This window comes from Hylobates moloch, unplaced genomic scaffold (genome assembly GCF_009828535.3).
Source record: "Hylobates moloch isolate HMO894 unplaced genomic scaffold, HMol_V3 SCAFFOLD_10, whole genome shotgun sequence".
NCBI lineage: Eukaryota > Metazoa > Chordata > Mammalia > Primates > Hylobatidae > Hylobates > Hylobates moloch.
Genome location: NW_026652285.1, coordinates 72,661,495 through 72,805,673, shown reverse-complemented (window position 1 = coordinate 72,805,673; position 144,179 = coordinate 72,661,495). Strand labels below are relative to the sequence as shown.

The 144,179-nt window shown below is 40.1% G+C and overlaps 2 protein-coding genes across 3 annotated transcripts; both read right to left on the bottom strand.

Moving 5' to 3' along the window:
* Nucleotides 1-22,665: 22,665 nt before the first annotated feature.
* TMEFF1 (transmembrane protein with EGF like and two follistatin like domains 1) lies at nucleotides 22,666-136,782 on the bottom strand. 2 transcript variants are annotated; one of them, XR_004249900.2, is made up of 11 exons: nucleotides 136,190-136,583; nucleotides 110,208-110,317; nucleotides 99,533-99,662; nucleotides 95,329-95,355; nucleotides 91,895-91,991; nucleotides 66,714-66,862; nucleotides 64,455-64,520; nucleotides 53,091-53,214; nucleotides 41,477-41,635; nucleotides 37,195-37,634; nucleotides 22,666-22,739 (listed from the first exon to the last, which is right to left on the bottom strand). XR_004249900.2 is itself a non-coding variant. In XM_032164686.2 (10 exons), the coding sequence occupies exons 1-10, from the start codon at nucleotides 136,383-136,385 to the stop codon at nucleotides 37,550-37,552; spliced, it is 1,143 nt and encodes a 380-aa protein (XP_032020577.1). In that variant the 5' UTR covers nucleotides 136,386-136,782; the 3' UTR covers nucleotides 36,516-37,549. The 2 variants fall into 2 exon arrangements, 1 of the variants encoding a protein (XP_032020577.1); XM_032164686.2 differs by lacking the exon at nucleotides 22,666-22,739 and having other exon boundaries at nucleotides 36,516-37,634; nucleotides 136,190-136,782.
* CAVIN4 (caveolae associated protein 4) lies at nucleotides 25,669-36,492 on the bottom strand. Its single transcript, XM_032164687.2, has 2 exons — nucleotides 35,601-36,492; nucleotides 25,669-28,391 (listed from the first exon to the last, which is right to left on the bottom strand). Exons 1-2 carry the CDS (start codon nucleotides 36,006-36,008, stop codon nucleotides 27,705-27,707), a joined length of 1,095 nt encoding a protein of 364 aa, XP_032020578.1. The 5' UTR covers nucleotides 36,009-36,492; the 3' UTR covers nucleotides 25,669-27,704.
* Nucleotides 136,783-144,179: the final 7,397 nt, after the last annotated feature.

Genomic DNA, 144,179 nt, shown 5'->3' with positions numbered 1-144,179 from the left:
GTTCTTAGCATTTGGGATTTGGGAAATTAAGACTGAATTGTGTTCATGGTTGGGAGGGTGATCTGGTTTAGCTGTGTCCCCACCCAAATCTCATCTTGAATATAGCTCTCATAATTCCCAGGTGTTGTAGGAGGAAGTTGGTGGGAGATAATTGAATGATGGGGGTAGTTCCCCCATACTGTTCTCACAGCAGTGAATAAGTCTCACAAGATCTGATGTTTTTATAAGGTGTTTCCCCTTACACTTGGCTCTTTCTCTCTCTTCCCTGCCGCCATGTAAGACATGCCTTTCACCTTCTGTCATGATTGTGAGGCCTCCCCAGCCATGTGGAACTGTGAGTCCACTAAACCTCTTTTTCTTTATAAATTACCTAATCTCAGGTATGTCTTTATCAGCAGTGTGAAAACAGACTAATACAGAGAAGATATTGGTGCAGCCTCATTTTTAGGGAGACAGTGGTCTAGGAACCCCAGGAGGTGGCCAATAGCACAGGACACAGCAGTTGCTGGCAGAACATTGAGCACCAGCCAGGAGTCCTGACATGCTGAAGGTGGAGACAAATGTGATAAGATAGATTTGTGGAACTTGTTACAATTCCTTTAAAGTCCCAGATATGACTAGGGGAGGTGAACATGGTCAATGATGCACTTACAGTGTTCAGCAAACTAAGTGCACAGACTCAAGAAGCAGGCTTGAAAGGGGAAGGCATGCCCTGGGGCTGGACAAACCAGGAGCCAAGAAATTAGATACACACACAGATAAAAGCTGACACTTACAAAGCACTCATCTTGAGCCATGCGCTATTCTAAACTCTTTACATATATTCATTTATTCCTCTGTGAGTAGATATTACTCTATTTGACAAGTACAGAAACTGAGGAACAAAGAGATTATGTAGCTTGCCTAATCTGGCAAATTCTAACTCAAGCAATCTGACTTCAAACCCCTGCTTTTGACCTCTATTCTATACTGTTCTTTACCCCAAACACACACACACCCTTAGGAATAACAACCAGATAGACACTCAGTAATATGTTTGTGAGCGAATATTTTTTTATGTTTGCCCATTTTTTAGGTTCTGTGAGTTAAACATATTATTTACATCTTTATTTTTAAATCCATAAATATATGTTTTAAATGGGGTCTTTCCTTGTTATAAATTCTCAAAATATTAATGTGAGATTTTGCCTCAATTAAATGAAAGAAAAAGTCCTTTCTGGAAACATTTTTGACTTATGTTCTTGAAAGGATGTTCCCTAAGAATAGGAAAGGACTATGAGATAGAAAGTGTGACTATGAACATGGAAGAGCCCCAGGAAAATGCTCCTGTATGGTCAGAGACCTCTTGACACTGCAACAGAGAGATGGGATTAACACAGTGTGGTGAATTGCAAAAATGGCCAAAAGTATTTCCACCCTAGTATCTATGCTCCCTTGCAATGGGACTTTGCAGGAAGGGAAAGACCCCAGAAAGAGAAATAAAAGCCATCCAAAATACTTGGTACATCTCTGTTTTACTTTGAACCAGCTCTGATCCAGGTAGATAATCACATGTTAGAAGGGCAGATTTGCTGTGGGAAATAAAAGATTAAGAAACATCATGCAGAGAGCTGCAAAGCTCCTAGTGTGACCACTAAGGATCATTGTCCACTCATTTCCTCTCTTTCCAATAAGACATTCTTCGGATTCAAATGTCAGGGAAGTCAATTTCATCTTCATACTATTTTCCCACTGTTCATATTGCCATGGAGAACTGAGCATGGCCACTGGATAAAGATAACATTTTTATTTCTTCTTTAGTGTCATTCCCTGTGAGGATGTTTCTGAACTATAAATTTTAAATGTTATGTGTTTAACAATATGTGGGGAAGCACATAGGGGTTTTTAAGTTATAAATAAACCATGGTAAGTGTATGCAGTACTGTTGAAACAGAATAGCCCTTATGAATTACATTATTCAGAGCCCCTCTATCCTCCATCACTCCTATGGTTACACCATAGTCATCTCCTGAAGCAACAGTCACTGAGTTAGACCATAGCTTCCTAATCTTCTACCTCATCAGAACTTCCAGTCCATTGGCCCATCCACCTTTTCCCAGCCATCAGCCCATCCTGGCTTCCTGCTTACCCTACGCAATTCACATGCCAAGAACTATCATTTCCATATTTCAATTTCTCACATTTCTCTGGCTAAACTCTAGTGCTGGATATGTCCAATCATCCACCTGCCTCATATACATACCTGAGCTTCTGGTCATATTTGAGAAAAATCCCCAAAGGCTTCTCTAGTCAACTTGCTCTGCACTATCACTACTGCGATGGCTAATTTTAGGTGTCAAATACACCTCGAAAGCTGGTAAAGCATTATTTCTGGGTGTGTCTGTGAAGGTGTTTCCAGAGGACACTGGCATGTGCATGTGTGAACTGAGTGGGGTTAGATCCACCCTCAATGTGAGTAGGCACCATCCAATCGACTGAGGGCCCAGATACAACAAAAAGACAGAGGAAAGGCAGATTCACTTTTCATCTGGGACATCCTTTTTCTCCTGCCTTTGGACATCAGAACTCCAGGTCCTCTGGCCTTGGGCCTCCAGGACCCGTACCAGCGTTCCTTCTACCACCACTACCACCGCCACCATGTTCTCAGGCCTTCAGCTTCATACCAAGTCATACTACCATCAGCTTCCTTGGTTCTGAGGCTTTCAGACTTGGACTGAGCCATGCTACCAACATTCCTGGGTTTCCAGCTTGCAGGCAGCCTATTGTGGGACTTTCCAGCCTCCATAATCATGTGAGCCAATTCCCCTAATAAATCTCCTATCAGATATCTATATATCTATACATCCAGCCTCTGTATCCACCAGTTATGAATCTGTGGATTCAACCAACTGCAGACCAAAAATATAGTATTCAGATTGAAAATGTAGTATTTGCAGGATGCAGAACCCATGGATAGAAAGGGTTGACTTTTTCTATCTATAGATTCAGCCAGGCCAAGTGCGGGACTTCAACATCCATGGATTTCGGAATCCATGGGGCGGGGGTGGGGGGGGGTGGGGGGAGGAGGGGGTCCTGAAACTAATTCCCTGCAGATACCAAAGGACAACTGTATATTTATATTGATATAGGTATGAATATATAGATATATATCCTATTGGTTCTGAGTCTCTGAAGAACCCTGCTCATATAACTACTTAAACCTAAAACATTTTTCTACTTTCTTCAAACATCTAATCTCCCCTTTATTAACCTCCTCACTCCCAGCAGATAATCTCACCTCTTACTCACCACAGAGAAAAAACACTATCAGATGAAAACTACATCAACTTTCCTTTCCTCCTTCCCTCCTGTTATGATTAGGAGTACTCTCCTGTCTAAAAACTACCCCTCTCACCCATGTTCTGAATCCCATTACCCCATCATCTTAGGGTCTTCTAGCTAGTAAATAACAGCCCACCCTCACTCCAACCTCACTTCCCATCTCTCTCTGCTCTACTGACTCCTTCAGGTCAGCATTTGAGCAGATCCAAGGCTTTCTTTAAAGTGATAGTTAATTGTATGTGTCAACTTGACTGAGCTAAAGGATGCCCAAATAGCTGGTTAAATATTACTTCTGGATGTGTCTGTGAGGGTGTTTTGGAAGAGACTGGCACTTGAACTGGTAAAGAAGATCACCCTCCCCAATTTTGGTAGGCATTATCCAGTCCATAGAGAGCCTAAAGAGAATAAAAAGGCAGGTGAATTTGCTCTCTCACTGCTTGAGCTGAGACATCCATTTTCTCCAGTCCTCAGACTGGATGAAATTCTGATTTCTGATGTGCTCCTGATTCTGATGTCCTCAGACATCAGCGCCTGATTCTCAGGCCTTAGAACTCAGACCAAGACTTACACCGTCGGCCTCCTGGTTATAAGACCTTCAAACTCATACTTGGCTTTATATCATTGGCTCATCTGGTTCTCAGGGCTTTGGGCTTGAACTGGAACTTACACCAGCAGCTTTCCTGGGCTTCCAGCTTGCCAATGACAGATATTGGGGTTTCTCAGTCTTCATAATCACAAGAGCCAAAGCCTCATAATAAATAATAATAAATATTTTTCTCTATTTCTATCTATATCTATATATCTAGGAGAATCCTAATACATCTTCCATCATATATATATATGTAACATCCAATCAAGTAGAACATATAATATATGTAGCATCCAATCAAACAAGCATCCAAATCAAGTAGCCCACTCCCATCCTCTGATCCTTAGTAAAAACCAATGGAATATATATATATATCTCCACTCATGCCCCATCTACCCTCTTCTCGTTTCCCTCCTTCACAGTTAAACATCTCCAGATAGTTACATACCTTAACAATCTCTGTTCATCACCATCTACTCTTTCCAATCTGGATTCTACTCTTACCAGTCCCGTATAACAGCTGTCACTAAGATCAACAACAATCACTATGTCAAAATCAAGTTGGAATGGAAAACTAGAAAAATTTCCTCAAGGAGCTTAAATTGATCACCTTGTCATGATTGCCCATCTTCCCTTAGAAAAAACTGTAAATATAGAAATTATAGAAACTGTCACCTTATCACAAAAACTCTAAAGAAAAATAGCTTGCAGTCACATTTATGGAGTAACAACAAAAATTTAGCAAAGCTAAGTACTAAAAGTACTATACAGACAGTAAAAAGATCAGTACTAAAAGTAGATGTTCAGAGAAATGCAAATCAAAACCACAGTGAGATACCATCTCACACCAGTTAGAATGGCCATCATTGAAAAAATCAGGAAACAACAGGTGCTGGAGAGGATGTGGAGAAATAGGAACACTTTTACACTGTTGGTGGGACTGTAAACTAGTTCAACCATTGTGGAAGTCAGTGTGGCGATTCCTCAGGGATCTAGAACTAGAAATACCATTTGACCCAGCCATCCCATTACTGGGTATATACCCAAAGGAGTATAAATCATGCTGCTATAAAGACACATGCACACGTATGTTTATTGCGGCACTATTCACAATAGCAAAGAGTTGGAACCAACCCAAATGTCCAACAACGATAGACTGGATTAAGAAAATGTGGCACATATACACCATGGAATACTATGCAGCCATAAAAAATGATGAGTTCGTGTCCTTTGTAGGGACATGGACGAAACTGGAAAACATCATTCTCAGTAAACTATCGCAAGGACAAAAAACCAAACACCACATGTTCTCACTCATAGGGGGCAATTGAACAATGAGAACTCATGGACACAGGAAGGGGAACATCACATTCCGGGTACTGTTGTGGGGTGGGGGGTGGGGGGGGGCGGGGACAGCATTAGGAGATATACCTAATGCTAAATGACGAGCTAATGGGTGCAGGAAATCAACATGGCACATGGATACATATGTAACAAACCTGCACATTGTGCACATGTACCCTAAAACCTAAAGTATAATAGAAAAAAAAAAAAAAAAAGAAAACATTCACAAGTAATACAAAAAAAAAAAAAGTAGATGTTAAGAAAATTTCATAATACATACAGCTTGCTAAAGAAAGCCACAGATTTGTACTTGTTTTAATCTTTTTCTTTAATAACTTTCACATGGTAAAAATGCCTGCTTGTTCAATAACTAAAACAAAAGGTATACAAAGCAAACAATCATCCAAATCAAGTAGCCTGCCCCCATCCTCTGATCCTTAACAAAAACCAGTGGAATACTCTTCCGTATCTTCCTCCCAGTCACAAAAACATACACAAGCATGTAAATACATACATAGGGGTTTGGCTTGTTTGCTGGTTAGCTATTTGGTCAGCGTGGTTGGTTGGTTGGTTGGTTGGTTTTCTTCAATATACTTTATTTTCTAGAATAGTTTTAGGTACACAGAGAAATTGAGCAGAAAGTACACAGAGTGCTCATAGGTTCTCTTCCTCCCACCCCAACATCGCTTCCCCTACTATCAGCATCCAGCACCAGAGCGGTCCATTTGTTATCATCAATGCACCTACAATGACACATCATTATCACCTAATGTCCATAGTTTATATTAGGGCTCACTCTTGGTATTATACATTCTATGGGTTTTGACATACATAATATCATATGCACAGTTACAGTATGGTACAGAATCATTTCATGACCCTAAAAATCCTCTGTGCTCTGCTTCTTCATCCCCTCTGCCTCCTAAATGCTGGCAATCACTGATCTTTCTACTGTCTCTATAGTTTTCCTTTCCAAAATGTCATACAGTTGGAATTATACAGTATGTAGCCTTTTCAGACTGGCTTCTTTAATAAGGCTTTAAGATTCTTCCATGTCTTTTCACAGCTTGGTAACTTACTTCCTTGTATGATTAGGAGGACTCTCCTGTCTAAAAACAATGGAATAGGCCGGGCGCGGTGGCTCACGCTTGTAGTCCCAGCACTTTGGGAGGCCGAGGCGGGCGGATCACGAGGTCAGGAGATTGAGACCACGGTGAAACCCCGTCTCTACTAAAAAAATACAAAAAAATTAGCCAGGCGTGGTGGCGGGCGCCTGTAATCCCAGCTACTGGGAGAGGCTGAGGCAGGAGAATGGCGTGAACCCGGGAGGCGGAGCTTGCAGTGAGCCGAGATTGCGCCACTGCACTCCAGCCTGGGTGACAGAGCAAGACTCAAAAAAAAAAACACAATGGAATAATATTCCACTGTCTGGATGTATCACAGTTTGTCAGTTCACCTAGGAAGGACATCTGGATTACTTCCAAATTTTGACAAATACAGATAAGGATGCTACATACAACCATCTGCTGGTTTTGTGTGAACCTAGGTTTTCAACTCATTTGGAAATACCAAGGAATGCAACTGCTGTCATGTATGATAACAGTATCCCAGCTGTCTTCCGAAGTGGCTGTACCATTTTGCATTTCCACCAGCTATGAACGAGAGTTCCTGTTGCCCCATGTAAGTTTGTTTTTATAGAAATAAAATAATTCTACACACATTACTCTACATCTTCCTTTTTTTTCTTAACATAAATCATGGATATCCCATAAACCACTGATAAAGACTACATTCTTTTGTCTTAATAATTTTGTGCATATATATTTTACATCTATGTATGCTTTTATACATCTGTATAATTTTATATGTATGTATGATTTTATATATATATGATAGCATACATATTTTCAAATTCTGGCTCCTTCATTTTACCGTGAGCAAATTAAAATCTCAATGCTTTCATTTTCTCATCTCTACAATAAAGATAATTTGGTGAAGGTTTATTGAGTTAAGATATATAATGTGTTTATAATTATACCAGATATACTAATGTTATTATTGTAGGAAAAAGGTTATTAAAGACATTGAAATGAGCCAAAGAAATTACTAAGTGTCTGTCTAGCACACCCTTCCAGGTTATATTAACCTTTCATCATCTTTGAGCTATTTTACAACTCTGTAAGTTGTAGAAAATAGAAAACAATGTAAATTATTTCTGTCCATAAAAATGCAAATTAATTTTCTCTAGAATATCATTGATTTTTCCCTCATAGATAGATCTGTTTTACATCTATTTGTAAATTCATTCCAGTATTCTTTATTTTCCTATATAATGTGTGGTTCTTTTAATTTCCCTTTGAACCAACTGTAATATTTTAACTGCCTCCTTCATTAATTAATGCGTTAAACTCTTTATACATGTTCATTTTATATATGTATGAAAGTCATGATTTTATATATTTTTTAATTGCCTTTCAACACTATTATTATAGTGGTTTTTTTTCAAGGAATGGTTGTGAATCAAAATGTTACACCCACTTTTTTATATGTACAAAAGCAAAGATATTCTCATAAAGGCAAGTGTGTAGAAAATGTGTGAAATATATAACACAAATACCTTCATTGTTAAAAGTGCTTCAAGAAATCAGCATGCTGAAGCATAAATCAACATTAAGAACTCCGCAACAACCAAGAACTGGAGTTAAACACTAAAATCCCATAAATATGTATCATGTAAATAATTACAGCTATAGGTTACAAATAAAAAGAAAAAAGGTTCTGAAATAACATATAATATTTTTAAAATAAATTTAACTACAATAATATGTCTCTAAAACCCTTCCATGCCCAATCCTTTGGTAGATAGGAAATCTGATTGCATAATTACTTTGGACTATAAGAAAGAGATTCCCCTACATGCCTGAAAAACTTCCTACAAAAAAGGCACCATTAAGAGGAGGATAGACAGCCTGCCTGCTTTGTTTTCACAAATATTCATGAGCACATAACTTGCCTTCTGGCAGCTTCTTTCTGCAGACCTTGCCAGGGAACAGACCCTCTTGTTGAGCCATAGCAATCATCTGCCTAAACTAAGGGGATCTCACAGGGCCCAGCTAATCTCTTATCTGTGTATGCTCAAAGATAATTGGCTTGATTCTGATTTGCCTGTTTTTATAAGAACACTAAGAAATGGTAAGGAATATCCACTACCTCCTCAAAATGTTTGGCAGGAAGAGGTTCTGAATAAAGTGGATTTAAAGTGGATTATGTAAAATTTGCAAAATGAATTAAACTGATTCTGACTCAGCAATGTCTGATCACTTACAAATTCGTAAATAAGCACACCATCCATGCCAAGAATATTTTTTGAATGAAAAGTAAATAGCTATAGAAGTACAGGGCCTTTGATCAGTATCTTGACAAATGAAGTACTGTAGTCCCCCCTTATCTGCAGGGGATACATTCCAAGACACCCTGTGGATGCCTGAAATCGTGAATAGTACTGAACCCTATATATACTATCTTTTTTCCTATACATACAATAAAGTTTAATTCACAAATTATGCACTGTAAGAGATTAAAAACAATAATATAGTAGAACAATTATAACGATATACTGTAATAAGCCAGGCACGGTGGCTCATGTCTGTAATCCAGCGTTTTGGGAGGCCAAGGTGGACGGATTACTTGAGGCAAGGAGTTCGAGACCAGCATGGCCAACATGGCAAAACTCCATCTGTACTAAAAATACAAAAATTAGCCAGGCGTGATGGTGCACACCTGTAATTCTAGCAACTCGGAGGCTGAGGCACAAGAAATCGTTTGAACCCAGGAGGTGGAGGTTGCAGTAAGCTGAGATTGTGCCACCGCACTCCAGCTTGGGTAACAAAGCAAGATTCTGTCTCAAAATAAATATATATATGTGTGTGTGTGTGTGTGTGTGTGTATGTGTCTGTGTGTGTACATACTGTAATAAAAGTTATGTGAATATGGCCTCTCTCTAAATATCTTATTGTTCTATACTCACCCTTCTTGTGTTGATATGAAATGATAAAATGCCTACATGATGAAATGAAGTAAGGAAGCAGGACAGCATGAGATTTCATCATGCTACTAGCAAAGTGCTCAACTTAAAACTTATGAATTGTTTGTTTCTGGAATTTTCCATTTAATATTTTTGTACTGTGGTTGACCACAGGTAACTGAAACTTCAGAAGGCAAAACTATAGATAAGGTGGGAATACTGTAATTAGTGTAACAGTCCCGCTGTGGGAAGGTATCCTAAGAAACTATAAGGAATTCACATCCTATAGGCCCATTTTTTCCCACTTAAAAGAGAAAAAGATATAGCCCACTTGAATATTTAATTCCTGAAATGAATTTATAAATATAATTCTGATTTATATTTCCATTTCTTTTTTTTTTTTTTTTTTTGAGACGGAGTCTCGCTCTGTCGCCCGGCTGGAGTGCAGTGGCGCAATCTCGGCTCACTGCAAGCTCTGCCTCCCGGTTTCACACCATTCTCCCGCCTCAGCCTCCGCCTCAGCCTCCCGAGTAGCTGGGACTACAGGCGCCCGCCACTGCGCCCAGATAATTTTTTGTATTTTTAGTAGAGACGGGGTTTCACCATGGTCTCAATCTCCTGACCTCGTGATCCGCCCGCCTTGGCCTCCCAAAGTGCTGGGATTACAGGCATGAGCCACCACGCCTGGCCTATATTTCCATTTCTAAGAAACCTTAAGAATCTACATCATTCTACCCAGAACATTTGCTTCCCAGAAGGAAATCAAGTCTTTCCCCAAAAGGGTCAAATCACTATTTTTCATGAAAAGTCAGTTAAAATGCTAACCAGATATTAAGGCTTCTAAAAAGTTTATATCCATCTAGACCAGAAGTTCCCAAACTTTGTCTTTAAAGGGTCAGATAGTGTTTTTGGCTTTGTAGACCATGTGGTCTCTGTCATAATGTTAGAGGCATTTGAACCAGAGCAATTCCATCTTGAATAGGGGCTGGGTAATATGAGGCTGGGACTCGCTGGGCTGCATTCCCGGGAAGTTAGGTATTCCTAGCCTCTAGATGCTTATGGTTAAGGGAACAAATTGGTAACATCTACTAAACAGACCTAGACTCAGGAATGTCCTGATATCCCAATATCTTGAGAACAGAAGCATTCGTAATTTTGCTTTAAGGATAATAATATCAACTGCTGCAAAATATAGTAATTAAGAAAATTAATCCTTTGTCACAAACTGTATTAGTCCATTTTCACATTGCTGATAAAGACATGCCTCAGACTGAGCAATTTATAAAAGAAAGAGGTTTAATGGACTTATAGTTCCACATGGCTGGGGAGGCCTCACAATCATGGCGGAAGGCAAGGAGGAGAAGTCACATCTTATGTGGATGGTAGGAAGCAAAAAGAGAGCTTGTGCAGAGAAACTCCCGTTTTCAAAACCATCAGATTTCAGGAGATGCATTCACTATCACAAGAACAGCATGGGAAAGATCTGCCCCATGATTCAATTACCTCACCAGGTCCCTTCCACAACATGTGGGAATTCAAGATGAGATTTGGGTGGGGACACAGACAAACCATATCACAAACCCTTGTAGTAGAATGCCTCTCCCCATAATATAAACAAGAAGTGTACCTAGTTGGGTGCATCCCTCCTCTTGCTTTCGGGAATGCCCTGCTCTGCCTATGGAGTAGCCATGGTTTATTCCTTCACTTTTTTAATGAACTTGCTTTCACTTTACTCTAGGAACTCGCCTGGAATTCTTTCCTGCACGAGATCCAAGAGTCCTCTCTTGGGGTCTGGATCGGGACCCCTTTCTGGTAACAATAACTATTCATAGTTGTACAAAAGATTTAAGATATGCCAACAAATGGGCATGGCTGTGTGCTGATTAAACTTCATTCACAAAAGCAGGTAGAGAGAGAAATTTAGCCCTAGGGCCATTGTTTGCGACCTCTTTCTCTAGGCCTTTCTTTTAGAATTCACAGTTCATGCAAAACAAAATGTGAGATGAAGAGCAGTGAATATTATATTCCCTATGTGTCCCTATTTTCAGAGCACAGGGTTCTTGTGCTTTCCCTAAAACCGTTTCCTAAATCATGCAGTAGCCTCTCAAGCAAGCAGAAGAGAAGCTGTCTTGCCTGATAGTATTCCATACAGCTCCTCTGGGTCAGTGAAGGAGTGAAGATGCAGAGGATGTTTTCAGAGAAGTCTTCTGTATTAAGTGACTCAATCACACTCACTTCAAAGAGATCTCCTGACTCAAAGGCAATTTAACCTGAAGTACCACTTCTTTCTCAAAGGATATCAAGTACCAGCCTGCCATCTTGTGGCAAATTGGAATTTGGACAGGAAAATCACTGGACCAAGACTGGAACAAGCTGGAATACCTGCTTTGTAACAGGCTCTTTGTAATATGTGCTAGACACAGGGGCTATACAGGGAGGCAAGAAAGCAATAGTCCCTTGCCCTCAGGGAGTTTACAACTGTAGAAGAAAAGACAGATATTAATCAGAAAAATTACATGAACATATATAAAATTACAGCTGTGAAAAATGGTCTGAAGGAGCTGTCCATCATGCTTGGAAAGTGGATAAAGTGGATCCAGTCTAGGCAGGAAAGGTGGAGAGGACATCCCTGAGGATAAGACGATTCAACTGAGGTCTGAGATGAGTAGGGATTTGCCAGGTGAACCAGTGAGAGAAGAGAGAGAAGCAGTAACTGTAAAAACCATGTGGTGGAGAAAAGCTAGGGGAGACTCTGGTATGAGATAAGGCCAGGAGGTAAAGAGGGACCAGATGGTGCAGGGCCTCAGAAAGCATGAAAGGAGGTGTTTTTATTTGTCCCACAATCAGAGTGAAACTATAAAACAGTTTATGCAAGGCAGAGTGACAGAATCAGGTATACATTTCAAAAAAGATCACACCCTGTATCAGTCAGGGTCCAATCAGGAAACAGAAACTATGCAACAATTTGAACGGGGAAAATTAAACATCAAGGATTATTAGCTTTTTAACAGGAAATTGGAGTCCCAAGGGATGGTCTGTGAGAAATAAAGAAAACTGGAGACAAGAGAGAGAAAGAATTACAAGCATAGCCGATATAAGGAACTGCCACTAACCAAGAAGGAGCCTCCTACTGAGATCTGGAGCTTGTTGGAGGCGCCATGGCCGTGGCTTACTGGACAACACAGAAGTCTCAGTGGTGGAACTTACTGAAAAATGCACCCTCTAAGGTACCAGGGAAAGCCATTGAAAAGGAGGTAACTCTCCAGAGGCACTCCACAATGAAACTGCCCAAGAGCATGCCACAGGAAGCTTCTGGCCACTGGGTGCTGCTGGCCATGATGCACTACAGGAGCTGGGCTTAGGAGCCTGGCATCTGAGAAGCTGCCCACAGGAGGTGGGCCCTGGGAAATCTATGCACACTACAGGAGGCTGCAGAGAGCCAGAGAGCCATACAGCCCAACTAGGAGAGAAAACTCCTTCCTCCTCCAGTGTCTCTCCAGTGCCCTCTGCTGACAAAGCTTAGCAACATGCCAGTTGGCAAAGGAAACATATTTAAAGGACCCAGCCAAAGAAGGCAATGCAGAGTGGATTTGAAACTGAGGGGCCATAAATTGATAACCAGCAAACATTGGCCTCTTATATGGAGAGCTTTCTAGAAGAAGAGTAAGAGTGGATGCAAATAAACCATTTAGGAGGTGCTTAAGTAGCCCAGGAGAGGGAAGAAAAGGAGATAATAACCTATAGGTTCTGGAACAAATACATGAGCAAGTTCCCAATGGATTATGGGAAGGACACCAAATAGCATGTCCCTGTGCTCCCTGACCTTGCAGAAGAGCTGCCTGAAAAGTATGGCTAAGAGACCAAGGACAGTCAGCTGTCATACACATAAGAGTTTTCTCTCCTAGTTGGGCTGTATGGCTCTCTGGCTCTCTGCAGCCTCCTGCAGTGTGCATAGATTTCCCAGGGCCCACCTCCTGTGGGCAGCTTCTCAGGTGCCAGAGATTGGCAGCACCAGCTGTATGGAGTCCATTCGTTGTATACAAAAGGCAAAGGAGAAGTGTTGCTCCCAAGAGACAGACTTGCAGGCTTAACAAGAACATCAGTTCCAACAAAAGCCACGCCCAATCCATGCAAACAAACACCGTCAAAGCCAGGCCCACTGGGGCAGGCCTTTGGATCTAAAAAATTACTAGACAACAGCGAGCATGGCTTGTGACAAGGCCTTTTGGCTGACAGCCAGTAATCCTGGCCTTTTGGGGCTTCATACAGGCCTTCGAGCTACCTGCTATCTCAAGAAAATGGGGGGAGGAGAGTCCAGGTGAGGAGATGAAGTGTCACAGCATGTCTCTGAGTCATCTCTCACGTCTCCCAAACATTAAATCGCCAAGTGGCAGAACCTGAGTTCCTACTGAGAAGCCAGGGTTAACGTAAACTTATCAACAACTTTAATTTACTAAACACAAAAATAAGCATTTAGAATGGCTTCCTCTAGGCAGTAGAACCGTGGCTGGAGAGAGAAGTAGGGCAAGTGACTATTGCTTTTTAAATAAACCCTTTGGCATGGTTTAATTTTTTTAAGACTTCACTGAAGGTGGAGAGTTTCCAATTGGATAAAGTTGTTATATGATTTTGATATTGGACTGGAATTTTAATAACTCAAATAAGATTACTTTGGGTCTAAAAGTAACTAGAAGAATTTTTATTATCTGAGAGTGACCAAAGAAGTTGTAAGAATATGCCTGAGATGGTCAGTGGGAAAAGGACAGTTTCCCTCTCCTGGTACCCCTCTGAATTCAGCTCTCTCAATATAATGGCACACATAGGAAGTGTGCTGAGAAAGAATCGCTTAGAATTGAGTTCTGCTGGTTGGTGGAACCAGGATTTTGACAAATCTGAATGTAGGGGTAGTCGTGGTTTCTGAGAGTTGAGTAAGCTCTTTTGTTCCATGAAAGTGTTGCTTGCTTGTAGGTTGGTTTGCATAATGCTGCAGTACCAAACTAAAATTCTTCTCATTTGGAAGTGTGAATCCATATCTCAAAATCAGTAGTGCAATAGACCATCCTGGTGGATTTGCAAAGCAGGACTTGGCTAAAACCTTGAATTCATTATCTGTCCATAAAGAAGATATGAGGTCAAAGAATAGAGATAGGAAAAGAGGTCAGGTGAGGATCCTTTGGAGAGATCTGCTGAACCCCCAACCAAAGGAGGTGGTGTGAGGGGCCTGCCTCTAACCTCAAGCTTACCAAAGAGGGCCTCTGAGGGACCACTCAGGGAGCTTGCAGTCCAAGGGATGCAGTGCACTGCTGTTTGTTTCCCATCCAAGAAATCTGGAAAACAATGGTGCCTTTCAGGTGTGGCAAATTCTCAAGGCTGATTTTTTTTTCTTGTGGAGCCCTTTCAAAGTTTCCTCAAGCAATGCCTCCCTTCCAGCAGACTCCTGACAACAACCCCCCAACTTACGCATCTGACAGTGAGGCCCCAATCCCCTTCTGCTGAGCTCTCACCTTCGAGAGGAAGTGTCTTAAGGAGAATTTTTTTCCAAGTGGCCAGCTCCCCACCACTGACCCGCTTGGCCCAGGAAAAACTCACTCATCATTGCCCTCTTGTCATCATATGGACAATTTGTTCCTAAGTCTAATTCAACCAACGAGCCAGAAACTGCAAAGCTTAAACAGCTCAGTCGCCAGCCATAAATAAAACAGTGCCAGGAGAGAATAATTTTTCAACTATAAGGAGACCAAGACAGAGGAATAATTTACATTTCTGGTTTGCGTGAGTGGAGCTGCAAAAATAGCCCATCATATGTACATCACTATATTTTAACAAATTTCCTATTGGTAGACGGCTAGATTGCGACAGGAATTAACAGGAATTCCTACAAAACAAACCGGACTCAAGCCAGGCGCTGAACCTGGATGCTGACGGACACGGGAAGAGAACACTCGCCCCGCAGACCTCGGCGCCTGCGCCGGCTCGGCACCGGCTCTCCGCGGCGCGCATGCGTTACGCCATTAGCGCTTTTCCTGTGGCTCTTCCCCCGCCCCGGCGCGCCTCCTGCGGGAAATGCAAAATTCCCTCCTCCTTGCCTGCGGAGCCGGTTTCAAGAGAGCGAGCGGTGGGTTCTGGAACCACCCTGTCCTGCTGGAAACGTACGCTCCCCCGCCTACCTGGGGACTGGGCGGGGCTCCGGGCAGAGAGCCCAGGCCTCCGCAGCCCCACCAGCTCCGGCCAGGTGCGTGATATTCGAGTGTATATTTGTTGTGACGGTTAAAGTACTTAAAGTTCCTTGCCTTAAAGAGCATAATAAATTGTGGCTGTTCTTACCTGCTTCCGTCACTTCTGGCGCCTGAGATTTGCTTCTTCCTCTCCAGGTTTAATTTTGTTTGCTCAGTCATCTTCCACCTGCTCAAGAATTTTAACCAGTTGCCACACCTGCGGCCTTTGCTTTATCCCTTCTTGGCTGGGCCTTCTCCTTCAGCCCATCTCCCCCATCATTTACAAATACCCTCCTGTTTTCTGTGCTCTGTCCCTACCTACGTCTCCTGTCCCCATCTCATGAGAGTTATCAAAGGTTATCACATTTGTCTCTTCTCCTCCCACCCCGTCTACCCAACTCACTGGAATCTGGCTGCTACTACCCACTCCACTCAAACTGCTCCCCCAGGCAAGGTCCTCAGCGACCTTGTCATGCACCCCAATGAACACTTCTCCATGCTGCTCTCTCTGCAGCTCCTGACACATCTATCTGAAACTGCTGCAAATCCCTCTGTCATCCACAATGCTCACACTCCGGTTTTCCAAACTCTCTGATCACTATATTTGCCACAAGTGTGTCTTCCTTCCCCTGCCCATTTCTGTTGGCTCCCACACACATGCTTCCTGGTTTTTTTTCCCACACTCTACACTTTTATGGGGTGAAGATCTCCTTAATGCCATTGTTTTTGCCTTGCTGATGACTCCCAAATCTGTACCTCTAGTCTAGATCTTTCCTCTGAGCTTCAAACTCCTGGCTATCGCACAGGCACCTCAGACTTAGCATCCCCAAAACGTATCTTTTCCAGCAAACCTGCTTCAACTTCTGTACACTTTCTTCTTTGTCCCTCTTCTCACTGGATAACATCATGTGCTGTCTCAAGCCAGAAATCCAGGAGCCACCTTAGACTCCTCCCTCTCCATCATGCCCAGCTGTGGGCTGGGTTCCCTAGGAAACAGACGCAGAGACATTGTAGGTGGCTTATTGAGTGATGCTCTCATGAACAGCACCTGTGACGGCTAAAGGATGCAGGACGGAGACAGGAGTTGAACAGTTAGTGAGGTTTAAACCGGGACCTCAGCCAATGCTATGGCAAGCTCTGGACCCAGGAAGGTCCACGCTGAAGCCCAGGAGCCACACACATATCCCTCAGTCAACCTGTCACTCAATGTGGGCTGCTTTCAGGAGGGGCATGACCTTGGGTGAGGTGGCTGTCTCTGCTGAGGGCAATTCCTGGAGACAGACTTGGGTGAGAGCCATCAGCCGTCAAAACTCCCAGCATCTGGAGGGATGAGTGCCAAGTCTTAGAGGGAATCTGATTGTCACCATAGAACCCACTACACCCCTCATACTCGGTCACCAAGTGTTTTACCTATTTCTACATTTTAATTTTCAAATAAAATCCCTCCCTTTTCAGACCACTCTATCTGAGGCACCATGGCAGGGAGAGAGCAATGGGCTGAGCAGACACAGTGCCAGTGCTCAAGAGGCTTACAATCTAGCTGAGTGAATAACCACCTAAATATATATTTTTAAACTACAACAAGTGTTCTTATTGTGTAACAGGGGAGGCTTTCCCCATCAGGGAGTGACGTAGAGGCATGGAAAGCTTCCCTGAAGAAGTATCATTCTCAGTGGAATCCGAAAGATGAACAGAAGTAGGTGTGTGCTTAGTTGGTTGGGAGGGGAGTGGGAAAGGTGTGGACAGGCAAATGGAATTGCCCATGCAAACGTCCTGAGACAGGTGGGATAAGGCATTGGAGGACCTGAGAGGCCAGTGTCTCTGGAATGCAGAAACTGAGGAGGAAGAATAAGAGATGAGGATGAAGTTAGACATGCAGGAGCCAGATCCTGCAGAGCTCATATTTGAGCCTTTTTTTCCTAAAAGTTATGAAAGCCACTGGATGATTTTAATCTCTATGTAGTAAAAATGCTATGTCTTAGTTGAGCAGAATATTCAACTGCCCACAATCAAAGTCGATAAAATAGATCATATACATCTACAAAATGGTTTCAAACTAAATTCTGTTAATGTTAAATGCTAGGGGCCAAAAAAAATGTAATATAGATATCATTATTACAATAGCCTCTTTCTCTATCTCTAGAGGCTACTTGTAGTCCCTCTAAACAATAACACCGGCCAGGTGCGGTGGCTCACACCTGTAATCCCAGCACTTTGGGAGGCAGAGGTGGGCGGATCATGAGGTCAGGAGCTCGAGACCATCCTGGCTAACACAGTGAAACCCCGTCTCTACTAAAAATACAAAAAATTAGCCGGGCGTGGTGGGGGGTGCCTGTAGTCCCAGCTACTCGGGAGGCTGAGGCAGGAGAATGGCGTGAACCCAGGAGGCGGAGCTTGCAGTGAGCCGAGATTGAGCCACTGCACTCCAGCCTGAGCGACAAAGCGAGACTCCGTCTCAAAAAAAAAAAAAACAAACGCCTAGCTATTTTTGACTGCTTACTAAATGCTAAGTTTGCTAAGTGCTTTCCGTAAAATATCTGGCTTAATATAACACCTTTAGGTGGGTACCATTTAGAAACTGGGTTCAGATAATATAATTTGCGCAAGTTCTCACAGTCAGTAAATGGCAGACGCAAAGCCAGTTTTCCAGTTACAAAGCTAAAGCTCTCAATTGCTACACTGAAATACCCCATCTAAGCTTTTGGAAACACTCAACTTCATGACTTTCAGTATCTCCATGCTGCCTTGAACTTCATTCGACCATGCCCTACGCAGTAGACTCCCTTTGTACATCAATGCCAACCTGACGCAAGCACAGGTTTGGAATACACACATCCTTAAACACCATGCAACAGACCACAGCTACCTTTTGAGGGCCACCACTAGAACCAGGATACTTTCTCTTGGCTCATCCCACCTGATACTTTTTCTCCTCCTTACCAACCCATGATTTTGATGCTCTAATCTCTGGCAGCTGAACCCACCAGTTCTAATTAATATATGCTAGATAAATGTAAATTTACCTGAATAAGAGCCAAAGAAAAACAGAGGCATATCCACTATAGTATTCTACTAATCATCCAGTTTGTGATTTTCTGTGTTAAACCTCCCCCTCTATTATTAATCAACAGTGGATAGGTTCAAAACTGCCTGTGCAAAAACAATTATGAAAATATCCACTAGATGTCAGCCTTGAGCTGCAGTGGGGCTTAGGGAGCGGACATGGACAACTTGCGAGTTTGGGTGATTTCCTTTGCAGTGTAAACTAAGGCAGGAACTGTAGTTAGCTTTTTGTATGAACACAATGGCTTGATTTTTTCAATGAGTATAAATACAATAAATTAGATCATGTCGTTCTCCTTATTAACACGTTCCCGTGGGTCCCCTTCTCATTCAGAGTAAAACCCAAAGTCCTTAGAACAGCCTGTGACACCCCACCCCTCCCACACTTCCCACCTCACCCATTTCAACCACACTGTCTCCTGAACACAACTGAAACTTTTCCTAGAAACACCTGCATGGTTGACTCTTTATCAGATTCAAAACATTCTGGTCACCTTACCAGAGGCCTTCCCAGACACCCTTTCTAAAATAGTGCCAGCCTGCACTACCCCCACTCATAATGCCCTGCCCCCTTATCTGACTTCTCCTTCACAGCACTTATCACCACCTAACATACTATATTTGCTAGTTATTAGTCTTTCTCTGGAATCTCTGAAAGCAATGACTCTGTTCACTACTTTACTCCCAGAGCCAGGCTTACTTGAGGTGCTCAAAAAAATACTCATCAAATAAATGATCTTTATTCAAAGATATTCAGAGAAGAGGCCACGGTTCAAAGAGGCATTCATTTGTTTTCATTCAGTAGATACTTAATACCTATTATCTTATTAATGAGAAACACAGTAAGTCCTTTGCACTAACAGAATCTCAGAGAGAATGCACACACAATTTTAAAAGGCTTTACAAAGAGAGAGATATATGGGCCCGGTGTGGTGGTTCATGACTGTAATCCCAGAACTTTGGGAGGCCAGCGAGGGAGGATTGCTTGAGCTCAGGAGTGTGAGACCAGCCTGGGCAACATAGTGGACCTCACCTCTATTAAAAATAAAGAAAAAAATAGCCAGGCATAGTGGGCATGTGCCTGTGGTCCCAGCGGTCCCAGTTACTCGGGAGGCTGAGGTGGGAGAATGGCATGAACTCAGGAGGCGGAGCTTGCAGTGGGCCGACATCGCACCACTGCACTCCAGCCCGGGCGACAGTGAGACTCCGTCTCAGGAAAAAAGGGGAGAGAGGTGAATATAACAATATGGCCGCCTACTGTGAAAAACTGAAACAACAGAAACATGATGCATGCAGCATTTCTCTCTAGGCACTTCATTTACTACTCTGCCTCCAAATACAAGATTGTTCATTCAATTCTTAGAACCTCCAGATGGAAATGTTTCTGGAGTAGAAGCCTTTGTGATTAACGCGACTCCCTTCTTCTGCATTTAAATCCATTTTCTTTTGCATTTTATATTGCTTTGTCCTCAGTGACAACAAAGGCCACAGGTTACCCTTCTCCAGATTCCTCCTCGTGCACAATTTACAGTGTTCGTGCCTTTGATCTTTAATTCACAGTTGAGAATTTTTTTTTTGCTAAAACTCATAATTCAGTTTCATGATTTCCATATACATTTTCCCCATTCCTATACCTCAAGCCCCTGGAAAAAATCTAATAATCGTCATCCTTTCTACACAAAATTTTGAGACAAAGGAAAAATAATCCACCATAGGCACATGACTTGGTCTCATCAAGCCACAGGAGTAAATCACAGGCTTCCTTGGACCCGGCCCAATGCAGGCTTCTCCAGCTCCTCTACCTTGAGAGGGGCTGGCATTCTGGAGAACAAAGAGGGTGGAAGGATGCTTTAGCAGATTATCGCTGGAAAAGATGATTTTAAAAAAAATAGGCAACTAGCAAATCTTAAGTGATTTTACCCTCCAATAAAGGTTTGTCTGAAATGCTGATGATTTCCTTTTATGTAAGATGTATGAGTTTCAAGTAGAGAATATGTTGGTGCATTTTCCTAATAAATCTACAACTTATGATTTATTGAGATATTTTCTCTCCTGTTAAAGAAAACATAGTCCTATTTCTTGGCAGCTGACAGCATATGAATGTTTGCCTCTGAAATGTTCTCTATTGCTTTCAACTAGAAAGGAACACATCCCATGCATAATTGTTAATTTATTTCTTCTCCTTATGGAAACTGTCCAAACAAATGTGGCTACTTGAAAGGTGCTAATACAATTAAAGTGATACACTCATTTCAATGATTTTATTTTACCCTAAAACAACATATTTACATAACCAGAGTTTGTTGAGAATTTAAAACCTGTTCAGATAAAAAGCCTAGTTAGACCCTAGTAAGTTATGAATATTGGCCCATGACATTATTAGGAGACCTTGGATGCCTTATAATACTAAGCAAACTTCAGCCAGGGGTAACACCTCAATGGATTCACAGTAACAAACTGAGCCAAACTCTTCAGACAGGGGTGCTCACTGTAGTTCTAAATTTCAGCTTAGAACAATATGTAATGTTCCTCTTAAAGTGATTCTATCAGGGGCTGGAAACCAGAATGAGGATAGAGACTGTTTGCCCTTTCAAAGGTAATGACAGTCACAGACTGATCAGCAGAATATAATTTTTGAAATAAGAGTCCAAGAACAATTGTTCAGAAGAGTATTTTAGAAGTTTGACAAATGAAAGATCTTTATCCACTCCTTTCAAACTGCATGAAAACTCACAATTGCACTTACCTATACTTCAACAAATATGTTATCCAGCCTTCATCTCTGGGCTGGGATCTGTAATATCCAACTTGCCTACCTTCCACTTGGTCCTCACTTGGTCCCCGCTGAAGATACACATACCTCAATTCAGTGTGTCCACAACAGGCCTCAGAAGCACTACAGGCTGAGTATCCTGTAACTGAATGCTTGGGAATAAGTATTTGGGAGAAGTGTTTCTGGTATTTGTTTTGGATTTTAAAATATTTGCATTATACAAGTTGAGCATTTCCTTAAAGTGTCTTGTCCACACTCAAGAAGTTTTGGATTTAGGAGCATTTCAGTTTTCGGATTTTTGGATTAGGGATGCTCAACATGGAGCAGCTAGGTTCGGTGGGCTCTGTTTAACTCTGCACAGTAGGCCTGAAAAGTGCAAACGAGGCCGTGGCTTCAAACTGGACTCTATGTTCTGACCCAGAGGCCCTGGCCTCTCTACCTCCCCTCTCCTTGCTACCTGCTCACTTGAGTTGGAGGTGACCACAGAGAGAAAGCACTCCATCCCCACTGCTCTCCCTGGCTGAGAATGTGAGCCAGCCTGCAGGCTTCACGCTAGCTGAGAAAATGGACTCTGCTCCTGCTCGGCAAACCTTGCTCACCTATCACCACATCAGAGCACGCAGGTCCCAGGGAGGGCCTAAGCCACATGTGCCAGCTGAATTTACTAAATGCTCTACTTCGGGGGGATTTATTGAACACATGCCCAGCCTGTAATAAAGGTGTTCTCCATTTTGCTGAAAATCCTTGTATGAACTCTCCATAAGCCAGAAACTTGGAGGGGAAGAAGAATGGGTTGCATCAAACCCACCTTGAACCCCTGATACATTTTTGATGCCATGACTCATATCTAATATGACAGACACAGAGAGATTAAATTTGAAAACAAGTACCCGCAATGAGATCGAGGCTCTTGCTGCCACCATGGCAGCTGACTGGAGAAGCTACATGAACCTGGGCAATTCGCCCTAACTTATGCAGCTGGTCACAGCAACTGTTATTGTGATGTCAGATGGAGTAACGCACAGCTTTGTCTGTAATCCTCAGGTGCTCAACAAAAAATGAGATTAGAAAATGATAATCCATTCTAATAATCAGAAGTCGCCTTTCTTTGGACCACACAAACAGAAACAAACAGAAATCCGGCCTTGAGCAAAGACACAGATGGGAAAGAAGCTTTCACAATGGCCTTAGATCTGCAAGACAGTTCTGCTTCCCAAGGACTTTCGCATCTTGGTGGAGACGGCAAGGCACCTGCTACAGCCAGAAAAGGGTCCCTTCAAAAGAGGCTTCTTCACGCATATGTAGGAGCCACAACGGCTGGAATGGGCAGACCTCTAGTGGGGGAGCTTCTGGAGTATGGGCATAGTTCCTTTTTGTTCCTCAGCCACACTGAGGGATGAGTAGTGAAGGCTGTCAGAGGAGAGACAGAAGCATCAGGAGAGGGCTGTCTTAGAACAGTCTTATATTTCCTGTCCCAGTGACTGGCACCACTTGCGACTTGCCCAACTCAAAAACCTGGCAGTCATTTGTTCCCATCACAACCCACAGTCAAGCTGACCCCTCCATAGCTCAGTTACCACTTTACGTCAGGTACTCCTCTTACCTGGAAAAATTCTAGGCCCCTACCAACTGGTCCGTCTGCCTCTGGTCTATTAACAGGACATCCTTTAAAATCTCTCAATGGCTCTCTATGGCCTTTGAAATAAATCTTAGAACACCCTCATACAATCTCTCTAGCTGCATCTTGCCTTGAATTCTATTCTTGACTCAAATGGCCTTCAAATGCCAAGTTAAGCAACACTTTCTCTAATTTTCCCTGACAGCATTTCCCCAGATTGTGAGATATTTTTCCTCTATGTTCCCCTATCATCCTTTCTGAAATCTGAGCATGATGTGTCCATCTCCTCCACCAAGGGAAAAGTTCCTTAAGCATAGCGACCATATCTTTCATCTCTGGATTCATGATACAGACGGCTAGCACATGGGAGGCTCTCCAAGTGCTGGTGACCCAGAGATGAGTAAAATGCAGTCCCTGACCTTAAGAAGCACAGTCTAGTCTAGAAGACAGTTACACAAATAAACTGCAATACAGTGCAAGTGCTAGGGCAGATGCATAATCAAAATACTCTATAAACAGCTTCCATCTCCGCAGTTCCATCATCTGATACATAGCATTAGTCACACTGCTGAATTTTTGCTTGTCTCCCAGAACTGTGAGCCTGAGATGTGGGATAGGAAAGGGTGGGGAAAAAGAAACGTCCATTCATCTTTGAATCCTCAGTGCCTCACAGAATCTGTGTGTGTGTGTGTGTGTGTGTGTGTATATATAAAATATATTTATATATATTTATATATTATATATATATATACACACACATATATATATTAAAAATATGGAATAATTAGTCATGCCCTTCCTAGGGGATGAAGGGACCAGGGACAGCTAAAATTAGGGAATTGACATTCTCAGTGAACTTGAAGGGCATCTCTCAGAATGAAAGGGAAAAATGGTGCTCCAAGACATACAGCATGGGCAAAGGCATCAAGTGGCAGAGCATTTGGGGAGGGCCTTTTGACAAAAGTGGTTGATTTTAGGAAGATGCCCAAAGTAAAGTTGAACTGTGAGGATATTCTGCCACTCCAGTCTACCCTCTTAGGGATCCTTGGATGTCCTAAGAGATGCACAGTGAAGTGGTTATCCTAGATCTCCTAGCCACTGCTTATGAAATACAATGATGGATTCTGACCTGGGAAGGACAACTATAAATCCTGAGACAACATAATTCAGAGGTGGCCACAAGAACAACACACAAAATTTAGCATGAAGTTTTTTCATTTTTTATTCACTACAGACAAGGGACTACCATGCCCCAAATTCAAACAGAATTGAGGATGAGACCATAATGGTCATTCCGCCGATTTGGGAATCATGATCTATAATTTTCTTAGCAGGGTTCAATAAAAGAAGCTATAGTAAACATGTCTCAGAAGAAAAATGAGCCCAATGATTTCATGTAATGGAACTGCACAGTTAACAATGGTTCTGTGGAATATTTTACACAACATGACCCTTGCTTTTTGGCTGATAGAATCACAATGAACTGCAGGTCTTGGTCTAAACCAAACCCTTTAATGTGCATGGAAGGCAAAGAATGAAATCACAATGTTTTGTATTTTTATCTCGATTTGTATTTTTAACCTATGGAGGCTTCAGGGAATTCACACACACACACATACACACACATACCACAAGTACACTTTCAGCCAGCTGAATGTACTTTTTTCTTTTTTTTTTTCAGAAGGAGTCTCGCTCTGTTGCCCAGGCTGGAGTGCAGTGGCATTACCTCGGCTCGCTGCAACCTCCACTTCTCGGGTTCAAGTGATTCTCCTGCCTCAGCCTCCCAAGTAGCTGGGATTGCAGGTGCACACCACCACGCCCAGCTAATTTTTGTATTTTTAGTAGAGACAGGGTTTCACCATGTTGGCCAGGCTGGTTTTGAACTTAAGGGATCCACCCGACTTGGCCTCCCAAAGTGCTGGGATTACAGGCATGAACTACCACACCCGGCCTTGAATTTTCATGTACTTTGTTGTTTGCCCTGCTTCTCTAACCTGTAAGCTAGAATCAGGCTATCACCCACTCAGAGGAAAGACCTGGATCATCGCGTGCCGGAGACAGACTTGCACCCCCCTACTCTATCCTGCCTACTCTGCAGAAGAGCCTGAGTAGCTCCATGCCCCCTGGTGTCTATAGATGCTACACTGTTCTGTCTCAGAGCAAGGAATCTTGCCAGTAGTTTTATTTGAATACACTGTTTAAAATCTGGTATGTATAATTTCTAAAATATAGATGAATAAGTAAAATAATGTGTCCTTGTTATCTGAAACTTTTAAAATAGGAACACTGACTAGAAATATTCCTTATATCAAATGGGACGTGTGATTTTGCGGCCCATTATTTTTATATCAAGAAAATTAAGTTAAAGGAGTAATAAATTATGAATGTAGAATTTGGGAATGTCCCAAATATGGGAAGAAATGTAGAGAAACAGCAGCAACATGGAGGGAAAATCCTAGTACCAAGAAAGCAGTACAAGGTTACAATAAACCTCCTGGGACATGAAACTGTTTAGTGTTTTGGGGTTGCACAAAGTCTACCATGATGAAGAGCTGACCAGGTTACAACTCCTTCCTCATCAAAATTCAAATACAGCTATATGTGAAACGTTCCATAAAATGTCAAGTCTGGTTATATATGAATCAGTAAGCAAACTGACTCTACAAAAATTCCATGACAGTAATGTTTGCAGAAAAATATTTCAGGCCAATTGATATTTATTCTGCATAGGGCTAGAAAAAAGAAAAAGCTTGTAACTTCTTTACATTCACTGTTTGCATTATTAATAAAAATATTTACAGGACACTAACATCAAATGTTGTAATAACATTTTCTTAAATTCATATTTATTATGGCTCTTAAGAAAATATGTGATTAGGCACCCAGGATCTTTCCAAAACGTCATAAAAACATTTTTAAATTATTCATTTGAAAGTGTTATCCAATGTTGTATACACTTTAGTTTTCAATATAAAAAGGTAACAACATGAACGGTATACGATTTTATGTATTCATGCAGGGTGAAGAGGAAATGATGCTGAATCAGACTCCCAAACCCAAACATCTCAGTAACTGAGTTAAATATTTTAAAGCCGATTTATGTATGCCTGTGTGTATATGTGTACACTTATTATTTTAACTACCATATGATTATCCAAAAACTGATCTGAAAGTGAGAAAAAAAGTGGGACAGCTGATCGTTGTCCCAACTCTTCAAATTCAACAATTTTATCATTTCTTCTCTATTACAATACCATGCTACGTTAAACATCCTACAAGTACAGAATCAGTATTACCATTTCTTTTTTTTTTTTTTTTTTTTTGAGGCAGAGTCTCGCTCTGTCACCCAGGCTGGAGTGCAGTGGCGCGATCTCCGCTCACTGCAAGCTCCGCCTCCTGGGTTCAAGCAATTCTCCTGCCTCAGCCTCCCGAGTAGCTGGGACTACAGGAGCCCGCCACCGTGCCCGGCTAATTTTTTGTATTTTTAGTAGAGACGGGGTTTCACCGTGCTAGCCAGGATGGTCTCGATCTCCTGACCTCGTGATCCACCCGCCTCGGCCTCCCAAAGTGCTGGGATAACAGGTGTGAGCCACCGCGCCCGGCCTATTTCTTTCTTTCTTTAGCAACAATAGACATTGTTCTACTTCTTGGATTCGAGGATCTAAAGCTAAAAGATAAGGGGAATCTGGCTTCCTCCCAAAGCAGCTATGATGAACTCCTATCAACACTGTTTTGGACAGCTGGACCCTGAAGGGTACACTCAGGAAAACAGGAATATTTGTGGTCATTTCCAAACCCAATGCATCAGGGCCGACTTTAGAAATATAGTCACAATTTTATGCCTCATACTGCTCAAACAAATGTAGTGCTATAGTCCACCAAAGATCTTAATCAAAAGGAGATTAGAAAGGGTCTGGCCAGGGATCATTTTGAGACCCAACTAAAACTCAAGATTTAGTTAGTCTGATGAAAAAGTGGTCACCCAAACATTTATTTATTTTTCACTCTTGATTCTGTGAAAAGGCTTCTGAAGACCAGCTTTAGTTTCTCTCCAACCTAGGACCTTACTGATTGGTGCTGAGGGCTTTTTCAGAAGGTGTAACTCTTTCAATTCTGTTTTGGAGGAACTGGTGAGGCTTGTTTTCTCTGGGTGTGCTTCTTGTTCCCCCAGAATGTGTACCATTTCCTTTGATAATCACAACAGTCCTCTGAGGCGGGCAGCAGAGGCCAACCCTCTCTATTTTTACTGATGAAAATAAGCAGATGACTCGCCCAGGCTTATAAGTAAAGCTATGATACTAGAGCCAAATGCTCAAGTCCAAAACTTCAATTTTTTAATGTGAAAGCATCAAAAAAGGGGTGTGACTGCTAATTTACTAACAAATCTGTTGATCTGAACATCTGGATGATATAACCCACACATGAGTTATTCCCCTTTGAGGCTGGCCACAATATTAATGCTAACCAATATTTAGAGTTCTCTTGCAAATGATGGCCGCAAAGTTGCCCTTACCAAACACGTAACTGGCCCAACCTAGGAAACTATTTTTCTGGTGGACAAGAGAAAGGAACTAAAAAATCCACAGCTGCCGTAAGAAAGAGTGACAATAATATTTATATTATCTTCAAGATTTTAAATATAAGAAAAAACATACATTTATGTTTTCCTACATGGCACAGAAATGTAGATGACTACACTATTCAAACTAAAACTGCTTGATTAGGAGATTCATATTTAGGATATACTTAATTCCTCTTTACGATGAGTGCTTTAAATCTAACAAAAGAGATTCATCATCCTCTACTTTCACCTGAGATTTAAAAGTAACTTTTAAAGGCTCAGGGGTGGGGATTTCCCTTCCTTCATGGGCAGGATACACTGGCCTGGCTGCCTCGTGTTCTGGTTCACTGAGCTCATCAGAGTAGAGCTCACTGATGGGGCCCAGAGACTCGCTTCTGGCAATGATGTCCACGCCCATCTCCCTAGCACATTCCTCACCTTCAGCCACTGTTCGGTCCTTACCTTTCCTGAGGCTGCGCATCTTAAAAGCTTCCTTTGAGGGAGCTGCATTAGAAATAGATTTCTTAAACCTCTCCCCTGACTGTCTCAGCCTCTCCCCTGACTGTCTCAGCCTCTCTCCTGACTGCCTTAGCCTCTCTCTCCTCTCCGGGGTCACTATTCTAGTTCTAATTCTATTCACTTTCTTGTCAAGATTCTGCCGTGTCTTCTGCATGTTTTCTTTGGAAAATGCCTTCTTGATATTATCAATGCGCTCCTTGCCTGACTTCCTAAGCCTGGCAGATCTGCTTTCTTCAACATAATATTCTTCATCCGAAGAGAGATCTATTGGGGGATCAAAGATATCATCATCTTCCTCTTCTTGATTCTCAGTTAGGTTTCTGTCTTTAACAACAGACAGGGATGTCGGACACCGAAACTTCTCCTGAAGGAGAGAAAAAACAAAGCATATTAGTGCTTCCTTTGCACTACAGATCAGCTCTTTTACCTTCTGGCCATGTCTTGTAAATCTTCTCCATGGGGTGTTTATCCTCTGCCCGCTCCTTAAATGTTACCATTTCTTAGGGTTTCTCTTACCTTGGCCCTTTCCTCTTCTTCATCTCCCAGGCTCACCCTGGGCAACCTTAACCACTTCATTTTTCAGATCCAATTGTAAGTAAACTCACATGTATTTTATCTTCACTTTCCTTCTCTCCTAAGATGAAGACACGTGTGAATGATGGGCAGACTGCTCCACAGTTTGAGGTTACACAGTCATCTTGAACTTAGCAAGTCTAAAAATCAAGGCCCATCCACCATCCTCTCCATTTCTACTTCTTTCCCTGTACCTCTCAGCACTAACACCCATCCAGGTGCCACATAAGACAGAAATTCCTGAATCATAATCCCAAATATTTCCTCTCCTTCTCATTCCATATCCAACCAGTCACCAAGCTTTGTTGATAATACTGCCCAACAACTTGTCTGTTCCCTCCTCCTTCTTCATTCTCTCTACCAATGTCTTGATTCTGGCCCTTGTTATCTCAGTCCTGAACTTGCGCAATGCCTCCTCACTGATCCTTCTACCTCCAGAACATCACCTAAGTATTTTCTGAGAATATTACTAAAGCATAGCTTTGATCACATCTTTTCTCTGCTTTAAACTTTGGAGAGCTCATCAATACTCAACGAAGAGTTCAAATTCTTCAGTATGATTAGAAGGCTCCTTAGCCTTAGCTAAACCTACTTTCCCACTCTTCCAGCCCAGAAACATACAATCACTCTCAATTCCTCAAGCACAAGATGTTTTCATCCCTCTACGCCTATGTATATGTGATTTCTGGTATCTTCTTTTTTTCAAAAAGACGGGGTCTCACTACATTACTCAGGCTGGACTCGAACTCCAAGACTCAAGGAATCCTCCTGCTTCAGTCTCCCAAGTAGCTGGGACTACAGGCACATGTTACCATACCCAGAAGTTTCTGACATCTTAGGTCCCCTTTCACCTCTTTTTGGCTTTGTAAATGAAATCTTTCTTCAATAATCAATTCAAGTGTCCCCAACTTCCTCAAGTGGCTAACTCTATCCCAAATTTACACACACATACTTCTGTTTATAACATTTATCACAGTTTGAATTGAAGCTTCACTCAAAAATATGTGTCTCCCAGAGGTCTTCTCCAGATTCCTTGAAAGCAGAGATCATGTGTCTTATTTATGTTTTATGCCCAGCATCTATCAGAGTGTCTTGCACATAGTAGGCATACTCAATAAATGATTATTGGATCAAACAGGTGCACACTTTCCTTCAACAAAGTTATTAAGCACCACCACGAACCAGTAAATTTTCTGGTTCTAGAAACTGTGAAGCTTCTTTGAAGACAAAAGAGTGAAAGAGCTTATATTCTCGGAGAGGGACAAATGAGTAAAATCTATATAGCATGTTAGATGGCAAGATAAACACTAAGTTGAGAACTAAAAGCAGGGAAGGGGAATATGTAGTGACAAGGAAGGTGCTGTTTGAACTACAGTGGTCAGAAAGGCCTCACTCATACAGTGACATCTGAGCCTAGACCTGAAGGCTGTGTATAGATCTGGGAAGAACAGAGAAACAGTGGGGAGGGCCGTGTGGTGACAGCAGAGTGATGAAAGGGCAAGAAGGGGAGGCAAGAGGGTAAGAGAGATAGCAGGTGGTCCAGGTCATGCAATGCTCTGTATCCAATGGCGAGGTCTGAGCATAAGAGGAAGTCTAAAAGCCTTGCAGGAAGCCGGGTGCAGTGGCTCACACCTATAATCCCAGCACTCTGGAAGGCTGAGGCAGGGGGATCACCTGAGGTCAGGAGTTCAAGACCAGCCTGGCCTCATGGCGAAATAGTCTCTACTAAAAATACAAAAATTAGCCAGGTGTGGTGGGACATGCCTGTAATCCCATCTACTCAGGAGGCTGAGGCAGGAGAATCACTTGAACGCAGGAGGCGGAGGTTGCAGTGAGCTGAGATTGTGCCACTGCCCTCCAGCCTGGGCGACAGAGCAAGTCTCTGTCTAAAAAAATAAATGAATGAATGAATGAATAAATAAATAAATGGCTTGCAGGAGAGTAGTGCCAGGATTTGACCCACAATATAAAAGCATCACTCTGTTGAAAACAGGGTGTAGGGGCAAGAAAAGAAGCAGGGAGAACAGGTGGAGAACACTGAGGCAAGGGAGCACTGGATAAGGGTGCTGACAGGGTGGGGGTGAGAAGCAGTCTGATTTGGAGCTGCTTTGAAGGTAGGAGCCAAAAGATTTGCCGCTAGATTTGGATGTGGAATGCCAGAGTGTCAAGAACGATCCTCAAGTACATGGCCTGAGCAGATGAAAGATCTGCCATTAATTGAGATGGGGGAGACAGCAGGAGGAAGAGACTGGAGGGGAAGGATGGGATCTGAACACGCTGTCTTGGAGACACCCACTAGCCATGCAGGCAGAGGCACTGAGCAGGCAGCTGAGTAGATGAGTCTGGAACTCAGAAGAGAGGGCTGGGCTAGACACCCAAATTTAGGAGTCACTGATGTAAAGATGGAATTAAAGTCATGAGACCAGATGAAAGAGATCACCAAGAAACTGAGTGAATGGGTCTATGCTCTGTTTTACTCAAAACTCCTTGGCACCAAGGTGTGTTTCAGAATTCAGAATATTTCAGACTTTGGAAATAATATGATTTATTACATAACATTCCCAGCAAGATCTTGGAAGAAACATTTCTGTGGCAAAAAAAAATATGAATATTCACACTAAGTTGGGATAAAAGCTAGAAACAGCCTCCTGCTACTTTAGGTCAGGTTTTTCCACTGAATAATTTTAGGTCAAGTTAGGTCTTGCTGTCAAACATGTTATTAAAAAATATTTTAAAGAATTTTTTAATATGGGTGTTACAGAGCATGGATTTTGGACTGGTAGAAGGAAGAAATGAGAAAAGAAAAAAAAAGGACAAATATCAGCCAGTGAGGCAGGGGGAACTCCCAAAGAGAGTAGTAACCCCAGAAGTCAAGAGGAAAGAAGTTTCAAGGAGAAAGGGAGGGGCTGGATGTGGTGGCTCATGCCTATAATCCCAACATTTTGGGAGGCTGAGGTGGGAGGATCACTTGAGGCCAAGACGAGCCCAGGCAACAAAGTGAGACCTCATCTCTAAGAAAATTTTAAAGTGTAGCCAGGCAAGGTGATGTGCACCTGTAGTCCCTGCTACTTGGAAGGCTGAAGAAGGAAGACTGCTTGCCCCCAGCAGTTGGAGGCTGCAGTGAGCTATGATTGTACCATAGAACTCTAGCCTGGGCAACAGACCAAGACCCTGTCTCTTTATCTTTAAAAGAGAGAGAGAGGAGGTCCAATCATATCAAATGTGTCAAAAGAATAAGGATGAGAATTGGATTTGGGACATGACACACACTGGAAACCTTGAGAGCCCGCCCAACCACAGCAGCTAGAGGAACCCAACTGAATAGGGAGTATTTCTCAAACTAAACAGACAAAAGTTGAAACATCATGAGATTTTTAACTGAACCACGAGTTAAAATTTCTAAAAGAAACTGTGCCCCCACGTGAGATCCAGATTAAATCTATCCAATCAAAAAATATATAAATATATACAAAACACATTTGTGCATACTCCAAAACCTATCAGCCTGATAGTCAAGAAGATATCCCTGGAACCTTACTTCTTCGGATACTTATTTAAAATTAAATTCTTTGGCTATAGGATTAGAGAGTCTAGGAGCTAAAAAAGGCAGGGGTGGGCGTCTCATAGCTCTCTGATGAATCAGTTTGAAGCAGCGAAATTATTCATCTCCTTTCCTGACACCTGCTGCAGGGAGTAGCTTCAGCAACACAATGTGGGTTGGCACGGCCTGAGAAGGTATAATTAGAAAACGAAAGAGCCAAAAGTTAATTACTGTTAGGTAGGGGAAAAAACACAATCTTGCTGTGAAGAAATCAGATATAGCTTAGCCCAGGAATCACATACCCTCCTTTAAATACACAACAAATAATATAAAATCAGGCTTTAAAGTAAAACAAAACAGGGGTAGAGTCAGAAAAAAGTACTTGTTATGTAGATCTATTAGTTGCAACTCCAATGAGACAGAGATATCATGAGCTAATGGTGAATAGACTGTTACAATAATTGAAGATTATAGATGTTGAATGATAGTTGACTTCCAAATATAATTGTATCTCTTAATATAAAACTCCAGGTAAAAAGACCATTTTTGTAACAGAATGAATACTGTGCATCAGAGTAGCGTGGGCTGGATTGAATATCAAACTAACATAGCTATGGGATGTGAGGGCGATTGGCTACAACATATCTGTTAACCCACTGATTGCCAGAGTTGATTCAGCTGATCTGGCTGGGCTAAGTGGGTGTCCCCTTCCTCCCTCACCGCTCCATGTGCGTCCCTCTCGAAGCCACATGCTTGGTCGAAGAGGACGACCATCCACGACAGAGGAGGACTGGTCTTTGGTCAAGGGTATATGAGTAGCTGCGCTCCCCTGCTAGAACCTCCAAACAAGCTCTCAAAGTAATATAGCTAGGGAAATTTTGAATATACAAAAGTCTGAGGCTTAGTAGTGAAGATATAGTATGTTCGAAGAGAAATAATAAATGTATAAGAAATAGCAGGTAATTTTTACTATAGCTGAATTGCTTGGTTTCAAGTTAATTTTAGTTGAAGGGGCAATCTCAATATAACCATGTATATACCTTAACTATGATGATTAATTATAACTAATTTTAACTGCTAAGAATAACCATGTGACCATGTATACAGTGTTCTAACATCTAATGCATCTTTGAATCAGAGTTCTATGTCCATTATTCTTTTCTCTACAAGCTGTCCCATTATAAATGATAGCAATTACTTTTTGACGAACTGCTGCTACTCTGAACAACTTAATTATACAGAATCTTCATGGCATTATTTCTTACAAGAGAAGAGATGTGCCCTAAACTAGCACCCCTCAGTTGCTTTAAATAACTACAAGGGATCAAAGAAAGGAACAATTAGCAGTAAGTTACAGGGACTAAACAGGTGAATACAGAAACATCTTAAAGTTTAAAGAAGAGTTATGTCAATGAACAGAGTCAATGGAAACTTTTCAGAAACTTCTTTGCTCTTGCTTTTGTAAATCTTAATTGGCACTTAGTCCACTGCTTTGCACAAAAGTTCTCAGCAGTCGTGAATGCCAAATATGTTTCCTGGCCATGCGCCCATGCCAGTGGAGGGTAAGATGTACCCACAATTCTGAACATCTTCAGAAGGCAAATCAAAGAATGGATACTACATTTCCCACTACATATACTAACACTGGAACTGGCCTCTGAAAATCAGGTGACTGATTTTTTTTTTCAATTTTTCAATTTTTTTTCTTAAGACAGGGTCTCACTGTCAACCAGGCTGGAGTGCAGTGGCACAATCATGGCTCACTGTAGCCTCAACCTCCCCACAGGTGACCCTCCCACCTCAGCCTCCTGAGTAGTAGGGAACACAGGCACGCGACAACACACCTGGTTAACTTTTCTATTTTTGTAGAGACAGTGTTTTGCCACATTGCCCAGGCTTTTTTTTTTTTTTTTTCCCAAATTTTTAAGCCTATAGAAGGACCTCCAGGGACATGAAAGGAAAGGGAAATGATAAGGAACTTCAAATAGCATAGTCTGCCCTATCTACCTTTGAAATAAGCAACTCTTCACTGTCCTCCCTATTACTTTTCCTAAATAACCTACAGGCTATTAAAAACAGACCTAAAATACCACTCTACCATCCCAGTGTAACCTTATCAGTCAACAGAGGGCTATGGAGAATTGCCTAATGTGTAAAGAATGCCACGAGGAGTTATGGGCCACATCCCTAGTGTTTTACAAATTATCTTCTACATAATCCAACTGTGTTCCTATTTCATTTAGTTTATATTCTTCCAGTTTTTTTCCTATATACGTAAGTACTCATTTTTAAAATACAGGTGTCATTTTAAAAAATAACACTTTATATGCATCAGTGAACATTCCTACACACATTCCTGATTTTATGCATAGAACAAATTCTTTGACATAAAATTTTGGGACCAAAAAGTTTGTGAATTTTTAAATGTCTTAACACATACTACCAAATCTGCCTTTCAAAAATGTTTTATCAATTAATATTTCTACCAACAGAATATGAAAGTGTTTTTTCCCAATCCTTAAATTAACTTCTGGGTATAGGTTTTAATAACTGCCAACATTTAAATAGGTGAAAGTAGAATTTTATTCTTATTTGTGTTTTGTAAACTGCCTGATAATGACAGTTTCCCACTTTTCTACTATGATGGAATGTTCAATTTTTTCCTTTTAACTGTAAGAGTTTTAAAAATATACCATAGATATTATGCATTTGCCATGAATATGTTCCTATTTCCAAAAATATGAGTGCCAAGCACAGAATAATATCGGAACTTAGCTCAATACACAATGCCACACACAAAATATTATATCGCTTAAGTAAAAAGACTTTGTAATCAAACATAGGAAATTACTTATGTAACTCATATATTTGTATTACTATAACAATAAGAAAAATAATTGCCTCATTGTTCATTGGAAAATTGCTATCATTGTGATCTGTATGTAAAAATTCCAATACACAAATCACATCCTGAAAAGTTTGTATCTACTCTTTAGGCCTTTCCAGGCTCTCCATATAAGCGAAAAAAACCACACTGTGGAGCTACTGGTTGTCAGTTTCTTCTTTTAGAGAACAAAGAAGTGTTTTAAACTAGAGGCTTCTGAGTCTTCTTCTAGTTCTAACATTTTCAAAGTCTATGAGAGGGCACCATGCTAATAAGGCTAATATGCTGAAAGGGCCTTACCAATATTAAGTTTCAACGGCAAGAAATAGCCTAAGCTATGAGCCACAGTTCATATTACATGAAATGGTTGAGAAGCTCAAAATACCGAAATGATAGATAGTACTTTGGTTAACACAGAAATGGTTTTATCCTGAGATCGCTGCTAATACAGAACTCCATTGTGTTAATATATACAATAGTTAAGATGTGACACTGGAAACCTCTGATATGACTTGTTGGCACTTAAAAGATGCAAGAGACTAGAACAAGCAAGCTGAACACAAGTGCAAGCTTACCTGGAATATTACCACGCGGAATTTGTTTTTCTTCATTATTTCCTCTTGCTTGACTTCAACTTTTTTAACATGAATTTGTTGCTTCTCCACCCGGGCTTTCACATCTTTAATGTGAGCACTAACTTTTCGGGTTTTCTCAAACAACTTGTTAATTATATGCCCTGTATTGCTATGTGACTGTGAAAGCTTCAACAGGTCAATCTGGACGGATTTTATGGCATTTTCCATTTCCCTGTGTCTCTCTTCTATTCTCTTCTGGCTTGCCTGCACACTGTCCACGATGGAGGCTACTTTGTCCAGCACAGTCACAATGGTAAGAGCAGCGTCTTGGTCTTCATCTTCTGTAACACTCGACAGGCGATTCTGGTGGATTTTATCAGCATTTGAAGCAGACCCATTATGTTCCATTTTATTTATTTCTCAGCGTAAGATGTCCTGACCACAATCAATTCTGGCACTTGGAGTGAAAAGTCAGCTTGATAACAGGCAACAGGGTTGTTTAAAGAGTTGGAAACCCCACCCCTGGAGAATGGTCAAGTATTTATAACTACAAATACCCATATGTGACTGTTCTGCAATCTGAACCCTTGCAAAGCACTGGGGACTGTTCCAAACATGCTTGCTGACTGACTAAGGGACTCAAATAAGACTGTGTGGGTAGAAGAGGAAAGCTTTTTTAAAAAGTTCACTAAAGCCACCATGTAACTAATATTAAACCTAGAAGCTAAATGATCCAAAAAGCAAACTCCAAATGTTGGGTAAAGCTTTTGCCTTTAGATAATTTCAATCAGTATTTGTAACAGTAAAGGGGAATTCTGAACCAAAATCTGCTTTTTCTACTAATTTCACATGTTAAATATACTGAAACACCAATATCAAAAAATTTAGTAAATAAACACACCAAAACAGAGGCCATATAGTGAAAACATTATATTATAACATGCTTTTCCAAACAAAATATTAAAATGAATAATTTTTAACATATTCTTTAAATTCTACATGCATACTTTTGAATATCTAAACTACATGTTAAACAGCTGAATACATTCTACTCACACTTCAGATCTTTAAACACCAACAATCTATGAATATTAATCTATTACTACAGGACAAATTTGGATAGAGGTCTTGGATAAATTTTAAGCTCACTTTAAGAGCACCAATCATTAACAATCATTTTTGTATTTTATTCACAAACACTGATACGATTTGTTTATTTATGTTAAAACATATTTTATTTTAAAATGAATGTGTATTAAAGTAGTTTAACTGGTAGAGTAGGCTTTATTCCAATCTGTTTGTTAAACAGCCTATTTTCACAATATCTAAATCTACTTTTCATTGATCTGTTCCATCATTACTAACACACTTGTTCAAATTTTTAGAATTATTTTTTCAAAGGGAGGAATAATCAAATTCCCCAGTCCATATATCTTATAAATATTTTACACCTAACACACACAGCTTTACAGTTCATGCGATAGGCAGTGTCTAAAAAATCAGTTACTAAATCTCAAAAACATTTAAATATCTATTTAAACACAGTGTCTTCTAGATTTTTTTTGTAAGAAAAGTAATCTGTAAACATCTTTACCTTTAGTTCATGCTTGGTCATTTGTTGTGGTCATTGTGGAAGAAGTGGATATGACTTTATAACCATTTGTGAAGTAGTCCATCTTTGCAAAAATATTACATTCCATGGGTAAAGAACAAGTCTTAGAATTACCATGTGGTACAAATTTGTGAAAGCAATTTCTGTATTTAAAAACATAAAACAAAGACTACTAAACAGTCCAAAACTGTCGTAGCTGAATATTCTAAATACGAGCCAACAGTACTACACTAAAAATGTCCAAAAATAAGGCCTCTGAAATAAATATTTCCATTCTTTAAAAAAAGACATAATAAATGTACATCACATGGTCAGTGTACATATAAAAGTCATCAGTTTAAACCATTCTGGATGACGTATCTGAAGTAAAATGACCTAGGTTTTGCTTCTGTCGACGTCCTCTATTGTTTTTGGGGCATTTTCTGTTGCATTAAAAAAAGAGAGAAAAATATTGTTTTGATGATTTTGTTCAGGATATTTCAAATGTTTCCAAAGTAATACACATTTTGCACATAAAGCCACATTGCAAGCAATTACATGAAAGAGAAATGAGATGGTATCTGTTGCAAGACAAGATGAAGATGAACACAATTCAGACTGCTACCTCCTCTACAAACCTGGGAGCTGAGAGGATTAGATATGTAATACAGGTACTGGCACCAGCAAAACTCATTCCCAGTGTCTATGCTACTATGTATGCATCCCTGACAGATATCCCACCCTTTCTCCAGCCTAGAAACTCCCTAGTCACAGTGACTGATAACATGAAACCCCTGACAGGAGAAAGGACTCTGGCCTATGTACTTTCCCTGAGCATTATGAGAAGACAGCTCTAAAATGACAAGAACAGCTTAGATGAAGGGAGAAATCAGGAAGAAGTGTGCTTATTAACCTCAGCTATGAATACATAAGAGTGTCTACTGATTTTAGACAATGACTCAAAAGAAGCTGTCCACACCCTCCTGGGGCAAACCACAGAAGCCCATAAGGAACTGCCACACTGAGGATGCAGGACATTCTTTAACTCTGCTCTCATTTTACCACATTTCTCAACAGCAGTACAAATCTCACTGTGTTGGAACTGCTCTTGTGCCTACACACTAGATTGCAAACACAAGGTGCTGTGCTATGCAATGTGGAATAAGGGGGCTTAGATGAATTCTGGGCTCTGCTAATAACTAACTGTGCAACCTCAATTCTCCTATATGTAAAAAATAAATTAGGAGTTGGACTAGCTTCCAAAATCTCTGCCAGCAAGAAATTTACAACCTATGGAAAGAAAGTCTTATAATAATGAGTACTCCTCATTTTGTTCAATTTCAAAGAGTACAGCTTTGCCTTGACTTAAAAGTGTTGACAATACTTCCATTTTGTATATGGTTTTACCTCGCTAATCCTCATTCTAAAAGTATGAGGTAGACAGAGTTGGAATCATCTCCATTTCATAAATGAGAAAACTAGCTGACAGGTCAAGCAACCCTCTTTTACTGTCACTAACTCACCATGACCTTGGAAAAGTTCCAATTTCCTAGTGCCAGGGTTTTTAAATCTATAAAATCAGGGCGTTTAGTTAAGGTGATGTTCAAGGTTCCTGACAATCTGTCACTCTATGAGTCTGAAAATATGAAAGGAGATTCCAAGAAGAAAAGAAGAAAAATTGACTCATGCAGTCTTGATAAACAGATCAGTGGGAACATCCTTTTAAAGAAGATTCCTCCCATGTGACAGCCGCCATGGTATATGTCAACAGCTGTCTCATAATGGACTGTGTGGGAGAGATACTTTAAAATTCAATGGAAATAAATCCAAGTACATAAATATTCTAAATCCAAGATAGCAAGACATTCTAGGGGAGGAAATACCATAACAAAAAGACAGGCCTCCAGGAGAAATCTGTGATTAATTCAATGAGATGACTACTTCAATCGTAGAGACAGTGGGCAGTAAAGACACTGTGACATAGTTAGAAATACACTGTGATGTCTAAGTGGCTGTGAGGGCAACAAGGAGGGATCTGGAGTATAAACCAGAGGGTACCTACTTCAAAACTGCCTGCCAGGTAATTTTAATTGAGTAGTTGAGCATTATAGCACTGAAAGACAGAGTTGGGTAAAAGACTGTTGTAAGGGGGCTTTCCTAGCTCTAGGACCTTAGACCGAGGTACTTCTTATCTCAGGGCTTCAGTTTCCCAACTTCTCTAAATAAAGGGGTTGAACTCAGAGTTGTTTCTCATTGACTCTGACATCCTTTGATCTTCTTAAAAATGGCACTATCTGGCTGGGCACAATCCCAGCACTTTGCGAGACCGAGGCAGGTGGATCACTTGAGCCTAGGAGTTGAAGACCAGCCTCGGCAACATGGCCAAACCCAGCCTCTACAAAAAAAAACACAAAAATTAGCCAGGCATGGTGGCGCATGCCTGTAGTCTCAGCTACTCGGGAGGTTGAGGTAAGCCCAGGAGGTGGAGGTTGCAAGGATCCAAGATCGTGCCACTGCACTCCAGCCTGAATGACAGAGTGAGACCCTGTCTCAAATAAAGGCACTATCTCCAGGCCTCAAACATCTTCCCTTACTTTACCTTAATTTTCCTTCTGCCTTCCAAATCATTTATTACCTCACTCCTATTTAACTCTAATAATGACTTAAATGGTATTCCCCCTACCTCACATGTTCACTACTCCAATGAATTTTTCAGATGACTCATTAATACTCTGAAAAATATGGTTTATACCAAGTCCTTCTCCTGCTCAAAAACCCTAAACTGCTACAAAATCGAGTTTGAACTCTGCTCCCATGCAATGGTCATACTGGGCGAACATGTTTCCCAAGATGACTCAACATGGAACCTTTCAGTGTAAAGAAGAATTAATGGGAATCAAACTGAATCCAAATCCAGACAATTCCACTTACTAGTCGGATGACCACAGGCAAATTACTTAACCTCTAAGTCTATATTAAATGGCTATGGCCAGTCCTGCTGTTAAATGTTTTTTCTCTATCTTCTCTTTCTGTTATCATTATTTGTTACATGATTATGTCCCTACTTTGATCTACCGTCCAATTTTATATTCAGTAGTCTTGCCTAATGGCAGATCATCTGTTCTGTGAAATAAAGCGCACTGACTTTAGTGCCTAGGTGTTATGAAAAATATCTGTTACTTGGAGAACTTTTTTTTTTTTTATCATTTCTAGATTTATCATTTCAGCTCCAGATGGCTGAGACTACTGAAGGTCTGGCTTCTACCCAGACCTTGGATAGAAGGGCCACAAATCCATTATGGCTTGCCAATATCTGTATTTGATATGCTTCAACCCTCTGCCCAGAATAATGCAGGGAAGTGGGAAATGATGCTTATGAGACTTCTGAACTGAAGCTTAAAGAAAGAGGTAAGCAGGAAGAAAAGACATTAGACTGGGAAGCACAAAGACAACACGAACTTGCTGTATTTACTCTGACTTTTCTCAGGTCCAGTTCAGTCTGACTTATGTATTTCTACTCAGTTTAGAAAAGACCCATTTTATGCCACTGCACTCCAAATAAGTCATTTAATTTATGACAAATGACTTTATTTATAATAGAGAATTTTAAAGCTTATTACTTATCACTGCAATCCAGAAAATGAAGTAATGCTAACACAATGATATCACAATAAAACTATCTTCAGCCTCTGATTTCTTCCTTTCTTACTATACTAACTGTGAGTAAAGTACATTCTTAGGGCATAAAACACCTTGCGGTTGTGCAGGGCTTAAAAATTTTCTGCATGGATCTTCCATGCGTGTGCAGATCATTATAGAAAATCTGAGCCAGTCACGGTGGTTCACGCCTATAGTCTCAGCTACTCTGGAGGACCACTTGAGCCCAGGAATTCGAAGCTGCAGTGAGCTTTAATTGCTACTGCACTCCAGCCTGGGCAACAGAGTGAGGCCCTGTCTCTTAAAAAAAAAAAAAAAAAAAGATTGCTACTAACATTATTTTCCCAGAATGCAGTGCTCAAAGACTGTATACAATTCTCAGATCCCTAAATTCCTTTATCTCATTGACTATTCTCACTCCCTCTCTGCTTGTCGCCCAGATATACCTGTAAGACTGGGAATTAGTCCTTGCTCGCATTCTAAAGAAGAAGGATAGGGAGAGACCACTGAAAACCTCAGGGAACTGATCATAAGATTTTTCCTAATAGACTGGTGGCCTCAAAGAATCTATAAATAAACAGCTGCCTGCCTCTAATTTAAAGCTGATATTTCTTACATCATTACCTACCTTGTTATGCACATTACAATTGCTACTATGATGGCGATCTGTACAGCTCCAATAATTGCTGCAATAAGAACATGAGTGAGCTTTTGCCTACTTGGCACTACATAGAGAATACTAAAGTCTGTCTTTTCACAGTGCTGTCCAGTGTAGCCGGATTCACATCTGAAAAGGAAAAATATATATATTCCTATGAAAATTACAAATTTTGATATTCCCAAGCTTTTACATTAAAAAATACAAAATAGTAATAAAATTTAAACAGGAATAGGAAATCAAGCACTTTCCTACCATCTGGGGGAAAAATGTCATTTGTATATTTCCCTACTGTCTTTTTGATATGCCTACATGGTGCTTCTTTTACCTAAGTTATATCACATTAATTTTAAAGTTGCTGAATATTGTTAATATATATCTTTTTTGTTATTGTTGCTTTTGCTTTTGGTGTCATATCTAAGAAATTATTGCCTAATCTAAAGCCACAAAGATTTACTCCTTTTTTTCACTTTTTAAATTAAATTTGCTTAAAAATTGACAAATAAAATTACGTATATTTACCATGTACAACAGGGATCCTCCCCAACTCCCAAGCCATGGACAGATATTGGTCCATGGCCTGTTAGGAACCAGGCCACACAGCAGGAGGTGAGTGGTGGGCAAGTAAGCAAAGCTTCTCTGTATTTACAGCCACTCCCCATCACTCACATTACCACCCAAGCTCCGCCTCCTGTCAGATCAGCACTGGCATTAGATTCTCATAGGAGCGCAAACCCTATTGTGAACTGTGCACACAAGGGATCTAGGTTGAGTGCTCCTTATGAGAATCTAATGCCTGAGGATCTGTCACCGTCTCCCATCACCCCCAGATGGGACTGCCTAACTGCAGGAAAAACAAGCTCAGAGCTCCCACCAATTCTACATTATGGTGAGTTGTATAATTATTTCATTAAGTATTACCATGTAATAATAATAGAAATAAAGTGCACAATAAATGTAATGCACTTGAATCATCCCCAAACCATCACCCCCACCCCCAATCCCCAGTCCATGGAAAAACTGTCTTCTACGAAACTAGTTCCTGGCAACAAAAAGGCTGGGGACCGCTGATGTACAACATGGTATTTGGAAATGTATAGACCTTGTGGAATGGCTAAATCAAGCTAATTAACATATGCATTACCTCATATAGTTATCATGTCTGTGGCGAGAACACTTAAAATCTACTCTCAGCATTTTTTTCAAAATAGATACATATAATTTCAAAATAGAAATATAATACTCCATCCAGTGACTATAATATAGCTAGCATATCTATTCCCAGTTCTAAGACATGTCAGTTATTTTCAATTTTTCACAATTATAAATTAAATGTGGTAAACATCTTGGTGAATATGCACTTTTCTATATTTAGTGTTATTCCTTAGGGCTAAGTATCTGAAAATTAGACTATTTAAAAAATAGGTATAAACATTTACAGTTCTCTGAACATAGCATCAAACTATATTCAAGACACTTTTCAGTGTATAAAATATAACACATAAGATGCAAGGGGAAGATGAAAATAAGTTATTAATGACAGAAACAATGTCAAGCAGTCAAGGAGGTAAGCTGTAGGTGCTCATCTTAGAAATTATCTGAATTCCAATTAAAAGTAGATAAAAAGACAACTGCATCAGCTGATGATAATTTGACAGGGAGAAATATTTAAGACACTTAACAGACAATTTACATTTTTAAGCTGACAGCAGTGAAATGTATAAATTAGCCAGCCTTCAGTTAGAACTCATTAATAAAACATTTGAAGTATAAAAATAGTATTTATTAAAGTCCCACAACTCATTAAGAAAAGAATTTGAGGCAGCTTATCACAAAGCACACATTAAAACAACAAAAAAGGGATGTGGGAGGAGGGAAACAGGGAAATGCAGGGGTGCTGCAAGTCTACCAATCCAGTCCCTGAGGTTCCTAGACACTTCCCAGTGCATTTCACATTGGGCTCTACACTTCCCAGCAAACAAAAAAAAAACAAGCAGTGGGCAGGTATATGGATCATGGAAGAGAATTGAGAGCCTAGAAATAAACCCATACATCTATGGTCAATTGGTTTTGACAAGGGTGCTAAGATAACTCAATGGGAAAAGAATTGTCTCTTCAACAATGGTGCTAACTGGATATCCACATGCGAAAGGATAAAGCTAGACCTCTTCCTCGTGTCATACACAAAAATTGCCTCAAAATGGATCACAGATCTAAATGTAAGAGCTAAAACTATAAAACTCTGAAGAAAAAATCATAAGATACAGTTATCATGAAAAACTGTATGGAAGTTCCTCAAAAAATTAAAAATAAAACTACCATATGATCCAGCAGTCTCATTACTGGGTATATAACTAAAGGAAATAAAATCAGTATATTGAAGAAATATCTGCATTCCTATGTTTATTGCAGCATTATTCACAATAGCTAAGATATGGATTCAATCTAAGTGTCCATTAACAAATAAATGGATAAAATAATGAGGTATATATACAAAATGGAATACTATTCAGCCATAAAAAAGAAGGAAATCCTATCATTTGCATGGATGAGCCTCCAGAACATTACATTAAGTGAAATAAGCCAAGCATAAAAAGACAAATACTGAGTGATCCCACTCATATGTGGAACCTAAAAAAGTTGATCTCATAGAAGTAGAGAGTAGAATAGTGGTTACCAGGGACTGGTGTGGTAGGAGGTGGTTGAGGACATGTTGGTCAGGGGATATTAAATTTCAGTTAGATGGGAGGAATAAGTTCAAGAAATGTAGTGTACAACATGATGACCATAGTTAACAATGCAATGTATTCTTGGAAAATGCTGAGGATTTTAAGTGTTCTCACCACAAAAGTGGTAACAATGTGAGGTAATGCATATGTTAATCAGCTTGATTGGACATTTCACAATGTATATATATTTCCAAACATGTTGTACATAATATGTATACATAATTTTGTTAATTTTTAAATAAATTTAATTTTTAAAAGAGAATAAAACATAGGAGTAAATCTTTGTGACCTTAGATTAGGCAACAGTTTCTTAGATATGACACCAAAAAGCAAAAGCAACAACAACAAAAAAGATAAATAGCACTAAATCAAAATTAAAATCTTTTGTACTTAAGGACATTATCAAGAAAGTGAAAAGACAACCCACAAAATGGAAAAAAAAAATGTAAGTTCCATATATCTGATAAGGGTCTTGCATCTAGACTATATAAATAACTAATACAACTCAATAATAGCCAAAAAATAAAAGGGCAAAGGATGTGTACTGACATTTCTCCAAAGAAGATATACAAATAGCCAATAAGCACATGAAAAGATGTTCAACATCATTAGCCATCATGGAAATAAAAATCAAAGCCACCATATATGCTACTTTTTACAGTTACTAAGATGGCCTAAATCAAAAAGTCAGATAATTACAAGTGTTGTCAAAGGTACTGTAGAGTATGTAAAATGGTGCAGCCACTTTGGAAAACAGTCTGGCAGTTCCTCAAAATGTTAAACACTGGGTTACCATTTGGCCCAGCAATTCTACCACTAAGCTTTACCCAAGTGAAATTAAAACATGTTCACACAAAAACTTGCACATGATCATTCAGAGCAGCATTTTTCATAATAACCATAAAGTGGAAAGAACCTAAATTTTCATCGACTGATGATGAGTAGATTAAAAACATGTGGTGTTATCCATACAATGGAATAGTATTCATCCACAAAAAGGAAGGAAGTACTGATATGTGTTATGACATGGATGAACCTGGAAAATATTATGCCAAGTGAAAAAAGCTAAACACAGGAGACCCCATATTATATGGTTCAATTTACATGAACTATCCAGAATAAGTAAGTCTATAGAGATAGAAAATAAATTAGCAGATGCCCAGAGCTAGGGAGCATGAGGAGATTTGGGAGTAAAAGCTAAAGGGTATGAGGTGTCCTCTTGAGGAGATGAAGATGTACTAAAATTGATTGTGATGATGGTTGCACAACTCTGTGCATATACTAAACACCAATGGAGAAGGAAGGAAGGAAGGAAGGAAGGAAGGAAGGAAGGAAGGAAGGAAGGAAGGAAGGAAGGAGGGAGGGAGGGAGGGAGGGAGGGAGCGAGCGGAGGGGAGGGGAGGGAGGGAGGGATGGAGGGAGGGATGGAGGGATGGAGGGGGAGGGGAGGGAGAGAGGGAGGGAAGGAGGGAGGGAGGACAGTTGACACAAAATACAATCTCCATAAAATAAAATCAAACAAGTCATTCAAAAGAAGCACAGTTATTACTGTTATGAAACTTAAGGGAACTTAATCTCATTGGTCCTCATTTAAAGAGGGCACCTTCTAACATAAAGAACATTATCCTCAACAACACAGCTGCAGTAAATTCAATGATATAATGAAGTCTCATGGGATTTTTAAAATAATGTCCTTCATGGTAGGCTAATGGCCAATGGTCAAAGCTCAGTAAAATAAAAACAGTTCCATAAGGTGCTGTAACAATGTCCTAGATATGCAGCTCTCTAATGGTTTGGCTTAAGCCAAAGATTAAAATCAGAGTATCAAAAAGAACCAATAGGCCATATATCATCCCTGCAGTTCTCCCTGGATATTGTTTTCTCCAACTGACTTTTGGTTATACTATCTGATATGGTTTGGCTGTGCCCTATCCCAATCCCATCTTGAATAGTAACTCCCACAACTCCCATGTGTCGTGGAAGGAACCCAGTGGGAGGTGATTGAATTATGGGGGCAGGTCTTTCCTGCACTGTTCTTGTGACAGTAAATGAGTCTCACGAGATCTGATGGTTTTAAAAACTGGAGTTTCACCGCACAGGCCCTCTCTTTGCCTGCTGCCATCCAGGTTAAGATGTGACTTGCTCCTCCTTGCCTTCCCCCATGATTGTGAGGCCTCCCCAGCCACGTGGAACTGTAAGTCCAATTAAACCCTTTATTTTGTAAATTGCCCAGTCTTGGGTATGTCTTTATTAGCAGTGAAAACAGACTAATACACTCTCCTAATACCTACAGTACTAACTTCTAGGTTATTACTTCTTCTTCTGTTACTGATTAAAGGCAGATCCAGGGATTCAGTCCTCCACTTTCTATTTTCATCCCAAACACCTTCCACAGGCAATCCCATTCACTCCCACTGTCTCACGTGTGAATTCATTCACACATCCATTTACCACAATTATTGAGCACCTGCTATGTGCCACCTACTGTGGTGAGCATTTGGGATGTATCCGTGAACAGAACAGATAAAGATCCCTGGCCTGCTTACCAGCTACCGGGAGAAGAGTGTCAATAAACAAAGTAAGTGAATTAAACGGTTTTGTTAGAAGGTGATATGTACTACAGGGGATGTGGGGTGTGGGGTGTTAAGGGAAACTGCGAACACCAGGTATGAGCCAGGAACGTTGCGGGAAGGGAGGGTTGCAATTTTAAATAAGGCAATCCGGGTAGGTTAAGAAAGTGACACGTGAGTAAAGACTTAAAGGAGGCCGGGCGCGGTGGCTCACGCTTGTAATCCCAGCACTTTGGGAGGCCGAGACAGGCGGATCACGAGGTCAGGAGATCGAGACCACGGTGAAACCATGTCTCTACTAAAAATACAAAACAAAATTAGCCGGGCGTGGTGGCAGGCGCCTGTAGTCCCAGCTACTCGGAGAGGCTGAGGCAGGAGAATGGCATGAACCCAGGAGGCGGAGGTTGCAGTGAGCCGAGATTGTGCCACTGCACTCCAGCCTGGGCAACAGAGCGAGACTCTGTCTCCAGAAAAAAAAAAAAAAGATTTAAAGGAGGTGAGGAGTCTGCCATGCAAACAATTGGAGGACAGCATACCAGGCAAAGGAAGAGCCAGTGCAAGTGCCCTAAGGTGGGAGCATCCACGCATGCATGGCATGCCCAAGAACAGCAAGTGTGGCTGGAGAGGAGGGGGTGAGGGAGAGGAGAGCCAGACAGAGAGGTGAAGAGACAAAACTGTGTAGGGCCTTCTGCACTTAGTGAGATGAAGGAACCACTGGAAGGATTTTAGCAGAGGAATGATATGAACTGACTTTTATTTTAAAAGGTTCACTCTGCACTTTGGGAGGTCAAGGCGGGTGGATCACCTGAGGTCAGGAGTTCGAGACCAGCCTGCACAACATGACGAAACTGTCTCTATAAAAAAATGCAAAAATCAGCCTGGCCAATGTGGTGAAACCCCATCTCTACTAAAAATACAAAAAATAGCCGGGTGTGGTGGTGCATGCCTGTAATCCCAGCTATTCAGGAGGCTGAGGCATGAGAATTGTTTGAACCCAGGAGGTGGAGGATGCAGTGACCTGAAATAACACCACTGCACTCCAACCTGGGCAACAGAGTGAGCCCCTGTCTCAAAAAAAAAAAAAAAAAGAAAAAAGAAAAAAGGCGGGGGCACTCACTCTGTCTGCTGTTTTGATTATGGACTGTAGAATACAATCACGGAGGCTACTGCAAAAATCCCAGGGAAACATTGGCCTGCACTAGGAATAGCACTGGCAATGGTGAGAAGTAATCAAATTCTGGAGATATTCTGAAACAGAATTCCCAGCTGATTGGATAAGAAAGAGAAGTCAGAGATACACCAGACAGTGTTTTGTCTGAGCAACTGAAAAGATGGAGTTGGAATCAACTGAGATGAAGAAGGTGGCAGGTAAAGCAGGTTTAGGGAGGGAGAGCAGATCAGGAGATCAGCTTTAGTCCTGTTGAGATTGAGGTGTCAGACATCCATGTGGAAATGTAAAGGAGGCATATGGATCTACGAGTTTCAAATTCAGTAGAGAAGTCTGGGATTTATGTAAATTAAGAGTTATTAGCATATGTCATGGAAAGCCCTGAGACTGGACAGAATCTCTAAGGGAAGAGGACTGGGACTGAACCCGGGTACACTACTACATTGAGAGGTCAGGGAGCAAAGGGGGAAGCAGCCAAGAAAACTGGAACGTCCAGCGAAGTAGGAAAAAAACAAGAGACAGTATAATTCTTGACACCAAGTGAAGAATGCATATCACACAGGAGGGGGTGATTAACTGTGTCAAATGCACTGATCATTCAAAAGTAATTTGAGACTAAGTACTGACCACTGAATTTAGAAATGAGAACAGCCTCGGTAGAGTGTTAGGGACAAAAGTTTGTTGGGGTGAGTTCAAGAGAAATGGGAAGTGAGGAACTGGAGATAGACTTTAGACAACTCTTTCAAGTTCTATGAAGGAAAGGAAACAAACAAGACAGTAACTGGTGGGAATGAGAATGAGGAGTTTTTTTCCAAGATGGAATAAATAAAAGTTTATCAATATATATGAGATATACTGATATCAAGTTCTATGATACAGAGAAACAGGGAAAGGATTGCTGGTAGGTGATAGTGAAAGTGTGTGCAAGTTCTCATATCGCTTCCATTTTCTCAGTGAACTTGGAAAGAAGATCAATAGGTGAGAGTGAGGATGAGAGAGGAGGTACTGCTAATCTGAGGAGAGAGGAGAAGGTACAAAGAAATCCTACAGGAGAGGAGGAGAATGCATAAACTGCAGGTGTAGAATGACTGCCGGGGCAGCATAAAGGGCCCACCTTGAGACCGATAGGTATGTCAGTGAGACAAGTTAACCAGTGGTGTGCTTTTCACCGACAGCCATGATCAGCTGCCTGTATAGGTACACAGTGGGTGGAGAGCTGGGAGGAACCAGGACTACAGTTTCGGCAAGTGAGTATGATGAAGCAATAGAGGAATGTGGGATTCAAATGCAAAGGGAACTACAATGACTGGCCATGGAATTTACACTAACGAGGGGAAGAGAATATCCAGGGAGGGACACTGAAAAGGTGATAGGATCAATAAATGGAAGGGCTAGTGGGATAGAAGAATTGCTAGGTAGAAAGTAAAATGGATATGCTAGAGAGGGAATGATTCTCAAATGTATGTCTTCAATCACATCTCTCTCATCAGTTCCAAAACTAAAATATATCCAGCAGCCCACTAGACATCTGTAAGCGGATATCCCACAGGCATCTTAGACCAAGCACGTCAAACTGAATATATCATTTCCCCTCAAACCTTCTCCCTCTTCCCAACGCATTTCCCGCTCAATCTTGTGTTAGCCAGAAACCCAGGAGACTCTCTTGACTCTTCATCCCACTAACCTCCACCAGCCCCCAGGTTCTCGTGCTCATATCCAACCTAACAGGTCGGTCACCGACAACTGTGAGTTCAACCACCTAATGATCTCTCTGCAATCCATTTATTTTCTCAGCCTCACAACTCCTTTATACTTAATTCAGGCCCTTACTTCTTACTAAGTCTCCTAAATTTTCTAATCTACTTTCCACAATGTCACCAGAGTGGCTTTCAGATTTGATCACATCATTGCTACTTAAATTCCTCTAATGGTGTCTCGCTGCCTTTAAAATAAAAGCCAAGCTCCTGGGATGGCCCAAATGTTCCTGTAAGACCTGACCCTTCCTCCAACAATGTCCCCCACCCATCTTCAGGCTGACGTGCCTTTTCTGAAGTCCCAAATCGCCTCATGTATATCTGTGTATGATAGTATTTTCCATATTATAATTACTTATTTGTCAGTCTCTTCCACCAGGTTGTATGCTTTTTAAAGGCAAGATCCCTGGATCTCTGTCATAGTTGAATTTGACACCCCAATATCAGAGAGAATTTGGCATTAATAAGTCAATCAACCAATCAATCAATCAAAAAACAAATCAGGCCAGGTGCGGTGGCTCACACCTGTAATCCCAACACTTTGGGAGGCTGAGGCAGGTGGATCACCTGAGGTCAGGAGTTCGAGACTAGCCTGGCCAACATGGCAAAACCCTGTCTCTACTAAAAATAGAAAAATTAGCCAGGCATGGTGGCACACGCCTGTAATCCCAGCTACTTGGGAGGCTGGGGCAGGAGAATCGCTTGAACCTGGGAGGTGGAGGTTGCAGTGAGCCGAGATTGCGCCACTGCACTCCAGCCTAGGTGACAGATCAAGACTCCACCTCAAAACAAAAACAAAAACAAAAACAAAACAAAAAATCAATGGTACCATAATGCTAGAAGATTTTAACCTAACAATAGGACCGTGGCTAAAAGCTATTTATCCTTGCCTGTTTACTGCTATGCAAACACACCTACCTACTAGCAGAAGTGCACATGATATCATGGCCTGATTCCTATAGACACTGCACAGACTCAGACAAAAGAAAAAGATCAACTGCTTTTAAGGAGTTATAATTGTGCAGAAAAGGGATTCTTTAGCATTTAAGATACTCCTCTTAAAAATTTATCATCATCACATGTCGTTCAAAAAATATTTACTGAGTACCTACTGGGCTAGGTCCTATACTAGGCACAGGGAAAATAGTGGTTAACAAAACAAAGAGCCCCTGACTAATAGGCTTAGAGTCTAATAATATCACTGCTATTCACTAAGTACATACCACATACCAGGTATCAGGCTAAGCACTTTACATATATTATCTCACTTAATTTTAACAACATGAGATAGGTACTATTACTATTCTACTTTAAGAAAAATGAAAATGAGTCTTAGATATTTTACGTAACTTCCAAAGAACACACAGCCAATAATTGGCCAAGTCAGTGTATCCAATTTCAAAGCCTTTAACCTGTACACCATTCAATCCTCTTACTTTCAGTTAGCAAAATACTAGAAAATGCCCTTGTATCACATCATTACCAGAACATGATCCTCTCTCTCATTTTTCATTTAAGTATCTTGAAAGATGCACCATCCTAAGAGGACAAGATCCAAACTTCTATCAAGCTATCCATGCCACTGTAGGACAAACATGAAGAGCCCACTATAAGATTTAGTTTTAAAACTGGCCTGGGCCAGGAGCAGTGGCTCACACCTGTAATCCTAGCACTTTGGGAGTCTGAGGCAGGCAGATTTAATGAGCTAAGGAGTTCAAGACCAGCCTGGGCAACACAGCAAAACCCTGTCTCTACTAAAAATGCAAAAAATTAGGCTGGGCACAGTGGCTCACACCTGTAATCCCAGCACTTTGGGAGGCCAAGGCAGGTGGATTATGAGGTCAAGAGATCCAGACCATCCTGGCCAACATAGTGAAACCCCGTCTCTACTAAAAATACAAAAATTAGCTGGGCATGGTGGCGTATGCCTGTAGTGCCAGCTACTCAGGAGGCCGAGGCAGAAGAATCACTTGAACCCAGGAGGCGGAGGTTGCAGTGAGCCGAGATCGCACCACTGCATTCCAGCCTGGTGACAGAGCGAGACTCCATCTCAAAAAAACAAAAAATTAGCCAAGCATGGTGGCACGTGCCTGCAGTCCCAGCTACTCAGGAGGCTGAGGCAGGAGAATCGCTTGAAGCTGGGAAGCCGAGGTTGCAGTGAGCCAAGATCGCACCACTGCACTCCAGTCTGGGCGACAGAGCAAGACTGTCTCAAAAAAAAAACAAACAAAAAAAACCAAAACAAAAACCTGGCCTGTTACCATTCGTACAGCTGGATTTTTTAAATGTTCACAAAAAAAAAAGAAGAGAAGGCTAGCTCCTTCAAAGACAAGGAGAACTTTCAATCAGGAAAAAGCAAATGTCTTAACAAACAACTATTCAACCACTAACAGTTTACAGTGTTTTGTTTCTTGTTTTTTAAGCAGGAGAAAGGCAGGGGAAAAAAATCAGGAGCAGGGAGCTAAAGAAGTAGAAGGACCCAAGAGACTGGATTTCAAATTGCTTCCTCTTTTTTTTTTTTTGGAAAGAAAGATTCACTGGCTTCTAGATGGACCGAACAAAAGAAAAGTATAGTATTTCTCCATGTTTTGATGTTTTGACTAAGAAAGGAAAAAAAGGATCTGGTCAAACTCCAGGAGGCAAGGGTGGGCAAAATGACAGCAATGTCCCCTTGTCTACAGAAACATCACCTGGCTAACTAGACCAACGTCAAGCAGATGATGAGCTCCTAGCAGCAGCAGCAAAAACGTGTATCCACAGACAGGCAAGAGCAGCAAAAAACACTAAGATCATCAGGTAGGGTATCAGAAAGTCTGAGACTTAGTTTTTTCCCAGCTCTATTTCTAACTTGCTGTTGACCTTGAACAAGTTACATAACCTCTCTGGAATTAGGGATTTGAGGATTTACGCCCTTTCCATTTTCATCTCTCAATTCACACCTGGTTCTTCGTCCCCATCCTCTTATTTTTAGAAATCTATTTTAGCACATATTTTATTTGAGTTACATGTTCTCTGTTCTTAATACAGTCTTTAGTCCCTCAACCACCTTGTGACAGATTGCCTAAAAACCAAAATACTGTTGGAATGTGGTACATTTATTTTTTATATTAAAAATGTATAGTATTATATTTAAAATGTTAAGCCCATAATCTCAAAGCCCTGAAAAAAAAAATTGATTTTTGTTTTCTGCATATTACTTGCCAGTTTTTTTTCCAAATGATGCTGCTGATTTGTTTTTTACTTGTCTACTGCAAATAAACACTACTTTTTGGTAATATTTAGTCTACATTTCATTCCCTTCTGTAGAGCAACAACCATTGATGAAAAAAAATGCTTACCACTGATCCGGAAGCACTGACTTACCTACAAGAAGCCTTCTGAGTAGAATAGATGAATTCACATTTTCCATGGATGCAGTAACCATTGAGGTTTTCAGGGCAAGGCATGTGGTTTCCAATATAAACATCTTCTCTTTGATCACTAGCATCTTAAAAGAACATAAACCAGATCATTCAATGATGAAACACAAGCTGAAAAATAAGGACTTTTCAAATGTTCTGAAACAGCAAATGAATTCACCCGCTGTCAACCACCTACTGGCAATTTGAAAAGAAAATTTATCAGATAAGGGGTTAGATAAGATCCAGGGGTCTCTTCTAATTCCTATTATGCCATACACACAGCAGGTAAACTGTTTAGATTCAAAGCATTTAAAAATATTTGCAGAATGTGACCGCTAGGAGTTACTGTTGTTTAAAAACAATCTGGCAAAGAAAACTAAACACCTTTGCTAAAGAAATAAATGCTCTAGAAGAAAGTTCACCTCTGTGACAGACAGATGGTGTATACAGAATTGGCTTTTGGGGAATGAACTTAATTATTTATTTGAGGGCTATGAAATTGAGGCCAAAGGACACCGAATGACAGAGCAAATTAAGGGATTCTGAAATTTTAGGGTTAAAGGTTTATTTTTGGAATGAAAATTATCAAGCATATTGATTTTTTTCCCAAGTGAAAATAGCTTTGCTGCTCTTTTCATATAGTTTTTCTTAGTATATGGTCATTATTTTTAAAATTCAAGTAATATAGAGGTTAAAAAAGAAATTCAAAATAACCTGCGATCTCGCTCTTCAAAAATAAAACACTGTCAACATGTTGATGAACATCTGCTCAGACTTAAGTATAATGATTTGAACTGAACTGAAGTGAAGAAAATGAAGAGAGTCAGGAAGGAGAGATGGAACGGGTCAGGAAAGATGAAAACATAGGAACTTGGTCTTCAAAATCAGATTCATTCACTCATTCATTCTCTGTATATACATCACACACTCACATATGCACACACACATACACAAATAAATTTGGGAATGGATTTTTGTACTTTTTTTGGTATAATCACCAATACATTAATCCTAAGCTTGAAGGACCCAGAATTCCGCAATATTTACAGGCCTGTCCATGTGCAGGAAAAATCCCCAGGCTTCCTGCCATTTCTGTCTTACACAGTTCTAGCTAACAGATTATGTGCACTACAGCCGTACCTGCAGCATACTACCCTCTTAAACCTCAGACTTCATAACTATAAATTCAGAATAATAGGACCTATACTTCATGCAGTTTTGAGAGGACTAAAGGAAATAACAACTGCATGTACAATACCACCAAAACAACCAGCTATTTATATAGCACATCATGTAACATCACAGGGCCTATCTCCCCAAAATACAAATAAAAGGTATTAATAAAATTTTTAATGTTAATGGAAACAAATTTAAAAGGAATGAAATAGTGAATTATATGTATGTGTATGGGGAAGATCAAGAGGAAGATCAAGGGAGAAGTGAGAATAGAGGTGCCAAGTGTAAAAAAACCCTGAGAACCAAAACTGCAGATTTTCTGAGGATCAAAATTTACATATAGACAGAAAAAAACCTTAATGATTATTAAGGTCAGTGATAGTGGAACTAAAGCAGAGAGAAATCAGACCAAAGTGATACTATTTTTCCTCAAAGTGTATATGTTTACATTGTGCTAATTTAATTTATGCCTAGAAAGAGAACAGATCTAAAAGTCAGGGAACCTAACATATAAATTCTCAATTTAAAAAATGTCTTTACTGCTTTGTGACCTCATTCAAATCACTTCTTCTCTCTGAGGGAACTGAATGAGACCAGCACTACCCAACATAGGTATAGTACAACACACATAGGTAATTTTATATTTTCTAGTAGCCCAGATTTTAAAAAGTAAATAGAAACAAGTAAATTAATTTTAATCATATTTTTTAATCCAATATACCAATAAATCATTTTCACATACTACCAATATAAAAATTGAGATTTTTTACTTTTTAAAATAAGTCTCCAAATTCTGATATTTTACACCCACAAAAGATCTAAATTCTGACTAGCCACATTTCAAGTGCTCAATAGCCACACAAGCCTAGTAGCTATCATAATGGAAAGTGCAAAACAGATTACTAATTTATCATCTACTGATCACCTTGTATATGCTGGGTACTCTGCTAGGTGCTGGGAATACAAAAATGAAAACATACCCTGTCGTCAAAGGGCTTATAAGGTCTCCTCCAGCTCCCAGACTATAATTCTGCCATGGCAAAAGAAATCAAGCCCTCTTTTGGGCTGCTATGATCCTGAGCACTTACTCCTCATTATAACACTCACAATACTGCCTGTTTTATTGCTATTTGGGTTTTTTAAGTCAGCCTCTACCATAAGACTGTGAGCTCCTTAATAATCTAGCTGCTTGTGTTATTCGTTTCTGTATAACTCCTAACATTTAGAATGTAGTACATATAATGGCTAAGAACACAGCTCTAGAGTCAGACTGCCTAGGTTTGAATCCTGGTTACAACGCTCTCTAGCTGTGTGACCCAAAGGCAGTTACTTAACTATTTCTGGCCCTCAGTTTCTTAATCTGAGAAATGAAGATGATAGTGATGTCTACTTCTTGTAGGGTTGTTTTGAGTCCTAAATGAGATAATATATTTAGTGTATTAAGTATGTAAGTGTGTACAGAACTTAGAAAAATTCCTGGCAAACAGTAAGTACTTAATAAATAAGTATTACCAAGTATTGTTCTGTGCTCAACAAATGTTTGTTAAATGAATAAATTCTAATTTTCTCCTGGTAAAGGGAGAAACAGTTATAAATTGTATCTTTGTTGTTTTCCATTGACAAAATTATTATCCAATAAAGGTTTCCATCTTGAATTCCTTAGTGAACTGGACTGTCTGCAGTAGTCCTATCCTGTGTTTCCTAACAGAGGCCAAAACTTAATTATCACATCTTTTATTTATTAATACTTGTGATCCAAGCAGAAGACTTTCCTAGAGTAATTTAGCTTTGGTGAGAAATAGTTTATCAGAAGCCAAATAACTGAAATCAAATATACTTTTCTTGCTACAGTTTCAAACTAAAAATGTCACTCTACATTCCTAATCAGGCCATAAGTGAACTGAGGAAAGTGGTCATCTCCCATTGCATTTCTCAGAACATGGTCATGAAAGGGTATAACAATGGGACTATAGAGAATAACGTTGTGCACCAACCTATGATAATAAAGTCCTATAAGGATAAAGTCCTAGTAATAGGACTGTGCAGGTCTGTAGAGGCTGTGGTAATGTACTAATCTACCATAAGGAAGTTCTTTAAACAGCAAGGAATTTCAAGAATAATGCAGAGCTGAAAGCTATCAGAGAACTCAGCTAGGTGAAAGCGGTCAGAGAAAGTTAACCAAATTAAAAACAAGGTTTTGGGAAATTAATAGAAAAAGTATGGCACCAATAAACATATACTGAATGAATTAATGAAAGAATGTGGTATCAAGCTATAGGCAAAGTGAAGCTATATAAAACATGAACATGTCTAATAAGGCTTTGAAACCTGTGCCAACGTCCAAATTCACAGAGTCTAATATTCCACGCAATGCCAACTTTATTCATCCCATTAAACGTGCATACTATTTCTGGGCATAGCTACATGCTCAGCTAAGCTACAGAGGATATTTAAAAAAAAAAAAAATGCATGGTCCTTGCCCTCAAAAAGCTTATAGTCAATTTAGAAAATCAGCATATACACATGAAAAGCTGAATAACACCAGAGGAAGGGGTCCCATGTGGCAGTTTACAATTAAACGACAAAAGATGGTTTTATAACACTGGGTGCTATGGAAGTTCAAATTGAAAGGAGAACTCACTGTAGGCTAAAGGATTTATTGATAGGGTAGGACTCAAGTTAAGACTCAAAGCATAAATAGATTTAGACAGAGGAATGGTGGAAACCAAAGGGAAGGTATAATGCCCATGGCATTCTCAAGAATAAACAGTAGCAACCTAGGTAGAGTGATACATTCAGACTGGGGAACGGTATATGTCAAAGTTGGAAAAGGTGGCTGAAACTAGATTATGGAAAAATTTGAATTCTAGGTGAGACATGTTTTCTTCATCATATGGACAAGGAAGACACTAAAGGCCTTTTGAAGAGCAGCACAAGGAAAGCCGGGTTTTACATGAAAATTAGTTGAGAATAGTTGCCTAGAGCTGGCGGTTAAGCGAATGGGGAATGACTGACTAACAATGGGTGTGGAGGTTCTTTTAGGGGTGCAGAAAATGTTCTAAAATTAGATTATGATAACACTTTTACAACTCTGTAAATATACTAAAAACCATTGAATTGCACACTTTAAACAGGTGAACTTAATGGCACGTAAATGGCATCTCAATAAAGATATTAAAATAATTAATTGGATACCAGCATACAAGATAATGGGGCAGGGGAACTAGGAAGACTATATATATATATATATCAGGTGACCAATTAAAAGGTTAGTACATAATCCATTAACTGGGAATGGTGGTGCACACCTGTAAGCCAAGCTACTTGGGAGGCTGAGGCACAAGAATCGCTTGAACCCAGGAGGTGGAAGGTTGCAGTGAGCTGAGATCGCACCAGTGCACTCCAGCCTAGATGACAGAGCAAGACTGTGTCTCAAAAAATTAAAGAAGGTTAGTACATAATCCAAACTTGTGGCAACAAAAAGCTAAGCTAAATCTCAGCAGTAGGAGTAGATACTAGACACACAGAAAAAATAAAAATGGTTTGAAGATGTTTTGGAAAGTGAATGAGCTCAGAAACTCAGATCTGGAAGGGTCCTTGGAGGCCATCTGGTTTGATAAAGGAATCTCTTTAGTTTTATAACCCTCAGAGCCTATGTCTACTTGAACACTTCCAGAAGTCATAATACAGTTTATTCTAATACCATCAGATTTTCTTTATCTTGAATGAAACCTCGCTTCAACTTGGTATAGACTTCCCCACATCTGTTTACCCTCTCCCCTCTATTAACCAATCTTTTATTTTTAAGCTCAGATTTCCCCAGTCCCACCCCTATTCAAACAATTTACAACTATCTTGAAGAGTGGTACCCAGCACTAACCCCGTACATTTAAGAGTTTAGTAGAACAAAACTGTCCTCTTTATTGAAGATGCTTGTAATCCAGAATTATATAAAAATGACTCCAAATATGAGCCTAATGATGGGGGTTCCGTAGAGAGAATGTAGTAAGCTGAGGTCAAGTTTAGATCTCCAGTCATTCAAAGAGTATTTTTTAAGCATCTATTATGTTCCACGCACTATGGTAGTTCCAGAAGTTTGAAGCAATGGCAAAACAAACAAATAAGGACAAGGACCCACCAGGCAACTGAATATGTGAAACCAGTGCTTGAAAAAAGATCCAGGCTCGAGAACAAGTGTTAACGTTCACCAAAGTAATAGCTCAGAGGGGATTAAATATCTGAAGGTAATTAAGAAAGCAAGGAAGTAGAAAAGAATTCTAGAATCATGGTACAAAGGGAAGGAGCAGCACTTAGGGTCAGAAAGTCTGAATTCCAGTCGCTGTTCTGCCATTCTATATATGCGCGAAACTCCTGCAGTTTCAGCTTGTTCATCTGCAAAATGAGGATAAACTTGGTTGTTATGAGGACTAAATAACATAAATATGTGAAAGCACCTGGCACATAGTAGGGTGCTCAATTAATAACTATTAAATGAAAGAATATCCTACTGATGTCACTTACGAACCATAACATTAAAGAGCAAGACAGATAACTAACTCACCAATGGTGAGACTGTTGAGCACAGCCAGGTTACTGAACATGAAACTAGGAAACAAAAGTATTAAAAATAACCATAATAACACTGATAATGAACTCAGTAACACAGTGTTTAATATTCATAGTGAACTTAGGTAGTAGATATTACTGTCCCTAATTACAGATGTGATCTTTGAGGCTCAGAGAAATCAAGACACACAGCTATTAGGCATAGACCAAGTCTGACTCCAGAGGGCAAGCTCTTAGCCATTACAGTATTATTTCTCCAAGCTACCAAGCTATCCTAGGAGATGTGTAGGAAACAGATAAAAAGCAGAATGGCCAAGCACCTGCTCTCCAGGTCAAGTAAATTAGCCAACTTCAAAAAGGAAAGATAAAAAGGCTCAAAAGATGTAACATGACATGGTTTCAGAAACAACAGCAGAGATGTCACCTGCACACAGTAAGAAGTGAGTACAGAATGATCCTGCCTAAACAAGCCCTTAGCCAAGTGGTGACAGGCTCCAAGAACAACAACTGCAACTGCTAGTCTCTGAACAATGTGTGTGTGTGTGTGTGTGTGTGTGTGTGTGTGTGTGTGTACAATACAAAAAGTATACTTGGTCACCAAATGGCTCCTTTCACCCACAGAGGCATTCAGAAACAAATCCACCACCAGCTGCAGTGTTTTCAAATACAAAGGATAGTTGTGGTTCTAAGGGATGATGTTATGAAAAAACCCAGTACCAGATGGCTTATCTGCAAAGGCTTGTTCCACTGGCTATCTGTCCTGGTCCAACAGTGTACAACCAAAATAAAGCATGGGGAGTTGCTATTAGCAATGGAGATATGTACCTGGAAGGTAAAACCGCTGAGGCCACGACTATATCAACACTGCATCAGTAACCCTAGGGCTCATTATTTCTATAAATCTCTACAGTTAAAAAATTCAAAATATTCTGTCTTGCTTCCCCTATACTACCCTGCACCCCCCAGCCTTCATCACTAACATATCCCTCCACACATCCTTCCCTAACCACAGTCTGCTTGGACTCCATTAAGGAATTATCTTCCACTATACAAACTCCTACCCACACTCCAATGCCTCCCCCTCTCCCAATTCTAAACCCCGTTGTCCTCCACACCAGCCCTGATTCCTCCTTTCCTAGCCTGCCCACTGTGCCCAGAGAAACACCTTTTCTAACATGAATAAGTTCATCTACCTCAACTACTCCCTTAGAAAACACTCCTTTCATCTTCCTGATGTACCAAGACCACATTACTTCCTAGATTCCCTTCCTTCCCTTTTCCCCTGATGTGCTCGCCACTGTCACTTCCAGCCCAGCATTCCACTCTCAGCTCCCCAGCACCTTCCTCTCTTAGGAGCCTGCTAATCATCTTCTGCATGACTCTCCACCAAGCTCCATGACATTCTCTGATTTCCTTCATTGATCTTAGCACTTGGCTCACAGTCTTTCCTTTTGATGAGGCATATCTGTCAAAATCGTTTTTAAAAGGACATATCAAAAGAGCTGGACTGAAATATCTAAACAGTCACCAGTAATGGAAATGATATCAATATCTCGCTATCTCAGGTATCCCTGGCCAGCAGCAGGAGGAGAGACTAATGAGGCTCAAGGATGAGACCAAAGATGGGGTGGGGGTTGGGACAAGGTGGAGCTCAGGAACAAAGTGAGAATATCTTCATAATAATAAAAAGGGTGGTATAGTTAGATTATAGGCTGTATGAGCATATCTTTGAATCAAAGTGGTCACATTAAAATGTCATATACCACAAAGAAACCTCCTGTGCAGGTGGAAATGGTATCGATTATAAGATGTGGTATATGTGAAGTATATTCATTGGTCAAGATTTGCGCATTTCAGTGCTATAAATTACACCTTTAAAAACCATAAAATGAGAATAATGATAATCACATGGGTGGAAGTATACAGACAAAGAATGACAATGCTGACAACTGTTGAAGGTGGGCACTGGGTATAAGAGGTTTATTATACTATTCTGTTTATATATCATAGATACATGTTTTCTAAATGTCACATACCCATCTCCTATACAACTCATGCTCAATCATATCCTTTATGACTTCAATATCTACAACAGAGCTTCTAACACTCCAATTTCAATATTTACCACAAGTTTTCCAACAGCCCAAGAAAAGCTCTAATTCAGCAGCTATTCTAGACGTACAAATGCTCCATTTCACAAACACTCTTCTCTAAGAGCTGAGTTTTAAAAGACATTTCTTACTGAGCACTATCTTCCAATCTTTCCAGCTTCTTGCTGGTGCTGTGTTCCTGCTTTTCATTTTGTAGCCTCCATCCCCAGATCACTGCCTTACCTACCCAATCTTGGCTGTGTGTTGCAGACGTGGATATTTACTAAGGGCCTCCTATAAATGCTGTGACAACAAAAAATAAATAAATAAAAGCAAATGAGGTAAAAATAAATAAATAAACAATAAAAACAGAGTTACCTTTTAACCTCTATTTCCTATGAGAACACTTCTACAATTTGGGTTTCATCTTTCATCCTTCATGGAAGAAACTTGGTCCAAGATTGTCAGTGATCCCCTTGTCTTCAAATTCAAGCATAGTTTAGTCCTTGTCTTCTCATACCTTTCTGCAGTTTTTTAAGCTACTGGGCATCCTTTCCCTCGTAGCTTCTGTGTACTCTTCTTGATTTTCTTCCTCTCAGTCCTTTCTGCTTCATCCAAAGTTGGGCCTTCTCTCCTTTCTAAATAATAGTGCATCTAACAGAACTTTCTTCAACTCTGAAAATGTTCTATATCTGTGCTGTCCCATATGGTAGTCACTGGTCATATCTGGCTATTGAACATCTGAAATAGGGCTAGTACGCTTTAAATTTTTTTTTTTTTTTTTTTCAAAACAGCGTCTTGCTTTGTCGCCCAGGCTTAAGTGTAGTGGTGCAATCTCAGTTCACTGCAGCCTCAACCTCCTGGGCTCTAGCCATCCTCCCACGTCAGCCTCCCGAGCAGCTGGGACCACATTGCATACCACCATCACAGGTTAATCTTGCTTAGAGACAAGGTCTCACCATGTTGTCCAAGCTGATTTCATTTTAATTTAAATTTAAATAGCTACATGTGGCCAGTAGCTACTATAACAGACAATACTCTCTCTCACTCAGTCTTGTGGCTTCAGTTATCATCTCTATATCCAAAGACTGACTCACAAATTTATACTGAACAAAGTGACCTGGATGAGTTCCACAAGCACCTCAAACTCTAAAATACAATCAATCATCTCCACCATCAACTCCTCCCTTACTTTATTCCAAACACCTTTACCTACCTAATATCCTTAGTTCTGTGAACAGAATTCATCATCTAAGTCATCTGAGCTTGAAGTCTTAAGTCATTTTTAACTCTCTGTCTCTCATATCTAAGAAGATGTCTATTCCTTTTGACTTTACCTAACTGATATCCCTGCCTCCATTCCAACGTATACAATATGCACAATATTCCTGCCAGGTATCATTCTTTCAAATGGTTAACTTTGTAGCCTTGCTTTTTTCAAATATATTAATGATTCCCCACTGCCCACAAATAAAGTCTAAATTCCCTAGAGTAGCATAGCATTCAACACTCTACACAATCTGGCCCCAAGCTATCTTTCTAGCCTTGCCTTCTACTTCTACCTCTTAAGCTTCCTATTCTCCAGCCCAAAGGATTCCTTACCTTTCTACGACACATCCTGTCACAACGTTGTGTGCGTATCTATGCTCATGCTCTCCTATCCTCCTTAGATATCCTTCTGACTCCTGTTCATCCTTCATGGTTCACTCAAGTTCCACTTCTTCCATGACATTTCACAGATTCTCACTGTTCCCCACCAAAGATTAATCTCGACTTTTCTGAATTCCCATTGCACTTTTAAACTGTACTACACTTATAGCAATAATCAATTTCTACTTTGTTAGAAGTTGGTTATCTGCATTTACTGTATCACAAGATCTTTAAAGATGCATATATTTTAGATATCTTTCTAACTACAAACAGTAAAATGACCAGTCTAAATTAGGTACATAATAAATTATATCTACTAACTATGATAATTTCATTTAAATTAGAGATCAATTCTTATGTGTAAAAGATTTTCAGTATCTCAAAAGTGGCCTAGGCTCTAAATTATCCATTATCAATGGCACACAAGTGCTTCGGAACACACAATTCCCCAAACTGCCCTAAGTATAAGCTTCCAAATACTGAAAAACGGCCTTCCTATTCTAGTCAAGTACTATCAATATAGTGAATAAAACTGAAGCTGACCTATTTTGTCTCCTACGAGAATACAGGAAATTTTCCGTTTTAAATACAGCATTTTGTTTCAACATAGGAGACATATTTCAGGAGCTCATGGGTTATAACTAACTCAGGTTTGATATGATTCAAGTAAGAGAAGTAACAAATTACTCAATGATAACAGCTATAATTTGTTGAACACTTACAAGTATATCTGACACTGTTCGAAGTACTTAATATGTATTATCTCATTTAGTTTTTATGAAACTCTATGAAACAGGTACTATTATCTCTCCCATTTTACATATTGTTTAGAAGTTAGGTATAAAAGATAGATCACATATCTTTTAATGGTATAACCAAACAAATGGATAGATGATGCACTTGTGATTCAGCAATTATATAGAGGTTCTGGCATAGAAGGCCAAAGATATAGACCTGTTTCAGTTAACCAGATACAACCTCATTGATCCTCAATCTTCCCATTGGTCCTTACCTATCAGAGCAGTTATAAGAATCAAACAAAATAATGGATGTGAAAACAGCAAGAAGAGCAGTGGCCTTGAAGTCAAGGGACCTGGAATCCAGCCTCTGCTCTGATCTTTACTACATAAGACCTTGTGTAAATAAACCCTACTGCTTCTTTGAGCTACATCCACTCTTTAGACAAGCACAGAGTACCTACTTATGTGCCAGATATTCGGCTATGGTTAGGGATACAGAGTGAACATGACAGACAGGTTCTCCTCTCCTCACAGAACTCACAGCCTACAGGAGGTTACAGATGAATAAAAAGACAGTTATAATAGAGTGGGCTAAGTGTTCAGAGAGGGGAGTATACAGGAAAGGCATCTAATGTAGACTTAAGAGTCAAGGGATATTTCCCAAAATAAAATGATTTCCAAGCTAAGATTAAAAGGATAAGAAGGAATTAATCAGGAAAGGGAATAAAGAGTTTCAGGCAAAAGGAACAACATTCAAAGACCTGGGAATCGGGCAAGTGTTAACAGGAGATTCCAGAGGAGTAAAGAGGATTTTTATAAAACATATTGAGAGATCTTTCTGTATAACTTCTTACAAGTGCATGTACATCTAAAATTATCTCAATACAAACTTTAATCAAAGAAAGCACATAGGAGATTACCTTATAAAATGACATGAACTTCAGCTGTTTCTGTTACTATTAATACTAATAATTAACTGCGTTACGTATATTACTATAGAGAGCAAAGTAAGAGGTATTGTTATAATGGAAACAGAACTAATAAGGACAGCTAGTGACCGTATTTCCATAGCTGGCCAAAATTTGGAGATGCATGATTCAGTACCTTTCACATCTGGTCGATATTGTAGTCCATCATCTTTCTTTCCCAACAAACTAGTGTCATCTGTATCTGTAAGAGAAAACGGTTTTCAAATTAAGATATAAACAATGGTTAAGTCATATCATGATACTCCCAATAATTCCAAATTATTCCAAGTTCTTAACCTCTGCCCCCTTATCCTGCTCACGTTGTCTATCATTCTCTAAATGAATTATGTCATTTCTGTCTTAGGCCTCAAGGCATCCTAGGTATAAGTGCTCTTTGCATGATGAATAGCCAATTTCATCTATACTTTAGCTCCGATGTCGCCTCCTTTAAAAACTCTTTCCTATGCAAACTAAAACAACACCTACTCTGAGAATAAAGGGTTAACCTTTTCTTTCTCTAAAAGACAACTGTCTCAAGATTTACCTTCTCCTACCACTGTTACCCTGGAAACATCAGATTAAGATAAATGGGGAATCTCAGCTGTGTTATGAAACGCTTACTATAAAAAATGACCCCTGATTTGAGAACTGCACCTGGACTGGGAAGACCATAAATGAGCCATAGCCACGTGTTTAGAAGCACAAGCTTCCCAATACTAGTGGGGGAGGCAAAGGAAAGACATAGTTAGATTTGTGGGTGAAAAATTACAGAGGGGACTAAGACAAAACTTAAGGCCCAATCACTCCAAAGGATGCATTTTAATTAAACTCTCAAGCTTGACTGATATGGTTTGGTTCCGTGTCCCCGCCCAAATCTCATGTCTAATTGTAATCCCCAGTGTTGGAAAAGGGGCCTTGTGGAAGGTGACTGGATCATAGGGGTAGATTTCCCCCTCACTGTTCTCATAATAGTGAGTGAGTTCTCACAAGATCTAGTTGTTTACAAAAGTGCATGGCACCTCCCTTTGCTCTCTCTTCCTCCTTTTCCGGCCATGTAAGATGTGCCTAATTCCTTTTTGCCATCCACCATGATTGTGTTTCCTGAGGCCCTCAGCCATGCTTCCTGTATAGCCTGTGGAACTGTAAGCCAATTATACCTCTTTTCTTTATAAATTACCCAGTCTCAGGTAATTCTTTATAGCAACGTGAGAATGAACTAATACACTGACCAGGTGTTCTGAACTTGAAATTCCAAAGAGTTATCATTCAAATATGCATCTTTTCCTCAGAGAACATAGTCCTTCTCTAAGCTAGTCTTCCCACTCAAGCTCTAAATGCCACCCCATTGGGGTGGGGGGACCATACTTCTTCAAGATCAAGGCTAAGTGGGACATCTACCCAGAAGGGATCCCTGTCAGCAGATGGTGTCCTCTATCATGCCCACACTCAACTCCTACCTAAAAATTGTCTGATGAGCTTCTTGGGTATTCTTTGGTAGTTTAGACCAGAGGTACTGCAATCAATTGTGTAGTGTGTCACAAATAATTTGTTACCAATATAATGTACCAAATTTTGGCTTACAACCTTTTCCCTTTAGCTCAGATAAAAACATAATATCCCTTTAATAAGTCTAAAGAGGGAGGAAGAAGGGAACCAGTAAGCAAGAAAGATATACAATCCTAGTCCGTGAGAGCGTGCCTGGCCCACATATGTGACCAAGGAAATAATCCATCTTCCCAGCTCATCTGAATATTACTGAGGAAAGAAAACTGGGAACCTCTGGCTTCAGAGACTGAATATTTCTAGTAGGGGTGGAAAACAAAAACTCCTTCTTATATGGTATCATGGTTTCTAAGCTATAACAAAAAGCAAGAAGAGCAAAAAGAATTTTAAGCTAAAGGCAATAATTTTTCCTTACATTCTCTAACTTCACACCAAAATCTGTAATCATACATAATATGTACAGGGAAAATGATACAGATAATGAGAAAACAAAGTAAACTATTATGCTCTATAAAAAGAGGTTTAACAAATATATGGCAATAACATAGTTTTACTGAAATTAAAATAAGTTATCTAACTCTTAAACAGCTATAATCATTCCAAATTTGAGATGATATTAGAACTATAAATAATAATTATAATTCCATGTTAGGATCAGCTAGCAACCAAGAACTAACTAAATAAAAAACCAAGAAGCATGGTTTATGTCTTGAGAAGATGAAAATAAATGAAAAAAACTAAATTAGTAATAAAAAACCTGAAATACAAAGTAATAAAATAAAGCTTCGAGGATTTCTCATTTTACAAATTTGAAACACTACCAAATGTACAAGTAAGATTATATTTATACTATAGTAAAGATGGGCCTCTGAATAAATAAAATGGATTTTACCTGTGCAATGGCCAAGATGCCTTATATCAATTTGTTCTTGCTTTATACAAGATGCTTCTCGAACAAAACAGGGATTGTTATAGGAACTCCCATCAGAAGCACACACAGGATTAAAACTGTATCCACTGCAATCTATATTACATACACACCTGTTGGAAAAGACAAAAATTACCTATATTTTACAATAAAAATATTTCACAATGTTGCAACAGCAAAAAAGACCAATTCTTTCTTCTGCTTTCTGTAACAGAAGTCAATATATTGTTTTAAGTCATTGATGAAAGTTTAAGCAAAGCAAATACCTAAAAAAATTTTTAGGTGAGGATTTAGAGATAATTTCATCAAGATATTATGAATCCAGTGGTTTCTCTAGAATTTTCCTATCTAGATAAAGTAATCAGGAGATGTCAAATATCAATAACATTAATTAAAAAGCAAAACGGCACAGTGTAAAGGACACAGAATTATGAGTCAATAGTCACGAATCTAAATTCTACCCCTACTTATTACCAGATTTGTGTCCAAATTCTTCCTCTAAGTCTTAGTTTACTGATCAGTAAAATGGAGGTAATAATAATGGCCAGGCATGATGGCTCATGACTGTAATCCCAACAGTTCAGGAGGCCAAGGCAGGAGAATCACTTGAGCCCAGGAGTTTGAGACCACCCTAGGAAACAAAGCAAGACCCCATCTCTACAGAAAATAAAAAACTTAGCCAGGCACAGTGGTGTGTACCTGTGGTCTCCACTATTTGGGAGGCTGAGGCAGGAGGATCACTTAAGCCCAGGAGATTGAGGCCTCAGTAAGCCATAATTGCACCACTGTGCTCCAGCCTGGGGGACAGAGTGAGACCCTGTCTTAAATAAATAAATAACCTACCTTACCAAATAACTGGGAAGGTTAAAAAATATAATAGATATGAAATATGTAAAATGGAAACCCTCAAAAGTGTTTTCTAGCTACATGTCTACCTATGTAACTGAGTATCCACTGAACACTGAGTGTTGTACTACAGAGAAGGCAAAAGAAGTCCAAAGCAAGATTACTCCCCTAAAGAATGGTAAAATCTAGTTAGGAATAGAGAAACAAAAATAAAAGTACAGAGACTCTCCTGTTTACAGCAACACAGAGGACTAGGAACCTTTATTAACCTTTCTGATAAAAACAACAAAAAATACCAGACTAATATTTTAAAACATTCTCTTAAATACATTCACAAGCTGGTAAGAAAGTCAGGAATATTTAGGACATAAGTTACAGGTACACAGGCACAGAGAAAGGTCAATTGAGCTCTCTAAAGCTGATTTTCACTTTGAAGGCATTTGTCAAACTGCGTAAATTCAATTATCAATTTTTTGGCTTTGCAGGCCTGATGTGGTTTGGCTGTGTCCTTAACCCAAATTTCAACTTGAATAGTAACTCCCGCAATTCCCGTGTGTCATGGGAGGAACCTGGTGGGGGGTGATTGAATTATGGGGGCAGGTCTTTCCTGTGCTGTTCTCGTGATAGTGAATGAGTGTCATGAGATCTGATGGTTTTTAAAATGGGAGTTTGTCTGCACAAGCACTCTTTTTGCCTGCTACCATCCACATAAGATGTGATTTGCTCCTCCTTGCCTTCTGCCATGATTGTGAGGCCTCCCCAGCCATGTGGAACTGTGAGTCCGGTTAAATCTCTTTCTTTTGCCCAGTCCCGGGTATATCTTTATCAGCAGTGTGAAAACAGATTAATACAATAAACTGGTACCAGTAGGGTGGGGTGCTGCTGAAAAGATACCCAAAAATGTGGAAGTGACTTTGGAACTGGGTAACAGGCAGGAGTTGGAACAGTTTGGAGGGCTCAGAAGACAGGAAAATGAGGGAAAGTTTGGAACCTCCTAGAGACTGGGTGAATGGCTTTGACCAAAATGCTGATAGTGGCACACACAATAAAGTCCATGCTGAGGTGATCACAGATGGAAATGAGGAACTTGTTGGGAACTGGAGCAAAGTGACTCTTGTTATGTTTTAGCAAAGAGATTGGTGGCATTTTGCACCTGCCCTAGAGATCTGTAGAACTTTGAACTTAACAGAGATAATTTAGGATATCTGGCGGAAGAAATATCTACACAGCAAAGCATTCAAGAGGTGACTTGGGTGCTATTAAATGCATTCAGTTTTATAAGGGAAGCAAAACATAAAAGTTCAGAAAATGTGTAGCTGACAATGTGATAGAAAAGAAAATCCCATTTTTCGAGAAGAAATTCAAGCTAGCTGCAGAAATCTGCATAAGTTACAAGCAGCCAAATGTTAATCCCCAAAACAATGGGGAAAATGTCTCCAGGACATGTCAGAGGTCTTCACGGCAGCCCCTCCCATTGTAGGAGGAAAACATGGTTTCCTGGGTAGGGCCCAGGATCCCCGTGCTCTGTGCAGCAGACTTGGGGACTTGGTGCCCTGCATCTCAGCTGCTCCAGCTGTGGCTGAAAGGGACCAATGTAGAGCTTGGGCTGTGGCTTCAGATGGTGCAAGCCCCAAGCTTTGTCAGCTTCCACATGGTGTTAAGCCTGCAGGTACAGAGAAGTCAAGAACTGGGGTTTGGGAACCTCCACCTAGATTTCAGAGGATGTATGGAAATGCCTGGATGCCCAGGCAGAAGTTTGCTGCAGGGGTGGGGCCCTCATGGAGAACCTCTGCTAGGGCAGCATGGAAGGGAAATGTGGGGTCAGAGCCCCCACACAGAGTCTCTACTGAGGCACTGCCTAGTGGAGCTGTGAGGAGAGGGCCACTGTCATCCAGACCCCAGAATGACAGATCCACTGACAGCTTGCACTGTGCATCTGGAAAAGCCACAGACACTCAATGCCAGCCCATGAAAGCAGCCAAGACAGAGGCTGTACCCTGCAGAGCCACCTGTACCCTGCAGAGCCACAGAGGTGGAGCTGTCCAAGACCATGGGAACCCACCTTTTGCATCGGCATGACCCAGATACAAGATGTGGAGTCAAAGGAGATCATTTTAGAGCTTTAAGATTTGACTGCCCTGCATGGGGCCTATAGCCCCTTTGTTTCAGCCAATTTCTGCCATTTGGAATGGTTGTACTTACCCAATGCCTGTACCCCCTTTGTATCTAGGAAGTAACTAACTCGCTTTTGATTTTACAGGCTTATAGGCAGAAAGGACTTGCCTTGTCTCAGATGAGATGTTGGACTGTGGACTTTTGAGTTAATGCTGAAATGAGTTAAGACTTTGGGTGACTGGTGGGAAGGCATGATTGGTTTTGAAATGTGAGGACATGAGTTTTGGAAGGGGCAAGCAGGGGAATGATGTAGTTTGGCTGTGTCCCCACCCAAATCTCATCTTAAACCGTAACTCCCACAATTCCCACGTGTCATGGGAGGAACCCAGTAGGAGGTGACTAAATTACGGGGGTAGGTCTTTCCTGTGCTGTTCTCGTGATAGTGAATGAGTCTCACAAGATCTGATGGTTTTAAAAATAGGAGTTCCTCTGCACAAGGTCTCTCTTTGCCTGCCACCATCCATGTAAGATGTGACTTGGTCCTCTTTGCCTTCTGCCATGATTGTGAGGCCTCCCCAGCCACATGGAACTGTCAATCCAATTAAACCCTTTCTTTTGCAAATTGCCCAGTGTCTAGTATGTCTTTATCAGCAGCATGAAAACAGACTAATACAAGGCCTCTGGGAATAGGAGACAAATAACACTGATCCACCTAAGGTGGCCTCTGGGAACAGGAGACAAAGAACACTGACCCACCTAAGGTAGGGAGTCTGGAGACCCTAAAAAAGTTAGATCTTTATACATATACATATACGTATACGTATACATATACATATATACATATCAGCATGAAGGTAAACTGGAAATGAGCTGTCATATTCCAAAGGGACTATTTAAAAAATTAAAAAGGTTGCACTGACCCATAACTTTGAAAAACGAAAAGAAAACCAGCTCCCCTGAGAACTCAAAGCCACAAACCAGCCCTCAGACAGATAATTACAACTTAAAATACTACTTGGTTGTTTTGAAAAATCTCAAACCCAGAATTAATTTTAAGGGGTCAAGGACAAGAAGAGGCTCTAGGCCAAGCTTGTCCAACCCACAGCCCAGGATGGCTTTGAATGCAGCCCAACACAAATTAATAAACTTTCTTAAAACATTATGAGGGGTGTGTGTGTGTGTGTGTGTGTGTGTGTGTGTGTGTTTAGCTCATCAGCTATTGTTAGTGTTAATTTATTTTATGTGCAGCCCAAGACAATTATTATCTTCTTCCAACGTGGCCCAGGGAAGTCAAATGATTGGACACCCCTGCTGGAGGCAAATGACAGAAGCAGATGCAATCTTCTCTGGAGAAACTCAACTTCATCCTAGACCTAAATGATCTTCCACAGATACAATTCTGAGAAAAATATGCAGCTCAGCCCACAGAGACACATTCAGTCACATATCCACAACAAAGAGATAAAACACCATGAGGAGAACAAATCGATTTTTAAAAGAACCAAACAGAACTTCCAGAAATAAACAATATATTACTAGATATAAGAAATGCAGTGGGCAAATTTAACAGCAGATTAGAGAAGCTAAAGGAAAATTAGTGAATTAGAAGACAGGTCAGAGGAAATTAACCAGACCACAGCAAAGAGTCAAAGACATGGTGCATATTTAAAAAACAGACATGGGCTGGGCGCAGTGGTGCACCCTTATAATCCCAGCACTTTGGGAGGCCAAGGCGGGCGAATCACCTGAGGTCAGGAGTTCGTGACCAGCCTGACCAACATGGAGACACCCCGTCTCTACTAAAAATACAAAATTAGCCAGGCATGGTGGCACATGCCTGCAATCCCAGCTACTCGGGAGGCTGAGGCAGGAGAATCACTTGAAGCCAGGAGGCGGAGGTTGCGCTGAGCCAAGATCACGCCACTGCTCTCCAGCCTGGGCAACAGGAGTGAAACGCCGTCTCAAAAAAAAAAGAGAGAGAGAGAGAGAGACATGGAAGAGTCAGAAGATCTAACAAAAATCTGAGTAGCATTCCAGGAGTTAAGAAAATGAGGCAGGAAAATATTCTCAGCAACTTCTCTTCAAACTTTCTAAAACTAAAAAAGATACTCATCTAAATATCCAAGAAGCCCAATGAATCCCAAACAGGATTACTAAAAATGGATCCACATACTGAAATATCATAGTGGAATTTTATAACGAGAAAAAGAGTATTTTAAAAGCAGCCAGAAAGAAGAGAAAGAGTACCTTCAGCGAAGTAAGAATAAGAGGGAAAACTGACTTTTCAAAAGCAATACTGAAGCCAAATTGTTTATAGCTAAAAGTGAAATAGTACCTGCTAAGTGCTAAGGCAGAATAGAATTCTATTTAAGACAAATCTTTTGAGAATAAGGGTAAAATAAAAGTAACTTGGAAGGAGTAAAAACTTACAAAATTTGTCACCTGCTGACTGTCAGTAAAGGAAATTCTAAAGGCAATAGAAAAATGATCCTTTAAGGAAAGCCTGAGATGCAAATACGAATGAAGAACAAAGGTCTAAATACATGAGTAATATAAGAACAACAGTGCTTTGTGTGGTTAAATTTTTTTAAGCTGGAAATTAAAATACATGATGATAACAATAGCACACAAGTTTGGAGGAACTGAAATTCAAGTGTTTAAGGAGAACAGTGATATTAAGGAAATTTAGATTGTGATAAGCTGAATATGCACGTTAAAATTGCTGAGGTTACCATTACAAGAAGGAAAATCCGTAACTTCAAAACTACTAGAGAAAAAAAAATCCAAAAGAAGGCAAGAAAGGAAAAAGAAAAAGGAAAAGCAAGACAAAAGTATAAAATAAGAAAAAAGTTAAAATATATCAGTATTCACAATATATTTAAGTTGACTACCTTTTCCAATTAAATAACAAAGGTAGTTGGCTGTATAAAAATACAAAAGCCAGCTATATGTTGCTTGTAAGATACATGTTAAAACGATGATACCAAAAGTTGAAAATAATAGGCGAGTGAAAGAGATACATCACCCTGGGTATAGAAGAAACCTCGTATGGTTATATTTAGTATCAGATATAAAAGATTTTAGGTCAAAAAATATTATAGGAATTAAAGAAAATCCCTTTATAATAATAAAAATATTTTATTCAGCAGGATAATATAATTCTAAACATTTTAAGATAGTCTCAAAATCTATAAAGTGAAAACTGATATAACCACAATAAGAAATTGCCAAATCCAGCCAGGTGTGGTGGCTCACACCTGTAATCCCAGCACTCCAGGAGGCTGAGGCAGGCAGATCACGAGGTGAGGAGTTTGAGACCCACCTGGCCAACATAGTGAAACCCCATCTCTACTGAAAACACAAAAAATTAGTTGGGTGTGGTGGCAGGCACCTGTAATCCCAGCTACTTGGGAGGCTGAGGCAAGAGAATCACTCAAACTCATGAGGCAGAGGTTGCAGTGAGCCAAGATAGCGCCACTGCACTCCAGCCTGGGCAACAGTGCAAGACTCCATCTCAAAAAAAAAAAAAAGAAAGAAAGAAAGAAAAAAAAAAAGAAATTGCCAAATCCACCATGATAGGTTTTAACACACCTCCCTCAGCAACTCATATACCAAGCAGAAAAAATATCAGCAAAACTGAAATCTTAACAGGTAAGGTGACTTGATGCTGGGATTTGCTTTAAATACTTCCCAAAAAAAGGTAAGGATGGAAGAAAAGATGTAACAGAATTAGACTTTTGAAGATGAATAAATGGGGAGGGGTCCGTCATTTTTCTCCTTTTCTGCTTGATGATTTCCTTAATTCATAATGAATTGAAGACCTAAATGTGAAAGTCAAAAACTATAAAGATTTAGGAGATCAAACATAAGACTGAGGAATTTGAAATAAACAATGACCCATAAAGAAAATATGAGACAAGTTACAAACAAAAAGATAATCATAGCCCACATAATCAACAATAAGTAGTATCCAGAATACATAAATACAAATCAATTTTTTAAATAATATATGTGATCAATGGGAAAGGGGTGCAAAGAAATAAATAGAAATAAAAGAGGAAACATATAAGAACAACATATGTGAAAAGATATTCAACCTCATTAAGAATCAGAAAAATTAAAATTAAAATCACAATGAGATACCATTCACACTCACGAAATGGGCAAAAGTCAAAAACAAGGACAAAACCCAAGTACTGACAAGGATGAGGAGCTAAGGGAATTCTCATCCTCTGCTGGTAGTGAGAGGTGACAATGTGCTAGCAGCCCTCGCTTGTTCTCAGCACCTCCTCAGCCTCGGCATCCACTCTGGCCCTACTTGAGGAGCTCTTCAGCCTGCCGCTGCGCTGTGGGGGCCCCTCTCTGGGGCTGGCTGAGGCTGGAGCCGGCTCCCTCTGCTTGCAGGGAGGTGTGGGGGGGAGGCACAGGCAGGCACTCAGCATGGCCGGCCGGCACCTGCTGGGCTTGATCAGGGTACAAGCTCCCTCTGGGCTGCTGGAGTGCACAGGCTAGGTGCCGCAAGGTCCCGCGGCAAGTGCCATTGAGAGGTGAAGCCGGCTGGGCTTCTGGGTTGGGTGGGGACTTGGAGAACTTTTCTGTCTGGCCAAAGGATTCTAAACGCACCAATCAGCACTGTGTGTCTAGCTAGAGGTTTGTAAATGCACCAATCAGTGCTCTGTGTCTAGCTAATCTGGTAGGGACTTGGAGAACTTTTGTGTCTAGCTAAAGGTCGGGTGGGGACTTGGAGAACTTTTGTGTCTAGCTAAAGGATTGTAAATGCACCAATCAGCACTCTGTGTCTAGCTAAAGGTTTGTAAATGCAGCAATCAGCACTCTGTCAAAATGGACCAATCAGCGCTCTGTAAAATGGACCAATCAGCAGGATGTGGGTGGAGTCAGATAAGGGAATAAAAGCAGGATGCCCGAGCCAGCAGCAGCAACCGGCTCGGGTCCCCTTCCATGCTGTGGAAGCTTTGTTCTTTCGCTCTTCGCAATAAATCTTGTTGCTGCTCACTCTTTGGGTCCATGCCGCCTTTATGAGCTGTAACACTCACCATGAAGGTCTGCAGCTTCACTCCTGAAGCCAGCAAGACCACGAACCCACCGGAAGGAACAAACAACTCCACACGCACCGCCTTTAAGAGCTGTAACACTCACTGCAGAGGTCTGCAGCTTCACTCCTGAAGTCAGCAAGACTATGAACTCACCAGAAGGAATAAACTCCAGACACAGCTGAACATCTGAAGGAACAAACTCCGCACACACCATCTTTAAGAACTGTAACACTCATCACGAGGGTCCGCGGCTTCATTCTTGAAGTCAGCGAGACCAAGAACCCACCAATTCCAGACACAGTAGGAAAGCTTACTGGGACAGCAACTTTGGAAAACAGGCATTCTGACGAAAAACTAGACTTGCACATGCCCAACAAGTTCACAACAAGGCAAGGCCCTTGTAAATCTCCTACACACAGGCCAGGCTCAATGGTTCATGCCTGTAATCCCAGCACTTTGGGAGGATGAGGCAGGTGGATCACTTGAAGTCAGAAGTTCAAGACCAGCCTGGCCAACTGACGAAACCCTGTCTCTACTAAAAATACAAAAATTAGCCAGGCATGGTGGTAGGCACCCGTAATCCCAGTTACTCAGGAGGCTGTGAGGCATGAAAATCATCTAAACCTGGAAGGTGGAGGTTGCGATGAGCCGAGATTGAGCCACTGCACTCCAGCCTGGGCGACAGAGCAAGACTCTGTCTAAAAAAGAAGAAAAGAATATCTCCTACTCGTGTATACCAGAAAATGTGTAAGAATATTCACAGCAGTATTATTCATGAAAACAAAAGACTGGAATAATCCAAACGTCCAACAGTAAAATGGACTGTAAAAGAATGTGGTACAGGCAACAAACAAATTCAACAAGCAGTAAAACTGAATTAACTACAGCTATGTGCATCAACATAAATCAATCTCAAAAACATAATGCTGTGCATGAGAAAATCAAGAAGAATGCATATAGCATGATTCCATTTATACAAAATACAAAAGCAATCAAAAGTCAGATTATAGATTATTAAGGGATGTATCATATGTGATAAACTATAAAGAAAGGAAGGGAATAATTTCTGCAAAATGCAGTATACCATGTGGGTGACAGAAAGATGCAATTAGAGGGAGACATGGGAGGCCCTGAAGTACAGTCTGCCTTCCATATCCTCAGAGCCAACTGCAGGGCTTTGAGCATCCTGAGATTTTGGTATTTGAGGGGAGTATCAGAACCAATTCCCCCCAAATACCAACAGATGACTGTACTGCTAAAATTCTGTTTCTGGCCGGGCACAGAGGCTCACGCCTGTAATCCCAACACTTTGGGAGGCTGAGGCGGGTGGATCACGAGGTCAAGAGATGGAGACCATCCTGGCCAACATGGTGAAACCCCATCTCTACCAAAAATACAAAAACAAAATTAGCCAGGCGTGGTGGCAGGCACCTGTAGTCCCAGCTACTCGGGAGGCTGAGGCAGGAGAATCACTTGAACCCGGGAGGCGGAGGTTGCAGTGAGCCGAGACTGCACCACTGTACTCCAGCCTGGCAACATGAGACTCTGTCTCAAAAAAAAAAAAAAATTCTGTTTCTTGCCTTGGGAGGTAGATTCACAGAAGCTCGTTTCATTTTTGCGCATTCAATCAAATGTGTACATTTTAGTTTTCATACACTTTTGAATATATTTTATAATTTAAAAATTAAGGCAACAGAAAAAAATTTTTAATTCATAAGAATATTCACTAAAGTCAAAAAATATATATTGTACCAAAAATTTAATTTCTGGAAAACAAGAAGTGAAAGAACCAAAGAAAATAAAGTTAGCCAATCACAGAAGGTGAGTTCAGGTAAAAGTTTTGGATAAGGGAGGGGCACAGACAAATGCAGAGAACAACAATCTACTATGCATGGGTGAAAACATGTGCACAAACATTTAGTCATAATATCTCTGTATCTAAACAAATATTGAAAGAATGCCATGCTGAAAAGAACTTTAGAAAGCCATCTATTCCAATCTTCCACTCAGTGCAGGGCTCCTCTCAGCAGTATTTGTGACCTTATTGTTATATTGCCCCTGCCAGAGCATTTGTAGCGATAGACAGCTTACTATCTCACCAAGGCAGTACCTCTCATGGGTGAGTAGTTATTACCTGGGCTGAGCCCCAAACATGCATCCTAATTAATTTCCACCCATTGACTCTAACTCTGGCCTCTGAATCTACATGTAATAAGCCCAAAATATCATTTAAAGATCCAAAGATAATCATTATATTGAATATAAGTTTTCACCTGAAGTTAATTCAATGGTTCCTCATTTGTTGTATCATCCTGATCACCCTCCAAATTCAGTATCTCATAATATGAGGCCAAGAACAAAACAAGGACTATAGTATAGAGAAGCTATTACCTTAACTGTTCTGGACACTATGCTTACATAACGCAGGCAGGATTGCATTAACTTTTCTGATAACCACATCAAACTTTAGACACATACTCAACTTCGTAAATATACTCACCTCTGTAGGTATGGCCTGCGAAACATGTCACCACTACTGTCTGAAACCCAGGGTTAGGACTTCACATTTATCTCAATCAAATTTTAGATTATCTCAGCATGCTGAAATCTTTTGGACTCTAATTCTACCATCTAACATCTCTTCTAGACTGACATATTCATAATGTTGACAAGTCATCAATAGACGCACTGACTAGAACAGGATAAACAGAGCCATGTGTCATATGCTAAGAAACCAACCTTCAATGTTTCTAGAAAAATTAATCCATTACTGAACACCTTTTAAGGAAAGTTGTTAACCAGCTAGAATTGCAACTATCATCTGACCTGACTTCCTATGTCATGTATACCAAGCCAGATTGATGATCATCTTGCGTAGATTCATATACATTACAATTAAGGCTCAGCCCTGGTACCGCAATCTTATCACACTACCAAAAAAGAAAAAGAGGTTAGATTTAGCATTCTCTTACTAACAATCTCAGCATGAGCTCAGAAATAAAGTTAATAATCAACAGAAGACTTAAAAGAAATGTAATCCTAAAAGGTCAGAGGCTCAAAGATCATGGCTTGCCCATTACCAAAATTAGTGACAATGCTTTTTATATTAAACAAATGTACAAAAACTTTTCCCATTACTTAAACAAAACTTGAGGTATTAAATTAATTGTGAACCTCCCTGCTCAATTTTCCAAGGAAAGGCCACATTTCTCCTCATTTTTTTTTGTTCCCAGTTCCTCTTCTTCAAGGCTTAGCATAAAGGGGAAAAGTCATACAATAACCACTTTCATTTAAAAAAATTTTTGAGCCCTACAATATGAAGCAAGGTCTGCATAAAAACTTCCAAGATATTATCCCCAGAAATGGGCTTTCAAAGATTTAACCTATTTTTTTCTACTAAAGAACAGTATTTCAGATTCTCTCAATAGGGTCTTGATATACACATACCATTAGTTTTACTTTTGAAATAAATGACACACTTCTAGCACTAATAAACATAGCCTGATCTATATACACACTGCTACATTTGAGACAGCCCATGCTCATTTCCACAGAAGATATTGTTTTTTAATATATCAAAATAAAAGGTTGTTAAAATACCCTCCAAATTCCAAATTACTATATTAAATATCAAATCTAAATATATATTTGTCTTTAAAGGAGTAATATAATAAAAACAGTATTTGAGAATGATTATTCTCATGGCTACAGGTAAGCTGCAGTGAAATAACGTGAAAAAGAGTAGCAGAATAGAGAGGGTCAAATCAGGCAAAGGAGAAGACAAAATTAACTTCGAAGAACAATCTGGTAAAGTTAACAGATTTTCTTTTTTGTTGTTGTTAGTTTAGTTTAGTTTTGTTTTTTGAGATACGGTCTCACTCTGTCATTCAGGCTGGAGTGCAGTGGCACGATCTCAGCTCGCTGCAACCTCCTCCTCCCAGGTCCAAGCCTGCCTCAGCCTCGCAAGTAGCTAAGATTACAGGTGCATGCCATCATGCCTGGCTAATTTTTGTATTTTTGGTAGAGGCAGGGTTTGGCCATGTTGGCCAGGCTGGTCTCCAACTCCTGACCTCAAGTGATTCCCCCACCTCGGCCTCCCAAAGTGCTGGGATTACAGGCGTGAGCCACCACACTCAGCCCCATTAGATTTTCTGGTAAATTCCCATTAGTAAAGGAAAATGAGAGAAAGGTAATAAAAGGGATGATTCAAAAAAGGGAAGTGTTTCTTTCCTTTCAATATGCCCCCAAGGAATGGGAAACATTTTTAAATGATATGAATTAAGTAATTAAGGAAAGGGATAAAGACAAAGCCTTCACTAAGCAAAACAGATTTCTTGATTCATGGAGAACACAGATGGAAAACACAAAGGTGAAAAAAATGAAGAAGTAATGAAAAATAAAAGGAATTAAGAAACAAAAAGGGGGGAAAAAGTACAGCTCAACCTGGAATAAAGGCACTATTTGCTGTCATTTTACCATATATATATATAAAAATACATATATATATAGATGGATGGTTTAAAGTAGGGATCAATCCTGGCAATTACAGAAGTGGGTCAATCCAGGCAATGACTGTTTTTGCACACCCAGAAGCTAAAAATGGTTTTCACATTTCTAAAAGGTTAGGTATGGTGAAGACCACATGTGGCCTGCTAAGCCTTATATATTTACCACCTAGCCCTTTACAGGAAAATTTTGCCCACCCTGACCTAAAGGATAAAAGTGGGCAAAACTGGGATGGCAATAAAATAGAAATGGTGGTTAATGGAAGAGAATGTCAGCAACATAGCAAAATACCATACCAGTCCAATAAGAAACAAGTGATCACTTGTTTAACAGGTGGTATTGTTTATAGTGGGTATTGCAGCCCGACCAGGAAATGCCTTGATCAAATGTGTGAAAAAGACAGTGCTCCTTAGTGGGATGGTACCACTTTCATCTAAGACTAACAACTGTGGAAACAATCGCTACTGTTTTCAATGGCATACAAAGAAAGAAGATTAAATTACCATTTCAAGTAAAGTCCAGCTCAGTGAAACGATGAGCGAAGGAGGAAAATATTAGACTCCAGAGGCCACAGATACTACTGATTATAGTGATTACAGCTGTTTGCAGACTGGCAAGCGTAGCAGAGGTCAGGATGCCCAAAGCACAGAAGCATGCACTCAAATGAATAGAAATCACTTTTTAGTAAATATGCTAAATTCGAAACATTTAACTACATTTACTCTGCACCTACTGTGTGGGTATAGTCACATTTGCCTCATCTAACCCTATCAATTGTAAATTATGAATACAGAAACTAAATATGAAGGAAATCTAAAAGCCCCAGATCAAAAAACTAGTGAGGGGCTGAGGCCAGTGTTTTCTCTATTCATTCAGCTGTTATACCAAATAAATATCTGGGCGTGGAAAGTACCACATGAAAAGGCATTTTTCACGTTTATCATAAAATTTTTCATGAAACTACCACATCCACTTCTAACACTTCCACTTTTCTTTCTAACACACCAGGGACAGTCCTGCCTCAGGCTTTCCCTCTTCCTGAAACACTTCCACAGACAGCCTCCTGGTTCCATCCCTCACCTCAAAGTTTTTTCTCAAATCTTAAAAGAATAGATAAAGGCCAGGAGTGGTGGCTCACGCCTGTAATCCCAGCACTTTAGGAGGTCGAGTTGGGTGGATCATGAGCTCAGGAGATTGAGACCATCCTGGCCAACATGGTGAAACCCCATCTCTACTAAAAATACAAACATTAGCTGGGCATGGTGGTGCATGCCTGTAATCCCAGCTACTCGGGAGGCTGAGGCAGGAGAATCACTTGAACCCAGCAGGCAGAGGTTGCAGTGAGCCAAGATCGCACCACTGCACTCCAGCCTGGCAACTGAGCGAGACTCTGTCTCAAAAAATAAATAAATAAAATAAAAAGATAAAAAGTAAAACTAAGCATCCATTTAAAAAGTTAGAAAATGAACAACAGAAAAAAAAGCCAATAAAAACAAAAGGAAGGATAATATATAACAACAGAAATTTAAAAGTTACAACAGAGGTTAGTAAAACCAAAAGTTGGTTCTTTGAAAAGACTTTCAAATTGATAACGCAAGCTTTTCTGCAGGCTTTTTCCTGAGAGAGAAAAAGAGAAAAAGCAATATCAGTAATAAACAGACTAAAACTTCAAAAGGGATTATGATTTAAAAGATAATAAAAGGTTATTGTAAACAACATTATGCCAGCAAGTTTGAAAATCTAGGTGAAATGAATAACTTTTTAAAAATTCTATCAAGTTCTAGGCCGGGCGTGGTGGCTCACGCTTGTAATCCCAGCACTTTGGGAGGCCGAGGCGGGCGGATCGCGAGGTCAGGAGATCGAGACCACGGTGAAACCCCATCTCTACTAAAAATACAAAAAATTAGCCGGGCGTGGTGGCGGGCGCCTGTAGTCCCAGCTACTCGGAGAGGCTGAGGCAGGAGAATAGTGTGAACCCAGGAGGCGGAGCTAAAAAAAAAAAAAAAAAAATTCTATCAAGTTCTAACAAAAAAGGAAATAGAACCTTAAGGGTACACTAATCATTAAAGAAACTAAATCAGTTGTTCTTAAAAAGTCCCTTAGAGATAGCATCAGATCCAGGCATTTTTTAAAAAGACAATTTATGAACACATCCATTCCAATCTTTCAAAGTAGGTAATTTTTTTTTTTTTTTAAGACAGAGTCTCACTCTGTCGCCCAGGCTGGAGTGCAGTGGCGCGATTTTGGCTCACTGCAACCTCTGCCTCTCGGGTTTCAGCGACTCTTGTGTCTCAGCCTCCAGAGTAGTTGGAATTACAGTTATGTGCCACCATGCCTGGCTAATTTTTTTTTCCTTTTTTCTTTTTTTTTTTTTTGTATTTTTAGGAGAGACAGGGTTTCACCGTGTTGCCCAGGCTGGTCTTGAACTCCTGATCTCAGGTGATCTGCCCACCTCGGTCTCCCAAAGCATTGACGGGCATGTGCACCACACCTGGCCAAAAGTAGATAATTTCACTCTTACACAAAGTCATCCAGAGACTAGAAAAAAACACTCCCTAACTCATTTTAAAAGGCCACATAACATTAAAAACTAAACAAAAGAACAATTATAACTCATTGACTACAAATGAATAAAAGAAAAATCCATGAGTCCTGACTGATTGATAGAAAAGCAAATCTCACTCTTTCACTAGATAGAATGGCAACTAATAACGTATAGGTGCCAAAAGAGACTGCAATCATAAAATAAAAGTAAAATGCTCTAAAAATGAGTACTCTGAAAACAAAAATGAGCTCCTGGAAATTAAAAATTGCAGCAGAAATGAAAAACTCATAAAGTTGAAGAAATTTCTCAAAAAGTACAGCAAAAAAAAATTTTAAACAGAAAACAGGGGAAAAAAAGATAAAAGGAGACCAGTCCAGGATGTCAACATCCAAGTAACAGGAGTACCAAAAATAGAAAAAAGAGGAAAGGAAATCATCAAATAACTAAAGAAAATTTTTCAAAACGGAAGTCAGTGTAAGTATCTAGGAAAAGGCATAACATTGTGAGATATCACTACACTGGAGACCAAAAGAAGACTCTACACACTTCAAGAGACAAAAAAAATCATATACAAAGGATCAAGAATTAGAATGGCTTTAGACTTCAACAGCAACACTGGAAGCTAGAAGACAACAAAGCAACACTTCCTTAATTCTCAGGGAAATTTGTCTCACACCTCGAATTACGCACTTGCAAAGTTCTAAATAAAATATTAGGTGTGGAATACAAATACCTAGACACTTCAAACAAGGTCTCAAAAGTTTTTAAAATCTTACACCTTTTCATAAGAAGCTGCTAAAAGAAGTAATAAAATGGGAGAGTAAAACCAAGAAGTTAGAAGCAAAAATAGAAGAAACACAGTACCCTATATAGGAGCTGGAGACAAAGGAATTTCTAAGAGGATCCTAGTGGTATAATAAAAAATATTCTTGGTCTTTGTTCCCAGTTCCTGGTATAGAGTTCCCTTGACATATCTTGAGTGATAGGAGAGTTCTTATATTCTAGTGAGATGACTCATGGGGTGAGGGGTCAGGGAGTTAATGTCACCAGAAAAACCAACCACAGTGATTAGAGGGTTAGAACTTCTGCCTCCCAGCCCCACCCCAATTCTTCTACCTCTGGGAAGGGGAGAGGGGTTGGATGTTAAGTTCAATTACCAATGACCAATGAGTTAACCAGTCACGATTACATAATAAAACTTCAGTTTAAAAACTCAGAATAAGGGGGGTTCGGGAGCTTCCGGTGGGTGAGCACATCTTGGTGGTGCACTTGACTCCATGGGGACAGATGCTCCTGCACTCAGGACCCTTCTGGACCTTGCTTTATGTACTTCTTCATCTGGCTGATCATTTGTATCCTTTACAAATAAATAATAAGTATAGTGCTTTCCTGAGTTCTGTGAGTTGTTTTAGCAAATTAGCCAGGGCATGGGAACTCCAAAATTTATGGTCATCTGGGCAGAAGTGGGGGTAGCCTGGGGACCTCATTTGCAGCTGGTTATAAAGTGGGGGCAGTCTTATGAGACTGAGTCCTTAACCGTGGGTCTGCGCTAACTCCAAGTAGTTACTGTCAGAATTTAATTGAATTATTGGACATCTAGGTAGTGTCAGAGAGTTGGAAAATCGATTGTTTTTGGAAAAGATACCATACTGAAGGGAGATCCTGGGATGACAGCTATATACGAGGTGTAGAGGGCAATCAGTCTACAATGAAATAGTTTAACTCTATAGACAGCTGTGTGGATGGCCATCATTACCAAGATGCCTAGTGCTACCGTACCCAACTTTCAGTCAGAAGACAGACTGCCCAGGTAAGCCTGGCCCAGATTCTTATCTGTAGTTGGCTTGTCTTGACCATAAGATAATGAAGTTCCTCATCACACACCGGGGCCTGCCATGGGTGGGGGTCTGGGGGAGGGATAGCATTAGGAGAAATACCTAATGTAAATGACGAGTTGATGGGTGCAGCAAACCATCATGGCACATGCACTATGTAACAAATCTGCACGTTGTGCACATGTGCCCCTGAACTTAGAGTATAATTAAAAAAACAAATGAAGATAATGAAGTTCCTGCTCTCCCCTCCATGTCCTGCTGCAAGAACAACTCAGCCCACTCAGTTAATTGACATACTCCTTGACAGCTGAAGGTGAGCTATGGGGAGATTATAAGTAAACAACACAGAGCAGAGCAGTCCATTCTGATCACATTTCTACCAGTGATCCATACGTTAGAATCCTATCAGATGCCTCAACTATAGTGAGCCTACGTTCTCCATGACCCTGTGACTCCAATACTCATGGCTTTGTCCACTGACTTCCCTAAAAGGGAAACTTGTAAACTCTCTGAGGAGCTGAAAAACACACCCTACCACAGAGGCTGTTCAAAGTGTCTTCTGTAAGCCTTCCTCTCTAAGTGGGCACTATTGCCCTTTCCTTCCATGGCTAGGTTAACACAAGGTACTGGAAATAATAGCAGTATTCTATTTTGTACCCTAGGTGTTAGGTACATAGGTAGTTTTTAATAGGTATTCCTTAAATTGCACATGTATGTTTAAACACTTTTGTATACAGTACACATTTTACAATAAAGATTTTAAATAAGGTACAGAATTGTGGGTATAGTGTGATGCCATTAGTTTTTTTTTTAAAAAAAAAAGAATATATGTACATATTTGCTTGCACATACATAAAATACCCCAGGAGATGAAACAAGAAACAGATCACAGTGACTGTCTCTAGGGAAGACAACTGAGTGACTGGGAACAGGGGTGGAAATGAGACCTTTCGCTCTAGAGCCTTTTTAAGCTTTTGAATTGGCAGCACTAAATTTCAAATGCATGAATGCATATATACATACATAAAAGAATGCATAAATTAAACATCTTCTATGATTTAGCACTATAATTTTGGCAAATCACAACTCCAAGTCTTTAAAACAGGGATAATACCTCAAAACACTGCTGACAGGATCAAATAAGATTTTGTAAAATGCCCTTTGAAATCTATCAAATACTGTGCACATCTGAATGGTATTATTATTACTGAAAAATATCCACCCTTTCGCTTCCTTTTTTCTTAACCCTATATAGAAAGTACCATTTCTTCTCAATATAGTAAGTTTATTTAGCAGTTAGGAAAACATTGGCTTAAACTAATTCATGTCAAGTTACTGAGATTTAACAAACACCTAATAAAGCCTGCAACAAATTCAATGCTAGTCTTTTTCACACATATTAAATCCTTACAACCACCCTGTAAGCAGCTCTAAGTGAATAATAAAGGCCTAGTGTTGATTGCCACTAATTAAACAAAGGCCTGTAAAAGGACTCATCCTAAGATACCCAACCTTATAGGCAGTTTACCCAAGACAAAAATCAGCAAGACAAAGTCCCTGCCCTCAGGAAGCTCACAATCTACTTAGTGCTATGCAGAGGTTGCTTTTTCAAGACTAAGGAGGAACACAGAATATGGTCACATAACTCATAGGAACTGTGCGAGAACGCAAGGTAGGCTTATAAGAAGAGGTGGTGAATCTGACCTAACTCACACGTCATCTAAGGCTAGAAGGAGGAATAGGAGTTAAAACAAGCTGATAAACAGGAATGGGACTCCAGGCAGAGGGAATAACAGGGGCAAAGTGGGTAAGAAAGTGTTCAATAATAACAGTGCATTCAGAAAACTGCAAGAGATTGTGGGGAGACAGAGTTTTGCATTTTAAAGGCAAAACTCTCTTACTGGCAACTGTCAAACGACTTTAAGAAGATATTTCTGGGCTGGGCGTGGTGGCCCATGCCTATAATCCCAGCACTTTGGGAGGCTGAGGCGGGCGAATCACAAGGTCAGGAGATCGAGACCATCCTGGTTAACACGGTGAAACCCCGTCTCTACTAAAAAAAATACAAAAAATTAGCCGGGCATGGTGGCGGGCACCTGTGGTCCCAGCTATTCGGAAGGCTGAGGCAGGAGAATGGCGTGAACCCCGGAGGCGGAGCTTGCAGTGAGCCGAGATCATGCCACTGCACTCCAGCCTGGGCGACAGAGCAAGACTTGGTCTCAAAAAGATATTTCTGGAAGGCCGGGTGCAGTGGCTCAGGCCTGTAATCCCAGCACTTTGGGAGGCTGAGGCAGGTGGATCGCAAGATCAGGAGTTCAAGACCAGCCTGGCCAAGATAGTGAAACCCTGTCTCCACTAAAAATACAAAAATTAGCCGGGCGTGGTAGTGGGTACCTATAATCCCAGCTCCTTGGGAGGCTGAGGCAGAGAATTGCTTGAACCCGGGAGGCGGAACTTGCAGTGAGCCGAGATCGTGCCCACTCCACTCTGGCCTGGGCGACAGAGCAAGACTCTGTCTCAAAAAAAAAAAAAAAAAAAAAAGAAATTTCTGGATAAAGGAGCCTGTCATTACTAACACCCAGATTATACTTTGGATGAAATACGCTTAATAATGTTTATGTTTTAAAAAACAATACAAAATTATTTTTCCATTATAATATAAGGGGCTACAGTAAGGACTTATTAAACCTAAAAATAGTTTTAAAATATCCAGAATAAGGCAGTGCTAAATGACAAAAATTACTGCCATCTCTGATTAGGAGGAAATAAGAGCAGAAGAATAGAAAAGGTACTTCTTCAGTTCTTGTTTTAAAAAGTACATGAAGCTTCCAGAAAGGAGGCTATATTGCAGGACACAAATGTGTAGCATTACTCTGTTTACACAAGAGAAAAGATATCACTTCACCTTCTGAGGGAGAGACTCGTCAGATTGTAGTACTGACCGGAAATCTGCATCAAAACAGAAAATGGTACCACAAATGACTAAGATGTCCAGCAGGTGGATTAAACTGGTTATCCATGTTGTCGGCCACACTCTGCACCTGTATGATTCTCTGAGCAACTCTGAGACATTTATATCACTCAGGGGGATAAATGGAAACAGCATCTCCAAAAAGGAGACTGACATAAAAGAGGCAGAAGAGCAGGGGCTAGTTCCATAAAGTGCATTGCAGACAAAGTTCAAAAGGAATAACTGGAGGATTTTTATAACTCACCTGTATTGGCATTAGGCCTGATGATTCTACAGACTCCTCACACCATTCCTGGGCAGGGATTTAGGTCAGGTATATAAAAGGTACTGAAGTGAAGGAGTCCTATGATTATGTGTCCCCACTATCCAGAGAAGCAGCTGATGGCTATCTCACAGCAATAACTTCGGCCTTGGACAGATTAGAAATACTGTTTAGAAAGAGAGGGGGTGTGGTACTAAGAATATGTGGTTTAAGAAATATAAGTTCCTGTAAAGAAGTGCTGTTTTCAAGTTTTAAGACCAAGTAGGAAGTCTATGCACTGTTTCACAGTGGTCACAGTGAAATACTGAAACCCACTTATGTGGGGAGTCATATTTCTTGGAGGCTCAACCACCTACACCTCTAGGTATAAATTTGAAAGGTAAGCATTAACGAACGTAACTGTCACAAACCCAAGCAAAGCCCACAATGCCATCAAAGAAATGCAGTGAGTTTCAGGAAGTGAGGGTGAGGGGGAAGCCTCTTAGAAGCAAAAATAATTTAAATTATAAATGAATTAAAATAGCCATTGAGCAGACAAGACAGATAAAATACATGCAATGAATAAAGTTCATGCACTTCACTCAGAAGAACCTATATACTCTTATTTTACATTTAGAACTTATTCCTACTTTAGATACAGTTTCTGCAAGTGTTTGTTTCCTATTCCAGGGAAGCATAGAAGCAAATTAAAAATTGAGGGCATCTACAGTCAAACTCATTGCCGAGGCACACTGACAGCATCTAGAAGCAGCAGCTAACAGCCTTACAAGAGAGAAGAAAACATGTTTTTAAAAAACAGATATAGAACCCAAAACACAAAGCTAAACGAAGCCTTAAGCGCAGCAGTGAAACAACCACACGTCATTGGCCCGTACATGTGCGTGCACAACACAATAGACTGATTCCTTGTCATAAGACCTATGTTCTGGTTCTCCATTCAGCCTTTCTAAACTCACCTTCACCTATAAAAATCAGGATAATACTTCCTTGCCCTACTACCAAACAGAACTGCTCAGAATAGCTTAAAAATATATTATGTGTAAAAAATGCTCTGAAAACTGTAACATACATGATATGTAACTATAAGAATATGTTAAACATGTTCTGTATATTCTGTTTAAGAAGGCAAAGAAGTATGTAAAGTATTTAAATAAATTTCTATTTAAATGGCTAAATAAAAAAAAAGCACTTCTCTTAATAGCAGAAAATTAACTTACACGGTATCACTTATCCCCTCACCAAAACGCCAGATTTTTTTTAACAACTATTAGCAAGAGAAAGAATTTTTAAAAGCAAGAGACAGATTTTAGCTGCTCTTTGCAAATCAGATAGGTTGGATAACATTTCTTCTGATAGGAAAGACATTTCAAATTGAGAAAAGACAAAGTACGTTTGATTTTCTGGGTTGTTTGCTCGTTTGTTTTTGGAGACAGAGTCTTGCTCTGTCACCCAGGCTGGAGCACAGTGGCGCAATCATGGCTCCCTGCAGCCTAGATCTCCCAGGCTCAAGCAATCCTCCTGACTTGGCCTTCTAAAGATTCTGAGATTACAGGTGTGAGCCACCATAGCTGGCCTACAATAAAATTTCAAATGAATACTTACACCTAAAAAAATACATGCAGTACACATCTATTATAGTTTCCTATAGAGCAATACTTTTCAAACTGTAGGTCATAATCACTAGTGGATTATGAAGTCAATTTAGTGGTTCACTGCCACTATTTTATAAGAAAGTAGGATAGAAAATATTAGAGTACCTTGCATTTAATAAAGGTAAGTACTATTCCACAGAATTTTGTTTGACTTAATATTTATTAGTACCATGTGTATATAAGCAGGAGTGCTGGATAACAATGCAAATGTATTTTTTACATGAAGTGTAGTCAAAAAAGACTGAAAGTCACTGGTAAGAAATTCAATAAATAGGCATTTGATTTCTAGATGCCAGCTAAGAACTAACAGAATTTAAAAGCAGCTAGTACTCAGAGTGACCAAGACTTAACACAGAAGTAAAGAAATCACAGCTGGGACCAGGCTGATGAAGAGGGCAGTGTTTTTGTTTAAAAAAAAAGAAAAAAAAAAAAAGTCACTGGGCAGCAGTCCTCAAAGTAGGAAAAAGAAGATAACATTCCTTCTGGGAATTTTTTCTTTAAAGGAAAATTAGAAAGAGGCAGATGGTAAGAAAAGCACTGTACTGTTAATTAGAAGAATATACCACCATCAAACCCTCTGACTTTAGTCCTCAATAGTTTCATCTTTAAAATGAGAGGGTCAGACTAGAAGATAAATTAATTATTTATTTATTTATTTATTTATTTATTTATTTATTCGAGATGGAGTCTCGCTCCATCGCCAGGCTGGAGTGCAGTGGCACAATCTTGGCTCACTGAAACTTCTGCCTACCAGGTTCAAGCAATTCTCCTGCCTAGGCCTCCCCAGTAGCTGGGACTACAGGTGCATGCCGCTATGCCCAGCTAATTTTTGTATTTTTACTAGAGACGGGTTTTCATCATGTTGGCCAGGATGGTCTTGATCTCTTGACCTCATGATCTGCCCGCCAAAGTGCTGAGATTGAGATTATAGGCATGAGCCACTGCGCCCTGCCTGAAGATAAATATTAAGATCCTACCTTAACACTCTGATTCCAATGGAGTTCATAATAATTAAGTCATAACAGAACTACTTGAATTATAACTGAGCTTTTGTTCTTAATAACTAAAAGTTTATCTTTTAGTATGAAAATTATGTAACATCTTAATAAATAATAGGTTTTTATATAAAAATCAAGACTTAATGGCCAATGTCATATTTCTGCAGCTTTCCATTTTCCAGACCTAAACGGCCCAGCTGGATGGGTAAAAATTACCTTTAGATACGTTACTATTCACCTGATTAGCAACCATGAAAAACACATGGAAGGTGCCTTGAGGGAGTTACATAACCACCATATAACTTTCTTGGTACCATGGCCCATTTAAAAGTTAAAAAAAATTAAATAACCACTGAGATACATTTACACTGTTAAAACAACTGCAATCAGTAACAAGTGCTTTGCAGACTAAAAGATTAGATATTACCAACATTTCCTTTTATCTCTTTCCATAGAAGGATCAAACACTTTAGCTTAATCACTTTTTTCTAGATAAAGATACCAACTGCTTCCTTCGTATTTTCCTCTTGTTGCATCAATTTCCTTGCCTGATGTTGGCTGCTTGTCACTGTCTATGTGCTCCTTAGCCTGCTGGTAAGAGCCTGCCTGCTCCTTACTATTGGTAAGCCCTTCCATGGTCTATGTCCACTTCCTTATGCTTAGGGCTGGTATCTACAACAATAATGGTGGCAAGCTCTCAGATAAATAGACACACAGAAAATTAATTTAGTAAACACGACAGATTTGCTCTGATTGGGAATAGCCTACATATTACATTACGAGGAGGTGTTTACATAAAGGTATGTATTTTATCATGTAGATGTCTAGAACTCCTGGCCTCAAGCAATCCTCCCACCTAAGTCTTCCAAAGCACTGGGATTACAGACATGAGCCATTGCACCCAGCCTATCATGTAGATGTCACATCTGGAGCCACTTCTGAGACTAGATGGAATATGTTTCGATTCTAAGCAAAAGACCTCCATCTTTTTAAATTTAGGCATGAAAAACGATAATAGAAAAATGTACAAAATAGGGATGAATAGAGGCACCATGAAAGGAATAAAAACGGACCAATAGACCAAGCCAGTCAATCACTGACAGCTATTTTGACTCTGAACACTATTACAGAAGAGTACTAAGGAAAAATATAGACACATACACATATATGAAGGTGTTTCATCATGCCATATCATTAGTACAAAATAAAAGGAAGAAACAGCATAATATCTATTATCAGTTCTCTCTGTGAGTCCATACTGCTCATCATTTCTCTATTGTTCTATAGGCCAGTATCTGCTTTGGAAAACATGTTCTTCCAAATCAAACCACTCTGAATGAAATGAATGGACACAGGTCAATCTATGTGACCAATGTGCAGAAACAGTAAATTCAGGTTTTGTTGAGTTCACTTTTTATTGAACTTACTTGTCTTTTGCCAGTTCTCACCCACTTTGAAATATGCACCAAATAAATTAACACAATTTTACCAAGTGCCATCCAAATAGCTGATTTTGTACACAATACTGAAAATTGAGTGTTCTTAATTTGCAAAACTAACTTTGGACATTAATGCTATTTAGATCATACTATTAATGCTAATTAATTTAGATCATACATTAATGCTAATTAGATCATACTATTACTGTTCAGTGAAAGACTCGAATATGCAGTTAAGGGCTGAATAAATACGGAACTGGAAAATACACACCAAAAATATGTACAAGTAAGGAAGAAAGCACAAATATCTTATAGAAATAAATGTTTTAAAATAGATACTAAGTGGAAACTGAGGAAGTGAAGAAGATCCATTTATGCTCCCAAGTCCTAAAGTCAACATTAAAGCTTTTAGAATCAAATATGCAAAAAGCCAGCACCGCAGGAAAATGAAAGAAGAATGATATTGGAAATAAAGAGAATACTGATGAAAGGAAAAATCAAACATGACTGTTGATAAATGTCTGCAGCCTTACTGTTCTACAAAAGAACACCATTTCTTACAGGGAATGAATGGGAAATTGGACAGACAGTGCTGTCAGCTACAAAACCTACCTTAATGAAGGCTGAACATGAGTGAGAAAAGCACTTGGTATAAAATATGTAAAACTATCGGGAGGAAAAAAAGCATAGATAAAACCAGAAAACTATAAATGGATTATCATTCTAAAGTATAACACTTACACTGATGTAAACAGCCATAATATTATATCAACTTAAAAGTCAATAGACTAGCATTAAACAAAAGAAAAATTTTGAAAACACACAAAAGATACAGAACCAGGTAAATGATACCTTTCCACAATAGAATCATACTGATGATTAATCTCTAAATAACTTTGTCCCTTCCCCTCAACCAACTCACCCAACATTTTCTGCATCTTCATCACATTCAGCTTTATATTTGCAGGGTCCACACTTGGAGTGTTTTCTGTGAACTTCTGCCCCTGACCCCTCCTCTTCTGTTTAAAAAGAAAAATCAAATTTTCAACCAAAAGTTGGGATCCTTTCCAGATATGCTTCATGTTTTCAGTAGTCATTATCCTGTTTCTGAGGAAAATGTACCTGAGCTCTTGAAAACAGTCACTTCCAAAATCTACCAATGCTTGAAGTTCAAAAATGTTGCCAGTACTGAGTACAACATATTTGGTGAGGAAAAGAAGTTTTGGTGCTGAAAAATGATCCCTTAAACTACGTAAGCAGAACAACACAGTAGGTTTGATAATAAATTGCTTTTTTAAAAAAATTACCATATAACACTGAATAAGGGAGAAAGAAAAGAGACAGGAGCAATACATTTAGTCCTGTGATTACCCTCCTGTTGCAATCAGCCTGTGCAAAGCTGGTCAGCAGATAAGCACCTGACCACAGAAGAATGTAACTCTCACCTTTTCCTCACATCAGTTTCATACCTGTCTTTCTAACTACATAAAAACTAATTTCAGAGTTAAAAAAATACTTATCTCCAAATTTTAAAATGAAAAAGGGTCTCTTTATAAAGGACTTTTCTTCTTTTTCTACTTGGCCACTTAGCACAGCCAAAAATACGCAGACACAAAAGTATGCAGGTCTCCTATGACCCAACGCAAAAAAAAAAAAAAAAAAAAAAAAAAAAAAAAAAACAAGTAAATACCGCCAGCCCCAAACCCAGCTCACATCCCACACTGAAAGGGCCTTATATTTTGTGGGTCTCAACTAGAGTGGATCATATCCTGATAATCTCAAACCGGCCAGAGAGATCAGTTCTGAAATCAACTTAAGGATTTCAGTTCATTCAAAGGATTTCCCTCGAATTTGGTTTGAAAAAGAGTACTATTCAGGGAGTGTCTTTTTTTTTTTTTTTTTTTTTTTTTTTTTTCAGACGGAGTCTCACTTTGTCATCCAGGCTGGAATGCAGTGGCACAATCTCAGCTCACCACAACCTCCACCTGTGGGTTCAAGTGATTCTTCTGTCTCAGCCTCCTGCGTAGCCAGGATTACAGGTGCACACCACCATGCCCAGCTAATTTTTGTATTTTTAGTAGAGACGGGGTTTCACTATGTTGGCCAGGCTGGTCTTGAACTCCTGACCTTGTGATCCGCCCACCTCAGCCTCCCAAAACGCTGAGATTACAGGCGTGAGCCACCACACCCGGCCTCAGGGGGTGTCTTATAATAAAGACAGTGTTAAAAAGGTACACAAATCTGCCATGCCTGTTTGGTAATGCTTCTGAACTTCTAATTTTTGGTGTCTTCCTGTCCTTAAGTAGAAATATTCCCCTAAACTCTCATGAATACTCCCAAACAGATACCAGGGATTATCATCCTAAGTAATTCTGAGGCCCCAAAACATCATAATATTCAGAAATACTACAGTTACCATGAGCTCACTAAGGTCTGTATATTAACTTGAGCAAAGCACTTAGCCCTTCTAACTCATACTCCAAAAAAAAAAAAAAAAAAAAAAAAAAAAGGTCAACCTACATCCTCAGGGCAAGATAGCCAGCATTTTTTGTTTTGTTTTGTTTTTTTGTTTGAGACAGGGTGCAATGGCGTGATCACCACTCACTGCAGCCTCAACCTCCTGGGCTCAAGCAATCCTCCCACTTCAGCTTCCGAAGTAGCTGAGACTACATGCCACCACACCTGGCTTTTTAAAAATTTTTTTATTTTTTGAGAAGGAGTCTCGCTCTGTCGCCCAGGCTGGAGTGCAATGGCACAATCTCAGCTCACTGCAACCTCTGTCTCCTGGGTTCAAGCAATTCTCCTACCTCAGCCTCCTGAATAGCTGGGATTACAGGAGCCCACCACCACACCCAGCTAATTTCTGCATTTTTAGTAGAGACGGGGTTTCACCACATTGGCCAGGCTGGTCTCAAACTCCTGACCTCAGGTGATCCCCCCGCCTCGGCCTCCCAAAGTGCTGGGATTACAGGCATGAGCCACTGCGCCCGGCCTTTTTTTTTTTTGGTAGAGACAAGGTCTCACTATGTTGCCCAGGCTGGTTTCAAACTCCTGGGCTCAAGTGATCCTCCCATCTCAGCTTCCCAAAGTTCTGGGATTTTAGGCATGAGCCACTGCGCCCATCCCAACATTGTATTATATAAGCAAATCTTGAGATCAACTCTCACTTCTTTAATATAGGAACAATGACAATGACAGTTTCCTAACTGAATACCTAACCACAGGGGCTAGACTACATGATCGCCTAAAATCTGTTCCAGCTCTAAGATCTGGAATTTATTATCTGATCCTTCACACGTGATTATAAAGCTTCTGCTTGAACATGTCCATCTACTTCAAATTCTATTGTTTGACAGCTTTAATCATTTTTTTTTTTTTTAGCTGAAACTGTCATCCTTGAATTTCTCCTCAGGACAGTTCTCCTGTTCTCCAGGAGACCTTCAAAGTCCCTTCCAACTCTGAAATTTTAAGATTCTATGAAATGTAGAAGTATGGAGTGAGGTTTCAGGCAGTTTTGAAAGGATCATAACTGCAGTTTCCATTTGCATTAAGTGTGAATTGTACTGAAGTGGGAGTTCTTTGGTGTACCCCATAATATCTCAAACATTATTTTGTATACAGTATATACTCATAAAGAATTATAGCCTCATTAGACTATGATATAGATTAGTCAATCTCAATTCTAATCATTTAAACTCCATTATATGCTATTACCAAATATTAATCTTTTAAACAACAGAAATAATTCATATATTTGTAAAATAAAATCAAAAAGATAGGAAATTGTTAAAGGTTTAAATTAAACTCTAAATTCCACGAGAGTTGTTGGGCAAGTCTTCCTTTTTCTATACACAACTCCCTCTGGAGTTTTTAACCCTGTGCCATGAAAATTCCTTATGAGCAAAAACTTGAAAGCAAGGTATGGGAAAGAGTTACAAATACTCCGGTCCAAGCTAAAATCACTTGTGGGGATAATCTCAAGAAGAAGTCACTTTGATGCAACCTCAATTTAACAGAAACTACAACATCTTCCCCTTAGTCTGACAACAAACTTCCAGAGAAAAATGCAAGAAACAAGAATGCCTAGAGCTGAGAGGGAGAGTTGGGTTAGGAGTGATGGCTAAGGAGTGCATGGTTTCTTTTTGAGGTAATTAAAATGTTCTAAGAGTGACTGTGGTGATGAATATGTAACTCTGAATATACTAATGAATATATAACTGAATTTACTAAAAGTCACTGAATTGTACACTTCAAGTGGCAAATTATATGGTATGTGAATTATATCTTAAAGCTGCTTTTTTAAAAAAAAGAAAGAAAGAAAAAGCAAATATCCTTTAAGAGGTACTTGAAACTTACCTCCTTCTCCAGATCCAGATCCATTATCTGAGAAGAAAAACAAAGAATGAATATGAGCATTTTTCCTGGAAATTTCAGCTTATCAAATAATAAAATTTCCTATCAGAAATAAAACTGTGATATCCATTCTCAGTCCTTTTCTCATATTTCTGATATCTTACAATTTATTCTTACATACTTATTTTATGCTGCTCTCAAAATATAAATTGCTTAGATACATAATCATCTATATTTCATACATCTTTGTATCCCATTAAGGACATACCCAGATGCTTTGAACAGAATAAAGACAATAAATACTGTAAAGTAAATGGCTAAAAATATAAATAATTAATTTTAATCCACTCATTTAAAAGGTAGGAGAAAATTTTAGTTTTGTTAAAGCTTGAGAGAAATAATGAATAAGCTGCTTTTATTAGAAAGGCAGGAAAAGAGCTTTGGGTCTTACTCCAAAAAAAAAAAATCTTCTTAAGGAAATCTGCGGATAAAGACCAAAAGCCAAAAGGTAAGAAAAGCCCCAAGGTTTAGGAAGCAAGGAACCAAAGGCTTGAGGTTTTCATGTTACTAATAAAATTAACTTCCTCTAGGAAATCCAATCTGAAGGAAACTTAACTGACTTGTCGCTAGTGAAATTAAAAAGAGCCTTCATCAAAGTTACCAGAAAGAAGCCAGTCTCAAGTATAATTAATGTAAAATATTTATTCTATAATCCTAAAGGAACCAGCATATTAGCACAGAACATGTTGAAAACAGGGTAATGATGTAAAATCATCAGCACAGAGTCATTTAAAAAAGCAGAGAGGGCAAGTGAGGAATTTGACACTTTATCTAGCACTTGCCAGGGGAGAGGATACCCTGAATCCTAAAGAACCCATGCTAGCTCTCCAAATTGTCCTCTAAAGCAGAAGACAACACTCAGAACAATATTGTTCCCTTCCCTTCAACCTCCTTTGGACAATAATCAAATTCCCAGATACTGAAGAAACAGGAGGAATTAGAAAAATATATATTGTATGCAGTACCAATTGTAAAATCTTCATGGGATTTTATGGAAAGTCTTAAATTATGTTCAATTTTGATTAATCAACCACAAAATGACATTTTCTCTGAGTAAATAAGGAGGAAATGAAAAAGTGATGGAACAGAAAAAAAGAGAAGGAGGAAGGAAACTCAAAATTGTTTTTATGACCAAACTCTTCTTAGGAAAACACCCCTTTATTACTTCCATTCCACATACAATGATTGGTTACATATTATGTGCCAGGCACCATGGTAAATGCGAGGAATAAAATGATAAGACATATTCCCAGTGCACAAGATACTACTCCCAATCATTTTTTCAAACCATGTCTAATTTTAATAAATATAAAAATCTCATACCTTCCGTTGTCATTTAGAATCCTTAAATAAATTAAATACTGTGGCTACTCTGATAAGGTAGAATTCTCCCTGTAGGCTATATTTTGTAAATGGTACGCATTTCCCCAACCTACACGATTCCATCCCACCCTGAGATTATGATACACATCCCTAGGTAAGACAGTACCTTCCCATTGAGAAAGCACTGATTTGGCTGGTGGTACTTATGTCAGATGAATGAAATACAATATGGTATATGTACAGAAATACACCCAAGGTGTAAACAAACTCTGCCAGGAGATGTCACAGAAGGAAGATTTCACAGAGGTGAAAAGGCTTAAGACCAACCTTAAGCATAAGAAAAAGAGTTTTCAAGTAAGGAAAAGAGAATAGTATTTCTAGTTCAAGGAATAGGATCCACAGAAGACCAAATAACAAAACACTGCCCACTCAGAAAATAAAATCAATATAGCAGCTTATAACTTTGCTCATTCAATCCTTATTTAACAACCACAGGAGATAATATCCACTTAACAAGTTAAGGAATTGGGGCTCAGAGAGGCTTAGTGATTTGTCCAAGGTCACACAGTAAATAAGGGTTGGAGTTAGGTTAAGGTGAGGTCTTGTAACCCTAGTGCAGTGCTCTTTCCGATCTACCACTCTGCTGCCTAATGTTTAACATTAGGTGTTAACACTTGGTGTCTTAAATATATGCTCCTCATAAGTGAAGCATAATTTGAGACTGGAAAGAACCTCCATATTCCTCTTTAATTTCTAGATCATTTTGTGAAACACAATGTACTTAAAGAAGTATATAAGAACCACACCAAATCATAGTCTACTAGCCTAAAAACATAATAATTTCTCCAAGCACGTAATTATTTTAGTGTGTATAGAAAGAATTTGGCCTTACTACAAGAGAGGTCTGGGCTTTTCCCTCCGCTTCTGGAAGGTAACCTACGTCATACCTGATAGGAGGATATTTGTTAAGGGAGGGTGCTGACCACACTGGAACTTAGTGTTGGGGGTTGGGCCACATCTAAGTCTTAGGGTAGGGGCTGGTTACACTAGAAAGACCAATCATGAAGAGTAGAGTGGGGGCTATGGGTCACAGTATTAGTGGACCCAGAGTCTTCAATTAACCACACAACCAACTCATCAAATTATATTTACACAATGAGCCCCAATAAAAACTATGAATAGCAGGGTACAATGGCTCACACCTGTAATCCCAGCACTTTGGGAGGCCAAGGCAGGCAAATTGCTTGAGCTCACAAGTTCAAGACTAGCCTGGGCAACATGGCAAAACCCTGTCCCTACAAAAAATACAAAAAAAAAATGAGCCTGGCATGTTGGCATGTGTCTGTAGTCCCAGCTACTCAGGAGACGGAGGTAGGAGGATCCCTTGAGCCTGGGAAGTCAAAGCTGCAGTGAGTCATGATTGTGCCACTGCACTCCAGCCTGAGGAACAGCGTGAGACGCGGTCTCATAAAGAAAAGACTATGAACACTGACACTCAGGCAAGCTTTCCTGGCTGGCAGTACTCCATGTGCATTGCCACATACTGTAACTGGGAGGAGTTAACACTGTCCATGCCTCCACTGGGAGAGAAAAATCAGCAACTCCATGTTTGGAACCTTCCCAGAATCTGTCCTGGGCATCTCTTTTTTTTTGGCTGATTTTAACATATATCCTCTCCCTTCATAACCATGCACATAATAGCTGTCAGTGAGTCTGTTAGCCCTTCTAGCAAATTACTGAGCCTAGGGTTAGCTGCGGAGAACCTCTTGATCTCAGCTGGTGTCAGAAGTGAGAACAGCCTTGGAGACTGTCCCCTTTGACTTTGTAGTTGACCCTAACATTGTCACATTTAGTAAACGGGAGAATTTCTGAACACTGTAATATATAGGGAAAGAAAAGAAGTGGAAATCCCATAAGAATGGCCTTCACCTTTACCACTAACCTCGATATAATAATTCAAGTTACCTCACCTGCATCTCTATCCCCAAACATTGATACAAACACAAGAAAATAACATTAATAGTTCCCCAAATCGACCACTACCAATTCTAGAAGGAAAAAAAGATGAAGTAAATACAAACAGCATGGGATGAAGACGTGGCAAAGAAAAAACTTGGAAAGCAACAATCTGTGATACTGCTAATGACTTTCTACAGAAATTCCTCACTTTTTTTTTTTTTTTTTTTGAGACGGAGTCTTGCTCTGTCGCCCAGGCTGGAGTGCAGTGGTGCGATCTTGGCTCACTGCAAGCTCCACCTCCCGGTTCACGCCATTCTCCTGCCTCAGCCTCCCAAGTAGCTGGGACTACGGGCGCATGCCACCACACGCAGCTAATTTTTTGTATTTTTTAGTAGAGACAGGGTTTCACTGTGTTAGCCAGGATGGTCTCGATCTCCTGACCTCATGATCTGCCCACCTCGGCCTCCCAAAGTGCTGGGATTACGGGCGTGAGCCACCGCACCCGGCCTTCCTCACCTCTTTTTAAAAAGTCATCAAGACAGATCCCCTATCATTCCCCACCTCAAAGCTCATTCTGTCTAATGTTCAAATCATAAGGCAAAGGACATGCAAAGAATGTAAGTCCCTATAAAAAGGGTGTTAAACCTTAACAATGTAGTAAGGAGTAACATAAGTCTATACAAGACCACCTGGGGTTAAAAAGCAACAACGTGAAATGAGGGCAAAAAAGATTTCCCCCACTCCCCGCAACAACCACCACCAATCCACGCAGCACTTGTGGAAATATACTTCTGACTCAAAACCCCCTTTTAGAAATGATTCCACCATATTTTCCAAAATTTATTCAGAAGAATATCATACATACCAGAGTAGCATGGTCCTCTTGCTACTACTGTTATCTCTTTCTGGTGCTTACAAGCAGCCCTTCTGAGAAAGCATTCATTTTGATAAGTGTCCCCATTTGATCCACAGACAGGAATGTAATTTGTATGGCACTGCAAAAGCAACATAAATAAATTCTCAGAACTAGGCATGAATATTAATAGTTTATTTCACATTCATGAATGCAATACCATAGCATTATGACATACTTCGCTACTGAATAGCCTGGGGTTTTTTTTTGTTTGTTTAAAAAGAATTATGCTATTTCTTCATACCTTTTTTCACATTCGTAAGGAAAATAACTACCAACTATCCATAAAAATGAGAATGAAAATCTCTATCTACTTCATTTGCTTGCTATGAAAAACCACTGAGGTAATAAGAGGAAATGATTGACAATGTAAAGAGTGCTACTTATGTAACAGCATTTTATTATTATCAAAATTCATTTATTCATTCAAACCTAATCATAAAAATAGAAAAAAATCATTATTCAAAACATCTAGTAGGCAAAGTCCCAAGGTAAATGGTATAGAGGACACAAAGAAATATAGGATGATCTCTGTTCTTGGAAATCTTACAATCTTGTAAGAGAGTCATACAAGTAGGAAAAAAAACCAATACTGCAAAGCTAGATCATGTACCAAATCAGTAAGCATGTAATGCCTAATACCTATTATTGTAAGCTGAAGTATTCAAGAAAAGCATCCTCAGAGAAAGTGGAATATGAACTGAGCCCTGAAAGATGAGTAGAAATAAGACAGGTGAAGAAGAAAAGAGGTGATACAGGTTTGAGAAATGACACTGGACCTGCATGCAGGAAAACTTGAAAACATCTACATGTTACAAATATCATAAATGACTGAAGTTTTAAAATCCGGGGAGAATGCTATAACAATATGATACAAGTTATTATTATTACTTAAAAAATAGATCATATAAATTAATAAAAACGGGACCAAAGACAGACATGAAGTGTTTACAGAAAAATTACAAATGGCCAGTTAATGCATAAAATATTATTGATCTTCACTAGCAATCAGAGTTGTCCACTAAGATGAGATGCTATTTCCAACTTATAAAATTGGCTATTAAAAAATTCAATTAGGTGGACATCCCACTACACCAGTTTTGGTCATCTAAATTGGTTCTACTTTGAGGTAACATAATTAAAGAATATGTTTCAAGAATCCTAAAAAAAGGAATACAGTTTTTGATCAAGAATTACACATTTAGAAATCAATGTGACAGAAACTTGTAGACAAACATTTATTACAGCCATTTCCAACAGAAATTTATAATATCAATAACCTAAAAATCTTAATATCTAACAAGACAATGTTTAATTGAAGTATAACTGTTCAAGAAATTAATATTGCAGTCATTAAGAATTACCTTTTGAACTTAAACAATCCAACAAGCAAAAGGCAAATAATTCCATTAAAAATAGGTCAAAGGACATGAACAGACACTTCTCAAAAGAAGACATACAGGCGACCAATAAACATGAAAAAATGCTCAACATCACTAATCACCAGAGAAATGCAAATCAAAACCATAAGAAAATACCATCTCACAAGAGTCAAAATGGCTATTATTAAAAAGTCAAAATAACAGATGCTGGTGGGACTGCAAAGAAAAGGGAATGCTACACAGGTGGGAATGTAAATTAGCTCAGCCACTGTGGAAAGCAGTTTGGAGATTTCTCAAAGAACTTAAAACAGAACTACCATTCAACCCAGCAATCTCATTACTGGGTATATACCCAAAGGAAAATCAATCATTCTACCAAAAAGACACACACACCCATATGTTGTTTGCAGCACTACTCACAATAGCAAAGACATGGAATCAATCTAGGTGCCCATCAATGGTAAATAAGATAAGAACATGTGGTATACATATACACCAAGGAATACTACACAACCATAAAAAAGAATGAAATAATGTCCTCTGCAGCAACATGGATGCAGTTGGAGGCCAATATCCTAACTGAGGAACAGAAAACCAAATACCTCATGCTCTCATTAGTGTTAGGTAAACATTAGATACACATGGACATAAAGATGGGAACAATAGACACTGGGCACCACTAGAGTGGGGAGAGAGGAAGAAATGCAAGCACTGAAAAACTACCTATTAGGTACTATGCTCACTACCTGGGTGGCAGGATCAGCAATAAACCCATCCACCTACACATGTACCCCCTGAAACTAAAATAAAAGCTGAAGTTTAAAAATAGTAATTGTGGCCAGGCGCAGTGGCTCAAGCCTGTAATCCCAGCACTTTGGGAGGCCGAGGCGGGAGGATCACGAGGTCAGGAGATTGAGACCATCCTGGCTAACATGGTGAAATCCCGTCTCTACTAAAAATACAAAAAAAATTAGCCTGGTGCGGTGGCAGGCGCCTGTAGTCCCAGCTATTCGGGAGGCTGAGGCAGGAGAATGGCGTGAACCCAGGAGGCAGAGCTTGCCGTGAGCCGAGATTGTGCCACTGCACTCCAGCCTGGGCAACGGAGCAAGACTCCGTCTCAAAAAAAAAAAAAAAAAATAGTAATTGTAAAAAAGAATTACCTTTAAAACAATATATTGTGTGACAAGAAAAGCTAACAAAGTTAGGCAAAAAGCACATATATAATTTCTGGGAATTCTGTACTTTTTTTTTTTTTTGAGACAGAGTCTCGCTCTGTCGCCTAGACAGAGCAGTGGCACGGTCTTGGCTCACTGCAAGCTCCACCTCCTGGGATCACGCCATTCTCCTGCCTTAGCCTCGAGTAGCTGGGACTACAGGCGCCCGCTACCACACCCGGCTAGTTTTTTTGTATTTTTAGTAGAGACGGGGTTTCACCGTGTTAGCCAGGATGGTCTCGATCTCCTGACCATGTGATCTGCCCGCCTCGGCCTCCCAAAGTGCCGGGATTACAGGCGTGAACCACTGCGCCTGGCCTGGATTCTGTACTATTTTTAAATGTATTATGTATTCCACAAAGCTAACTGTAAATGTTTTAAATAATATGATAATATAAAATAAAACATAGCAAGAAAATGAAGTATATTTATAGCCCATTTAGAAAAAAATGAATACACGTAAAATAAATCCTGGAATAAAATGTCAACAAATTTTTCACATTACCTGTCTTCATGGTTTCCTAGTTCCCTATTTAAGATTTTCCATATTTCTCTATTTTTCTTCAATGATCAAGACTTACTTTTATCATTTATCTACTTTTAAAAAATGATCAGATTTACTTTATGAAGCATATATATGGCATGCTACCACAGGTCAAGCACTGGCAAAAACAACTTCTAGTAAAATATTTTATAACCTAGTCGACTTTACTATACATTCAGTATCGGCAGAATGTTACACCAACTTTTATTAAAATTATATTTTTATTTTAGGAAGCCTCCCTATTACACATATTCCTCCAGTTTTTCATGGATCACATTCCTTTCTTCTCTTTCCCTAAAATTTACACAATACCTAGTATGATGTCTACATGAGTCAATATGTTACTTTGTAATTATACAATACTCAATTAGCCAAGGAAACTACTATGAGCTCTAAGATATCAGTGCTAAATCTATGTACTTTCCAATCCCACTTTCATTCCTCAACAAATGCTTACTTTCTAAAGTAGTGTTGTGTTCACAAAGGTGCCAATATCGCCCCCTAGGGGTGGCTGTCCCTGTGGAGGCATTTTTGGTTGTCACATTGACAGATGGACATTACTGTCATTTACCGGATAGATTCCAAGGATGCCTGAAGTACTGCAAAGGAAAGGACAGTTCCATACAACAAAAACAAGTATCACACAACTTCTGAATGTCTCTCTGGCTATTCATGTAGGAATTTTGACAAGACTTTCCAAAATACTACAAATCAGTCTGATCTGTTATACCTTCTCCTAATATTGGTTTTTATTCTAGCATCTACTAGACATCTACATTTTTGTTTCATGTACTCCTGGAATGAAGTTGCTTTTAATTTTTTTTTTTTTTTTTTTTTTGGAGACGGGGTCTAGCTCTGTCGCCAGGTTGGAGTGCAGTGGCGCAATCTAGGCTCACTGCTATCTCCGCCTCCTGGGTTCATGCAATTCTCCTGCCTCAGCCTCCCGAGTAGCTGGGATTACAAGCACACACCACCACGCTCAGCAAATTTTTGTATTTTTAGTAGAGGCAGGGTTTCACCATGTTGGCCAGGATGATCTTGAACTCCTGACCTCGTGATCCGCCCATCTCGGCCTCCCAAAGTGCTGGGATTAACAGGACCCGCCACAGCCTGGTATTTTTTGTTTTTTAGTAGAGAGGTTTCACCGTGGTCTCGATCTACCTGTGATCCCCAGGATTACAAGCGTGAGCCACCGCGCCCGGCCGCTTTTAATTTTTTTAATCCAAACATTTATCATAAGCAGACATAAACATCTGATGACTGTATTTTCTTCTATGGTAATCATACCTAAACATTTACATTCTGAAATATTTATTTTACTATAAATTACTTTTATTTCTCCTTTACATTGCAATCATGCATTAAATTCATTTCTTTAATCATGTGTTTATGTAGGTTAATTTATCCATGAATTTCTTCTAAGGATAGTAAGGAAACTGAATATTAAAAAGAAGCATTAATTCTGATAGGGCTGAGAATCTTAACATTTATTCAACAGTTTTTATCCAGTAAGCATTAGTCTACAACTTTAAGTGTCCTAACTTAAATATCATAACCATGTGAAGCACATGGCCTAATGCTTAGAGCTAAGGCTATGAAGCCAAAAATGTTTGAATTCAAATCCTGGGCCCACCAACCATGTGACTATGGGCCAGCACCATCACCATGTTCAATGGTGTACAATGGTGATTATAATACTACCTACCTAACAAAGTTGTTATGAAGATTAAATAAGATAACCTACCTTTGGCATTTCTATCTGACTATGGTACATTCTCAATAAACATTAGCTATTTTGCTGTTGCTAGTACCATTTCTCAGTCATAAGTATTTGCCAACAGTCACTAATAAGTGGAAGAACCGCAGTTCCTCCCAAATGATGTATTTTAACCACTACACACTCAAGTTAATTCAGTGGTATATTGCCATCTGCCACTTGGTGATACTGAGCAGAGGACTTAATGTCTCTGAAATTCATCCTCACGAGCATATACCTAGGAGTGAGTGTGAGAAGGGAGAAGTAGACCTGCTGTTGGTCATTCTCAGTTTCCATGGGTCTCTCCTGGAAGCCTCTAATTATGCTAATGGACAAATTATGGGATTTGGACAATTTTAACAACATGCGATTTCTGACTTATGTACTGATGTTGGATTCTAAGTCTAACCTAAAGTCTGCTTCCTCTATATTGCCACCCTTGTTGGGAGGAAGAACTCTCCCCTATACCTTTTCTTTAGCTAGAAGAATGTGATGATGTTGCCAGCTATTTTAAGTAGTTTAGAAAGATGGAGCAGTGTACAACTCTGGAACTGCATCCATTCAAGCATTTATTGTGCACCTACTGTGTGTCAGCAACTATGCTGAATACAGCAAGTAGAAAATAATAACAAGGTTGTGATGATTAATTTTATGTGTCAACTTGACTGGGCCCCATGGTGCCCAGACTAAACATCATTTCTGGGTTTATCTGTGAAGGAATTTCTAGATGAGATTAATATTTGCATCAGTGGATCAAGTAAAGCAGACTGCCCTCCCAGTGTGAGTGGGCACTATTCAATCCACTGAGGAACTGAATAGAATTCTTCTCTCCTTCTGCTTGACCGCTTAAGCTGGGGCATCGATCTTCTCCTGGTGCCCAGGCCTTCAGTCTCAGATAGGGACTTACACCACTGGCTTTCCTGGGCTAGTATACAGATGACAGACTGTGGGACTTCTCAGCCTCCATAATCAAATGAGCTAATTCCTTACTGCTCGCTCGCTCTCACATTCATGTGTATGTGTATGTGTATGTGTGTGTTTGTGTTTGTGTGTGTGTTTCTGTGTCTCTGGAGAACTGTGACTAACAAAGGGTCTAATAAGAGGGCATGACACCTAGCAAGAGCAGACATTGATAAATACAGGACGAAAGACACATAGTTCAGAGAATGCCAGAACAAAGACGAAGAAAGAAAACAGGAAAAAAAGTCATAGACTGTACTCTATACAAAGTTTTCAGGGAAAGATGCAGTATTAATCATTTTTCTGTATACCACATTAACAAAAGTGGCTTTGTTTATATATGTGGCAAGATAATAGCTCTTATTAGCAGACTGAAAAAAAACAATTTGAATTTTTATTTAAAATCCTGTTATCTGTTAAAATGTATTTAAATAATGTCCCAGAAAGCTTCTATTTAGCACTAAAAGCATGCTGAATCATAAGCAAGTTTTTAAAATGAATTGGAAGATATTGCTAAAGCATCCAGCAGAGAAGGGTTTAATGGGCAAGTCGGGTCATTATTTTTAAGCTGGCAATAACCTAAGTCTACCTTATATAGATTTATAATCTTATAAAGGAAGGCAGAATGCTCAAAGGAAGGTTCACTCGGTAGCAAGATCAAACTATACTGTAAGCCCTGAGGCAGTTTGCTCCTACAAGGCAAGGAACCAGCCTTTAAACATCTTTACATCCTCAGCATCTAGTCTCATACCCAGCACAAGTAAGCACTGGATAAATGTCTAATGGTGTCAACTCCCAACATATTTTCCTTCCCTGCTTTGCCACAAGGTAAAAATGCAAGCAATTCAGACAGATCATGGAAGGATTTTCTAGCTGTTCAACTATATTTTTTAAAACGTCAAAAAGGCTATTTCTTTATAATCTTAGAGTTTCAGGGAAATACTTTTCTCAAAAAATGAAGAAAAGCAGGGCTGGGCATAGTAGCTCATACCCGTAATCTCAGCACTTTCGGACGCCGAGGTGGGAAGATTGCTTGAGCCCAGGAGTTCAAGACCAGTCTGGGCAACCTAGAGGTCTCGGCTCTATAAAAAAATTTTTTTAAATCAGCCAGGTGTGGTGATGCACACCTGTTGTCCCAGCTACTCAGGAGGCTGGCGTGGGAAGATCATTTGAGCCCAGGAGGTCAAGGCTACAGTGAGCTATGATTGTGTCACTGCACTCCAGCCTAGGCAACAGAGTGAGACCCCGTCTCAAACAAAAAAAAAAAAGACAGATAAATATAAGGTGAAAATCTGAAATTTCTTTGTGTCTAAAATATAAACAAAATGAAAAGGAAACTAAGATACACAATTATTTTTGTCAATTAAGAATATATAGTGTTAAAAAGAAAAACAAAAAAATGAAATTAGGATAACTTCTTTAAAATATAGAGTTCTTTGGAATCTGTTGCTCCGGGAAAGGAACAATCTCTAAGATAAATACTATTAAATGATTTAATATTTAAAAGGGGAATTAAACAAATTTATATACACACAAAATATTTCTAGAAGGAAATGCAAGAAGTAACAGATGTTGCCTCTGAGAAGAGTTGACAGTCTGGAGTGGAAGCTTTTTTTGCTACATATCTTCTTATATTGTTCAAGTTGTTTACTATGGGCATACATTACTTTTTTAAAAAATAAATCAAAGTAGCCAGGCACGGTGGCTCACGCCTGTAATCCCAGCACTTTGGGAGGCCAAGGCAGGTGGATCACGAGGTCAAAAGTTCGAGACCATCCTGGCCAACATGGTGAAACCCTGTCTCTACTAAAAACACAAAAATTAGCTGGGTGTGGTGGCGTGAACCTGTAGTCCCAGCTACTAGGGAGGCTGAGGCAGGAGAATCGTTTGAACCCGGGAGGTGGAGGTTGCAGTGTGCCATGATTGCACCACTGCACTCCAGCCTGGCAACACAGCAAGGCTCCATCTCAAAAAAATTATAATAAATAAATAAAAATAAATAAATAAAGCAGCAGGTTCTCTTGAGAGTTTATGAGTTAATGAATATCAAATGCTCAGCATAGTAAGCAATATATATATATATTCCAATATTGTATTGTACAGAGTATATATATATATATATATATATATACATATATGCATACACATATGTCTTTACAAATCAACATAAGGGAAAAAGAAAATACCCCAAAAACTAGACACAGAATATGAAATATTAACTCACAAGAAAAATTATAACAAATACACGGCACATTTTCAATTTCTCTAGTAATCAAATGCAAATAAAAATTGTTTTTGTCTTTCAGATTTATAAATTTAAAAGGACCAACAAAATCCACTACCAAAAGGTTGAGGGGAAACAGGACATCTGATATGAGGCCACTGGTGATAATGTTAATCTGCACATGAGCATCCACTGGCCCAACAATTCCACCTCAAGGAATTTAACCTAAGGAAACACAGCAGCTGAAGAGGAGAACAGCCCCAGTCTTCCCCACACAGGGTGACTAAATCTTCAACAACAAAACCCACCATCTTTCTTTTAACAAACCAGATAACAGACTTGAGGACAACCACAGCCACTAAAATGTGAGAGGGAAATCTCAGAAAGGAGAGAGTTCCAGGGGAGTCCCAGGTTCCGCGTATGAACTCAGAGCACGTTTCTGGCCGACCCCTAAACCACACATGGGGCAGACTCCAAGTAGCCCCAGTGAGGCTAAAAGAAATGAATTGATACTTGTGTTGCTGCCCACCACAAGTAAGGCAGAATCTGCAGTTTGAGTTCAGCCAACTGTTTCAAAAATAATAATCTTCAAAGGAACATAACAAAACTCACACACTCTAAAACATATGATTCACAACGTATAGGATAAATTCAAAGTTACTCTAATGTGAAGAAACAGGAAAATATGGTCCATTCTCACATGAGAAAACAATCAACAGAGGCAATACCTGAGGATGTCCTAGATATGGACATTAGCAGACATATTTTAAAGCGGCAGTAACATCTACGCTCAAGGAAAATATGCTTACAGTGAATGAAAAGAGGAAATCCCAGCAGGTAAATAGAAACTGTAAATTCTAAACATAAAAAATCTACAATTAAAAACTCACTGGATGGGAAGAATGGAGGTGACAGAAGAAAGGATTAGTGAACCTGAAGACAGATCAATAAAAATTATCTAATGTAAAGAATAGGAAAAAAATTGGGAAAAAATGAACAGAGTATCAGGGACCTTGAGACAGTATCAAAAGGTCTAACACATCATGGAAGTCCCAGATTACAAGAAATAATAAGCAGAAAAAAAATTTGAAGAAATAGTGACAAAATATTTCTCAAACTGAGTAACAAATAGATTTCAGAAGCTCTGCCAACCCCAAGCATGATAAGTTCAAGGAAAACCATACCATAGTACTTAATAGTCAAACACAGTAAGGAGAAAATCTTGAAAGCAGTCAGAGAAAAATGACACATTAGGTTCAGGGGGAAAACAGTTCAAATTATCACCGACTTCTCATTTCATTCTGGCTAAAGTCACCTTCCAGGCTATGCAGAGCTCTATGGAAAGGCGCTCTTGGCAAAGAAATGTCTCCAGCCAACAGGCAGCAGGGATCTGAAGCCAGCCAAAAGCTACCTAAGAAAGCTTGGCAGAAGGTGGCTGATATGAAAATGCCCAAGAGAAACCCTCCTATCATTCTATGTAACTGAATGTAAAGCCCCTTTCGACCATGAAGAAACTGGCTGGACAACAGTATACCTACATACCCCTCCTCCTTTACCTAAACTCTCCACTTCTTTTAATTCAAATAAACCACCTGATGGTTTACAGTTTTCAAAGATGTTTCATATGCAAGCTTTCTTTCCAATTTTGATTCTCATTACAGTATCATAAGTAAGGGTAGGAAACGTGCCTTCACTTTTCAGATAGAATACTGATGCCAAGAAAATTACCTGAGATCATACAGAAATTTGCCTGAGGTCACAGGGTTACCAGAAATACTAACTCTCCTATGCTTTCGTTCCTGATTTCTGTACCCTTTCTTCCCCTCAAACCCAAATGGTGGGTACGTTTAGAATAAAACTGTGAGTGGAAAAAAAATTCTAATTCCTTTTTTGCCTCATATCAAATCAACCATCAGAGACCATCTTGTAAGAAACATTCTGAAGTCTGATTACCATTTAACCACAGAAAATAAAAAGAAAGAATTAAATGTAACATATTTCCCTTGTTTTACTTTTTTAGACAACAGAATCACAACTAAAAGAGCATCTGAAAAGCAAAAATATTTACACTCTCAGTTTGAGGTTCCACTTGCTATTCGAGCTCTAACCTTGACTTACCCCGAGTCTCCAAGTCAGTCAAGTTCTGTGGCCTGAAGAGATGAGACAGCAACAAATAAGAATGGAAGGGAAAGAGACAGACTAGAAGGAGAAGAAAAGGAAAAAGATGCCAACATTTAAAATAAGAGACTCTAGTTCAACCTGTACCTTCTTTCCTTTCAGTGACAATTATACCTTACATTTAAATAGAAATTTGACATTTTTTCAAAGAATTGTCACATCTATTATTGTCAATCTGTCCTCTCAATTCCATGCAAGCAGCATGGCAGATACAAATAACAGGGCATCATCTGACAAAAAAGAACTGAAGGGCTGTGACCCCAATTTCTTTATGGGGTTCAAGGTGTTTTAGGTTTTTTAATTTGAAGAATTTAGAATTATAAAATACAAAGAATATAAAACTTTTCAAAATAGGTTGGGTTTCCTCACCTGAAATTGGCATGCACATTTCAAACCATCTCCATCTTCTTTACAGACTCCTCCATATTTACATGATGACTCATCACAAACTCTTACATCAGACTCCCTCACATTTAATTCTGCAAAAGAAAAAAATTGTTTGACATATATATTTGGCTTTCTATTACTAGTGTGTGTGTGTGTGTGTGTGTGTGTGTGTGTGTGTGTGTATGAAAAAGTCCTTAAACTGTATTGAGCCCCCCCATTCAGAAGTATAATAAGACATAAATATACAAAAAGAAATTCTGTAAGACACAAAATGCTCAGTATTCCCCAAACAGAATCCTGCATAATAATGAGCCTAAAAGTAACTCAAAATAGAACTCAAAATTTCAGGACTTAACATAATTTCCAAAGGTAAATCTGTGGAATTTTTCTGTTTTGCCTTCTAAGGCCTTAAGATAACAATCTTACTATTTCTTATTTAACATTTTAGGTTATTTTTCTAGTAAGTTACTTTTAAGGCTAATGAGAATTAACAGTAATACTAACTAAATGAGATACAAATTATCTTAGTTCTTTTGGTATGCAGAATAAATTTTGGGTGATCATTATTCATTCTAGACAAACTATTTTAACTACGAAAAAACAGTGAATCTGAATTTCATACAATAAATATATATGGAGCATTTGTGTACACAGATTAAAGAGATTCAAAATCTTACTAGACTTAAAACTTTTAATGGACTGAATTAAGTTCACTGTACCAAAGCAAGCAGAGCCAATCAACGATACCAGAATTTCATGGTCATATTGCTCCTGCTCCAACATTAAGCATCAAATTAAGCTTCGAGGTTAGTGCTTGAAGCTACCCATCAGTGAAAGTGGCTGAAAATCACTACAATGCAATTTTCATATCCTTTGTATGGGGAATGAGAGCTTACAAAAACAAATGCACTTAGGCAAACAATAAACAAATGACTGTTTAAAAAAAAAAAAACCATCCCAGTGTAGTGGTGAATACATGAGTCTGGGAGCAGAGAGAGTCCTAGATTAACTCCTGATTCTGCTGCTCAAAAGCTGAGACTCTGGGAAAAGAGCAAGGACTCCTGTATCTCTAGATCATGATGAGGTCCCGGCAAAGAGATTTAAGGGAGCATTTCTCCCGTTATCCCCATTCCTGGTTGTTTTCTATTTCTAGATTTCAAAGCAGGACTCAGTAAACTAAGTCAAGGGAATTCTATGTCCGGTGACAACTGTCCTAGTGACATTTCATTACCTCTCTCTACCCCATTTGTTCCCACTGCTCGGCAGTGGTGTCTTGGGTCTCCTACTCCCAGCTGACTCTCCGAGGAGCTGGCAATCAAGTACCTGAATCCCTAAGGAGTTGACAGTCAACAGTACTTACTTGAGTAGTCACTGTCAACTAAGTACTGCACAAAGGCAAGATCACATCTAGGTGGGTTACAAAAAAATTATCTTTCTTAAATGATTTCTGGGTTACAACAAAAATGATCTCAGGTGCACAGAATTGGATTAAAGCTCAAGCATTCACAAAAAATAAAAAAAAGACATGAGTGGAAATTTAAAGCAAGAGAAAGCTAACACAAGCATTTTGTTATTCTTACTGTTTTACAAACTATTCCAGGTAGAGAAGGCCATCTTTTCATTCCTCATCACCCTGGCTGTGGAAGCTTTATGTCCTTGGTTCTCCTTACCTCCCCATTTTTGCTGTCTATTCCCTTTCCCGCTTGACCATTTGCTTTAGCTCTTGAGGCTCAATACTAGGTATAGGGATTTTCCCCCTATCTACTCACACTTCTGCTAGGAACTTGGACAAGGTCTGGTTCCAATTACTATCAAATACACAACTTCAGACAAAAGGAATATAACAAAATATTAATAAAGAACTGCCCTGTAAAAGATGGTAAGAATGTACAATATCTGCTCAACTAAGAGCTTAATCAAGTTTAGAAGCTACAGAAGTAAGAACTGCACAATTTGACTAATGAAATACAGTGCATTTGTCTTTTCTCCTTTCTTTGTAGGCTTAAAGTTCACACTGGATTCTATTATAATCAGACATAAAAAACAAGAATAAGTAAAGTTTTTATTTTGTCTGTGAGGCAAGATAATGCTCTGAGTTCTGATTTGCTACTTTGAGACTCTTGAATTGTAATGTTTTACCTGTTGTACTTTACAGGTACAGCAGATTGCAAGCTAGAACCTAAACCATCCCTGCCACCAAGACTCACGTTTGGTAACCCCAAGAAATGTTTGTATGAGGGACTACAGAATACTTTAGGGGAATAATCATCCCTGCTAATGTGAGGCAGAAAAGCTTGGTCCCATTGGCTGGGCATGGTGGCTCACGCCTGTAATCCCAGTACTTTTGGAGGCTGAGCCAGGTGGATCACCTGATGTCAGGAGTTCGAGACCAGCTTGGCCAACATAATGAAACCTCGTCTCTACTAAAAATACAAAAATTAGCTGGGCATGGTGGCACATGCCTGTAGTCCCAGCTACTTGGGAGGCTGAGGTGGGAGGATCGCTTGAACCCAGGAGGAGGAGGCTGCAGTGAGGAGATCGTGCCACTGCACTCCAGCCTGAGTGAAAGAGCAAGACTCTGTCTCAAAAAAAAGAACTTGGCATAAACATAGCCTTGAACAAGAGAAGTGTTCCCGAGCATAGTCCCTTCTAAAGACTTAGTTTGCTCCTCCAGCCCAGCCCCAAGAACTCATAACAAAGACAGAGGAGCTACAACAAAGAAACTAAAGAATGATTTTCACTAAAAACGAAGTGACAAGCTCTGCTTTGATGCTCACACAAGACATAATACATGGGGAGAAAGGAGCTGGGACACAACAACAGCCCCTGAATATCAGCAATGTATCTAGCAGGACAGCATAAGACCAAGGAGATGGTAGTGTCAGGCAAAGAGGCAGACCTCTGATATCTGACAGGAGGTACCAATGTGCAACTGCAGCGGCAGCAAACAGCACAGGAAGAAAAAGACAGGTGTCATGGAGCAGTGGAATGCATTAGTGAGCAAACATCAAACACAATTTGGTGACTCCCGGAATAAATCTTGGAGGGAGGCATTTATGAGGGTGCTAGAGGTCCTATATCATTAATAGGTAAGGGTAAAAGTCATGAAATTCTGATTACCCTGGTTATTAGTCATATTTTATTTTATGCATATCTTGCTATCAAATCCATGCTAGTTTCATGTGTGTTCATGCATAAATGTGATTAGTTTATCATCAGAAAGCAATTACTAAGCATCTACTATGTACTTAATACCATGCTAAGAATTTTGGACACACAGGAAAAAAATGTAACAGGGAATGATCTTGCTAATATATGCAACAATTAGTGATTAATTCAATACAGTCTACAAGGGGCTAAATGTGTCATACAGTCTATGACTGCTGTAGGAGTTCAAGAGATAGGGGACAAAACTGGATTTGAGGCATAGGGTGCAGTGTCAGAAAAAACAAGACTTGTATTGACCTTGAAAAATTAATAAGGCTTTTTTATCATAATAAAGCTAATATAGGATCATTATAAAGAATTTGGGGGCCGGGCGCGGTGGCTCACACCTGTAATCCCAACACTTTGGGAGGCCGAGGCGGGCGGATCACAAGGTCAGGAGATCGAGACCATCCTGGCTAACACAGTGAAACCCCGTCTCTACTAAAACATACAAAAAAATTAGCCGGGCGTGGTGGCGGGCGCCTGTAGTCCCAGCTACACAGGAGGCTGAGGCAGGAGAATGGCGTGAACCCAGGAGGCGGAGCTTGCAGTGAGCCGAGATCACGCCACTACACTCCAGCCTGGGCGACAGAGCGAGACTCCGTCTCAAAAAAAAAAAAAAAAAGAATTTGGAAAAGATATTTTAAATATAAAATGTTCCAATTGCCCACAACATATGAGTAATATTAAAAGACAGAAAGGAGAATGTTTTTATCTAGGAAAACAATGTAAGTGAAAGTAGAGAAAAAGTAATTTCACAGTACACACAAACAATATTAATATCAGTGGTTCCAAAACCACATTCCTCAGGAACACTGGTGTCCTGGAATAGGGTGTACCTTCATTAAAATCAAATATGAAATTTTTTCATTTGCAAAGGAAAAAAAATCAACAAAAAAACTGTTCTCATTTTTAAGGGGTTTTTTAAATTTATGTTTCTTAAACCTTCAATATCTGAGATTATTTCAGATTTGTTGCTGGCTATCAACTAACATCAGATGATTTCAGATATTTTGCTGGCTAGCAGCAAAAGTATGTTCAACAAATAGGTAAGGAATACTAATACAAATATTCCAACAATGTTTCATGAGAACGCAGGTCAGGTCATGAATGTCACAAGCTCATGAACGGACATTTTAAATTGTTTCATAGTTGTGGCAGTCACTGCTAATTGCCTACCTTGGATCTATTCTCCCCTTCTTACTTAGTAAGAGAACTCCAATTTTGTTCAGGGAAACAAGGTACCCAACTAAATAACCTATATTTCTCGGCCTCCCTCGCTCTGTGTTCATATGTAGGCACTGTCCCTTCCTCCTTCATTCTTCCTCTTTTTTTTTCCTTGACTGGAGAGCAAACCTGTTGCCTAAAGTTGCAGCAGCCAAAAGATGATAGAGCAGAAAGACCAAGAGCAAGACAGTAAGATGGAAGAATCATGAAATCACCATACCGCCTGTGGATTTCCTCTTTCCAGACTTACCATTATAGAAAATAATGTATATAAATGAACACATTTTTTAAAAAGCCCTTATCATGGCCGGGCGCGGTGGCTCACACTTGTAATCCCAGCACTTTGGGAGGCCAAGGCGGGCGGATCACGAGGTCAGGAGATCGAGACCACAGTGAAACCACGTCTCTACTAAAAATACAAAAAACTTAGCCAGGCGTGGTGGTGGGCGCCTGTAGTCCCAGCTACTTGGAGAGGCTGAGGCAGGAGAATGGTGTGAACCCGGGAGGCGGAGCTTGCAGTGAGCCGAGATTGCGCCACTGCAGTCCAGCCTGGGCAACAGAGCGAGACTCCGTCTCAAAAAAAAAAAAAAAGCCCTTATATAAGCCACCACTGGTCACACCACTGACACATGCAAACATAATTCCAATAGAATGATTGTGTGTAAATTTAATAAGATAAATATTTCTAAGCAATGGTCTTAAAAAAATTTTGTGCTACATCAGAGACCACATGATAAAATTAATTTATCAAGAGAATCATGACTTGCTGGTTCTCTGACTCCTTACGATTTTTTTTTTTTTTTTTGAGACAAGGTCTCACTGTTTCCCAGGCTGGACTGCAGTGGTGTGAACACGGCTCATTGCAACCTCTGCCTCCTGGGCTCAAGCGATTATCCCACCTCAGCCTCCCAGATAGCTGGGCCTCAGCCTTCTGAGTAGCTGGGGGACACAGGTGTAGACCACCATGTCGAGCTAATTTTTGTATTTTTTGTAGAGATAGGGTTCACCATGTTGCCCAGGCTGATCTTGAATTCTTGTGCTCAAGCCATCTGCCCACCTCAGCCTCCCAAAGTGCTAGGATTACAGGCATGAGCCACCACACCCAGCTGATTTCTAACATATTTGAGAACAGAATCACTGCCTTAGCTTAAACCCAATACAGAAGGAATCTATTTTGGGATCATCTTCTGAATGTTCTTTGTTTTCAAGTATTCTGTACAGTACCAGGCATCAAGAGGACATTCTACTACCTGTCAATGATTATGATGATTACGCACCTGCCTTCCTGAAACCAAAATGGAAATTCAGTAAAATGGATGAGCCATTACTAAGGCCCTCAAAAATCAATTCTCCAAATAGAAATATTTTACACAAAGAAGTACTCACAAGAGTTGCTCAGAACAAAATATTTTGCTCTTGTTGCAAATCTGCCCCACAATTCTCAAAATGTAAAACTTGTCTCAAGAATTTCATTAACATTTCAAAGCTCAGAAACAATACACACTAGTGGGAGAAACTCTGCTTTCTATGAACCTGAGCTGCCCAAATTCCCAACTTCTGGCAGCAACAACTAGGTTCAGGCTCTGATTCAAAATGAGATCCAGCAGCCTTCCAGAATAATACGACTTTTCTACCACCCTTCCATTAAAAAGAAGGTAGTTCTGGGGATCTTATGAGTTAGCTAACACTCATGGAGAGCCAAAAGGAAATAAACTTCCTTAGATGTTACAACAGAACTCAGGGTTTCTTAATCTGGGCACTATTGACATTTGGAACCAGATAATTCTTTGTTGTAGGGAATATCCTGTACACTGGAGGTTGTTTAGCAACAGTCCTGGCCTCTGCCCACTAGATGCCAGTAGGACCACACCAGCTCTGACAAACAAAATTGTCTCCAGATATAAGCAACCACATCCTGGGGTGGGGGGAGGGGGCAAAACTGTCCCCAGTTGAAAACTACAGTAAAGGGAAAGCAAAGACTTTACATCTAATTCTCTGACACAATCACTACAAGGAAAATTAGTCAAATAATCAGCAATCTCAAAAGATCTCAACATACTGCCACAGCTATTCTCCATTTCAAGAGGGACCTAAATATACTGATTCCAAGTTTATGTTAAATCCCCCTCCTTTAATAGTACCTTAACCTCCAGCAGGCCTCACTTCCTCCTTCTTCCTATAGCAACTCTTCTTCAAGGTCAAAGCAACCTCAGATCCAGTGGCTTTTTTCTTAAGTCCTCCAATCCTTTTCTTGACCCTTCTAGAGCAGTTGACACTTCTGGCCTCCCCTTGTAACCAAATAGTCTTCATTATCCCCCCAATTTTCTGAGCTCTTTTCATTTACCCACTCCTTTTTCCTTCTCCTATTGCCCAGTCCATGTCAATAACACTCTTAGAACTTATCTCCAACTTAATCAACTCTCCAGATTAACCAAAGTGTGGCATTCTCTATAAAACCTACAGAACAATGCCTGTGGCACAATGAATTCTCAAGGCTACTAGGCCCTCTCTAGAACATCCATGAGCACTTTAGCGCCAACCAAGGTAGCTGTTCTTGTGCTTCATGAGTCAGTTACCCAGCCTATGTAGTTGTTACTACAATTATGTGATTTCAACATTTCATATGAGTGAAAATAAATTACTTCTATGAAAACTAAATTCAAAGACTTGAATAAGGTGAGCTACTTTTTAAAAAAACCTACAGTTGCATTTAGAATTCTGCATCCACAGGTCTTTAGCTTCCTTTTTAAAGGGATTAAAACTGGAATTTGTAATCAATGCATTATACAAGTGGTTTGTTCAAGAAAGAGGAGGCCAGGTGCTGTGGCTCATGCCTGTAATCCCAGCACTTTGGGAGGCCAAGGCGGGTAGATCACAAGGTCAAGAGTTCAAGACCAGCCTGGCCAACGTGATGAAACCCCATCTCTACTAAAAATACAAAAATTAGCTGGGCGTGGTGGCACGAGCCTGTAATCCCAGCTACTCGGGAGGCTGAGGCAGGAGAATTGCTTGAACTGCGACCCAGGAGGCAGAGGTAGCAGTGAGTAAGATCGTGCCACTGCACTCCAGCCTGGGCTACAGAGTGAGACTCAGTATCAAAAAAAAAAAAGAAAGAAAGAAAGAAACTATTCTCAAAGAAAAATTATAGGCCCTCTTTCAAAATATTTAATAAATATGTATATGTTAAAATAAAATGTTACATGCGCTTATGAATCATTTTTGTGACTCCCTACTTTAAATAACTTTCTCAATTAACCAAATACCTACCAGATTCTTATGGGACCAAGACAAAAGGATCCCTACTGTATAGTAAATGTTCTGCCTTCAACCATCCCATGTGTCATCTCATTTTGTTCATTCTCTGGCAGTATTCACATTCACACCCACCACTTAGAGTCTTCAAACCTGGTTTTCCCAACCATATTAAAGCCATGTCATCTGTTTTTGCTAGTGCTATTTCCAGAGCATTGCTGGGGAAAGTCCTATAAATCAATGTTCCCTAAGGCCTTATTAACATGTGGAAAACTTTAGTTCATCTCTACTGGATTCTGTATTGACTCCCACAGAATATGTTCAAACTTTTCACCTTGTCTTTTAAAAAATTTTTTCATGAGTTTATACTGACTGTCTAGATGTTAGTAGCATTTGGAGAAATCTGCCCTTTTTCAGAAAAGCAAACCAATCCAATCTGACAGGACCCTGCTGGATGGTTTCACTCCCAGAACAAGCCCAGTTTGTTCTTGAACCTGTACCCAACTGCCTACAAAACAATTCCATGATCTCTATACTGAAAATAGCAGAAACATTTAAAATATTTAAACATTTGAAATATTGCACACCAGGAAATGGTGTGGTACAACTATGGAATATTATAAAGCTATTTAAAGATGTACATTATATAATATGGAAATAAGCTTATGAATGTTAAAGTGAAAATGCAGACCACAAAACTATATACACAGACTATGATTTTATATGAAAAACCTGCCAGGCACTGTGATGCAGGCCTGTAGTCCCAGCTACTTTGGAGGCTGAAGCAGAAAGACCAGGAGTTGAAGATCAGCTGGGACAATATAGTGAAACTCATTTCAAACACACACACACATACACACACACACACACACACACACACACAATACATATAAGATAATCCAGCCAGGAATAAACAAAACCAGTAACAGTAACCTGTTACAGCAGTTGAACAATGAGTGATTTCTCCCCTTTTCAAGTTTCTATATTGGTTATTATTTAATGGGGAAAAAAAAAAAACCTCAATGTGATTTCAAAGACAACCCCAGAGACAGTTTGCTACACCACAGACAAAGCATAAGTTTAGACATCAGGAAGGGCCAAGTTCACGTGGTAGTTCTCCTTTTAGAATAATACTTTCCCTTGATATTGTAACGATTAGATAATATATTCAAAAGCAATCGTGCCTAGAACAAGTAGTTATACAACAAATATTCACTTTTTTTCTTCTCCCAGATATGACTTCAACTCCCAACCAATCTGAGGGGCATCTCTAATGACACAAATCACTGAAAATGCATTTCAGGGTATAAAATCAAGCAACAGATTTAGCAAATGTTGACTTCAAGTCCCAGGAAATCAGAAGAATTAGAAATTAAATCCTCTTCAATTCATTTACTAATCATATTAGTTATCTTCTAGTATAAAGATATGAGGAAGAAAAAGAAACTTTACCTAATGTTACATGATACAAAACCAAAAGCAGTTTACATTAATATTAAAAAGCATCAACTGCAGAGATGGCTAAAACTTCTCTAAGCTATACTTAACGAAAGAAATTTCACATATGCCACACAATCATTTGACTCCAATATTTTTCATTCCATTTTGCATACTACTGCCAACTACCCTTTGTTAAATCACATTGCTCCTGTCAATCCTCCACCCCCACTCCTGCAATCTTCCCCCGCTGCCTACTTTAATTCTAAATGCCTGTATCAGAACTCTCCAGGCAAGGTGACAGGGAGAACAACTACTGCAAGATCAGATGGAAGAAAAGGCCTGGGTACAGAGTTGAGTGTTTAAGGCTCCCAGGGTCTTTCCAGGCCTCACCAATCCTAGCCAAAGATCTCAGAGCTGTGACACTCTCTTCCTCACGGATGTTTCTGATCTCTGGGGTTCTGACACTAGCTTGGCAAGCCATAAACTGAATCTGTTATGGTGCAGTTATTAAAATTAATGATGAAAAATCTCTACATTTCCTGACATGACACATTTAAAGGCAGGCTTTTTAAAATGTATGTAACACAAACTTTTTTTAATGCCTATTTTAAAAATCTGGAAGGTATACTCACCAAAATAGGAACCACAGTTATCTCTCGGTAGAATTTAGGCCTTCTTCATTATTCTGTATTTTTCTGAATTGAGTTTTACAACAAACTTGTATTACTTTTAAAATCAGATAAAGCAATTACATGCTACAGTATATAAGAACCTTGAAAATTATGCAGGCAGGGTGCAGTGCCTCACGCCTGTAATCCCAACACTTTGGGAGGCCAAGGCAGGAGGATTGCTTGAGCCCAGGAGTTTGAGATCAGTCTGGGCAACATGGTGAAACCCCCATGCACAAATTTGCCAGGCGTGGTGGTACATGCCTGTAGTCTCAGCTACTGGGGGGCTGAGATAGGAGAATCATGAGCCGGAGGTCAAGGCTGCAGTGAGCCGTGATTGCACCACCACGCTCCAGCCTGGGAACAGAGATCTTGTCTCCAAAAAAAAAGAAAAAGGAAAAGAAAGTATTATGTTAAAAGAATTAAGTCAGGCACAAAAGGCTACACATTATATTATTCCATTTATATGAAACATCCAAAATAAATAAATCCACAGAGAAAGTCTCTATGTGGTTACCAGGGGATGGGGGTGAGGAGTAGTGGGACTGACTGTTAACAGGTAGAAACTTTCTGGGGTGATAGAAATGTTCCATAATTAGATGGTAGATAGTGATGATCACTGCACAATATAGTAAATGTACGAGAACCACTGAAATGTATACTTTAACATGCTGAATTTTACATTATGAAAATTATCTCAATAAAAAATAGAAATAATTTTTAAATCATTTAAATCATGCTACTTAAATTTTGGAAAAATTTAAATAAAAAAATTAAAAACAGGCATTATAATATGCTTTTTAAGAGGCACACCCTGGTATCAGACCACCTTGTCCAGCATCCCAGCTCTACCACTTATCACAGCTGTGTGAGCTTAGTAATTTACCACCTGTGCCTCCATTTCTTCATCTACAAAATGAGGACAATAACAGTACCTATCTCAAAATTCTGATGGAGGATTAAAGATATAGAAAGCACTTAGAGTAAAATAATAATACACATAATAAGTACTCTATTAAGTGTAAGCTACTATTGTTTTTTATTAGCACCAGTTCTGGAGAAGGTATAGAAAAATGAGCACTCAAACCAACTGTGGAAGTACATAGTGGCACAACCTCTCATGTGTCCATATGCATTGCCATTTTAATTGTCTTTATCCTTTTACCCAACATTTCCAGGAAACTATAACAGACATAAAAGAAAAACATACAAAAACCTACGTCCAAGATTGTTAACATCAGCATTTTCTGTAAAACCAAAGTAGAAAACAATCTAAGTGTCTATCTTTTGGGAATTAAATTATTGACATAACACTACACAGACTTTGGCAGAAACATATGTAGTGATATGAAAAGACAACTAAGACCTATTGTGAAAAAAAAACCACATTGTAAAACTATACATACAGTTATAATCCCATTATTTTGAAACATATACCTGTTTACATATGTAAGATTTTACAGGTATATTCAATACATTTCCTTCGTTAAACTATTTTTTAAATCAATAATTAATCTAAACACAAGAACAATGTCCCCTGGTTCTATTTCTTTTTTTTTTTTTTTTTTTTTTTGAGACGGAGTCTCGCTCTGTCACCCAGGCTGGAGTGCGGTGGCGCGATCTCGGCTCACTGCAAGCTCCGCCTCCCGGGTTCACGCCATTCTCCTGCCTCAGCCTCTCCGAGTAGCTGGGACTACAGGCGCCCGCCACCATGCCCGGCTAATTTTTTGTATTTTTAGTAGAGACGGGGTTTCACTGTGTTAGCCAGGATGGTCTCGATCTCCTGACCTCGTGATCCGCCCGCTTCGGCCTCCCAAAGTGCTGGGATTACAAGCGTGAGCCACCGCGCCCGGCCAACCCCTGGTTCTATTTCTAACCACTATCCCTCAGTGTCTGCAACACTAAGTAGAATAGGAGGTAGCCAGAACCCAGGGAAATCACCCACGAAGATGAAAATCTACACAGCAACTTGCATACTGGCACTGAAAAACCTGGTATTAATGATTTTAAAAGATAATTTTTTAAAGACTTCACAAAATTCTGGTGCATTAGCAAGAGTTCCAGACTTGGGGTTCCAATTATTTGATTAAGTAAAAGTAACTATATGATCTTGGCCAAGTGCTAAATCTGAGAATCCCAGTTTCCTAGAATTAAAAAAAAAAAAAATGAGTATAATAATCCCTTAGAGGATTCCAATGGTTATAAGAGATCCTTATAAAACAACACTGCAAACTATGAAGAAAACTGACTGTTACTCTGGCTGAAACCACCAAAAACAAACTTAAAAAGACACTACCATAACCAGAAACCCTGACAAATTTTGTTGTAAAACACTGAATAATTTTTTTTAAACTAGGTCTAAATAAATGGGAATTAGGATGTGCTTATGGTATAACCTTGAAGTAAACAATGGTAAACACAAGTGTACCACCTAGAAAACACCTCAAACCACTTTAGAGACAGAAAGAGGCTGGGCACAGTGGCTTAAGCCTGCAATCCCAGCACTTTGGGAAACCAAGGCAGGCAGATCACCTGAGGCCAGGGATTCGAGACCAGCCTGGCAAACATGGGGAAACCCCGTCTCTACTAAAAATACAAAAGAAAATTAGCCAGGTGTGGTGGTGGGCACCTGTAATTCCAGCTACTCAAGTGGCTGAGGCACAAGAATTGCTTGAACCCAGGAGGCAGAGGTTACAGTGAGCCAAGATAGTGACACTGTACTCCAACCTGGGTGACAAAAAATACTAATATACAAAAATTAAAAATTTTTTTAAAAATAAAATAAAATAAAGAAGAAAAAAAGCTATAGAAAATGAATACAGGACACGAAAAGATTGAGCTGACTTGTGAACAATAAAGAATCCAAATATATCAACTGGGCTATAAACAACAGAATTGATACAGCAACATCAGCAGTTTAGTTTCACGTGCAAAACAATATCAAATGAAAGCTGACAAGGCAAAAATAAACTGAACTTAAAAATCCCTAGCCAGGCACAGTGGTTCATGCCTGTACTTTGAGAGGCTGAGGCGGGAGTATCACTTGAGCCCAGGAGTTTGAGACCAGCCTGGGCAACATAGGGAGACTCTGTAACCACAAAAGACAATTTTTAAAAATTAGCTGGATATGGTGGCACATGCCTGTGGTCTCTCAGCTACTCAAGAGGCTGAGGTAGGAGGATCAATTGAGCCTGGAAGGTCAAGGCTGCAGTGAGCCATCATGCCACTGCACGTGCCAGCTTTGACAACAGAGAGAGACACTATCTCAAAAAATAAAAATAAAACATCCCAAAAGGAGATCTGACCTCTGAACAACAGTGGCTCCAGCATAAACAGAAAATGCAAAGCAAAACAACATGAATTTTTTTTAAAAAGTTCAGGCTGGATGCTGTGGCTCACACTTGTAATCCCAGCACTTTGGGAGCCTGAGGCGGGCCAATTACCTGAGGTCAGGGGTTCAAGACCAGCCTGGCCAACATGGTAAAACCCCATCTCTACTAAAAATACAAAATTAGCTGGGCATGGTGGCGCGCGCCGGTAATCCCAGCTACTCAGGAGGCTGAGGCAGTAGAATCACTTGAACCTGGGATGCAGAGGTTGCAGTAAGCCGAGATCACGTCATTGCACTCCAGTCTGGGCAAAAAGAGCAAAACTCAAGTTCGAAAATTTTCTGATGAAAAATGAAATAATTTAGCATAAACATTGAGATTAAAGAAGAGAATGGCAATTATTCCAGATTTCCTCTTCATATTTTTCCATATTCCTCAAATTTTCTACACAGATTATATACTGCTTTTATAACAAAGAAAAAAAGGTGTGGGTTTTTTCCCTTTTTTAATCCATGGAAAAGACAGACTCAGAATATTTGCAAAAAAAAAAGAGAGAAATTGAGCTGTGGTTGAAAATATAATAACCTGCCAAAGTTTTTAAAGGTGCAAGAATATGTTAAGAACTTTAGAACCTTAAATGACTTCTGAAAAACTGACAAGGCTGCTGAGCCATGGAAAATACATGATACTTTTTAAAAAATAAATGAATTTGAATAGTAGCAAAGGAATTACAACAAGTTAAGTTACCTAATAAACTAAAAGCATATACAGAGAGAATTTTCAGATTTAAGTATAGAATTTCCAAGTACATGAGAAGTATGCCAAGCCCCTAAATGCTCAAGTAGCTAATAATAGAATAATATGAATAAAGAAAATAGTTAAGTTAAAACAATGTTTCTAACAATGTAAAAAATGAAAGGGGATAAATGGATTGAAGTTACCTCCCAATCCAGCTTAAAAGAAATTGAGAATTTAAATTCCATTAAAGAAACCACATATATAGGGAAAATGAAGGATAACAAATAGGATCTTAAATGAAGATGGTTGGTTATAACAAAGAAGACAATAATAAAGGTTGGTGAGGATGTGGAAAATGGAATGTTCACACATAGCTGATGAAAATGTAAAATGCTGCAACCATTTACAGCAGTTTGGCAAATCTTCAAATGTTAAACACAGAGTTTTACATGGACAGCAGTTTGGCAAATCTTCAAAATGTTAAACATGGAGTTACCACATGACCCAGGAATTCCACTCCTAGGTGGAATACATACACCCAAGAGATATGAAACCATGTATTTACACAAAAACTTGTACATGAATATCCATGGTGGCATTATTCGTAATAGTCAAAAAGTGAAAACAAAAAAAGTCTATCAACAGATGAATAGATACTGAATGGATAAACAAAATGTGGTATTATCGAGACAATGAAATATTATTCAGTCAAAAAAAAGGAATGAAATTCTGATACATCCTACAACATGGATTAACCTTAAAAACATCATGCTAAGTGAAGGACGCCCATTATAAAAGGTCATATTATATGATTCCATTTATATGAAATGTCCAGAATAGATAAATCTACAGCAAAAGATAGTAAATCATGGCCAGGGTTGGTGGCTCACGCCTGTAATCCCAACATTTTAGGAGGCTGAGGCAGGCAGATCACTTGAGGTCAGGAGTTTGAGACCAGCCTGGCCAACACAGTGAAACTCCATCTCTACTAAAAATACAAAATTATCCAGGCGCAGTGACAGGCACCTGCATCTCATGCTGAGGTATAAGAATCTCTTGAACCGGGGAGGCTGAGGTTGCAGTGAGCCAAGATCACACCACTGTACTCTAGCCTGGAGGACAGAGACTGTTTAAAAAAAAAAAAAGATGGTACATCAGTGGTTGCCTAGGGCTGGATGAGGAGAAGTAGGGATTGGGGAGTGACTGCTAAAGAATGTAAAGTTCCTTGGCCAGGCGCGGTGGCTCAGGCCTGTAATCCCAACACTTTGGGAGGCTGAGGCAGGCGGATCACCTGGGGTCAGGAGTTCAAGACCAGCCTGGACAACACAGTGAAACCCCGCCTCTACTAAAAATAAAAAAATTAGCCAGGCATAGTGGCGGGCGTTTGTAATCCCAGCTATTCGAGAGCCTGATGCAGGGAGAATCGCTTGAACCCAGGAGGCAGAGGTTGCAGTGAGCCAAGATCACACCATTGCACTCCAGCCTGGGCAACAGAGAGAGACTCCATCTCAAAAAAAAAAAAAAAAAAAAAAGTAAAGTTCCTTTTGGAGGAGATAAAAATGTTCCACAACCTTGTGACTATAGTCAAAAACAATGGATTGTGCAATTTAGAAAAAAGATGATGATGGAGGGTAGCACAGATATCAATTACTTAATTTAATGTAAATGAGTTGAATGCCACTGAAAGCAGAATGATCTATTACTCTATTGGGAGACAAATCCCAACACCTAAAAACTAAAATATAAACACAAATCCAGAAAAGGTCGGGTCCTGTGATAACTTCAAGAGATACTTGAAATCTACTCTATACAAAGGTAAAAAGTACAACAAATTATGATACAAAATAATGTTCAATGTATATGTCCTACATAGAATAACAAAAATATAAGAAAAACTGAAAAACTGTGAAAAATAAACCTATCGTTATAAGCGGAAGTTTTACTATTTAATTAAGAGGAGACGACAAAACAAAAAATTTAAAGTATGGAACTAATATAAAACATAAATTAACCCTCTCCCCTTGGTAGGGGCCAACTTAACAGAGCCAAGTTCAGGGGAAAAAAAAAAGACAGATAGATAGACAGACAATAGAGAGAGAAAGAGGAGATATAGAAAGAGAGACTTAAAGCAAATGTGGTAAAATCGGGGAATCTGGGTACACTATTACATTTTTCTAAGTTTGAAATTATATGAAAATAAAGTAAACAAGTAAAACTAATAGTTAATGTAACATGGAGACTGAGAAGTCAAGGAAATAACTCTTCTGGATAGAAGAATCTTTCACAAAATTTGTTTTCATACTAGAATACAAAGATACACTTTGTTTGTTTGTTTGTTTTTTGAGACGTTGTTTCTCTCTTGTTGCCCAGGCTGGAGTGCAACAGTGTGATCTTGGCTCACTGCAACCTCCACCTCCAAGGTTCAAGCGATTCTCCTGCCTCAGCCTCCTGAGCAGCTGGGATTACAGGCATGCACCACCATGCCCGGCTAATTTTTGTATTTTTAGTAGAGACGGGTTTTCGTCATGTTGGCCAGGCTGGTCTCCAACTCCTAACCTCAGGTGATCCACCCGCCTCGGGCTCCCAAAGTGCTGGGATAACAGGCATGAGCCACCACACCTGGACACACCTAGTTTTAATATGAAAACCCAGAGATTCCATATGACACATTCTTAGACCATAATGCAAAATCATGAAAAAACCCCATCTGTAACATATATAAACTCATGTGTTTCACAACAATGAGAGAAATTTTATGATAAATGACAATGGAGTTAAAGAAACATAATGATCTATATCCACCTAAAGAATTTAAAAAGAGACAAAACGGAAAGTTTAAGGGATATAATTAAGAAAAAAAAATAGACATAAAAACATCAGAGAGTGATTCAAGGACAATGGTATAATCAGAGACAGCAGGGTAGGTTTCAAATACAAAGGAGGAAGTGGATTCAAGGAAAGAGTTAAAAAAGAAGAACAATACAGTGGAAGTTACAAGGAGTACAGGCAGGAGAGGAGTTCCGACCAAAACACCTAGGCACTGGAGAAATAAGGTCTCCCATCCAAACATGTAATTGTGAATAACAGGAATGAGGGAATGTATATCAATTTGACTCTCCTCCAAACAGGCTCTCCATCTCAAATTAAGAGCATCACAATTCACCCCACCATCTATAGCAGGAGATCCAGAAGTTTAGGCAGAAAAAGATCAATAAAAGAGGCTGGCTGGTTGAGGACTGGGCAAAGTAAAGAGCTCATGCCTCACTAGACAAAACTGACTGATTTTTGCAATGTGGAAATAAAAGCCCAATGTTGACAGTACCTCCAAGTTTAGAAGAGAATGCAGGCCAGAAGTGGTGGCTCACGCCTGTAATCCCAGCACTTTGGGAGGCCAAGGTGGGCAGACCACTTGAGGTCAGGAGTTCGAGACCAGACTGGCCAACATGGCAAAAACCCGTCTACTAACAATTCAACAATGAGCCAGGCGTGGTGGTGTGCACCTGTAATCCCAGCTACTCTGGAGGTTGAGGCAGGAGAATTGCTTGAACCTGGGAGGTGGAGGATGCAGTGAGCCAAGATCGAGCCACTGCACTCCAGCCTGGGCGACAGAGCAAGATTCTGTCTCAAAAAAAAAAAAAAAAGAAGAAGAAGAAGAAGAAGAACAGTAGGCAGAAAAATAGATTGCCAAGTGAAACCTCCAGATTTTTAATGGCTAACAACCAATGTAACTTTTTAAAAAAACTGCAGGCTAGGCTGGGCGTGGTGGCTCACGCCTGTAATTCCAGCACTTTGGGAGGCTGAGGCAGGCAGATCACAAGGTCAAGAGATCGAGACCATCCTGACCAACATGGTAAAACCCCGTCTCTACTAAAAATACAAAAATTAGCTAGGCATGGTGGCATGTACCTGTAGTACCAGCAACTCGGGAGGCTAGGCAGGAGAATTGCTTGAACCTGGGAGGCGGAGGTTGCAGTGAGCTGAGATCGTGCCACTGCACTCCAGCCTGGCGACAAAGCTAGACTCTGTCTCAAAAAACAACAACAACGATTAAAAAATAAAAACAAACAAACAAAAAAAACCTTTGCAGGCTAAACAAGTCCTCTCAACTCTTCCAATTTCTACTGTTATCTTTCATCGTACCGCCAGACTCTTCCCTTCTCCATTCCATCTTCACCAATTTCAGACTTTGCTTTCTAAAATCACAATGTCACTCGAACCCTTTAAAAGCTTCTTGATGTCTTGGAGCCAAATGCCAAACCTTCAGATGGGCCTTGAAGACCTTAATGTGGTGGCATAATCTCCTCCCTTAATCCCCGCAACTTAGTATTTCAAAAAGACTCCCTTCTCTTTTCCACCTTTGTGCCTTTCCTAAAGCTATTCCTTCAGCCTAGAATACCCTTCCTAAGAGGTATTTTATGTTCATTCATCTATGTTCAGCTTCTATGTTCATTCAGCCATTAATCTATTCCACAAATAAATATGTAATGGGCACCTAACTTTGTGCCAGACACCAATCTGGGCACTGTCAATACAGCGGTAAATAAAACAGATAAAAATCTCTGCCTTCACAGATACATACAGAGACAGAAAACAAGTAAAACATATAGTATGTCAGAAAGGAAAAGGTGTTCTAGAGCAAGAAAAAGCACGAAGGAAGGTTGGGATGTGAGAGAGATAATTGTGGATGGAAGTTGAAGGTTGTAATTTAAGGCACCACTGAAGGTGACACTAGAGCAAACACTGGTAGGAACTGGGATAAGATGATTTCAAGCCAAAGGAACATCAACAGCAAAGGCCACAGGCAAAAGTGTGTCTGTTGTTTCCAGGTGATGTTCTACTCTCCCCATACAGCCCAGCTCGAGTGCCACTTACTGCAGGAAACCAGTTTTGATTACTACAAATCAGAATTATACATTCCCATGACACCATATCTGTATCTTCCTCAGGGCACCTTGTACAGTGGAAATCCTCTTTTCAAACATATACAACAGTGATCACTGATCTATTTTTTTTCTTTTTTTTTTTTTTGAGACGAAGTCTCGCTCTGTTGCCCAGGCTGGAGCGCAGTGACGCAATCTTGGATCACTGCAAGCTCCGCCTCCTGGGTTCACGCCATTCTCCTGCCTCAGCCTCCCGAGTAGCTGGGACTACAGGTGCCCGCCACCACGCCCAGCTAATGGTTTTTGTATTTTTAGTAGAGACGGGGTTTCACCGTGTTAGCCAGGATGGTCTCTATCTCCTGATCTTGTGTTCCGCCCACCTCGGCCTCCCAAAGTGCTGGGATTACAGGCGTGAACCACCACCCCTGGCTGATCATTGATCTATTAATCTAAAAGTCAGTTAAGGCAGACACCAGTTAAAATGATATCTACTTTAGCCATTTTAGTCTTAAATACATAATTATACATTCATTTCCCAATGTAGCACCAAGACCTTTTTTTTGAGTATAAGTTTGCCAAATGCAGTTCCCCACTTCCTTGGATAAATCACACCCATAATCCATTAGATCTAGAATGTCCATTTTCCTTTCCTTTAAGTAGAACAGGGGCTTAAAAATACTTGCAATGTTTTCTGGGAAATCCTTCCAAAAGTTTACAGGGTTTCTCCACTCTGTTTCAGTTGTCTTGACCATAATTTAATTCATTCAGAGGCAATTCTTTCAGCTTCTTGTCTTTATCAAGTCTTTTCAAAGCATTTTGTAAAAACAACTATTTGTATTCATATTTTATTGATTTGAGTAATATTTATTAAATTATACTTATAATTACCACTGGTATAAATAAGTTTGAAAACAAATACAACTTACTCTTGCTTAGTAAGCAGAAAAATCAAATGACACACAAACAACGAGAGCTAACTTAGCATTTGCACATCTCTGTGCTTGCTGTGGGAATTGATTAGTATGATTTACTACGGGAATGATTACTCCAAGATGTCAAAATCAAGCCCAGCAAAGGATGTGAATAGACATTTCTCCAAAGAAGATATACAGATAGCCAATACAATTCATTAAAAGATGCTTAATATCACTAGTCATTAGGAAAATACAAATAAAAAAGACATTGAAACATAACTTCACACCCACTAGGATGGCCAAAATCAAACAGATAGACAATAACAAGTGTTGGAGAAGATGTTGGAGAAATTAGGATCTTCAAACATTGCTGGTAGAAATGTAAAATGGTGCAGCCACTTTGGAAGACTGTTTGGTAATTTCTCAAAATGTGAAACACAGAGTTACCATATGACCAAGCAGTTCCACTCCTAGATGCATACACAACAGAACTGAAAACATGTCCACACAAAAACTTGTCCATGAATGTTACAGCAGCATTATCCATAACAGCCAAAAAGTAAAAACAACTCAAATATCCATCAGTAGAGAAATGGATATGCAAAATGTGGTTTATCCAGACAATGGAATATTATTTGGCCATAAAAAGGAATGAAGTTCTGATATACGCTACAACATGGATGAACACTGAAAACGTTATGCTAAAGGAAAGAAGCCAGACACAAAAGAACACATCTCATATGATCCCATTTGCATGCATATCTAGAATAGGCAAATCCATAGAGACAGAGAGTAGATTAGTAGTAACCAGGGACTGGGGAGGCGAGGAATGTGGAATGACTGTTAATAGGTATGGGGTTTCTTTTTGGGATAATGAAAATTTTCTGGAATTAGAGAGTGGTGACAGTTGTACAATTTTGTGAATATACACAAATCCACTTAACTGTACCCCCTTTAAAAAATCCTATCTTGTTTGTGCTCAATAAATGCTTATTGATGGGGAATGCTGTGGGGAAGCAAGCCCAGATGTGTTAAACAGAAACTTCCACTGTATATATCTGTAAGAGGCTAACCACCTTTGTAAGATTATAAGGCCCTTGAAAGCAGGGAAGCCTTCTCATATATTTCCCTTAACATCCGGTATATTAGATTACACTACGCAGTATTCAATGAAGGTTTGCTAAATTAATTATTATCTATCCACATTTTACACATCAGGGATCTAGAAGAAAAAAAGCCCTGCCCGAGATTCCCCATTAATTAGGAAAATTCACTTGTTATTCCCGAGAATCCTGAATTGCCACAAATAAGGCACTTCTCATAATCTGACATTTATATCGTCCATTAATACCATTCCTACCCACCACATAACAATCCAGAGGACCCATTAACTAGAAGTTAAAACCCATTTCAAATTCTCTACCTTATATCTATCGCTAAATGCCACTTACTGGTCTCTTAGTATGTTCTTCTACCTCTTTAACCATATTCCCTAAGCTAGAAATGCCCCACGTGGTTAGCCTCATTTGTTCTTCTCAAATATCCTAGAGCCAAAAAGGACCATCATCATCTTCATTTTACAAATGAAAAACAAAAAAAGTCAGTCTAAGGTTACCTGGTCTCCTAAATTCAAGTTTATCTTTCTTCACATATGTCATGTATTTCCAAGCTCTTTTTCTCTTTGGATAACTGGGAACTTTCTGGTAAGTTAGCTTTTAAAAAATATAAGCATAAATAAAAAAAATATAAAATCGAAGCTTTTCTTTTAATCGCAATATCTAAAGTCCAGAATGAGTGGAGAACTGGGGCAAGAGGACAACAAAAACAAAGTCTTGTTCCAGCCTGGGCATCATGGCGAAGCCCTGTCTCTACTAAAAAGACAAAAAATTAGCCAAGTGTGGTGGCACGCACCTGTAGTCCCAATTGCTCAGGAGGCTGAGAATCACCTGAGCCCAAGAAGTTGAGGATGCAGTAAGCTGAGATTGCGTCATTACACACCAGCCTGGGTGACAGGAATGAGACCCTCTCTCAAACAAACAAACAAACAAACAAGAAAGTCTTGTTGAGAACAAGAAGAGATAAACCAAAGGCTCACTACTTAGGGAAGATGCAATATCAAGAGACAACAGGGCCAATTCCCTATGCTTCATCTTCATCGAGAAGCATGATCTTCAAGCTAGGGAGGTCAGAAATCTGATAAAAGGAAACCAACTTCTAAGGTAAGTGACATGGATGGGGGACAGTAACAGAATACAGAGCTAGTTCAAAAGAATATGCTTTCTGATCCAAACAACTCACACTCCATGATGCTGAAAAAACTTTTTACATCTGCCTTAAAAACTACCACAAATTATCTAAGCTACCTTGACAAGGTGCCAGAAGACCAGAAATAAAATAAATAAAAATAAACACATGCTCAAATTTCAAAAAAGGGGAAATGCAGGCCGGGCGCAGTGGCTCATGCCTGTAATCCTAGCACTTTGGAAGGCCAAGGTAGGGGGATTGCCTGAGCTCAGGAGTTCGAGACCAGAATGGGCAACACAGTGAAACCCCGTCTCTACTAAAATACAAACAATTAGCCAGGCATGGTGGTGTGTGCCTGTAGTCCCAGCTACTCAGGAGGCTTGAGGCAGGAGAATTGCTTGAACCTGGGAGGCAGAGGTTACAGTGAGCCGAGACCATGCCACTGCACTCCAGCCTGGGCGACAGAGCAAGACTCCATCTCAAAAAAAAAAAAAGGCAGAATGCAGATCCAGAAAAACATCTATGGGTAAATCTGACATGTAACTGCTGAAAAATTTTAAAATGGATAAATAAGTTTTTGAATACAGTAAAATGAGAACGCCACCATCAGCTCTTTATTAGGGCAGGCTATACAACATGTGCTTTTTATTTAACAGGATTACTAAAATGGAAAAAGGGAGGATGACAGGATGATATATATACATAACAATCTAACAAGACAATCTGAAAGAATCTTTTAAATAATAAGCTGGTGAACAAAATGGGAAAATGTTGAACAGCAGAAGCTCGAAACTCTGTTAAATTCAACTAACAGGATGCATAGCTAGTTGAACATCTGGTTGACTAACGCAACAATATCAACCAAGTTGGTAGAAAGTGTCCAGTAATATGTCGCAGGGTTCCATCCTTTTTCACAATCTAGACAACTTCTATTAATTTAATGAAGCCATAGAACTGCTCTTCACATTTGCAAGTGAAAAAAACCTGAGTGACCCAACACACACAGCCTGACCGAATCAGCTCCAGAAAGGTCACAGTAGGCTGAAATGATGGCCCAAAACCAAAAATCAATATCTACAGGGAATCCAGGGCTGTATTTAGTTTTAAAACTGAAATAGGCCAGGCACATTGGCTCACACCTGTAATTCCAACACTTTGGCAGGCCAAGGCGGGCAGATCACTTGAGGTCAGGAGTTCAAGATCAGCCTGGCCAGCATGGTAAAACCCCATCCCTACTAAAAATACAAAAAAATTAGCCGGGTGTGGTGGTGGGCATCTGTAGTCCCAGCTACTCGGGAGGCTGAGGCAGGAGAATCACTTGAACCCAGGAGCCAGAGGTTGCAGTCGGCCAGGACTGCACCACTGCACTCTAGCCTGGGTGACAGAGTGAGACTCCATCTCAAAAAAAAAAAAAAAAAAAAAAATGACATAGTAAACTTCAGTTTGTGTGGGGATACCTAGATAATAAAAGCTACTAAACAAACTGTGCACAATTTCGAGCTGCATTAATAGATGTGTGTGTCCAGACTGTATTACTATGGTTCTCAAACTTACTAAAAAAATTTTTTTTCCATATGAATTGTTCCCAAATCTTCATCCTAAAAAGTTACAAGAATCTACAAGTATCACTTAGTTAAAACTCTAGCTTTAGACCCAGTTATTCAAGTATATCTCACTGCTAGAAAACATTTTATTTGATCAGCTTAATTTATTGACATTTATATCAGTGATAAATACGCTTGAAAGAAGACTCAGATATTACTAAATCCAAGTCTCTTTTTTAAAAGGAAACTAAGAGAAATTAAGTAGCTTGCCCCAAATTACACAGCTGCTTAACAAGGACCATGGCCCCTAGATCAGTCCCCTTTTTCCCACACCACGTATCACCCACCTCTCCTTTTCAATGCATAGTACCCCAGGGTGACTAACTAAGCCCCAGGCTTCACACACACACAACACACAAAAACACAGGTTCACTTCTCGGGCCCTGGGACTTCCCTGCCCATACCCGACGTCACTCCAAGCCCCTACATTCCATCTTAGAACCCAAGACACACACACACACAAACACACACACACACGCACACACACAGTCGCTCTGCATCACCAACCCGCATCCTCAAGGGTATCCATCCCTCTATTTCTTTTATTTCCTTTCTTAAAACTTGAACTATGCAAGTTAGAAAGTACACACAGAAACATCCCATCAACACTGTATTTTGCTAAGAACAAATTAGCTTAGCAAGAACAAATACCCGGGACACATTAGCTGGAAAAATATTGACATGGTGTGATCACTTACAAGTTTGATAATATGTGTTACATAAAAAGGCACTCTAATATACAACTGGTTTTTATTCTTAAAGTATGATTATGTAATTAAAGCATTACCCCATATCCGGTTCAACATCAGAAAAATAAAGGAAAAGTTTTCTCACGGATGGAAATGCTTTTAATGGGCATGCTATTGTTTACTGTGCTCAAAACTGCCATTCCCCTCATAAAACATTACCATATGAAAATTATTAAAAGATTTAAGGCCTTCAAACCTAAATAGCAGGCCAAAGGCTTGCTTCATCTAGGGTAGCATAAGCATCTGCGCTGAAACTCTCTTGCTCCTTTCTCACTCTTCTAGAAATAATGCCCCTTCAAGAGCCCAAAGGTATAAAGGTTGTCCGGCAGATTCCCAGTGGCCTTATGTTCCTCCTTCCTCCCCTACTCCACCTTGGTTTAAAGAAGACAAGAGAAGGGTCCAGAATTGATAAAAGGGCAAGTTAGCAAGGATGTGCCTTATGATGACTAGCATCTACTAGGCCAGCTCCAAGAGGACCCTCCACTCAAAAAATGAGACCTGAATGCCTCTCTTTGCCCCGGGGCCATAATCCTTCTGCGCCTCTGGGACCCCTTTAGAAATGAGGAGGAACTTTACCGCTGGGACCCTCCTCCCCAGTGTTACCCATTAAAGCCCCAGCAAGCTCTTTGTTTCCAACAGCTGTGGGGGGACAAGCGGCCTTGGAGAGAGGGGAGAGGTCACTCCCTTGCTCCCACTGCTGCCAGTATCCAGGCCCTCTCGCAAAACACACACACACACAGGCACGACATCTTCCCTGGGACCCAATTCTCTCTTTCCACACCACTTTAATAATCCAGGGTTACACCTTGCTACACAAGGGCATTCCCTGAGACCTAATTTCCTCTTTCTACACCCAAACCCTACACAGGATGATGACTCCCAAGCCCCCTCCCCTTTGAAAAGACACAAATGGGGTTCGCTACAAGGCACCCATCCCTCCTCTTCAATGCATACCCCAGGGTGACTAACTGAGCCCCAGGCTTCACACACACACAACACACGAAAACAGAGGGTCACTTCCTGGGCCCTGAGACTTTCCCTGCTCATATCCACAGACCGGAGGTCACTCTAAGGCCCCAGATCCCATCTCAGAACCCAAAGAACACACACACGCGCGCGCGCACACGCACACACACACAGTCACTCTGCATCGCCAAACAGCGTCCTCAAGGCAACCCGTGCCCTTTATCCACACGACCCCCACCCCCGAAACCCCACTGCCTTAAGGAAGAACCTCCCCAGCACATCAGCACATGGTCACTCCCCTGCCCTCACCCCGCCCAGCCCCTCGCCGTCTCCCACCCATCGCACTCCGCACACACACACAGATCCCTGCCTGGGGCCGCCCTCCCTCCCCTGAGCCTTCACAACACAAACACGCGCTCCCGCGAGCACACCCACGACCACACCGGGAGCCCCTGCCGGCCGCTCAGCCTCGCCGACCCCGGCCCCACCGCCTCCCCGCACGCCGGGCCGCCCTCGCCCAGCCACTCGACACACTCGGACGCACCCACGGCCACTCCCATCCCCAGCGCCGGTCCCCAAGCCACACCGCACGCTCGCGCCCTGCCCTCCGCCCTCGCTCACCCTCGGGCCCAGCTCCCTGGGACCCCCACGACGGGGTCTTTCCCAGCCTGGCCGACCGCAGGGACCAGCAGGGAGGCGGCAACGGAGGGGTGGGGAGACCTAGGGCCGGCTCCGACCGGTCCTACCTGAGCAGTTGATGCTCTTGCCTTTGCCGCCGGGACAGTCCCCGCCGCCGCCGCCGCCACCACCCGGGGGCTGGTTGGACGCACGGCTCCCGGGCAGAGAGAAGGCGAAGAGCAGAAGCACCGACGTGTAGCAGCAGAAGGCGAGAGGAGGCGCGGCAGGCAGCCGGAGCGGCGCCTCAGCTGCCGCGGCGCCCATGGCTGGTGCCCCTGGACGGCGGGAAGCGCAGGGAGCCGCAGGCCGGGGGCATCCAGCCGCGCGCCCAGAGCCCCGCCGCTGCCTCGGTGCCTCCTAGCAGCCGCGCCGCTGAGCCGGGGAGCAGCCCGTCAGCATCCCCGCCCCACCCGCAGCGCCCGCCAGGCCCGGGCCCGCGGCGCTCGGGACGGAGTCGGTGGGTCTGGGCGCGTGCGAGGGTCGCGGGCGCGCAAGGGTGCGCGCGAGGGTGCGAGCCGGCGTGGGGGAGACCGCGACGAGGGGAGCGAGCGGGCGCGCGCGCGGCGGGCGGGGGTCGCGGTCCGGAGGCAGGCCCAGCCTCTTGCTCGACTCCTCGCCTTCCCTTTGTGTCCGTGGCCGTTGCCACCGCGTCACAAAGACCCCGACCCGCCCGGTGAGGGGCGCTTGACGGAGCCGCCGGCGGGAGGGGTGGCTGCGACCCCGCCCCGCGCACACCCCCAGCTCCCGCGCCGACAGCTCCGCCCCCGGCTGCGGCCGGCGCCGCCTCCAGGGGAGCTATTGTTTCTGCGGCAGGGCAGGGGCAGGGGCGCGGAGGCCGGGGTTGGGGCCACCCCTTGGCGGTAGGCAGCACCATAACAGACTTGTTTGCCGCCCTTTGTGAGCGGTTTTTGAAGCGTTTCCTTCGCCCAGCAGCAGGGCTGGGAATGAGGGCAGGTGGTCTGTCATATATCTATAATAGTTTTTAGGTGGAAGAAACTGAGTCACGGAAGAGGTAAATGTGACTTGCCCAAGGTTGCATACCAAGAAATGGGCAGGACCAGGATGGGAGCCCAAGTTCTGACTCTAGCCATGCAGTTCTCAGAGATGTTGGGTGAATGGTTACATTTCTAGGTTCCTCATCCCCATCTCATTCCCATAGACTCACATACAACTGAGTGAAAATAGTTTTACAAAAGTCTGTATTGCCCTCTCCCCCTAACAAAAGCTGAGATTTAGAAAGGATTTTCTAATATACAAGGCCTGGTGAAAGCTCTTTATGTGCATTATCTTAAATTATTTTTTTACAGGCCTCGGAGGGAGTTTTCATTCTTATCTCCATTCTACAGATGAGGAAGTAGGGACCCATGGTGATCTGACTCCCAGTCCAGTGCTCTTCCTACCACATCCTGCTAGGTGATACCTAGACATAGGTACTAAGATCATGGACTGAATTGTGTGAAAGTCCTCTGCCTTTTTCATTCTATTGCATCCCACCCCAGAAGGAATTTTAAGTCTCATTGAAAAACTGATCAATTTGATTCATAAAATTAAGAAATGTGTGAAAAGCCACCACAAGCAAAGCCACATTAGGAAAAATGTCTTCAGTGCAAATATGAAACTATACTTAATATAAAGGTATATGTCAAGAAGAAAAAGTTGACATAATAGAAAAATAGGAAGCTTGACTCTTATTCACAAAAAGTACAGACAATAAATACATGAAAACAGATTTGAACCCACTAGTAATAAAAGATTAAAACCACAGAACTCTGGCCAGGGGCAGTGGCTCACACCTGTAATCCCAGCACTTTTAGAGGCCGAGGTGGGCGGATCACCTGAGGTCAGGAATTCGAAACCAGCCTGGCTAACACAGTGAAACCCGTTTCTACTAAAAACAGAAAAAATTAGCCGGGCGTGGTGGCACGCACCTGTAAAGCCTGTAATTCCAGCTACTCAGGAGGCTGAGGCAGGAGAATCGCTTGAACCCGGGAGGTGGAGGTTGCAGTGAGCAGAGATCGCACTATTTCACCCCAGCTTGGGCAACAAGAGCAAAACTCCATCTCACACACATACACACACACACACACACACACACACACACAGAATCATTTTCCCCTTGGATGATTAACAAGAGTTAAAAGAATTGGCAGACTGAGCACTACTAATTTATACGTTTTAGGAGGGCAATTTGACTATGCATTGAAAAACCTTTAAAATATGTTTACTCTTTAATCTAGCAATTCCATTTATTGGAATTTATCTAAAGGATAACTGGATAAGCACACAAAAATGTATACATTAGGATGTTCATCACAGCCTTTATAACTTAAATGTCCATCAGTGGGGACTAAAAGTACGGTACCTCTTAGTACAATGGAATATTATGCAGCTTTAACAATGATGATAATTAGGTTAGCATTTACTGACTTGGAAAAAGCAGGATACTAATGAGTAATAGGAAAACCTTATTTTTCTAGAATATATATAATGTGTACACATCCATAGGAAAAAAAGTGAAGAATACTATACAGCAATATATTAACAGTGGTTATGTCTGAAAGACCAGCTTATGAGTAATAATTACCTATAATTACCTGTTCTTTATATTTTTCTGTGTGATCTGAATTTTTTTCAATGAAAAATTTTTATCTTTTTTTTTTTAACAGGGTCTCACTTTGTCACCCAGGCTGGGATGCAATGGCATGATCACAAGACTCTGTCTCAAAAAAAAAAAAAAACTACTTTCTTTTAAATTGTACTTTCATCATACTTTTTATACAAATAAATTCACATTTTTTAACATTTTATTAAGACTCACCTCACACCTCTAAACTGTTAGTGGCATGCCAAATGTTACAACTAAAATTGAACTTCTGGCTTTCCTGAATCCTGTGGGATCTCAGGTTCCTAACTGCTAAGCCACAGGTAAGGCTTCTTCTCAGACCTTCAGCAGCTTCTCTGCTAAGCTTGACCTCTTCCATGCTTCGTTCCTGACCTGTGTCTAGGCTCTCCAAGCCCCAGTATTCTGCCTTGAATTTTCATTTCACTGCTCACCATAGTCCAGGCAGAAATACTAAGAGAAGTCAACCATTAAATAAAAAGCAAAAAATCGGCGGGGGTGGGCAGCTCACATTTGTAATCTCAGCACTTTCTGAGGCCGAGGCAGGAGGATTGCTTGAAGCCAGGAGTTCGAGACCAGCCTGAACAACATAGTGAGCCTTTGTCTCTACAAAAAAAAAAAAAAAAATTAATTAGCCAGCGTGGTGGCGTGCACCTTTAGTCTTAGCTATTCAGGAGGCTGAGATGAGAGGATCACTTGAGCCCAGGAGTTCAAGGTTACAAGTGAGCTATGATCATGCCACTGTACTTCCACCTGGGCACTGGGCAACAGAGCAAGCAAAAAAAAAAAAAAAAAAATCCTGGGGCCATAAGTCACAAATTAATTTACATCTGCATCTTTCCCCAAATCAGCTAACACAAATTCAACCCAGATTTCTTGAACTCTGCTTCAGAAACAGAATTTGTCTGACTTTGATCATATAATCTCAGAGAGGGAAAACGTTGTTACAGGTGAATTAATATAACACCCATGACATGCTTTAATACTGGTGACCCCAAAATATCAGGTAGCAAAAGGCTGTGGGACTCACTACATAAAAACCACCCAGAGAATTTTAAAAGAATGTAGATTGAACAGTACTCCAAACAGTCTAGGTGATACCCAAGTATCTCTTATTTATTTTAAAGTTGTCTAGGTAATTCAGATGCACTGCCAAGTTTGGAAAACCCTGACCTAACCTTGATCAGTCAGCTATTGCTCCCTAACAAACCACCATAAAATCTCAGCAGCATTCCACAAGGAGCATTCATTTCTCATAGGTCTAGAGGTTGGCTAGGGGTTGGCTGGTTGATCTAGACTAGGCGTGGGTGGATGGCTTTGCTTCAAGATACAGGTTCAGCTGGGTTTGGCTCCTATGTGCTGGTTGAGCTCTGGTTCACTATTCTAGTATTCATTCTGGGGATGGGACCCAGGAGGAACTCTTGTCACGGAGATGGCAGTGGTACAAGGGGGCATACCCAACTGTGCTAGCACTTTTTACACACTGCTTGTATATGTCTGCTAAAATCTCACTGGCTAAGATCAGTCCTATAGCTGAGCTCAAAGACAAGGGATAGGGAAGTTTATTCTCCTTATGGAGGTAAGTGAGAGGGAGTAAATAGGAAGTGAATATTTTTAAACAAAAATCTATCAGCGATCTTATATTGAACATCATTAGTTATGCTCTACCAGAACGTTTTCAGTTCCAAGTAACAGAAAACCCCAATCCAAGTTACGGTAAACAAAAAGGGATTTATTGGCTCAGGTTTAAAAAAAAAATGCCAGAGGTAGTGCCCTCTCTTATGAGTTGATTTCTGTTCTCAGTTAAGCTTCACTCATGGAAAACATTGCATTCCTTCAAGAAACCCTTATGAGCATTCGCAGCACACCAGAGTAGCCTCTGTGGGCAAGAGATCCTGCCCTCACTGTGTGGGAGAGAAGGAGACACCTGAAAATTAACAACTACAACTCAGTGTGATAAATACTAAATATAAATGGAGTGAGGGTGGGGTAGATGTAAATGGCAAATCCCATCCCATACTCCCAGCCCTACCAATATCCTGGCTTTCCTAGACCTCCTGCTGGAGGGTCCAGCTGCATAACGAAGTCCTGATAAACAGTAATGAGACACTTTGGGACTGACAAATTGGCCCCAGTAGGAGAGAGTCACAGTGCTTGACCCAGAAACAGGAAAGCAATGATTTATGGTGCAGCACTGGCAAAGCCTGGGGTTGATCTCTGATCCAATTTGTGAAACTGGACCCCAATTTCTAGTTGGGGGGGTCTTTGTAAAATTGATATGTTATTTATTCATTCAACATATTTGTACTGAAGGTCTACTGCTAGTGCCTGGGAATATACAATGGTAAGTACAACAGACCTGGTCCCTGTCCTTAGGAAGTTTACAGTCAAATATTAGTCAAACAGTTATACAAATAAAATTAAAATTGCAATATTGTTAACAAATGCTATGAAAGAGAAGGTCAGAGAGGTTTCCCTAAAGGAGTGATGCTTGTGCTAAGATCAGAAGGAGGAGTAGAAGTTAACCAGGTGAAGAGGGAGTGCTCCAGGAAGAGGGAACGCTTCCCTGCAAGTAAGAGCATCTGAATGCCAGCCAGTTTAGTAAGAACCTAAAAAAGCAAGGTCGGCCGGGCACGGTGGCTCACGCCTGTAATCCCAGCACTTTAGGAGGCGGAGGTGGGCGCATCACTTGAGGTCAAGAGTTCGAGACCAGCCTGGCCAACGTGGTGAAACCCCGTCTCTACTAAAATTACAAAAAATTAGACAGGCATGGTGGCAGGCGCCTGTAATCCCAGCTACTCGGGAGGCTGAGGCAGAAGAATCGCTTGTAACCGAGAGGTGGAGGTTGCAGTGAGCCAAGACTGCGCCACTGCACTCCAGCCTGGGCAACAAGAGCGAAACTCCATCTCAAAAAAAAAAAAACAAAAACAAAAAACAAGGTCAACTTATTTTGGACTTCATTTATTGATTCAACAAATATTTACTGAGCACCCAGTATGATCTAGGCACTGTGCTAGATACAGAGAAACAGCAGTGAACAAAACAAAGTCTCTGATTCTCACAGAGCTTATGGTCTAATAGGGGAGATCTGATAATAATAATAATGTCAGTGGGAGAGAATAATTGTTGGATTGAGCCATGATAATAATACACCGAGGACCTGCTATGGCCCAGGTATGCCTATGTCCCAGGCACTTCGCATTTGTTGTCATTAATCTTCCCACCCACCTTTTTGGTAAGTATTATTTCCATTTTATAGATGAAAAAACAAAGCATGAGGTCAAGTACCCAAGGCCACAAGGTGAAGAAGTTGGAGTCACCAGGTTCATTCTGACAGTAAAGCCTCACCACATCACTAGCAGGAGAAGATGGAGAAGCATCATCATCTGACACATGATGAAGCAAAAAATTGGCATTATCAAGACTGCAGGCACCAAAGAGTGCCATCCTGACCATCTTGCAAGAGTGTCAGGAGATTTCATTGGGTTTCTTGTGATTATATTCAGAGATTCTTGTGATGACATTGGTAGGGACTTCAGTTGGAATCACTTATTCTTATCCACTTCCCCTGAATGGTCCTCAATTACATAGAAGGTAGAAGCCAAGAAGGCAAGGGTTACAGAACAAAAGTGCTATGGGAATGCAGAATGATATCCTAACTCTGCCTGAAGGAGAACAGGCTTCATTACTATAATTGTCACTTCTCACCCAAACAGTCCCTGTGAGTGGATAGAGAAACTGAGGAGGCATCTCTGGGTTTTTCCTGCAGGTCTTCTTGTCATTCAGTTGTTCAGCATTGCTCTGAATACAGAAGTAAGATTCTTCTTGATCTTTCAGCAAATGGAAATTTTCAGCCACAATCCAAAAATTTCTCCAAGGGTTTTAGGTCATAAAGGAGTGTACCAAAGAAATAGCTTCTCTGAGAAAGACAATCACATGTAAATGGAAGTAGGAGGTATAGCACAGTAATTACGAGTGTAGGCTCTGGAACCAAACTATCTGGGTTTGCATCTTAGCTCTGCTGTTTGCTAGCAATATGACCTTGGCCAAATTATTTAACTTCTTGGTGCCTCAGTTTGATAATCTGCAACATGGAGATAAAATTTTTATCTGCTTCATAATGTTGTTGTAAGAATAAAATGGGTTCATAGATGTGAAATGCTTAGAACCATGCTTACTACATCATAAGTACTCAGTAAATCATTAGCTAGAAGTAGGAGTCGCATAGTAACCATGCGATAAATGTTAGTTATTGTTAGTGGCAGTTGCATTAACTGTACTTATATACCAGACTAAGAGCTCCACATGTATTATCTAATATAATACAACCAAAAACCTAGTCTTTTTGTGTTTTTTTGTTTTTTGTTTTTTGTTTTTTTTTTTTTTAGAGACAGGGTCACACTCTGTCACTCGGGCTGGAGTGCAGTGATGTGATCAGAGCTCACTGTAACCTTGAACCCTGGGCTCAAGCAATCCTCCAGCCTTAGCCTCTTGAATAGCTATGACTATAGGTATGCACCATCATGCCTGGCTAATTTTTTTATTTTTTTAAGAGATGAGGGTCTCACTATGTTGCCCAGGCTGGTTTTGAACACTTGGCCTCAAGTGATCCTCCCATCTCAGCCTCCCAGAGTGCTAGGATTATAGGTGTAAGCCACTGTGCCTGGCCTGAGAAGGTACTACTATTATCTTAACTGTATAGATAAGAAAGCTGAGGTTTGGTAAGGTTAGATAATTTGCCCAAGGTTACATAGTTAATGGGCAACAAGGCTGGGGCCAGGTCTGTCTAGCTCCAAAGCCTATACTTTGAATCCAAAGCCTATACTTTGAATCAAAACCCAAAAGGTTAAAGTCAACAGTGAAAAGAGCTCATCTGGGCTGGCTGGGTACTAGAGAGGCCTGTAGGACGGCAGCCTGGTAACTGGCAGAGGTAGCCAAGCTGCTGGGAGGAAAAGTTCTGATAAAAAGCCAGGTGGGTCAAAAGGAAGAACAAGATGTTTCAGCCAAGAGCCTGGGAACTTGAGAATGGCATCTACTGAGCCAAGAATCATGAAAGAGAGATAAAGCAAAGAGCTAGGTACCTGGAGGAATTACAGTGAGTCAAATGGAACTAAATAATTACATTTTACCACTGTGTGTGTTTAAGTATGTCAGCTTGCCTCTGTATGTATACATATGTATTGACCATATGTCATTTGCCTGTGTGTACATATGTAATGAGTGTATCAGCTTGCCTCTGCACATATGCATAAGTGCCAAGCATATGTCATTTTACTCTGTGTACATATGTAAGGAGTGAGTATATATCAGGTTGCCTCGGTGAGAGTGCGTATGCATGCATATTGGAGTATGACAGCTGGGCCCTGTGTTTGTACATGCACATTTACATGTGTGTATCCATGCATCCATTACTGTATTTATCAACTCATCTGTATATG

Coding starts and splice junctions, on each gene's coding strand:
- CAVIN4 (XM_032164687.2), bottom strand. CDS start 36,008: ATGGAACATAATGGGTCTGCTTCAAATGCTGATAAAATCCACCAGAAT. Junction 28,392..35,600: donor TCCGCGTGGTAATATTCCAG/GTAAGCTTGCAC, acceptor TCTCTCCTTCAG/GAGAAGTTTCGGTGTCCGAC.
- TMEFF1 (XM_032164686.2), bottom strand. CDS start 136,385: ATGGGCGCCGCGGCAGCTGAGGCGCCGCTCCGGCTGCCTGCCGCGCCT. Junction 99,663..110,207: donor AATGTGCATGCCAATTTCAG/GTGAGGAAACCC, acceptor TTGCTTTTGCAG/TGCCATACAAATTACATTCC. Junction 37,635..41,476: donor ATTGTAATGTGCATAACAAG/GTAGGTAATGAT, acceptor TTAATGCAACAG/AAAATGCCCCAAAAACAATA.